Source organism: Xyrauchen texanus, chromosome 1, assembly GCF_025860055.1.
Source record: "Xyrauchen texanus isolate HMW12.3.18 chromosome 1, RBS_HiC_50CHRs, whole genome shotgun sequence".
Lineage (NCBI taxonomy): Eukaryota > Metazoa > Chordata > Actinopteri > Cypriniformes > Catostomidae > Xyrauchen > Xyrauchen texanus.
In genome coordinates this window covers 5,392,036-5,508,970 of record NC_068276.1, presented here as the reverse complement: position 1 = coordinate 5,508,970, position 116,935 = coordinate 5,392,036, and the positions used below count along the sequence as shown (strand labels likewise).

Genomic DNA, 116,935 nt, shown 5'->3' with positions numbered 1-116,935 from the left:
AAGGACTATAAGGACATCTTTATGGGTCTAAACTCTTGAAGAGAAATAGTTCAGTATCTCATAGCAGTTATAGCACGCATGCGGCAATGGCCTGAGTATGCACACGCAATCAAATGAAATATTCTTTGAAAGGCTGGCGTTTGACTTTTCGCATACGCTAAGCGTTCTTTTGACATAATTAATTTCATTTACATGCACAGTTATAATCAAACTATAGTGTGTCGAGCAATTGCTTAGTCTTTATCTGTCTGTCCAAGTATACATGACACAATGCATAATTGAATATATGTAGCAAATATGTCAAATTCACCAGGTAAATACACAAAACAGGGGTGGCAGGGGGAACCCAATTTATCTCAGTCTCACTTTTAACAACTCTGTTTTGCCAAAAGGTCGAAACTGCAATCCATGGGAAAAGACAATACAGTACATCGCCGTTAATCTTTATCTAAATAATTTTGGGTGGGGTGGCTTGGTCGTTTTGCCATTCGAACAGGGTAGGGGGCATCAGAAATTTCTAGGTGGCACAAGGAAAATCAAGTTGAATGCAATACAAAGTTTAATATTGTTAATTTACAGTAAATTATAAAACAATTGGAAGTATAAAACGTTTTCTAGACTTACGCTGATAAATAAGGCAGAAACAGACCACCAAAATCTGTGTAAAGGGTCTATTGCAGTTTGATTAATACATGCTGGACAAAGCCGATATACAATCGCATTATCTACAGGTCTGTAGGTCAGTCTGTCAGACTTTACAAAAAAAAAGGTAAAAGAGCAGCTTGGACATTCTGCCTGATATCTAATTTTGTGTGAAATTCATACAGGTTTCATGTGAAATAACGGCTCACATATTTCAAATATTTGATGCACCAACAAGGAGTAATCTTACATTTAGATTAAATCAAGGTTTATCTGATCATTTTGTTGCACCAAACTTTAAACCTGGTTTAAAAATAATCAGGGTTAAATTTTAACCATCAATTTGATCCTGATTTAAAATTTTGGATGTGCAGTCAGCCCTCTGAGAGACGTTTATCATATTACTTATGTTTATTATGGTCCAAATTCTTGGATCAGCAAACACTGGATTAGCTCTAAACTCTGTTTAATTTAATTCGTATTGGTACAACCCACTCAGAGACTTTAAAGACATTTGATTGATGTGATTTATTTGTATGCGTTTCTCTTTATAGTGGTGCTTGCCAGGTATGCAATGAAGTCAGCTGCTGCCACTGCCACTGCATGTATGTATAACTGCCCCTTTTTTTTTATTTGTATTACTCGTATGTTAGTTTCAAAGTTGATGCTAACAGGTTTAAGCCTGCTTGCCATCCCTCATCACTTATCACACACACACACACACACACACACACACACACACACACACACACACACACACACACACACACACAAGTGTTAACTGTGGTTGTTATGGAAACTTTTGATTTATTGCACAACCAAAGTGAGTTTGGAGCCAAAGAAAAGAAAGAGAAAAGCATTTCTATGTCTGTTTCTCCTGACAGACATGTAGAACAATTTACTAGAGTAAGCATCACTATTAATATTGCTCATATTTAGGGTTAGTTATTTGAATAAATCCCTACAATTTTCCGTCTTGCGACAACTGTGCTACATGATACCTCAATTTGTGCAGCTTGCTAATAGTTTTCTAGCAGTTGTACAACTTATACTATGCTAATGGATGATTTAAATCGGGTATAACAAAAATCCAATTTCCTTACACTGAAGGAGGGACTTGAACCATATACAGTATAGAAACCAAAATATCATAGAGAACATTTGGGCTAGGCTTGATGAAATGCTCCTTCAAGTAATGGGGAGAGTACCCTAGCAATGCCCAAGTAACCACCTACCAATGCAATTACAACCACTCAGAATACCTTAGCAACTACCAGCCAGTGCCTTAGCAACCATCTACCAATGCCCCAGCAAGCACCCAGAATACACTAAAAACTTCGTACCAATAGCCTAGCAATCACCTAGCAGAGGCTTATCATTCTACCAGCATGCCTAGCAACCACTTAGCAAAGCCCTAATAAGCACCCCCAAATGCCAACCACATACAAATGCCATTACAACCACCCAGAATACCTTAGAAACCACCGACCAATACCCCATTAACCACCCAAAATTCCAACTGCCTATGAAAGCACTAGCAGCCACCTACCAAAGTAGATTGTTTAAACCATTGGTGCCAATGGTCTCTACGATCATCTTAAACTTGCAATGCTTTTGGGAAACACAACCCAGAATGTTTAGCAACTACCTACCAATGCCCTAGCAACCATCTATTAATGCCTTAATAACCACCCGGAATACCTTAGCAACTATCTCTTATCTTCGAGCCCAGATTAGGTTATATTTGGAGACCAATGTCCCCACAGTTCCCTCTGCCATAGTGGCCTGGGAGGCCATGAAGACCTTTCTAAGGGGATTTATTATTCAATATTCTTCTCTTAAGAAGAAGGTCAATGCTGCTAAACTCACAGATCTAGAAAGGAGAATTAAGAACACTGAAGCTAAATTAAAAATGAATATATCTGAATCTATTTTAAAATAATTGACCCACCTTAAATATGAATATAATATTATAATATCCAAAAAACGGAATATCTTTTGTTCAGGGCCAGGCAGACTATTTTTGAATCGGGGCATAAAGCAGGGACATTTTTGGCTGGGTACATTAAACAAAAAGAGTCAAAATCCTCGGTAGCAGCAGTGACGACTTGGGATGGAAATAAATGATGTATTTAAGAAATTTTATATAAATCATTATACATCTGAAAACACTGCCACAGATGAAGAGATAATGTCATTTCTCAACAAATTAAACCTTCCCAAGCGTGTCTCACAACAGGAGGACTTCGATTTACCTATTAGTTCACAGGAGATACTTGATGCAATTAAGGCCCTACCATCAGGTAAATCTCCAGGTCAAGACAGGTTTACGGCAGAATTTTTTAAATGTTATGCAGAAGACCTATTACCATTGTTTGAAAATATGCTTGCAGAAGCATTTGAATTTGGCAAATTACCTTCCTACTTAAACAAAGCAATTATCACACATTGGGACTCCAATGATTTAACAGCAGCTATCTCACTTGAAAAGCATTTGATGAAAGCATTTGCTAGGCTGGAATGGAGGTATATGTTTCATATGCTTAAAACTTTTGGATTCGGTCAAACATTTCTCAGATGGATAGATATTCTTTACAAAGACCCACAGGTCGCAGTGAGAACAAATGGTCTGATTTCCTCTTATTTCACACTTCGTAGAGGCACCAGGCAGGGCTCTGCATTATCGCCAGGGCTTTTCTGTCTAGCTGTTGAGCCTCTTGCGGCAGCTATTCGTGAAAATCTGAATATTCAGAGAGTTAAAATCAATGGGTCTACACATAAGCTTCTGCTTTACGTGGCGATATTTTGTGGCTTGCCTCGGACCCGGCCAGATCTTTCCCAGCACTATTGGACGTTATTGAGTCGTTCTCCAAGATATCAGGGTATAAAGTCAACTGGTTTAAGTCAGAGGCCCTTCCACTGACTTCATACTGCCCAAAAACTACATTTTAGGCGGGGCTGTTTCAGTGGCCTACTGAAGGCATAACATATCATGGCATTCTCTTCCCTCACCAAATTGATAAAATAATCGAAAAGAATTTGGACCCACTTTTTAATAAAATTTCATTATATACTGATAGATGGTCACCACTATTCTTATCATTATGGGGAAAGTTCAATGTCCTGAAGATAAACTGTATCTCGAGGTTGAATTATTTGCTTTAAAAGGTTCGACCAAATATGCAAAATGTTCTTATGGAATGGTAAATGTGTAAGGATAAAATTAGAAAGGCTTCAGGTGCCAATCAATAAAGGTGGCATGGGCGTCCCCAAACTAGCCCTGTATCATTATGCCTTCTGCCTGAGACATGCCTGTAATGTGTGGAAGAAGTTTTCCAAAGCTTTTAATATCAATGTCTATCTTAATTTTGAATCTCGTATTTGGAATAACCTAAAGTTATGTATTAATAAACATTCCCTTCTATGGAAAGATTGGGTAGAAAAAGGAATTATTACACTAGCAAACCTATGTGAGGGACAATATAAAGTCATTTGAAAGGTTGGCTGGTGAATACAATCTGCTCAGAAATAATTTTTGGAAGTATCTACAAATGCATCACCTGTTAGTTACTGTCATAGGGAGAGGAATAGAACCTCAGCAATCAAACCTTCTCTCTCAGACTACGAAAATAATGGGTTTGGGGCATGAGGCTGCTATCTTTTATGCAATGTTACTCCAACAGACAGTTACCATATCTTATGAAACAATGCTAACTTGGTCGGCAGATTTGAACATTGATGTCACACATAAAGAGTGGGATCACATTTGTGAAAAGACTAAGAGGGTTTCAAGAGACATTCAAATTCGATTAATCCAGTTTAAGGTTCTTAATCGCTTTTATTGGACTCCGACCCGGCTGTTTAGGCTGAAGCTAAGGGATAATGTTGAATGCTGGAAGTGCTGCAGCTCGGAAGGGACTCTTCTTCATCTGCTCTGGGAATGTCCCTTGATTCAGAACTATTGGCTAAAGATTCATGATCGCATTGAAAACATTACTCGGACTAGCTTGGAGTTCTGCCCGAGGCTGTTTGTATTAAATTACCCACAAATGACATTGAATTGTGAAGCAGCAGACTTTATTCAGACCAGTATAATGGTTGAAAAACAAATAATAATGAGAAACTGGAAGTACCCTGGTGAGCCCTCTTTCCAGGAGTAGAGCACGGGGTTGGCAAAAGTGGCATCACACAAAAAAATCTCTTTCAACATCAATGACAGAAAATACGTGCAATATATTGCTACCAGATGAGAGTGTGGTGCTTATTGTAAAACTGTACATTTGATCCATGTGTGTTCTTAAAATTATTTTTTTATTTTTTATTATTATTTCTATCTGATTTCTATTACCTCTTTTGGCTTACTCCTTTTATTTTTTTTATTCAAAATGTATCATCACTATGGGATATATGTTAAGATGTCAGTTGTAATGCTGTCTACAATGTTGACTACAATGTAACAGTGGTGTTCAAAAACTCAATAAAATACTAATTACAAAAAAAAAATTATGTCTGTGAGTGCAGAAAGATTGAAGGAGAAATAGCTTGAAGGAGATGGGAAGGAACAGGGTCCAGGCGGCAGGTAGTGGGATGATTAGAGAGGAGAAGTTTAGAGACTTCAGCCTCCGAGATGGTCAAGAAAGAGGGAAGTAGGAGTTTGTGTGCTGTTGGCAGGTATTTGTGGGTTTGTGGTGTGGAACTGACTGCTGATGGATGTTATTTTGTTTATGAAAAATGTTAAAGAGGATTCAGGAGGGGGAAGAGGAGGGCAGAGAAGAGAGGTAAAAGTTTTGAAGAGTGTGCGTGTGTCAGGGGAATTGTTATTCTTGTTCTTATAGTAGGCTGTTGTAGCAGTTGAGATGTTAGCGGAGAAGGAGAAGAGCAGGGACTTATACTAACTCAGGCCAGCCAGATCTTTTGATTTGCGTCATTTCCTCTCCACCAATCTGAGTTCAGAGCGATGCTCACATAGACATCAGATAGCCAGGGGCTGGAGGGTTTAGCACAGGCTGGCCTGGATATTAGGGAACAAATACTATCTAGACAAGATGTTAAAGTTGAGCATAGGGTGTTAATAGCATTATTGATGTTGAGTGAGGAGAACTGGTTAGAGGGCCGAAGTGAAGATGAGCAAAGGTTTCGCCAAAAAGAGATCTGCGGAGGATCAATAAAATACACATTTTTACCTCCTTGCTGGGCAATTAAGGTTAAAACTAAGGAAGAAATTATTGGAAGTGTGCAGTGGAGTAACCTGAACATGATCAGAATTGTAGCTGTGTGAGTAATTGAGGTCCAGTTTGTTACCTGATTTATGAGTTGCTGCAGTTGCGAGATGTTGAGATCAAACGAGGTAAGCAGTGTGTGGCCTGAGGTTTCCAAGCTGACCTGTAGGGCGATATATAACTACAAAATGGATTTTAACAGGATGGGTAATAGTAATTTCATGTAGCTCAAATTAGTTATTGTCACACAGAGAAAACAGGGGAGTACATTTCCATGCATTGGAGATAAGCAAACCTGTTACCTTACCCCTACCATTGTGACAGGGGGTGTGGGAGAAAGTGAAGTTGGTGTTCTCTTTCAGGGCCAGAATGTTGAGACCTGAATGGGTAGCAATGGTAGGAATGAAGTTAGCTTTGTTTAGCACTGACTGACAGTTCCAAAGACCAACAGAAACAAAGAAAAGTTTAGCAGAGGAGGAGGAGATATTGCACAAGTTGTTAGGAGTAGTCTTCTGTGTCTGAAGTGTAAGTGACGGTTGTGAGTGATAGTAGAATTTGGAAGCACATAGTGGTATTGGACAGAGAAAATGATGTAGAAAAAGCAGGAGAGATGTAAAGAAGATAATATGTGTGATGCTTTGTCAGTGTCCTTGCTTGGTGGACTCACACAGTTTGACTCGCCGGTCTTCACACAAGGGGTGCCACTTCCGCTGCCACTTTTGCATCAGCGACCAAGTCAAAAATATACTGTATATAGACAGTTTGACATGCCTTACTATTTAGCACAACAAAGCAAGTTTACGTGGCTAACCGAAACTGAGGGTCGCACAAGATGACAAACACGGGAACAAACTTCAGCATGTTGTAACCAAACACGCTACGTCATGCCGGGGGCTCCCTGGCCTGAGAGAATGAGGGAGGAATGAGGGAGGAATGTGGCAGGGCGGAGGGCGGGGGCGAATCAAGCCTCAGAGAGGAAAAAAGGCAGACTGGAGTCTACAATGGGACAGAGAGAGAGATTTATGGACAGCTGTCCGACACCTGTGTGTGTGTTTGTCTTTTTGGTTAAGTTTCTTTTTAAAATATTATTTATATTCTCAATCCGGTTCTCGCCTCCTCCTTTCCATGTATCACTTTACATCATATAAACTTAAAAATCACGGCTTTTTAACCCTTTCTTACGCACCGTCACATATAACTGGGCCTGTAGAGTAGCATCCCACATATGTGTTTCTGCAACAGCCAGTTACATTACCAGTTGCCAGATTCAAATTGGCTTTTACGCTGACACAGTCTACGCTTGTCAAGGGTCTGTAATGTATATTTGCTCAAACAGTTACTAATACAGTCTTTTACAAATGTACCATGATATAAAGTTTGCATTTCTTATATGAACAGTCAATACATCCAACACGATCTTCCGATGCATGCTGCCATTTCTTTACATTAATAGATGTTGTCATTTGTCAAACAAACAGCTATGCAAAGAGTCTTTTCAAGCACATAATGTGCTTATTTTATGTTACAAACAGCCTAATTGTCACCAAAGTACCTCGATAACAGTTCACAGCTTGTATATGCACAGTCATCATATCTAAACGTGATCTTCCCATGCGCGCCGCCACATCTACTTATTAGGTGTAGACGCAGTTTTCATCAACACAAACAGCAACTCAGACAGTCTTTTCAGGCATATAATAAGTTTGTTTCAGCCAAAAATAACAGTTTAAAATTCTTACAGTTGAAGTCAGAAGTTTACATACAATTAAACAGTTTTCACAATTTCTGACATTTAATCATAGAAAACATTCCCTGTCTTAGATTATTTAGGATCACTACTTTATGAAAATATAGAATGTGAAATGTCAGAATAATAGTAGAAAAATTATTTATTTCTGCTATTATTTATTTCATCACATTCCCAGTGGGTCAGAAGTTTGCAAACACTTAGTAGTATTTGGTAGCATTGCCTTTAAATTGTTTAATTTGGGTCAAACTTTTTGGGTAGCCTTCCACAAGCTTCTCACAATAAGTTGCTGGAATTTTGGCCCATTCCTCCAGACAGAACTGGTGTAACTGAATCATGTTTGTAGGCCCCCTTGTTCGCACATGATTTTTCAGTTCTGCCCACATTTTCAATGGGATTGAGATCAGGGCTTTGTGATGGCCTCTCCAAAACCTTGACTTTGTTGTCCTTAAGCCATTTTGCCACAACTTTGGAGGTATGCTTGGAGTCTGTGTCCATTTGGAAGACCCATTTGCGACCAAGCTTTCACTTCCTGGCTGGTGCCTTGAGATGTTTCTTCAGTATATCCACAAAATTTTCATTTCTCATGGTGCCATCTATTTTATGTAGTGCACCAGTCCCTCCTGCAGCAAAACACTCAACATGATGCTGTCACCACCATGCTTCATGGTTGGGATGGTGTTCTTCGGCTTGCAAGCCTCACCCTTTTTCCTCCAAACATAACAGTGGTCATTATGGCCAAACAGTTAAAAAAACGTCATCAAACCAAAGGACATTTCTCCAAAAAGTAAGATCTTTGTCCCCATGTGCACTTTCAAACTGTAGTCTGGCTTTTTTATGGTGGTTTTGGAGCAGTATCTTCTTCCTTGCTGAGCAACCTTTCAAGGTATGTCGATATAGGACTCGTTTTACTGTGGGTATATATCATACCTGTTGTAAGGCTGACATCAAGATGTCGTAAAAGTCAAAGAACTCTGCGAAATACAAGTCATAAAAACTCTCACACAAAAGAACATTTTCACCTGAGTCAACACATCCTACTGAGCAAGGACAATAAAACACAAATCTCACATCTGACCTCTATCTCACCTCAGGCCAATTTAAACCTTTTCTCCTAAAACTCACAAACATCTGCCCCCTCTACTCCTCCTTCCCCTTCAGCTCAGAATCACTTCAAACTCACCTAAAATCTGCATGTAACAAAATATCATATCTGATGTATACAAATAATGTAGCTAGGCATGTTTGGTAATTTTGGTTTTAAAAGGTCTCAGTACGACTGGTATATTTCTCCCTTTCCCATGTTGATAAAACTATTGGTAACAAAGTTATAAGGTCTTTGCCAAATGTTGTATAATTCTGGAGGCCTGTCCCCATCCCTGCCTGTATGTTAATGAGGTATGTCCCCAGGACTTCCAAACCTAACCACTCCCAAAATTCCCTTTGTTTATGGTTTGGGTATTTAAGGAAATGTGACCCATTGTTCATGGTTCTCTGTAGTCAGACGATCCCACACATTAATGTGTGTACTTTTAATAATATAAATCTGAAAATTCAGATCTCCCACATGGTTTACTGTGTGTATCAGGTAATGGTAATTGCAATTTATATTGAAAGGTCTGTCTGAAACCAGATTGACACACACAGACAAAGTGTGTAGCTTTTCTCTACCGGGTAATTGCAATTTGAATTTCTTATGTTTGGTACATTTTTGAATGGAATGCAACTTTAATTCTATTATTCATTGATGCTTTTGAGTTTGATTTATTATTTAAATTTTTTTGAATGTATTACTATTACCTGGTAAAATACATTGCTACCTTTTTAATTCATCCTGAAGGACTGTTTTTTGTATATTTCTTATTAACTACAAATCTATGGTCAGAGTTGGCTTAATTAAGCTACTTCAGAAGAACCCCATTAGTTAAGTAAAAGGCTAAACGGCAAACAGAGAACCTATAACAGGACTTAGCCAAGTCTAAGAGTAGGACCGAGAATCTGTAAAAACAGAATTTAATTGACTGGGGCTAAACGATGAATCAAGAATCTATGATAGAACTTAGCCAAATAAGACTAAACGGGTAAAACCGAGAACATATAAGGACTAAAATTTACTAATATCTGAAACTGATGAGTTTGAGAATTACTAAAACTAATAAGATACACACCTTAAATTAAAAAGCATAGATACATTAACGAGGTTTTTTCATAAATAGAGTCAGATTAAATATAGAAAACTATAAATCATAAGATTAATAAAACATGGAACTGAAATCAAATAATCAAAGTATTATTTATTGCACATAATAAGACAGAACATGCAGGAGATCTTCATCCACGCTGTTGGATTCCGTCCTTGGGCCGATAGGAGGACCTCCCTTACACTGTCAACACTCCCGTTTTTTCCCGGGAGTCACCCGTATTTCACACCCATCTCCCGCCCCCCTCCCGTTTTGTTATTTCTCCTTGGAAACTCCCGTAATTAGTATGGCCCAAACCTCGTTATATGAATAATCACATCCATATATTATTCCAAGGTTGTCCAGTTGCCAGATCTTATATGAAACGCTCCACTCAACCCGGTTTCTCTCGATCGCAGCACAAACTTCAAAACTTGCATAAAGAATTTGAATTTTAGTTCAAAATTTTAGTTTAAGAGCCTAATGAAGTGTTTTATAATAATAATAATACTAGTAAACAACATCAGACTGAAATGTGAAATTTAGCATTGTGGTAAGATGGATTACCACTGTTTTGGGGTAGATGGCAGAGGCAGGCTAAATACATACAAATTGTGCCATTGTTATTTGTCACGATTCCCTTGTTGTCTGCCCTGTGTTTCACTAGTCTTTGTCTCAAACTCCTATTCCCTTTGTAAAAACTACACTTCCCATGATTCCCGGCCCTCATCACTGCCAGCCCTGTGTCGTTGTGCTCACCTGATCGTCGTTTGTCATCATCATGTCTCCTGTGTATTTAAACCCTGCTGTTTCTCCATTCCCCTGTCGATTGTTGATGTTTGTGGACGCCTGTTTCCGTGCTCATTCTATGATTATCCTGCCTGGGCAACCTTTCTGTGTTTTCCGTGTTTTTGTTTTATTTCCCCATTTCGGGTATTTCCTTTGTTCCTGTTTTGTCTCTTTTCACTTTTTTCAATAAAACCTGCAAATAGATCCTCACTCCACGTCTGCCTTCATCTTATCCATAACAGAACAATCGACCCACAATGGATCTAGCAGGGTTCCTCAAAGAGCTGACAGAGGCGGACTTGTCTGTCCGGAAATTCTCCCACATCTTTGCCAGCGTGGCCAGTTACACCGGCTGGGATGACCATACCTTGAAGGTGGCGTACCGGTTCGGTGTTCCCAAACACCGGTGGTGGGAACTGCCGGAGACTGCACCTGGCGGGAGTATGTGGGACTCATCGTGGAGGAGTTCGCTGTCATGGAGCCACCTCTCCTGATCCCGGCTCCTGCCTCTGGGCTTTCCTCGCCAACCACGGTGAGTGAGCCAACCCCCACGCCTGCCGTGGTCAACGAACCAGTGCTGCCAACTTCATCTGCCCAGAGGAGGAGGAGAAGAAAGGCCTCTGCTCTCCAGCCTCCGCCAACCACGGCCAACCAGCCAATGCCTGCAGCCCCGAACGTCAGTAAGCCAGCACCTGTAGCCTCGAACGTCAGTGAGCCAGCGCCTGTAGCCTCGAACGTCAGTGAGCCAGTGCCTGTAGCCTCGAACGTCAGTGAGCCAATGCCTGTAGCCTCGAACGTCAGTGAGCCAGCGCCTGTAGCCTCGATCGTCCTAGAGCCAGCGCCTGTAGCCTCGACCGTCCCAGAGCCAGCGCCTGTAGCCTCGACCGTCCCAGAGCCAGCGCCTGTAGCCTCGACCGTCCCAGAGCCAGCGCCTGTAGCCTCGACCGTCCCAGATCCAGCGCCTGTAGCCTCGACCGTCCCAGAGCCAGCACCTGTAGCCTCGACCGTCCCAGAGCCAGCACCTGTAGCCTCGACCGTCCCAGAGCCAGCACCTGTAGCCTTGACCGTCCCAGAGCCAGCACCTGTAGCCTCGACCTTCCCAGAGCCAGCACCTGTAGCCATGACCGTCCAAGAGCCAGCGCATCTCGAGCCTTCCAGGGCTCCGCCTCCTGAGCCTTCTAGGGTGCTGCCTCCCGAGTCTTCCAGGGCTCCGCCTCTCAAGTCTCTCGAGCCTCCCAGGGCTCCTCCTCTCAAGCCTCCCAGGGCTCCGCCTCCCGAGCCTCCCAGGGCTCCTCCTCTTGAGCCTCCCAGGGCTCCTCCTCTCGAGCCTCCTAGGGCTCCGCCTCTCGAGCCTCCCGAGTCTTCCAGGGCTCCGCCTCTCAAGTCTCTTGAGCCTCCCAGGGCTCCGCCTCTCAAGTCTCTCGAGCCTCCCTGGGCTCTGCCTCTCGAGCCTCCCTGGGCTCCGCCTCTCAAGCCTTCCAGGGCTCCGCCTGTCGAGCCTCTCGACCCTTCCAGGGCTCCACCTCTTGAGCCTCTTGAGCCTTCCAGGTCTCCGCCTTTTGAGCCTCTCGAGCCTTCCAGGGCTCCGCCTCTCAAGCCTCTCGAGCCTTCCAGGGCTCTGCCTCTCGAGCCACACAGGGCTTCGCCTCTCGAGCCTCCCAGGGCTCCACCTCTCAAATCTCTTGAACCACCCAGAGCTCCGCGCCCAGAGCCTCCTAGGGCTCCGCCTCCCGAGCATCCTGAGCCTCCCGAGCCTCCTACGGCTCCGCCTCCCGAGCCTCCCAGGGCTCCGCCTCTCGAGCCTCCCAGGGCTCCTCCTCTCGAGCCTCCCAGGGCTCCGCCTCTCGAGCCTCCCGAGTCTTCCAGGGCTCCGCCTCTCAAGTCTCTTGAGCCTCCCAGGGCTCCGCCTCTCAAGTCTCTCGAGCCTCCCTGGGCTCCGCCTCAGAGAAAAATGTGAAAACAGACAAAGGGAATAGGAGTTTGAGACAAAGACTAGTGAAACACAGGGCAGACAACAAGGGAATCGTGACATTATTTAATATGCTGAGTAACGTCATTTTCCCCACTATGACTGATATTATAATCAGTGCGACACACATTGCAAAAGGCGTGGGCATTGTTGATATGGCTTCGAGATATGACATTAAATTCTTCCGTCCAGCTGTTAGTTTTTTCGCTAGAGCACCACCTGAGTATTCTCCTCCCATCTACCAGTGATGCTTGATTCAACTTCCCGCATGTACTACCTGTGTAAATATCAACAGCGCAACTGGATTGTAGGTTGCCAGTTTGAGGTCAAAGATGGGTTGAAATTTGTAAGATGTGTTGATTGTGTGTGTGGAGCCCAATCTGGAAGCCTGCCGGACTTGCATGCAATTACAAGCTTCAGAGATAGTACACATGAAAATCATGTGAAACATGGCTGCATGTGTCTGATGAGAAGCATATTCAGAACACAAAATTAATGTTATTGAATTTGCTTCGGCAGCCCCAAATGTAGGTGGGCAGCCACTGAAAAATGTCAGTATCTGAAAAACCCTGTTTCTTCAATTCTCTCAGTCTCACAGTCGCTCCACCTTCCTCCTCCACTTCTCTGACAGAATGTGTACAGCACACGTGTTTGTGAATAGAATGAAGTGCACATTCCTTACACACAGTGGCAGTTTAGCGTAACTGCGATACAGGTGGACCACTAGTGTCCACATGTCACCAAAATGTTGCTTTGGTACCGTTTCAACCTCATTTCGAAGGATTCTCACAAAGCCTAGGTTCTCTAAATGTCATCACATGATTAGATGACAAACGAATGTCATTTTCACTTATGTGAGTAACCTAGAATACGGAAGCAGTTTACATAAACAATATGTCTTAATTTAGATAAGTAAATAATTAACTGATAATTATTCATACGAGATAGCAAAATACAAATTGTCAAGTACGAGAAGGTACAACTTTTAGACCAACCAATCAACAAACTGAATTTCAAATCAGCACAACATCAGCAACAAATTTAAGCTAGCTTCCTATCCAACACTTTTATTTTAAGGAAGGAAATGTCGGTGAACAAATGTAGTTACTTATTCCATATTTATTTATGCAATACAAATGACTGATGTATGTTAATAACCTGTAACAATTCCCTCGTCTCTTTCACAAACCCCAATGTTTTCTTTTTCTGTTGAACACAAAATTATTTTTCCTATTAAAATTGTAGGGTTAGATTTTGGGTTTGGGTAATGGGTTTGACTTTATGGTCAGGTTTAGGTTTCAGGTATGAGTTAGGGGTTAAACTTTGCTCAGGGAGTATTGACACTGACTACTACTTAGGGGTTCTCGCTCTCAATGTGGTGCGTGGTAACTTGTGCATGGATTGCAGAGGGTAACATGAGCCACATGATACACCACATGATAAAATGCATGGATTGACTATCTCAGAATCGGAGGCAACTGAGACTTGTCCTCCGCCACCCAGATTGAGGTGAGTAACCACGCCACCATGACGACCTGCTAAGTTGTGGGAATTGGGTGTTCCAAAGTGGGAGAAAAGGGGATAGAAGTTTTAAAAAGAAAAAAGAAGCCTCGTTCCATACCCTTCTCTGAATCACACTTGATCCAATCCACTCACGTAAGCTAAAGGAGACTGGCTGACAGAACTTATCCGACAGTGGAATTGTAACGGGAAGCCACTCTTCTTTCACTGGAAGCTTCTCCTTCTACAGTGGCATTCTGAATGATTCAGGTCAAGGTGAGGAGTTTGGCACTCTGCTAAACCTGCCACCAGCTGCTAACACGGAGACGCACCTGTGCATCTGCCCATAAGTAGCAGGTGCCCTTGTCTCTACGACACTCCTCGCAGTCTGTTGGAGATCACAAGGACTTTTGAAGACACCAGAGACAGAAGTAGATCTAAATATTATACTAGACCTGTAGACTGGGGACAGATTGAGCAGTCAGTCAGGAAGCATTCTAAAGGTCTCAGCCAATCAGATTCTGGCCCAGATTTACAGGGCAGAAGAGACACTGAAAACTCGAGAGCTTGATAGAGGAGAGGGGCTTTAAACAAAGGAGGGGCTAAATCAAGGTGATGAGCCTAAGAGAGGGGAGGGGTTTCAGAGATCATCTTGTAGTAGGAGCTGCTGTGACTGTGCAACCTGTTTACCTCTTCCTGTTGCCTTCAAATTGATGTTCATTACCTCCTCCACCTGTGGAGGACTTAAGGTACACAAACACACACAAAGATATGTCCCATAATAAAAAACAGACACTCTATGGGGTCATTAATGTAAAGCTGCAGGGGCGCCTGCAGGATTTAATCTGAGGGTACGCACAGAAATCTGCCTAATATACCTTATATCTACAAGGGTTCGGGGGCATGCTCCCCTGGGAGATATTTTTCTTTTTTTTTTTTTTGCACCAAAAATAGTATTTTAGACAGTGAACACCAAAGCGTTCAATTCTGGTGACTTTTTTTTTCTTGAGGATGAGTAGCCTTTATGTAACTATTGGCTAAATAATTTCTTCCAGTAAACCTTCAGACAGACCATTTCACGCTAAAAAAGCTAAATGCACCACAACGAATAGAGCACAACGCAGATGTCTCGAGACATGTTTTTATCGGTTGAAGAAGTTCTTTTTAACTTGACATGCTAAAAACACAGTAAAACGTTATCAGTTTTCAAAAGACATCTATCTAGCGAATGTTTATATGGAAAACGACTGAAAAACAGTGTGAGTGGATACAAAAATAAGCCCAACAGCCCATTGTTCACATGACACAGCACTAGCTCAATTTTATCAGTTACCTCTCAAAAAGACAGACTTTTGTTTCAGTTGATTGTTGGTACATTTCCACTCTATCCAGCGCTGTTTGTTCTCTGTATTCGTAATATCCAGAAACTGTTTTACTGTGTGAGAACCCACTAGTATCACACTAGTTGATGATTCAATTCATTACTTGTTTGCTTTCATAATAATCGAATGTTTTTGAATTATATAAATTAATACATTTATATCCTATTAATTTGATAATCATTTAAATTTTATATACTAAATATCTTTATTTGGGGGCCTTTTTTAGTAATTATTGATGTTTGTGATTAATTTGCCCAATTAATCGGCACATCATGTAATTCATTATATTAAAATTAGAATTGATTCACAGCAAACATTTTACACAATCACATTCACATGGTAAAGTTACTATAAGTATCACACCCTAATTCTATCTATGACAACAGTCTATGTCATGCAGTACTCCTGTTGTTATTTCAGCAAGCTCCATGTGACTGACCATCAGAAGGTCAGGGACAACCGGTATGTCAGTGTGACAGACCTTAAGCTAGTATTCCATTCTGAACATATGTTAAAGTTCATTGTGTTGGTTTGTGTGTTTGTTAAACAGGTTTGTTAAACTTCTGCCCCAACCTGGAGTCACTTTAAAGCATGCTGTGCCAGGTGAGATTTCCTGAAACAATATAACGTATATCTCATTCTGCATATCTTGATTTATTAGGTCTTGATTTCACAAGCGAGAGTGCGTCTGTTTTGCTCTTTTTAAAATTGAATACAACTACAAAAGGGGTTCCTTTTCTGCATATCACGGCGCCGTTTCGTAGTCCATTCTGCATAATGCAGTGGCTCATTTTAGCTTATTGCAGCACATTCGTGGCCAACCCCCACGGTCCGCTCGGTTCTTCTGATGGCCAGTCCGCCCATGATCGGCCCCAAAGTGCATCGGCCCACAGCGACAATGCCTGGTATGCCAGATTACAAGTCTAGCCCTGCAACTACACCATTGCCTGAATGCATATGCGGAAAGAGGCACTGAGCGCTACATTTCCTGTCTGTCTGATCTTCTGGCACACTATGGACTGACCAGGAAATCAGACCAGTGGTCAGTGAATGGCAGCGGTCATGAGCCAATGCCGTTGACTGTGTTGCCTGTAGGCTCTGAGTGCCGGCATTTCCCTCACATCATACATACTCTCCTCTATGAGAACTGCCTCCAATGCAGGAGAGGAGTAGGAAGTGGTCAGCTTCCCAAATCATCTCTGAAATGTATTTCCCCAGCAACAGGAGTGCTTCCTTCAGGAACAGAGTGGAGGGCTGTCTGATGAAAATCTGAGAATATCTGAAGAAGTTAAGAAAAGAACTGGCCATCACCTGTAAAGCTTGCCTCTTCTCTAACCCAAAACAAATTGCATTTAACTTGCCTTAAAGGGACTTCAGTTGTATTCAGCACAGAGTTTTATGATTTAAATAATTATTTTAGTGTAACGGGGGCATTAAACAATAAATGGAGATTTACAACACCATCAGCAGGCACAGTTTATTCTTGGTGAATCCTTCCTCAATGTTTTCCCTACTCCAGTGAGGCTCCATCTGTCTTTTCTATCTAATCAATAATAAAAATGCTAGCTTCTCTTTGTGCAAACAATCTATTTCTCAGTGTTGTTTTCCACTCCTCTTCCCGCTGTTTTCCCCCCTCTCGGCTCATTGAGTTTCTGCTGTTGCTACTTCGAAGGTTTTGGCTGGGTGAACAAACTCACAAACTTCAAGAGAAATTTGAGTGGAAGGATGATGTCAGAGCCGAATGAGTCATGCCCAGTTATTTCCAAATGTGACAGACTTCTGAACCATTATGGGATTTAGAAGAAGATACAGGATTTACCTGATGCAGCTTGTAGCGATGTTTGGGGGTTGCAATGTTTGTGTGTGGGTGTGTTTGTATATATGTGTTACTTGGCTAGGTCAAAAACTATTTCACTGTCTAGCATACAATTTTTGGTAACTTGGGCTGTTAATTTTACACATTAATTCAAAACTAGTCACCTTTCGGAGAAATTCGCTGCTTTGAATCCAAAATTGGTCATTTACGTGATTCGCACAGATCTGATGAGTTTTTTTCAGGGGTGGGGGGAGGGGTCAAGGAGCCTATACATCTATGTATTTTTATTTTATATACATCCATGAAGTTTAACAATTTGGTAAACTTAAGTGTTAGGTGAACCAACATTTTGTTCGGCCAATCGCATCCGTGATAAGAGCAGCAATAAGAACAAGAACTGCCTCAGCATTTGACAGATGTGGTGTGTTTCTCTGAAGGGCAACAGGGAACAATCTCTAATAGCGCTTACAAACCAGGAGAAGGTATTTCACCATCCACTTTGAGAGCTTTAGAAGGCTTAAAGTTGGGGTCTACAAATATCACGTAATTACATTTTTACGTTATTTTTATTGGAAATTCAGTTTGAAACGATCTTCCAGCATGACTGTCACAATTGTTCTCCCTGCGAAGTGTCCTCCGAAGGCATTATTTATGACGTTTGGAATGTAGGATTGGCTTCAGTTCTGCATAAAAAAGGTGAGTTATTTTATTATTTAAGCGAATATATTTGTTACAACATTTCCAATGAGAAATTTCACATACAGTATGGCAATACATGTAAAACATAATATGTATGTTAGTGATTTTTACTGATATAAAAAGTTATCTGTACTGTACATATAGTCAACATATCTGCAGTACTTTTAGTGGTGTCAGAAAAGTGCTATGTAAGTGTAAAATTCATTCATTCATATTTCAAAATATTACACTTTAATATATGTAAAACAATATTTCCCAAATCACATTGTAATTTTATATAGCCAATATGCCCCCCAAAATATGAACAATAATTGTAGAAATATGTACATGGCCATATATCTGATTTCTTACATGTCTTTGTAAGTGGGTTATTGTGCCGTTTTCACAGAAGTAGAATATAATAGAAAATGGAATATTCTCAATAGGCTTTGTTATAGAAAACACATGTGCAGTATGCTTGTTGTTTGCAGCAGTCTTTTAATTAATGTTTGCAACAGAAAAAAACATAGACCAAGGTAGGTAATTACACAACATGTTTATTAACATAAGTTATGTTAGTCAGATGAAATAATAAAAAATATAGTAACCAAACTGTATTTATAAAAATATTTTTTTTTGACACAATGTCAGTGAAGACCCCCAGAACATTCAATGAAGACATACTACTTGAACATTAATGGCTGGATAGACTTCCTGCAAATGTACAAGGGCTCATTCAAACCAGACTTGCCACTGGGATAAGGGTGCCATCGACGATGCCAATCACTCTTGGGGTGTAGGCCTTGCTGACTGAAGACTTGCTGAGCCACAGGTCATCATCATCCACCTTCCCACAGCATAATAACACAGTGCAGCTAAGAACTGCATTGCTGGACTTAAGGAATTGTTTCTTCTTGTTCTTCTTCTTGCCCTCTCAAAGATCTTGATCTTTAGAAGCCGGAATATTCTTATGATGTTGTCATCGGATAGAATGTCAAACGGAGTGAACATTGTCCTTTTGCAGGCATTTATTTACACTGCCTGAGTTCTGTGTCACCTTCTGTGCTCAAGCTGTAGAACACTTTGTAAAGCTGCAATTGTTGAGCATTTGAAACGTGCATAAATAATGTTTTTATTAGGAGAGTCATTAGTACACCTGCCACTGATGTACCTGAGGGATGGATAGAAACACCTTGGTGGCTAATAATCATTATAAATTAACTAGATGAACATGAGAGATTCATCAATGATTTGTGACAATAATAGAGCACAGTTTAATTTGATTATCACATTTTACATATTGTAATTCTATTCATCTGTTAATTGGCTTTAAAATAGGCTGGTTTCATGTTGTTTTTCATATTTTTCATAGAAATGAGAAGTAAGCCTCTTGAGATTTGTCTGAGGTTTGGAAGTGTTAGGTTTCATTACAACACATTACACAATGCATACTAACAGTTAAAATGAATGCACAGATAAATAAATAATATTCAATGTAGGGATGCTGCAATGTGAGTTTTTGATGGTTAGATTATGTCTGAGAAAATGGCTGGAGAGCTAGATACCAACAGGTGATCCGCGCGTTGGCATTGTTCATGTGATGGAGCCACTGGAGCAGGGCATGTTCCGAACAGATAGTACCGGAGTGTGAGGGCCGCCCACTTGATGGCCAAACACTCTATGGCAGTGGGGCGTGGTCAAGCGCCTGTCCGGGAGAGAAAAGCGGTAAGGGCGCTCACACCTGAGCTAAATTATGTCTAACACCTGTGTCTAATTGCAGTAGCATGAGGAGAGCGGCATAAAAAGCAGCAGCAACAGAGCCTCGAGAGGGAGAGCCCGACACCAAGTCAAGAGAACCGAACTGTCTGCTAAATTGTAAATTCAGTGTGAAAAGATTAAAAGAAGCCTTACCTTGACGCTGTTTCCTGTCCCTTCCTTAGTGGAAAGTGTCACACACTTCTTCTCAATTGTGCTGTACTTAGTCTCTCTCATAAAGAGGGTGTGACTAATGTACAGCACAATGTACCCTCCATCATCTGGGACAGTACTGCTCCCAACCACCTGTCTGATGCATCCACCTTGCGAGATAAAAGGGAGAGAGAAGTCAGGAGAGTGCAATAACGGCCCACCGCAAAGTGCAGCTTTAACTGTTATATTGCGTGAATGCCTGTTGTCACGGCTCTGTCCAATGGACCGGATCTGGTGCCCCCTTTTTAGTAAGATCAGTCAGCGGGCTGGTGACGGTCAAATAAATAGGCACAATGATAATAGCCAGCCAGCCCCAGGAACTTTTTGGTCGTAGGTCCTCGGTAGGCTGCAATCGCTGCGGTCTTATCAATTTGGGGCCACACCTGTCCATGACCCAAGTGGAAGCCCAAATGCCATACTTCCACCCATCCAGTTGCACACTTCTTAGGGTTTTCCGTGAGTCACGCCCATCTCAACAACTTCAGGACAGCCCTCAGATGCTGCAGGTGCAGCTGCAAATCATTATTTTTAATAATGATGTAATCGAGATAGGCAGCGGCATGCGGACTGAGGATTCCGTTCGTTTAACCTCATAAACAATTTCTTCATCTCAGTGTGTGACCTCAAAGAGCCCTTGCCACTTGGTGAGTAATTTAGAGCTCGATGTGGGGATTAATACAAGAACTTTATCTCCCGGTGCAAATTTCCGTAGCCGAGTACCACTATTATACAGCTGGCTTTGACATTCTTGAGGCTGGGGCAAATTCTCCTGTGTTAATTGCCTGAATTAAATTTTTGCTGTTTGAAGGTCCCTCCTCCTAATTTTCCTGTAGGATGTTGAGCATGCCGCATGGTCGACGCCTGTACAATAATTCAAATGGGGAGAACCTTCTGGAGGCTTGCAGGACCTCTTGAACTGCAAATAATAGGGGCTCGAGCCACTTGTCCCAATTTTGAGAATCTTTATGCACGAACTTACGAATCATATTTTTTAGTTCCGATTTAATCTCTAGACCAAGCCATCAGTTTGGGGGTGATAAATGCTGGTCTGAATCAATTTAATCTCCAATAATTCATACAGTTTGTGTAGTGTGTGTGACTTAAACATTGTGCCTTGATCAGTGAGGATATCTTTTGGAATCCCCACTTGGGAGATTATTCTGTAGAAAGCCTCCGCAACACTGTGTGCTTAAATGTTGAGGCACTGTTTCTGGATATCGCATTGCATAGTCCACCAGAACCAACACAAAGCAATACCCGCATGCCTTTCGCTCTAATGGCTTGACGAGGTCCATACCAATTAGTTTGAAGGGGACCTTAATCAATGGAAGAGGGGACACAATTGCACTCTTGGGGTGGCCAGCAGATTCACCAGCTGATATTCACGGCATGTCGCACACCATCTGCAAACATCCCTTGTTTGCATAGCCTATAGAAATGGGCCATTAGACGGTTCAGTGTTTTTTCATGCCCTAAGTGACCAGCCATCGGATTATAATGAGCGTCTAGAATACTATTTCCCGACGGCTCTTCTGTACTAACAATGGGGTTGTATCTTCCTTTGTCTGAGCATCCTCGATATAACGATTCTTGATAATTGAAAACAATTATATGCGAGTGTGATGCCTGGCTGGAGATGTTGATCATCAATCACATTCACGTGATCAAAGGTGTGCCTAAGGTTCTCATCTTGTGTCAGCTCCAGAAGGAAATCCCCTGTAGGGAGTCCTCTAAGGGCTGGGGAAGCCAAAACTTCCCCCTCCCTTACATTACTCTGATGCAGAGCTGACATAGACGGGCTCGGCTCCGCCTCCCCAGCCAGTGAATCACAAACCACATGCCAAGACACTTTGTTTCAGGACCCATCTACACAAATTTCCCACAAAGCAGTAAATGCTGTCAAATTCTTACCCAAGATTAGTGGATGGGTGAGGCAGGGAACCGCATCCTCTACACAATGCTTTTGTCCCCGAAATTGAATGATGACCATCACTAACGGGTAATCATGCACACACCTCACCTTCAACACCTTTGTATCCAATGAATCAAGCTTTGGTGAATGGAGGTTTGATTACAACCTGAATCCACCAAGGCTTGATATGTACCCACCTTTATACTCACAGGTATCCGGTACACTCCTGCTTGATTGGGAGCAGCCTGTGTCAGGGTCTGGACCACTGTCTCCACATTCAACATGGGTCCTGGAAATGCCACAGACCCTGCAGCTCCAGCAGACTGGCCCAGACTTCACACCCACACCCAAGGCAGCGGATTCACCAGCCTGTGGGAGAGAGCGGAGAGGCCCACGGGACCAGGGAACCCGGTCTTGGGCCTGAACAACAAAACAGATCAGGGCTTCTGGATTTATTAAATAACAAATTACAAATAACTTTATGATTTAAAAATCTTTTAAAATATGTTGTATACTCACTTTCCAGCAACAATAAAAACACACAGCTTTGAAATATGTATTCTTTGAGGTCAATGTGTGATGTTTCAATATATTATAGGTCACATGTCCTCTAGTCATCCAGATTCACAGTTCAGAGAATGCAAACTTCAACTTTAGTAAGCAGCATTGTAAGAATTTCTTGGCACGATCTTGCCATTCCAGTGTCCCCTGTTCGGACACGTCTGAATGGTAGTGAATGGAGAATGAAGTGTAATGTGACCGCTGGAACTGGAAAAAGAAAAAACTATTGAGAAATGGAAAGAGAATGTGAGCTACAATTTAAAACATTTAAGTCTTAAAGAGGTCATGTTGGCATCTTTTTTTTTTCCCAAAAAGTTTCAATAAAGTTCACTTATAATAATAGTACTTAGTAGTAAATAATAGTGTTTTTGAACAAAAAACAGTCATAAGGCAGTATTGTGGAAACTTTGTGGACAAGATGCACTCGGATTTGTAAGATGATGGAAAACAACAAAAGAACAATATCAGAGAAAAGACGTCTTTAACACTACCTTCATCTATAGTCAACTGCATTTTGTTTGTTGCTTTTTCATATCTTTGCATGATCTTGTGTGCTTCCAATAAATAATATGACATCAAATTATTGTGTATAATGTGTTCTAATACTGTTTTCAACTAACAGTTCAAATCAGTTAATGCAGTTGATGCTGTGATACACATGATGAATGTAAAAAAAAAAAAAAGTATCTATGTATATGATAATGATGGAACTTAAATTATTTTATGATCCTTTGTTCTGTTGCATGTTTAATATCCTTTATTTTCATTCATCATTTCATGACATTCCATTCCCAGAGTTATAACACTATAATGAGTCACAGGCCACAGACTTATAAGTCATACTAAAGTGTATATGAATAGACCCACATGGCAGATGCCAGATAGAAATGAACGCATTCTGGAATTTATACTAGAATTTCATACACAGTGTGGTTTATTAACCCTCTCACAACATAATGAAAAGTAGGTTTATTTCTTATGGGAGTACTTATTGAAAGATCATGATGCCTCAGTCCTGCTGGTTGGTGACTGACATGAGTATACCGACAGTGAATAACTTAGAATGCATATATGAACTATATAGTCATATTGTATGAATTAACCCCTTCACGAGACCAGTTGGGAAGGAAGTTGCAATACTTGTGACTTTATGGGAAAATTAAAACGGTCTGTATCCAGGCAGTTGTTTAAAATAAGTTTGTTTCATGGCTTAACGTAATTAAAAGGACACAAGTATGTTTGAGCAAGGGGTGGTTCAACAGCATATAATCAGGCAGCTTAGTTGATGATAGTCGGTAGCCCACCCATAATATGGGCTTGGGCACCTTATTACATTCACCTGCTGTAGCACTCTATATATAGAAGACTTGTGAGGAGGTGAATGCCACATCCAGGTTATAAAATCACAAAGGTATTTTGCAAGGACTGTCCTGCTGCCAAACATATGTCCTGTAAGGACATACCATTTGTGCACACCCATGAAGAGGCCATGATTATGGTTGAGTGTGCTTTGACGCCAATAGGGCAATTTTGCGGCATGTGATTCGTAAGCAAGGGCGACCACATCAATGATCCAGTGAGAGAGAGCCTTTGTTTCAAGACGGACATTCCTTTTGTGCATTCTCCATAACAAATAAAGAGCTGATCCGACATTGGTGGAGGTGTTCTGTCATGCTCATTAATTGTGGCGATCGGAGTCTGCCTTGGCAATTTATGTATGCCACTACTGTTATATTATCTGAATGAATCAGCACTTGGTGATTCAAAATGTCAGAATGAAAAGCTCTCAAAGCAAGAAAGACAGCAAGTAGTTCTTGGCGTGCCACACCCATTTCACACCTGTCCAGGTGCCGAAAGTTGGGCATCCATTGCATGCCACACCCCAACCTGTGTTGGATGCATCTGTGGTAACCACTTTTCATAACCAACTGTTGGTAGAAGGCTGGTGCTATCCATGGTGCTAGAGAAGCCAGATAGTGGCAAGACACCACGATGCACATGCATCTGAGGCACCATGCGTGATGTGGAACATGCCAGTACTGGAAAGGTCTCATGTGTAACAGACCTAACGTTATGACGGTGGATGCTGCCACCATAAAACATCGTAATCTCTGAAATTACTTCAGTGGCAATGTATTCCCTAGTTTGAACTGAGATAGACACTGCAGAATGGTCTGTATGCGCTCATTCGTAAGGAGTGCACGCATGCTCACGAAATAAAGAAAAAAACCCTAAAAAGGATATTTGCTGGCTGGGGGAATGTGTGCTTTTTGCCCACTTGACATTCAGGCCCAGATTTTTCAGAAGTCAAGGCAGCAAGTCTCTGTGTTAATTCAGTAATGCCTCTGATTGGGCTAGTAATAACCAGTCATCAAGGTAATTCAAAACATGCACACTGTTAATTTTAAATGGGGTGAGCGCTTCATCAACCGAAAGGAATGACTTTGAATTGATATGCAGTTCCCTTGAACACGAATCTCAAAAACCGCTTGTGACGCGTTGCAGTTGGTACATGCAAATATGCCTCCTTCAGATCTATTGACACAAACCAGTCCTGAAGATGGATGTGCGATAAGATGTTTCTGAGTTACATTTTAAATGGGTGCTTCGCGAGCACCCAATTAAAATGTCTCAGATCTTGATTGTGCTGAAGCCTGCCATCTTTCTTCGGAATGTGAAAAGCTGACCAAAATTAGATCAGGAGCATGCTTGGAAAGGGGAAGTTCTCTTTGGTAGAAAGTGTTTTAACCCTTGAGATTTCTTTTGCACCATGATGAAGCGCTCCGAAAACCTTTCTGCGGCATAGCCAAAGAGACTGTCGGGTAACACCAGGGTGTCAAGTAGGGGGGCTTTCTCTGCGTCACGCATCTCTGTGAGAGTAAGCCAAATATGCCGATCCAAAACCCCCATTGTTTTGCCGATGGCCCGAGCGGTAACTTTCTCGCAGAGGTAACTTTGCTCGCAGAGCAAAATCTGTAGTGGTGCGGAGCTTTTCAAACAGCTCTGTATTGGAGACTTGCTCATTCATTTGTTGAAGAAGCTTAGCTTGAAAAACCTGGAGCACCAACATGTTGTGGAGTGCTGAACTAGCTTGGCCCGCTGCTGTATCAGCACTTCCAGCCAGTGCAGACGTCAATCAACACGGCTTGGAAGGATGGGTGAGGCGGGATTTCCATCCAATGGCAGTATTATGGCAGAGGTGAGCTGCAACCACCTGCTCTACAGGAGGAAGTTTTGATTAGCCTTCTTTATTGCAGTGGTCCACTTTATTGAGGACGGCAGCACATCTGACCTGAATGTGCAAAGAGTAAGGCGCACACCATGGGTATCATGTATAAAACTTGGTGTAGATTTCATCCTAAAAGTGTGCATAAGCACAAAAAGCAGATTTTGCATATGCACAAAAGTTTTCAGATTTATAAATCCATTCGTACGCCATAACCTGCTATGATGTAGAGGCTGAGGCAGTTAGATCCATTTGCAGAGATTTATTAACATAGGTAACAAAACAAGGAAACCTGACATAAACTCAAGCTGGTAATCGAAGAGAACTCAGGCAGGCATAAGTAGAATACTCAGGCTGGAATTAGTAGAGGGGCGATCCAATATTCAAAGTGAAACACAGGCCAAGGTCAGGACAGGCAGCGAGGGTACGAGAGTTCATTAAACAGTCCAGGTCAGAGATTGAAGGTCCAGAGATAACAGAGTTCTGTGTGGCACAGACGAGTAGGCAAATCAATACTTCACAGAGACAAAAGAGTGAGCAGTCCATATAAAGGGAGGATAGGGAGCAACAGGTGATAATGCTGAAGATAATGAGGGAATTCAGCAGGGCTGGATGGTGATGAGTGCAGAGAGGGGAGATGGGAGATGAGGTCTTAATACTCAGGAGAAAGGGATCAAATGACGCCAGAGGGAGGTGTTGTAGCGCGTTCTGTGACACCTGCATAAGGTTCACTTTATAAATCTCAAATATCTAAATATTGTGTGCAGGTGCACATGCTTTCAGTTCTGCCCGTCTCCTCCCTTAAATAAAAATCTATTTTTGAATATTCATGATATCCAGTCATATATACATAAAGGATACAGTAACGGAGCACTGTGGGAAGCAGGTAGAAGTCTCTGCTGAAGCGCCTTGTTGATAAATGACGAGCGTCTGAAGTGAATAACCTGTTCACCTAGAGCTTCCTCAATGGCGATGTGGAGAACTCTTCACCAGAAAGCTTATCTGTGCCGGTGCTGAGAGCAGGCTACAAATTCCACAGTTGTATTGAAACATTTTGTTTTAGTTTACTGTGATAAATGTTAGTAAAGGTGTTTCTTCTTACCCTCATCAGCACTGTTCAGAATATTGTGGCTGTTTAGCTGTTTAACAAGGTTGAATTTATCCATAGCGATTTAAAATACAGTATTCAAATGGGTTGTATGCACCATGATATCGATGGAAGCCTGATTTAATTGTGCATGTGATCGGCTCTGTGCTATCCTGTCATCCAATCTCGCAGCCCTGTTGATACGTACGTATGGAGAGACCAGAGCGCAACTTCAGGCTTCAGTCACTCCACGCACATCCGCGTCCAACATGAGAAGTGTATTTAGCTCTTATAAAGCAAGATGATTAACATAAGGTTGTTGCATTGCCTGCCGGAAATGCTTAAGGACACGGCAGGCTTGAGAATGTCAAAATAAAGGTGCATCTTAAAAAAGAGACATCAATGTTTACGTTAAATCAATGACATCACATTGTTGATGATTAGATCAATGGATCGTTACATCCCATGAAAGTACCAGCAGGAACTATAACGTTTCTTGGTTCGGTTCAGGTTTTAGTTCCACGTGGAACTAATTTGTGTGGTGGAAAATGACGAGAACCTGAAATAGTTCCAGGAATGAAACTATTTCTAATGCCTAATGAAAGAATCAAAAACGTTCAAGCGATTTACAAAATCCCCAAAAGCAACTCATTCCAGGCAGTCATTAAGAGCTTTATGTTCCAATTTATTTGAAGTATGTGTGGTGGAATGATCCGCCCCTCTGGCTCGTTATCGTCACCCTGCCTCTTAGGGCCGCCCTTCAGCCAGGTTTACGCCAGGAGTTGGGCAAGAGAGCGAGAAGAGTGTGCACACACTGGCATCATCGCACGCTGAGGACCAGAGCTGGGAGGGATCAGACAAGTTGATGTGCCGCCGGACCCACTCCTCAGACCCCCGGACGGATTGAATGAGTCGCCGGGGAACAGCACACATCATGGCCGACGGGCTAGAGGCCGGGTGGGGCCGCCTTCCCCTTTCACCTGCCATGGGCTTTAGGCAGCTCATGCGTGGGCCATTCCAAAGACACTACCCCACCCTTCACGGAGCCCCGTCTCACTTCGAGGATGCCACATTACCCCCTTTGTTATGAACACTATTCCCCCAGGGACACTTTATTTTCCCCTTTTATGCACATATTACTTTTATTATTATTTCCAGTAAATGCCTCTACGAGGCTTAATGCCACACCCACTGTGTCTGTCTCTTGCTCACCCCACAACACATGCAATACAATTTTGACTTGGAATTAAATAACAATAGAAAACAAAATCGCCACAATGTTTCTCCCCAGTACTTAACAGGTAAACAAGATTTTGTGATAAAATAATTTTATATAAAGCTTACAACAGTGAAAATTGTCCAGTCTAACAAGCTGTGGATGTGAATGGTTAATTCATTTGTTAGCTGTAGTGTTATAAGGGACAGTTTCCTCTATCTTGCCTCGCTGCTTCAGTATGCATCCATGTCAGGAAATATGGGATGTTCGCCAGGTGGGGAGTACAACCACAGTTTGAGTCATAAAATTTCTCGAAAAAAATGTGCCAAACAAAACATATTATCATCGACTCATTCAGGAGCTTCGTTTAAGTAAGCCACTCATTCCTAATGATGGAATTTTTTGGAAGCTTATACAGAGATTCATTTTTTCCCCAACAGGAACACAATAATGTCTGGGCCTGTACCTTAATGAGCCCAATGTAAAAATAGCAGCCAAGCAACAATGATAATAGAGTGCAACAGTATCCACCCAGTGTTTCAGTCATCTTGGTTCTGGAAGTATTTTTCCATTCATTTCTTCCATAGGGATTTCATAAAATCCTTCAGTAAAAACGTTCTAAGACATGATACAAACTTCCATTTTTAGGAAAATTGCATTTAAATAAAATCAAACAAATGTACAAGACTGTGTACAATTAACGAAGCAATCCCATGTAGCACTGCAAATGTCGAAATCGAATTAAAATCGAAGGGAAAATCTAAATCTATTAATTTCAAAGTTGTTAATTATCAATGTTGATTACAAATGACTAATTACTTATCTAAAAATGTAGTACGATTACTTCACTGATTACTTAATGTTAAAAGTAATCATAATACGAATTACTTTACCTTTTAGTTACTTTCTAAAACACTTTAACAATCTTTAAACACCAAGATTTAGTTTTTCTCTTAACAAATGTCAATATTTCACTCATACACCATACATACCCAAGGTCATAAAAGTAATGAATTGAACTGAAAATGCAGTAGCTGTAATCTGATTACAAGAATTTAAATGTATTGTTACACTATATGTAATTATTTTGTAATCAGATTACACTCAACCCTGTTGATATAAAATCTGTTGAAGAATAGAACAATACATATATTTTTTCCCCTTAAATGTTCATATATATGCAAATATATACAGTAAGTAGTTTGAGAAAATTTGATTGTGTCATGGGAGTGGATGGTCACTGCAGAGCTCTTTTGGCAAGCTTTGCTTTTCTCTTCAGGATCATGGAGAAGGTAGTTCTTCACCAAGAATTCCACTATTAAATGTGATTTTTAACAAATGAAGCTGAAATAACACAGATTGAAGGCTTTAACAGAAGCATATACAATGTGTTGACAACCTCAGAGCTCATGACAGATCTGAATTTTAAAGGGAGCTTTTGGTTAACATTTCCGTATATGTGTGGAAAAGACTGTAAGTCTGTAAGATTGTAAATGTAAGTCACTGAAAATCTTTTGCAACACACTTAAGCCATGGACGTTTCAGCTATTTTTCGCCTATAATATAGAGTATTATAATAAATGATCACTGCCCCCTCCTGAGTGGAACTCACAAAAACACGAAGGTGGTATACTTAAATTCAAGCGAATCGCTCTGATTGTAGGAAACTTATTTTGTAATGCGTATTTTTAGGGCTGTCAATTGATTAAAACTTTTAATCAAACTATTACATGACATTATTTGCAGAGAAAGGACCCAAAATACAGATAATTCATATAAATAATGCATTATAGGCTATTTCAAATATTTATGTATTTATATGTAGGGCCTATGATAAATATATATGAATTGAAACTCAGTTTCAATTCATATATTCAGTAAAAGAAGAAAAGACGGTTCTCGCCTCCTCCTTTCCATTGATCCCTTTACACTGGTGCCAAAGCCTGGGAAGGAGGAGGGATGCCCGTCACGGAGTCCTCGACACTGCCGTCCACCCAGGGGAGCACCGCTGCCATCCACCGGGGGAGGGAGTAGACCGACCGCCCGGACGCGGTGAACGGCCTCCGTCCGCGAGGCGAGTGGGGACTGGACTCCCCGACCGCCTGGAGTGATTGAGCCGCTGCCAGGGGCAGAGAAGAGCCCTGCCATCCCCCAGAAACGCGGAGGGGTCAATGGAAGACCGCCGTCCGCGAGGGAAGGAGGGAAGTGTCTCCCCGACTGCCTGGAGCGGTAGGGCCGCTGCCAGGGCCGGAGGAGAGTCCCCACGAGTCGCAGAGAATGCGGAGGGTCGTTCTTTTCGCCGGGGGTCGTGAGTCTGACTCCAGTCTGCCCGGGGAGAAGCGGCTGTCTTCCGCCAGGAGTGCCTGGCCATTAAGTGGGCGGTCCTCATGCTCTGATACTACCTGCTGGGGCGGGCCCTCACCCTGTGCTCGGATCACGCCCCACTTCAATGGCTCCATCGCATGAAGGATACTAACGCCCGGAACACCCGTTGGTATCTGGCCCTCCAGCCCTTTAAGTTCAAGGTGGTCCACAGACCGGGGGTGCGGATGGCTGTCGCTGACTTCCTCTCCAGAAATGGGGGGGAGTTGTAGGCAGGCCGGATGGCGCCCCAGCCTGAGTTGGGCGGTGGGTGTATGTGGCAGCGGGGGCGTGGTCAAGCGCCCGTCCGGGAGAGAAAGCGGTAATGGCGCTTGCACCTGAGCTAAATTATGTCTAACACCTGTCTCTAATTTCAGTGAGCATGGGGAGAGCGGCATAAAAGCAGCCACAGAACATCCAGTGGGGGGAGAGTCAGCAAGGAAGAAAAAACAGTTCTCGCCTCCTCCTTTCCATTGATCCCTTTACAATAGACTATACAAAAGAGAGGTTTAAGAACTCTATATAATGTTTGTTTTATTCTGATATCATTGAACAAGCCAACAGTAGACAGTAATCTGTTTTGCACTGAGTTCGCAAATGTGTCCAATTCCCAAATACGTATTCTTGCATTCCATCTGCACTATTTTTAATCGTTGCTGTATGTACATGTGCGTGCCTCAGACGGACGCGTTTGCCATGTCAAACTGGTATTAAGCATCTTAAACACCTCATTTTAAGGACACTGTGTTAATTTAAAGAAGTGGACATTTTTAAAATCATATCTCAAGACTCCTGTATTCTGTTGTGCTTTCTCCTCGGTGAGCGGTTCTTATTTTTATGGCTGAGGTTTGTTGAGGTGCACTGCCACCTATTGACGTGGCTTGTAAAAACAGGTGGACTTCAAGCTTGGATTGCTCTTTGGTGGTTCTTAGCAAGAGGATCGCCATGTTTGGGGGTTCTTGGCATTAACACGTTTTAAAACTCCTGATCTAGATTAGCCAAACTTAAAATGGCTAGCCCTAAATCCCCCAAAACATCATAAAAGGTCAAAAAGTAAATATGCTAAATATTTAAATTCTACTTATTACTTAATTTCAACTGTGGATTTTTTCATGTGTTTGCTGAGATTAGTCATGTATGTTATGTATGATATGTCTGTTTTCAAGAGTCACTAACGAGTCATTGAAAGGGAGAAACATCCGGTGCTGAGTGTTTGACCTGCGTGCGACAATGAAGAAAGAGGAAGACATTTTGAATTTGTAGTGGAAGAACAAAAACTTTTCTGTGGAGTGTTTTAGAAAATTAAATTAAAGATAAAGCTATTAGTAATGTATTTCATTTTCCCATCACGTAATGAATGGTGCAATCTGATTACAATTTCAGACACTTAGTCATTTTTATTGGATTATATGGTGTGGAAAATAAACTCACACACACTAAATCGAATGCGCAGACATGCTAAAGTGAGTAGCTACACATTGTTGGGCTCAAACTAACATTGCTAGAAAAACAGAAACATGGTCTATGCTATCCTGAGCTGATAAATTGAGATCTTGTGTCAAATCCCATTGAATTAGAGCAGTATAAAAACTCCAGCTGGTGCCTGGTAACATTTTCCAATGTGAGACATGAGCACTCTCTATTAGCTCATTCCTGTTGGAGGACATGAGTGCGTCTTTATTGCTGTAATGATGATGCCATCACTGAGGCACTCGATCTTGCACCAGAGCATGCTGGGTACCCGAGCGCACTGTGAGCCGCCTCGTTTTTTTAGCTTTTCCCTGCACACAACACACACAACCAATATATAAATGGTGAAAACTTACTACTGTAGCAATGGACATAATAAATCAGGTTCACTTAATTTTACAGGAAAATATCGAGTTACACCATATTTTTGTAAAACTTTTAATAAGAATAATTCAAATGCAGCGTCAAGACTTTTCAACCATGGTGTGACGTAAAGAGGAGTACCTCAGTGATGGCATCATCATCATTACAGCAGTAATGACGCATTCATGCATTCATTCATTCATTCAATAAAAAAGAGATCCACACCAGATTTTTTTAGGCTATTCTCTGACCGTCCATTCCCGCCTTTATCTAGGAAATTGAACCGGCACCGCATGGAATCTAATTGTGTCCTGCGGGACCTGCGTCAGTACTGCGGGAATGCAGACTTCTACCCCACACCCTTTTCTGGCATCTTACAGTGTGCTTCCATTACAGCCGAGATGATGTTGTATTGCAAATAAAGCACACGATGGCGCCAGAGTTATCCCAGAATTGTTATTTACAATGCTCGTCTGTATATCCACAGGCGGAAATCGCGGGGGTCGGGGGGTCAGGACCCCCATCTGAGGGTTGTCCCCCCCCTAAAATATCATTAAAATATGTGTATTGTAAATAATATAATGATATATTCTTAAAATAATTGTTTAAGAAATAAAATAATACAAACGCAAACGGGGCAACAACAAAAAAAACCTTGGTGTCCCCTTCAAAAATTGCTCTTGAGAATTGTTATGTTTATTGTCCCCCCCAACATTTTGTTGAAATTTTCGCCCCTGTGTATATCTAATCTTATGAAGGACCATTTCTGCCTAATATACTCAGATGGGTGTCCAGGACATTTTAGAAATCCCGGCCGGCATTTCTAACAGTCAGTACAGGTATGGTCACTATAGGTGCAAAGAGTTACAGAGAAATACAATTAGTTAAACATTAGTGACGTGAGATTTTGGTCATTTTGCCCACCTACCGTTAAAGTCATTCATTCAATACAAGTCATTTCCTATTAGACTTGCTCCACTCACAACATTTTACAATTTCTTAACGCATGTCCACACTAATCTGTGCATTTCATTTTGTCAACCACTAGATGTCACTGTGGCCTCCAAACCGATTTCTGTGCCTGATGTGGAAAGCACACCCCTCATTACCATACGGACACAGAAATGTTGAAATAAATACCGTAAATGTGAAAATATAAATAAATATGGAAATATACACATGTACAAATAAATAAATGTTGAAATAAATACATGTAAAAAAATAAATTTGAAAAAAGAAATTAGGAAATAAATACATGTGGAAAAACAATAATATGGGAATAAATATATACAATAATACATAAATAAGAAAATAAAAGTGTAAGTACTCATTCATGTCAGATATTAACATTTATGTATTTATTTGTGTGCACTTACATTTTGTACCTATCTTTTAATATATATTTATGTATTTATTTATATATAATTTAAGCAGAAATGTTCGTCCATATAATCTGAGCTCTAACTTCTGCCGGACTTTCCCGATAACAATTAACCTAAATAAAACTGAAAGAAAATAAATAATAATAATAATAATAATTAAAATGCCTTTGTGGGGCTGAAACAAGGCTGTCAGATTTTTTAATTTTTAATTTTTAAATAAAATTTGGATATTGGCGGGAAAAGTGGTCCATCCTCTGCAAAGAACAAAAATTGGTATTCATGACAGATTCGCCACAAGGTTGTAAATCTGGGCAGCTTTTACTGTAAAACTAAGTTTTGATTTAAATTTTTTGATGATTTTTTTATTATTAAATTTTTTTGATGGGCCAATTATATATATATATATATATATATGCATGTTTATATATTATGAATATTTTATTTTTCTTCATCAGTGTTTCATAAACTGTGCTCATCCATACCATTTAAGAACAATTTGAACTGAAATTTGCCAGAATGTCTGTGACTTATAAAAATATATACTGTATATACTCTATGTTGTTAACACTGTGGCATTTGTCAAATGGGATAAATAAAAATTATAGATCTTGTGTTATCCATGTTATATGTTATGTTGTGTTATGTACATACATACTATACATAAATATATTTATTATTGGCTTGGCTACAAATTGAAGTCATTATTATATTGTTCAATGTGTATAAATGTAAAACTTGGAAACAGATGAAAGACCTTGTTTTCAAAAGTTTTATAAATCACCAAATAAATGCTCCATATTCCTCATTTAAGACCAGTTATTAGAGGACAGAAATACTGCCATCATTATAGATGAGTTAACTCTGGCAAACTGTAAATCATGACTCATTCGGAACTGTCCATCAGTCAGACCTTTAATGAGACAGCCTGTGTCTGATAATAAGGGTGAGAGATGGTGATGGAGTTACAGGATGCTGTGTGGGCAATTACAAAAGATTCAGCAAAGCTGGAATTCAAAGACCTGCACAGTGCATAACACAACTATACTCAATTAGACTTTACACACACACACACACACACACACACACACACACACACACACACACACACACACACACACCGTTGTTGCGGCTATCCTTAATGGGACTCTCATAGACATAATTATTTTTATTCTGTACGAACTACAGATTGTATCCCCTACCCCTACCCCTAAACCTAAATGTCCTCATAAACCACTTTTATAGCATAATACCCTTGTAATTACCAGTTTGAAAGCTAAAAAAAATCCTCATAAACCACTTAAACCTGCCCACACACACACACAAACACAGGCAATACTCCTACAACCAGCCATTTCACACGTTTGGCTCCCGAGAGTGTCAGTAAACAAATCTATGCTTTTAGCAGAACACAATTGGCGAGCCTCAATTAGTCGGAGACAAATATGACGAATTTAGAGCATCAATAGATTGATTTCTGGCAGCTCACTTTGTTTCCATTGAAGACTGTCTGGATAAATGTAATCACTCAACACAACAGGCAAACCGATGAATAGAGAGTCACACTTTATTGTAATAACAGGGTCCTTATTCCGAAAGAGAAAGAGACTTTTTCTTTTACTGGCATGAGCTTTTAAGATATAACAATACAAAATATACTGCATTTTTCGAAAGTAGCAGCAAATTCATATTGCATCCATTACAGCCAATTTAGATTTAAACTTCAACATATGAAATCTTCAGAAACGAATGGGCTGATGAGGTGGTGCATTGGCGCGGCTGCCCATGAAGGTATATCTGTAGGCCATAGATCTCCAAACTGGGGCGTAATCTCCAAAATAGACCGTGGTTTCTCTTGAAGGGGGTGGGGCTACTCCAAATGGGGGTTGTGCCAATTCCAAAAGGTGGCGACACCACCACAGATAGTTAGGGTTAGGGAAATGGTTAGATGAGGGGGGTTTGGTACCTATACCTTCAATGGCAGTTTTGGAGCTCCTGCCCCTTTTTGGAGCTCTGTCTGTAGCTATACCCTTCTCCGGCTACCGCGTAATTTGGCTTTCCCCTGCTGGTGGTGCCCTAGGTGACCGCCTAGTTTGCCTATGCCTAGAAACGGCCCTGGCTTAATTACCAAAAGTGTATAGGACAATTAAAGACCCGAGATGTATGATAGTGTCACGTTATTTTTTTCTTTTTTTTTTTTGCACTTCCATTAAATCATATTTTGATTATTATTTTTTATATTTCATATTACAGTATATAAGTTTACTATTACAGGATACTAGATCACGTTGACTTTCTGTGCAACAATGGTGAATTATCAGTATCCCATATGCGTGTACATATACAGTACATACTATACACCAGGTGTCGGGATCTTTTTTTCACTGAGGAGCCGATTTTTGTAATTTTTGGTTGATGCGTTTCTTTCGAAAGAACCATCGCGCAAACTAATAATTTACTGTAAAGTGATCAGTGGAAAGGAGGAGGCGAGAACCGGCTTTTCAATATAAATAATAGTTTAATTATAAACTTAAAACAGAAGACACAAACACACACATGACAGACATGTCCGTAAACGATCTCTCTCTCCTGCACGATCCTCTGCAGTCGACCTTTATCCCTCTCAAGAGGCTTGATTAGCCTAATACGGGACCGGGTGTGTAGGATCACGACCCGGCCCCGCCCACCGCCCTGCCACATTTACTATTTTCAAAAAACAATGTTTTTCAATCAAATAAAATGTTTATTATGCCCATAGACTACTCAAAATCACACACAAAAAAACAAAACAATTATGCATAACATTTAACAATTAATAGCTAACATGTTGTAATATGGAATTGAGTACACGTGTTTGTGCGCGTCTCCATAAAATTACTTCATTTTACATCTGTCAAGAAAAAGTTCACTTCCCTTTTGGGCTGGGCGATATGTAAAAATATTTGAAAGATAATTGACTTAAAAAATATTGAGATATCCGATTATATATTAATTTATATATTCATTATATATTGTATATTAATTTACATTTGACATTGCTATTTGATATAGTAACAACATAGAAGTAAACTATAGCAGGTTTAACACATGAACAGTATGATTTGTCTATTGGCATTTGATTGCACTACAGAAATGCTGTAAGTTGTGCATCTGTAGACCCAAATGTGCCTGAGAAAATACATATGTGTAGATTATTGATTAGATGTGTTTTTGTTCATGTTTTGAATTCAAAAGTCTAGTTTGTTTTGATAAGTCTAGTTCCTGTTTCATGTCATGTGGTTTCCCTAGTCATGTGATGTCCTGTTTTCCCTCCATGTTCATGTGTCTTGTTTTCAATGTTGTATTTTTTCATTATGTTATTATCAGTTCTAGTTTGTCACTGGTTTTAGTTTATTAGTTCTGTTATGTAATTGTTGCATGGTCATTTGTCTTGTTATCTTGTTTATAGTTTAGTCTGTTCATTGGTTGCTGTTTCCCATGTAGATGTATTTAACCCCTCATGTTGCCATTGTCCTGTGTCTAGTATTGATGTGAGTTTGTGTAGTTTATTTCAAGTTCATGTCATGTCAAGTCAAGTTTAAGCCTAGCCTAGCAAAGTTCATGTTTATGTTTCAAGTTTACAGTATGTTGTATTCATGTTTATAATTAGGGTTTATAGTTTTCACGTTTATTAATAACTTGCACTTGGGTTCTTCATTTCATCATCTTAGTCATTGCTATTGCCAGCTACAGTACGTTGAAGTATACTAGACCGGCAACAATGGACCCAGCAGTTCAGCTTCTGAGCCTCTGTCAGGGGAGTCCCCTGGAGGATTACATTGAGGACTTTTGTGCCCTAGCCTGTCAGGTGGCTTTTAATGAGCTCGCCCTCAAAGACATTTTTCGGGTTGGACTTAATGAGCTCATCTCCTCCTTGATGTCACAGTCCCCTCAGTCTGGCCCAGCAGATCATTGGTTCCACGTTCACTGTGGGGGAGGCGGATACCGAACCAGAGTTCCACGACATGGCCGCCGAGCCAGACTTCCACGACATGGCCGCTACCGAGCCAGAGTTCCACGATATGGCCACCACCGAGCCAGAGTTCCACGATATGGCCACCACCGAGCCAGAGTTCCACAACATGGCCACGCCGAGCCAGAATTCCTCAATATGGCCGCCGCCAAGGCAGAGTTCCTCGTCATGACTACCAAGCCAGACTTTCACGTCATGGCCGCCAAGCCAGTATCCCATGTCTGCCACAGCCAATGAGCCAACGTTGCCAGCCTCGTCTGTTCCAGAGCCTGCATCGCCAAATTCGGCCTCACGGAGGAGGAGGAGGAGGAGGAGGAGAAGGGATTTCTCAGCCTGTGTTCATGACCACAGAGGTCGTTCTAGAGTCTCTGCCCATGTTCACAACCACGGAGGTCGTTTCCAAGTCTCTGCTCATGTTCATGACCACGGAGGTCGTTTCCAATTCTCTGCCCATGTTCACGACCGCAGAGGTCGTTTCCAAGTCTCTGCCCATGTTCATGACAATGCAGGTCATTTCAAAGTCTCTGCCCATGTTCACGACCACGGAGGTTGTTTCCAAGTCTCTGCCCACGTTCATGAACATGGAGGTCGTTTCCGAGTCTCAGTCCTTACCCCTGACCACAGAGGTCATTCCAGAGTATCTGTCTATGCCAGAGTCTGCTCCAGGCCATGTCACAGCCACACCAGAGTCTGCTTCATGCCATGTCAAAGCCCCGCCTGAGTCTTCTACATGCCATGTCACCACCATGCCAAGTCACCGCCACGCCTGGGTCTGCTCCATGCCTCTGTTCAACGGTCCAGGCACACCTCTGCTCCACGGTCCAGGCCGCCTCTGCTCCACGGTCCAGGCCGCCTCTGCTCCACGGTCCAGGCCGCCTCTGCTCCATGGTCCAGGCCGCCTCTGCTCCACAGGGGACCTCCATCCCTACAACTCCACTTTGGTCCTCAGCCCCATTGGCTCTGTCTAGTATTGATTTGAGTTTGTGTTGTTTATTTCAAGTTCATGTCATGTCAAGTCAAGTTTAACCCTAGCCTAGCAAAGTTCATGTTTATGTTTCAAGTTTATAGTATGTTGTATTTATGTTTATAGTTGGGGTTTATAGTTTTCCCATTTATTCATAAATTGCACTTGGGTTCTTCAGTTCATCGTTATTGTCTTTGCCATTGCCAGCAACGTACTGTTACACTTATATGTGTAATATGTAGTCTCAGTGTGTTTGAATGCCAGTTGTCTCATAACATTTCATTTTGGAAGTAATTCCACAATGAATCCTGTTCTAGGTTTGTTGCTTTGATACATGAAAATTAAACATTAAAATATACATGAATGTATTCTATTATTTTCCAATTGTTTAGACAGTTTTACATTTGTGATTGATCACTATTGATCACTAAAGACCGGAGGATCATGTTTGGTGAAACACCCATGCATTTAAGAGTTAATACAATTAGAAGAAGCTATTAAGTATTACCTTTGTTTCTCAGTTTTCCAACTCTCTCAAACCCTAAACAGACCCAGAGGGTTAAAAACCCCACCCCAGACCATCCAGATATCTCATTCTGATGATGTGACAGTTCTACATTCGGAGAACGCTGCTGCCGTAACCACGGCAACCCTTCCACCCGGGACAGTATGACGTCACAGAGCCACACAGCGGCGCGGAATCGTGCTGGGCGACACCTGTGCCAACACACACACACACACACACACACACACACACACACACACACACACACACACACACACACACACACACACACACACACACACACACATTCAGTTAGAGACAGAACCCGTGATCAATCAGATCATCGCTCCTCGCAATACTGTAGGTGAGGGAATTAAAGCATAAGAATTAAGCCTAGAGGTGCAATCACGGAGCCCCGCCCCAAAATAACATCGTCATCATCATCATAGTCTGAAAGAAATATCTGGAGGGCACGAGAGAGGACGCACGCGGACTACCAACCTGCACGCGCCGCGCAGTCGAGTTCGACCATCACCTCTGGATGTAAGTCACATCTTTCATTTAATAGATCAGTGAGTTTATAAATGTATTTATGTATTTTCAATGAACAGGTCGGAAACGGTCCGTTTTTTTTTTTTTTTTATCACACACGAATGTATAATTATGTTATGCATTAAGTGTCCGCATAACGCGCATCAGAACTCACTCTTGACATAACAGACTGATTTATTTTTTGGAGGTTTACATCCATTTCTATTTCATCAGAGCTCAGAGGTCATGAGAATGACAGGTCTGTTGCGTGTCAAACAGACGGTCATTATTCAGGTATGACAGCCATACCCCCTTTAATAACCACATGATACATGGCAGCATCATTGGAAGTGACATTGCTACTTCATGTCCACATCATGAAATGACAAATGTCAGAGAGAGCGAGAGAAACAATCAGAGCAGCATGACAAAGAGACATTTTTATTTATTTGCCATTATTACATATGCATGATTATTGTTAGGCACGTTGATCTGTTATTAACCGTATTTCCAAATATTAGTATTAAACATACTTTCCCAGTCCCTTATTTAAGGGGCAGGGATATTATGACTGTATAATAATAAAAATAATATTATTATATTAAACGTATTATTATTATAAGTATTATTATCATTACTATTGTTAAAATAAACTAATTATTAAAATAAAATAAAAATAAAGGTCAACAATACAACAATTAGAGCTAATCATACTCAAAAACACCAGTATGTGTGTGTGTATATATATATGTGTGTGTGTGTGTGTGTGTGTGTGTGTGTGTGTGTGTGTGTGTGTGTGTGTGTGTGTGGTTTTATCTGATATACAAAGTCAGATACTTGTACGTACATTTTAAAATACTACAAAACATGTCAGTGTTCACACATGTAATATATATGAAAATGTACATACAATATATGCTCAAATCAGCCTGAACTTATGAACATAACTAAAGTAAAAACTATGAGCAAAAGTAAATTATGTGCTGCTTTATGTGTTTCGATGCAGTTACCTAGTGAAATGTCCAGCAGGGGGCGCCAAAAGTGAGTGAAATGGTGTAATATTCAGGTTTTTAAGGTAAATATTTGATAGAGGTTACCTTCCTAACCTAAAAAAATTAACCTAACCAATAGTATCCTAAAAGTAACTATGAGTTGAACAAAACAGACATCATAACCTCAAACCAACACTTAAACCTAACCAAAAAAATCAAAATGCGAAATAAAAAGAACAATTTCTGAAGCAACCAAGTGATTTCATGTCACTTTTTTTGACACTTAGTCAGCGTAAGTGTTTGATTGGGCTCAAACCAAGTCCAACACACTATCAGATGAGCTACCACGCAAGCTAATCTTATTGGAATAAGTGTGGTTGGTGGGTCTGTGTTAAAAATGTATAGTTTTAGTTAAAAAATGTGTTTTACAGAGTGTAAAAGTGTTTCGATATAATAACATAGCAGTGTGTGAGTATTAGAGTGAACAATAAGTGTTTATAAAATCATAATCAGCTGTTGTAGCCATGATTTGGTTGAAAGTGAATAAAACGCACAGTTGTTGTAGCACTTCATTTCACCAGGAAACTGCGACGGAACAGAATGCGGAACATATGAAGTTAGTTTGCAATTTTTTTATAGTAACATTAGTTCAATGAGACTAGGTTGGCTGAAACATATGAGCTATGCCTACATTTTTAGTGGACTTTTTTAATGTAATTCTTGACTGTAGACTACATGACTTCAGCCATTCATTCATTCATTCATTCACTCTTTCATTAATCTCACAGCATGAGGAAGGAATAGTGCTGAGATGATCTAATGAGAGTTGTTTGATTGTATTAGCATTGGTAGGAGTACACTTGAAATCAGATTATGAAAGTCTCATTCAGGCATCTTCAGGTGATCCAAAGTACTGTGATAATTTATTACAGGAAGAGCTCTTCATTTCTAGTACAAAAATGATTGGGTCCATCTGCCCATTTTGGTTTGTGAGAGATATGTAAGAATTGTATCTCTTATTTTTGGTTTTATAAGATACATGATGTGAAACTGCTGTGCTGAGTATGAGAGGGGTGCAAACGTTCTTGTTTTACTGTGACCTTGAAAATGCAGACACAGCTCAGAGTAAGTGCTAGTCAGCAATAGCAGTCATTTACAGATACACACATGCACTCATTGATTGCTTAAGAACTTAATACTTCATGTGTGCATACCAGGTATACTAATCTGGCAGCATAGCTAGTGTAGGATTTGTAATCTCCCGTGCTCTCTTACCATGATAATTTTTTTCAGGCTAATATGAGGAAGCCTCTGCCGTGCTGAAGATCATCTGGATTCCACTGATTTACTGGACAAGTAGCATGCCTGGCATGCACTAAGCCCAACTGTAGCGTGAACATTGAAGCTGAGAAATCAGCCATGGCCCGCCTGAGCTCTCAGCGCCAATGGAGGAAACTTCGTCCTGCTCGGGTGCTCGGCCTCCTCATCAGTCTTGTAGCAATAAGTGCAGTGGCTTTCTTGTGGCGCTCTTCTGCTCAGCGAGAGGGACTACAGAGCCACGTCCCACACAGGACATTACTGTCCACACACCTGGGTTATCATGGTAATCTCACGGAGGACACACCCGTGGCCATGCGCTCGTCTGCGTTGTCGAACGAGAGTCAGGGGGACTACCCGACTGACCTGTTTAGCCTGGAAGACCGTCGAAGAGGCGCTGTGGTAATGCACATGTTCGGCATGATCTACATTTTCATTGCCCTCGCCATAGTGTGCGACGAGTTCTTCGTACCCGCGCTCACCGTCATCACAGAGAAACTCATGATCTCGGACGATGTGGCGGGCGCCACCTTTATGGCGGCCGGGGGCTCTGCTCCTGAGCTCTTCACCTCGGTCATTGGCGTGTTCATCTCCCACAGTAACGTGGGCATCGGAACCATCGTCGGCTCTGCCGTGTTCAACATCCTGTTCGTCATCGGAATGTGTGCCGTGTTCTCGAAGGAGATCCTAAACCTGACATGGTGGCCTCTCTTCAGGGACGTCTCCTTCTACATCATCGACCTCATCATGCTCATAGTTTTCTTTCTGGATAACTACATCACATACTGGGAGAGTATTAGCCTGCTGCTATCCTATGCTGCCTATGTGGTATTTATGAAGTTCAATGGGAATGTAGAGACTCTCGTCAAGAGCATCACAAACAGAAACCAGGTGGTGGAAGTAGAGGCCCAACCAAAGGTGAGTTGACCACATCTCCTTATTTCTTCTGAATGGCCAACTATCATAGACTCAATAGTTTCCAATTTGGCATGGGAAGATGTTGAGGAGATCGACTGTTTGATGGAGTAATTTGGTGTCTGGTGGACATATTACAATGCTGCAACCAACATGCTTTCCAAACCCAAAGAGACAGGATAGTGTCAAGTTTGAGGACTAGTGGATCAAACCAAAGGCTGATTTCTTTTCAATTAAGCAGGTCTTTGTTTGCAGATAACAGATTATCTCAGCATTTAAGAGAGTTCTCTACATCCGAAGTTACAAACTTATTTTCTTTATTATGTGCTTTACCAAAAACTGCACTCTGCTGCGTTTGAGAAACATCAAACGTGAAACAAAAGCTCTTAAAGGGAAGCCAAACAGCACTTCTCGCTACCCAGACCAATTATCAGTACAGCCCAATAAGAGATCTGCACGAGCACAGAGCAGGTGTGTTTAATTGCCGGCCAGTCTCACTGCACAGCACAGATCATTGTAAACAGAGAAACGTTTGGTCTTTGAACCTGTTTAAATTCGGCACTGAATCATCTGGTATCCCCTATGAAAACCCAAAATGTGTTAGTGATTAAACTAGTTCAAACTAATACTAATACAGCTTTGACATCGAAAACAGAAGAAAACACTGCCATGCATTGACAAACAAGAAGGCATTTGACAACCACCAGCATTACTTTTATTGTAGAAATAAAGTAATCAATCTTTTTTCAAAAAAGCTCTGCCACAGTCAGTATTTAATTATAATTGTTATAAATATCAATGATAATGATAACAACAACACAAGAGAATAGAACAGGGATGGATTTTTTTGCAGGACAGCAGGATTTGGTTCTGTTGCGGTAGGATGGGTCAGTATAGGCCAGTTGGCATGAAGGAGAGGTCACCTCTTTCGTGCCAGCTTCATGCTTCCTTCAATCCCCTCCTTCATGTGTGAGTACATGAGGTTGATGAGTGGTCATATCTAAATAAACAGTACCGGACCAGAGTCCGTCCTCTAATGTTGCCAGGCAACAGCTAAATGTTTTCTTTATGGGATACATGCAGGCTCGTGCATGAGAGTGAATATAGTTTTCCTGCAGTACATGTTTTGGTTGTTCATGGTGGCATAAGCTGTTCATATGTGATGCAGTAGCCATGGACACAGCTGAAGTAATCCTGTAGGCTTTATTTACTATAATCCATTTGTCTCTACTACTGCAAGGAGGCTTCCACTAACAATAATCATGATCTAATACTGCAGTTAAACCTCAAACCTAATCCCTAACCTCTGAAGCTTTCAATGCATCTTTGAACATGTCTGGAGCACATTCAGAACTGCATTTATCATGGAAGTTCCTTAGAAATCATCTGTTGGTTAACATGATCACATATGAAGTCAGCATATTGGTTATTAGAGTTCTGGTACCATAGGATCAGCCACATCATGCAGCATCTTCTATCAGACATTTTGCACCTGCTCCAGCGTGTTTATTTTCCCCTGTGGCGGCAACGCGGGAGACACAGGATCGGATCCTGCGTTGAAACCAGGAAGTAATCATGTTCACATGATGAGTAGGACTGAAATGATTAGTCGACGTTATCGGCAACGTCGACAATAAAAAAAGTGTCAACAAAAATGTTGTCGTCGAATAGTTGTTTGATCTCATTTTACGTAACATGAGATCACATTAAACTCTAATGATGGCACGTGAGAGCCGCACTACAGCTCGTTCCTGACCGAGGAGAGGAAGAATTAAACAACTCACTGTCCAGATGCACTCTAAACTTTCACAGCTTCAGTTGATGTAGATCGTAAAGTATGAAGGAACTATACAAAAATACAAAATAAGTCGTCTTTAAAAGAAAACCCCCAACATTACATCTCAAATGCAGTTAAATTTAATGCGTTATAGCTTTATTAAAGTTCAAACTCTGAAACTGGCATTTCTTTGCACGGTCAGCACCTCCTCTATGAGTTCTGTGAAGTGTCCTGATCTGAGGGGGAGAGACTGAAACTGTACCCGACTGAAGCACACTCTGTCGCGGGGATGCTCATCCCTCACGCGAGCTTAATGCAGCCAAAATATAACGTGATGGCTCAAGATATATTGAATCATAATGTGTGTGTCACTGTGCATTTTCTTTAACAGCTACACTGCAGAAGAAAAAAAGTGTTATCTGAGAATGTTGAATATAATATTATAAATACAAATATTTTAAAATATCTAAAAAATCTGAGAAGCAGCATATAAGATATTTAAAGAATAGATCTTGAATCTATTTTGTCTTTATTGCACTTGCAGAAGTATAACCAAATGAAAAAAAACACTTATATACAAAATACACTTATGTTTAAGATACATTCTCTATAGTAAGTCTAAATATCGTATATGTTGCTTCTCAAGTAAATGTATCTTTTTAGACAATTTTAAATGGAAACAAGACAAAAAACACTTGATATTATAGGATTTTTTTTGCAGTGAATTTCTTTACTGAATTAAACTTAATAAAAAATATGTTCCCTTTAATTCAGTGAATGCCATTTATAGGTATTTTTAAAAGCCTCTATTGTTAGTAAGCACATTTAATACAACCTTTTAAATCGGGACACAAGCTAATCGGTTAAGAGCTAATGATTAATCGTTGCAATAATCACAGAATAGTCAAATAATCATTCTAATAATTGCTAGAATAATCGATTATCAAAATTATCATTAGTTGCAGCCCTAATGATCAGTGACGAGTGCGATTCGGAGATTACATTGTTCCCTCTAACGTTACATCTTTACTTCACTGATGTTTAGGGTTTAGGGTTTGGGTTGGAGGATTCAGTTAATAAGCTATGCATTTCTCTTCACTGTTTTACAACCTGTACAGCTGAAAACAACCCGCTTTTGGCGCCCCTCTGTGGACACCCCGAAAATTGAGCCCAACATCACTTACTGCTTTGGCCACTGGGAGCAGTGTTTTGTATTTCAGTAGCAAGGACTGATTTCAGCTTAAGAAAAGTCAACTTAATCATCTTGTACCCGAGCAATATGCCATCTCTACAAAGACATAATCTGCAACTGCAAATGAACAGAGAAAGACGTCATTTAAAACAGTTTCCGCAAACCAAAGCAGGAAGTAGCATTTATGTAAAAGACTCATTATTATTTTCAACAAACAGATTGCAGGTAGAAGAACAGGTTTTCACTTGTACAGTGCCTAGGATGTAACTAATCAGTTTCATTTGAACACTCTGCACAAATTTTTGCCATCTGCACCTTTTAACCCTGAGCAACATCCACAGATTCAGCAAACTGGATTTTGAGATCAATGCTGCATTTATTGCAAGCAACATCCTGCTTGCAGATGACTCTAGAACATGACAGGGTGTCCAACTCCTCTGCAAACCCTGCTTCCTTTGATGGCCTAAAATGTGAAGTTTGTGTGTTAGTTAGTTACTAAAGCAGTCATTCTTTTTATTCAGAGTGGTTTTTTGCCCCTAAGTCTGCACTTTGGTGACATTTGCAGTATAAACTGTTGTGTTGTCGTCTGCTGCCAAGTTTGCACCAGTGCGAGCTTTGCAGGCCTCAAGGCCACATCTAAAAGGTCTTTTGACCATCATTTTAAATCATAAAATGACAAATGGAATGCTCTTTTGGATGTTACAGGCAAGCAAAGGCAAATAGATCACACGTCAACAACAAGTGTGGCTTTTAGGACAGAGCCTTAAAGTACAGTACCACTTTAAGCCCGAAGATTGGTTGGGAATGTTCATTGCAAACAAGCTTTTGAATAGAAACAATGGATTTCTATGGCACTATTCACACCAGGTCCAAACAAATAGTCTACTGATAATCCAAAGGTTTGGAGAGCAGTCCGTTTTTTCGTTTTCTTGAACTGCCAATGTCGACCAATGAGACAAGTGCTTTTAGTCATGTGTTCAGGGACACTGCAGCTACAAAATCCAGCATTGGTGATGCCAGTGCACATAAAAGTTACTTGGCAAAACAACATTAAACACCTAAAGAAGAACTAATGTTTTCATTAACATTTGTGTGCTGTGCAGCGGTGTACTGGAAAACCTAGTGTACTAGAATAAAATTGCTTTTGATTAAGCGTTACCTATTTTTCGGGAGTGAATTTTATTTACACAGAGCCCCCCCAACAAATATTGCCTTCGTGTGAATAGACTTTTCACCTATTGTTATTATTAAATAATCACCTAAACCCTCGATGTCTTGATCTTAACATGATTATTTGAGATTATTGTGGCTCATTTTCTAGTGTTATTGCACACCACTTCTGAAGCGCTGTGATGGGCACATCTGCTTAGGTTTGTGTCAAACGTCTTCGAAAATCTAAGCAAACATTTTGATAGTGAACGCAAAGCATTTAGTTTTAACTTCAATTTAACGTTCGCGTGAATGCAAATATTCTTGGTCGTTGCAGATTCACACATGCAGTGTTAATGACATGATTTTCAAATACACATAATCTCAAAAGGTCTTCATTCATGCCAAAAAGGTCTTGTGGGTTTTCTCGAAGAGCCTTAAAATAAAGTGTAAAAATGAAGAATGAATTAAAAACAATTAAAGTACTTTTTTTTACTATTATAAAAAATATGTAATATAATCTAAAATAATATAATATACATTAATATAATAAAGTATAGAATAAATATAGAATAATATAATATAAAATAAATGTATATAATATAATTATAAAAAATTCTAATCATGTCGCCAGTCCGTAAAATGGAATATTCCTACCATTGGAGTAATTCAAGCTTAAAATGCATCTTGTTTTCAGTAGGGGGCAGTAAGCGAAACTCCAGCTGAATGGGCAGCATGCAGATGTTCAGACAACATACCAAATGACAGCACAAGGTGAGGACAAATTTGTGCGTTAAAACGCAGCTGGCTGGAGCACAATTCTGAATATATGGATCTCGAAACGTGTATTTCTAAGTTTCAAATTACAGTTAACTTGACACAGTGACCTAAAAATGCTGAGTTTATGACGCTATGCAAAGAAGGTGAGAAAATAAATAAGCATCTGTCTGACATAGGTGAATATCGATGCTTCCTAAAAGCACCCTCATAATAAATCTATCTTGGACAGATTGACTAATTAAATTCCATATGGTCAATAAGGTCAATACAATGCAAGTGAATGGGTGCCAACATTTTTAAGCTCCAAAATCCACATAAGAGCAAAATAAAAGTACACCAGCCGACTCTGGTTGTTAAATCCAACAGTTCTCGAGTTAACAGTACAATTGAGTTGCTCGCAAAAGTTCTCGATTCACCAGTAGGTGTCCGACATACTGGGAACCAATGAGCTGTTGATACTGTGCATGCATGTGATTAAGGGGCGAAATGTCTATTTCAGGTGTATTTTGTTGAACAGCAGAAAGTATAACAAATAAATCATACTGGAAATATGTTTATGGCTTGGCTGTGTTACCATTTTGTCAATGTATGACGATGATCCAGACAACAGTACATTGAGTCGTTCACAGCCGTGCTTGAATCAACAGTACACTGGGACAGCAGCTCTCGAGTCAACTGTACAATGAGTCAAATGCAGTCAATCAAATCAATATTTAAGTCCTTTATCCTTCACTTTCACTTTCTTCTTGTTCTGCTTTTGATGGTTCACATTATTCTTGGATATTGCCCCCTACTGGACAGAAAAGAGAATTTATGATAAAAAAAAATTACTTAAATATCTGGTTCTCATCCACACCTATCATATCACGTCTGAATACATGGATTCAACCACTAGAGTCATATGGTATATTTTGGAGCTTTGAACTATCCCTTTAACAATTCTTGAACATTCTGCCACAACAAATTAAATACATTTTCATTCAATACAATTTTATTTTTATAACATATATTATATTAATCTTTTTTTATTTATTTATTTTCTTTTATTTTTCCCCCTTTTTCTCCCAATTTGGAATGCCCAACTCACAATGTACTTTTTAAGTCCTTGTGGTCGCGTAGTGATTCGCCTCAATTCGGTTGGTGGAGGACAAATCCCAGCTGCCTCCACGTCTGAGACTGTCAACCCGCACATCTTGTCACGTGGATTGTTGAGCGTGTCACCACGGAGACATAGCAAGTGTGGAGGATTCACGCCGCGGCATCCACGCTCAACTCACCACGCGCCCCACCGAGAACGAACCACATTATAGCGACCACAAGGAGGTTGCCCCATGTGACTCTACCCTCCCTAGCAACCAGGGCCAATTTGGTTGCTTAGGAGACCTGGCTGGAGTCCTGGGATTCGAACTAGTGAACTCCAGGGGTGATAGTCAGTGTCATTACCACTGAGATACCCAGTATAAATTTTTTAATTGCGATTAATTAGATTCATTAATTGGCGTATCATGTAATTAATATATAATTATATAGTAATATAATATATTATTCATGTTGGCTGGGTTATGAAAACTACAGTGTGATTGTAAAATGGACAAAAACTAAAGATGACCAAATAGAGAGAATATTTTAAGTATTTGGACATTTTAAATATTGTTTTTAATGTCATTTTAACACCGCAAGTTTTTAAAGCCTTAAATGAAACCATACATCCCTATTTTATTATATAATTCCAATTGTATCTTAAGGTGTATGAAGCACACATACACCTTAAGAAATATGGCAATTAGAAATGTATTTCTAAAATATACAATGAATCATCATAATCACAATTATTTGTTTGGCTATTAATCACCAGTCAACCGCAACTGAAGATTTATAATCAAGCGCATCCAATTTAGACTTTGTCCAGGTGAAATTTTCACTTCCATAATTATCAATACATGGAATAGAGCCGATCTGGAGTAGTTTACATCCCTCACACATTTCCTAATTCAGGATTCTGAAAAGACTTAAAGAATTCCTAGGCTGCCATTGTTGTAAGCGATGTGGATTAAGTGAGTGCGAAGGAATCTTGCAGCACTTGAGCTCAGAGGTGACTGCAGCAGTGGGAGATTGTGGATCCACTGTTCATTGCGTCATTCTGTTCACAAGGGATTAAAATGATGTCAAGGTTCGGCAAAGCCCTGGTGGGTTAAGCTGAACAAATTGTGTCCTGTTAAAATATTTCAAAATACTGGAGGATTCTCGCAGAGTATTAAGAACCTCTGCCTGGATCTTGGAAACAATTAACTAAGATGAAAATGAGGTATCATCAAATAACAATGAACTATATATTTATATATCAGCTTTTATTTATCTTAGTTAATGTTAATTTGTGGGGGCCTGGGTAGCTCAGCGAGTATTGACGCTGACTATCACACCTGGAGTCGCAAGTTCGAATCCAGGGCGTGCTGAGTGACTCCAGTCAGGCTTCCTAAGCAACCAGTTGGCCCGGTTGGTAGAGTCACATTGGGTTAACCTCCTCGTGGTCGCTATAATGTGGTTCTCGCTCTCGGTGGGGCATGTGGTGAGTTGTGCGTGGATACCGTGGAGAATAGCGTGAGCCTCCACACGTGCTAGGTCTCCGCGGTAACGTGCTCAACAAGCCACGTTATAAGGCAACTGAGATTCGTCCTCCGCCACCCAGATTGAGGTGAGTATGCCGCTCCCTATAAGCAGACTACGCAGTCTGCGTAGGGCACCACAAAGTCCACCGGCTGCCCTTACTCGCACGTTATACGTTATTCAAGGACCCGAAAGCAGTTGCGGAACACAGATGATCGCTTCGTGCTCATTCTGAGCGCTCTCTCACTGAATCATTTGGAGAGGGTTCTCTTCTCACTCATTAAAACAGTATCGGGATATTTATAAACACACAGAAACATTTTCAGTTCCTACCTAAAAAAACACTGTTTCTTCAATTGTCTAAGTCTCAACTGGAGCTGCTCCATCTTCTTCCTTCATTGCGTGAATAAAATGAGGTACACATTTGTTGCCATGCAGTGACGATTTTGCGTTACCGCGATACTGACGGTAATCCTAAATGTATACCGGTTGCCAGATATCTAAAGTTTTAACATGTATACCGGTACATCGCCCACCCCTAGAAGTCAACTAATGTTAACCAGAGGTGGGTAGAAACACACTACATATCCTCCATTACATTTACTTAAGTACATTTTTGGAGAAAATTTGCTTTTAAGAGTAGGTTTAGTAGTGGGTACTTTTTACTCTTACTTAAGTAAATAACTTGTTTCATTACAATGGGCAACGTTCCCTTCGTTACATTACTGGTTTTAATTCAATACGTTTTAATAAATGCGCAACTTATTGAGAGATTTTTAATGGGACTTTTACGACAGCGAATATTTACAGTCACTCATGTCCAGTTCGTGACTGCAGCAGCTGCAGTTGCTCAAAACAAACACATTCTTTCATAATGCAATGTCATCATTTATACTAAGACAACTGGATATTTCAAGATTAGAATTGCAGCTCCAGCTTAATAAAACTCGTTGCGGTGAGTTTTGGCAATTGCAGTAACATGAGTTTTCTGTGTTGTGGTGATGGTAATTTTCAGGGTGATTCTGTAACTATGGGCTTTTAGTACCTCAGTTTCTAAGTATACATTTTTATATCAGTGCTGAAATATATCAGTGCCTACTGTATAAATCCACATAAACATTTGTGTTAAGTGTAAATGACGTGCGTGACTTCTGAAGCGACTTTGCGTTTATGGCGCATTTTTCTCATGGAAAACAGAACAAGCTCGGAACTTAAATAGGCCTAACATGCTTCCAAATACAGAGATGAGGTACAGTTTACCCTTACTGTACTGAACAAATTATCTGAATTCTTTCTACACTGAAACTACTGTAACTACACTGAACTAAGTATCCATACAGGACTTTAAGACGCTGTGAAATAGCCATGAATAAAGCATGATCTTGCTTCATGATCTTTTCATTCAGTATTATATATTGGGCATCTTGAATAATGTTTTTTCACTGTAATAATTGCTAGAAACTGGTTTCCAAACTTCTCTTCTTATTGATAGATTCGTCCAAACCTGACAATCATCCTTAAAGTGATAGTTCAGCTATAAATGAAAGCTCTGTCATCATTTACCTCCTTCAGAGTGTTAGAGACTGTCAGTCTTAGTCACCATTCACTGACATCCCCTTAATTGTGTTGCATTGAAGAAAGAAAGTCAATCAGGTTTGGAACAAGATGAGGGTGAATGATGAAATCATTTTCAATAATTATAATAATTAAATATACAAGTTAAATGTATATTATTTAATGGAATATTGGGTAGTAAACTTTCATTATGTTATGAAAGTAACTAGTTACTCACTACTTGAGTATTCTTGTAAAACCACTTGACTTCACTTCATTATGTTACAAATGAAAGTAACTAGTTACTCACTACTTGAGTATTCTTGTAATATGATACTTTTTTTACTCTTACTCAAGTAATTATTAAGATAATTACTTTTCCATTCATTTGACTAATGTTATTTTCAAGTAATTATACTTTTACCTGAGTACAGTTTTTGGCAACTCTACCCACCTCTGATTTTAACAAATGGAACCTTTTTTTAAAGTGTTACCATTTTTTGTATAGCATTTATTAATCTTGGTTAATGATAATTATTAACTCTACAATTGTTAATTCTATTTTATTTTAATTCATAATGCATAAATGTACTGTTATATTTTGGAATTAACATTAACCAAGATTAACATGAGCTGTAAGTGTTGTTCACTGTTTCTAATAACTAATGTATTAACTAATGTTAACAAATGCAAGCTTATTGTAAAGTGTTACAGATATTTTGTGATGTTATAATATATGAAAACTAAAAGACAAAAAAAAAATGCAGATGAATAAAAACTAAATAAAAACTATTTACACGAAATTAAAACGAATTAAAATGAAACTAAAATTGAAAACTAAAAGAAAACGGAATAAAAATAAAAACTAGTGAAATTATCAAAACTATAATAACGCTGACCCAGTTCATAAAAAATACAAAGTTACATTTACTTCAGCTGAAATTGCTCCGATCGTAGAAAAAAAAACATAATTTTATTACAAAATGACATACAGGCGCATTATTAATTGTGTACAATTTTTAGATTTTTTTTATTTTTATATAATTAATTACACTACATTTAAGCATTAAATCAACAGCCCTATATTTTATCCAATAAAATAAGACATGATGGGTGCATGAAAATGTACTGCATAGTATGAATTACATGAATATTTGAATATTTACTTGTTAGTAATAGTAATAGTTAGTAATAGTTCAAGGACTCTTAATGGTCTATCAATAGACTGCAAGATTGCCTGTCCATTTTTTTTAGACATCTTGGTTCCGTTAGTATTATTCCCATTCATGTTTCCTGAAGGCATAAAAAAAACTTAATTAAAGAGAGACATTAACCAATCCAAACAGCTCTCAGTTGCAGCATTATAAACTAACTAATAGACTAATGTACACCACAATGTACTTAACGTCTTCCATGAAGGAATTAACTACAATCCCATGAAGCATTGCAAATGACCAAATTAGAATAAAACAATGGAACATTTTTGAAAAATGAAATGAAAAATGAAAAAACATTGTTTTAAAGTTGTTGATTAAAACTATAGAAACAATATACTTTAAGCTTATTGCAAAACATTCCGAAATGTACAAATATATACATAGTTTGAGAGTTTAACGAGACTTAATTGCGTCATTCAAAGTGCATCAAATGAGTGGGCAGTCACTGTAGAGCTCTTTTGGTGCACTTTGTGAACCGTTGTTCTCCGATTGGTGGATCCTGCTCTTAAGGATTATGGGTAATGTAGTTCTTTTAAAACCAAAATTGAAATTAGTTGAAGTTGACACAGAGCTGCATTATGACTGCCACTAAAGACTATTTTCCCTTAAAAAATGATGTCATTTCCTGGAGATTGATGCCATGATGAAACTTTGTTAGGGATATTACAAAAGACTAACAGGATACACAGTTATATTGAGGTCACAATTAAATGAAAGCTGTGAAGTGATTTTAAATTCATCCTTACAAATACAAAAACTCATATGATGTCCATCTTAAAAAAAAAAAAAAAAGCAATAAACTTAGATTCATATTTAATCCAGTTTATCAGTACATATACAATGGGGACATGCAGTCAGTGTATGTCTTTTTTATCTACAGTAGTTACTCATAAGTTAGGCTTTTTTGTAGTGAGAGAAAGCTCTCCTTTTTGGCAGAATGTATCTTCTGATGAACTCAATGGGATCTTTTTAGGGTACAGAGATAGAATGAATGACAGTGTGTTACATGAGGTGAAATGCGATCATATGCAGGTTATTTTAGAGTCTTCTCTTCTCCTATTCTTGTTCAGGTGAAGGATCTTTCTCTGTGAAATGTGATACTGACACTCTGATTATCCCCAAGGATTTAGTCTTACACAGTGACAAGAGATATAAATTAGTTCGGGGGTGTGCCAGCTTTAAATCATGATTTATCTCAAGTACATAAATAAAATATAGACAGGGATTGTACTGGAGAAGAGGGGGCAGAATTCTAGGATGGTACCCGATCATTCCTTCATGTTTTTCCCAGTACCTGCAGAGAAACGATTAATATGTTTTAGACTATGTTATGCTCTACTGAACATAAAAATACACAGCAGAAACATATATTGGATAAACAGTCTAGTTATAACTAGGATTTGTAATACTTTACAGTATTAAAGAAAATGTCCTTATAATTATGCTCTCGACTTTCTTCACCATCTTGGATGAATTTCACTGTCACTGTAAATTGCCTTTTCTGTGAAGCATAAATGTGATGCTTCCTTACAGTTTGGCCAAACTGATGTATCTTGACGTGTCTCCCTACTTTATGGAACAGTCTTCATTTTGAGAATGTTCCTATTGGCACTTTTCCACTGCATGTTACGGCTCGACTCGCTTTAGTTTTCTGAGCTTGCTTTTCCACTGCTGTTTAGTGCCTCCTCAACGTGGGTGGGATTATAGGCTGATTGTCATAGTTCGACTGCCGTGACATCATCTTAACGCGACACATAAACAATAAACAATAACACGACCGCTAGCTGTTAGCTACTAGCTCATTGTGCTGCATAAAGCAGTTGTTGCATGGTGATTTTACACAAGTGTAACAGTTAAATTGGCCTAGTTGTTTTAGAAGCAACATCCAGTAGCTTGTCAACTAGATAAAGTGAAGCTTTCAAGCAGAGTATAGAGTTAACATAACAAAACATACCATCCTCCATCGTGGAGTCCAGCCTTGGCCACGTCCAGGGCACTCTCCTTCCCATTGCTCGCCGGTTTAGATAGCGTCCATTTGGTTGAACCACTTCCACTTTTCCTTGATGGTTCTGTAGTCACTTTTACGTTTTTTTTTACTGTTGGTAGGTCCGGTGGTAGCCGTGTGCGGTCAACAGCTGAGACAGTTCTTGAAAGACATTTTTGTTTCGTTCGTCACTAACAAGAGGAACGTCTGCACCTCATTTATTGACCACGGCATGGTTTTGCGCACAGCCATTTCTTTTTACAAAAGTCGCATGAACAAATGATACTGTTATCGCTGTAACTAACTTTAAAACTAGCGGGTTTATGTCCCTTGTCGAAAATCCAGTGATGCTGGTAGTGACGATTCTCTCTGTCCAATCAGTGATCTGCACGATTTTGACGTCATATTTAGTATTGGATCGCTTGTTACCTTGACTGAGGTAGTACTAAAAAAAGTACCAGGTACCAGGTACTATCCACAGTGGAAAACCCCCAAAAAGCGAGCAGAGTCGAGTTGTACCGTGCAATGCCTTAAAATGCTGCCTAGGTAGCTGTCTGGATTTTGGAACAGAACATGTGTGCGTGACTTGTCTGAATGCATGGAATTCATGTTTGCACATTTTGATGTAGACGCTGAGATGAATGAATAAGAGATAATGATGTTCCACTTCCTGAATGAAATTCATCAGTAATCCTCACATATACTCAGAAACACACTCCTAGATTTATTTGCTTCACAATCACACACTCATATCTTCAGCTGGAACCCTTAAAAAGAGATCTGCATTTGCAGTCTCTAAGCCTTGTTTTAAAGGCACATACCCTCTCTTCCATAAAATATACACTACAATAAACATTCTCAAAAATAATGAAAACTGTGAATGAAAAGTAACCTTTGGAGAATGTGCCGTATGCATTTTTTTTAGCTTGTTAAGAGAATGTTTCTAGAATGTAAGGAATTAATACCCTGGAAATGAACAAAATTGGAAACATTCACTCACATTAAAGGAATGTTCTGCATTTAATGGGCCTCTGGCAATCGAACCCATGACTTTGGCATTTCTTGCCCAATTTGAGCTTTATTGCTAACTTCCTAAAAAAAACTGCTTTGAAATGTGATGCTCTGCTGGAGAATGATGGGATGCCTTTGCTAGGGATTTAGTGGTCGTTATTAATCTCTGTAATCTCCTTATTAACCACTTACAGCTGATGACTTTGATCTTCCTCAGTTTATTTATGACATAGGACTTGTGACACCGGGGTCCATGTTGGTGGGCAAACAGGGGCGTAGATTCCGGGGCTCTCAATAAACATCTGATTATTTATATCCATCATCCCAAGAAAAAGTCAATGTAGTAATCCAGATATCACTTTAGTCACACAGCAGAGATGCGATGAAGACTCAAAGAGTGAAAAAAGCATCTCACACACACACACACACACACACACACACACACACACACACACACACACAAACACATTTGTGAAATAGGGGATTCTCTTTGGATACTTTGTTTGTTATTTTATTTATTTAAAGGGATTTATAAAATTAGCGCAATCCTCTGAGTAGAAGACTAGCAGCTAGTTTGTTTACGTGCGGCTGTGGACTCCTCTTTCAATGCTTTGTGTGTCATAGGTTTTAGACCAATCACAGGCTGCAGCACCTCCCACAGTCCCTAAACTAGGGCTGGGTATCGTCCAATAACTTGACGATACTTTTTCTATACCAATTTTATGAAATTTATTTTTAACAAGATTACAAACATTACACAATACCTCAAAAAACATTTATTTTGGTTTAATTTTTTCAGTCTTTTTTTACAAACTCAAAGACAAGAAAGCTAAACTGTTAATTCAGCCAACCCTAAGGATAAGTACGGTTTAACAAGATAACTAGTTTAATGTGAGTTAAACTTGATCAGTTACTGTCAACCTTAAAGCATTTTTAGCATAGATTTAGCTAGCTAGCTATCTATAGCCATACATCCAAACAATATTTAACGTTACGTAGGTCCCAGTTTATAGGACTATGTCACCGCGCACAGAATCAAGCATGTGCCTCTACAAGTTAGCCGATTTAGTTTGTTGGTTTGTTTGCTAAATGTTTACCTTACCTGTCGGTGTCCCAGTTACAGCGCCACTGCAGTCATCAGTAGTTTTGAAGGAAGCTCTGTGGCAGGAAGCTGAGCGGATGACTGCATTGGCTCTGTCTTCTTGCGGTCGAAGATGGAGCAATTTTCTACTCTTAAGTTTATTAGGTGCAGTGTCAAGTGCTTCCTCAGATTTGTCGTGTTGCCGGTCTTGGCAGCAATTATCTTGTCGCATATGTTGCATCACGCGCTGTTGGCATCGAGCCTGATGAAATGTAGCCACACTTTTGATCTTTTCCACATCTTTTACATCTATGGGGGTTGGGACGTACAGCCTCACGTGTGAGCCACCTCTATGGGCGTAACCGGCGTAAACTATTGCTTTTCCTTGATGCCTAAACAGAGCCAAACACCAGCACTTTTAGATTTTGGCACATCTAGCATGCTACATGCTTATCATTGACGTTGACGAGATTAACCCCATATGTATCGAAATTTGGTACAGAACAACAAGACATTTTTCGTTAATCGATTATTTTAGAGCCAATTCGGTCGGTGCCTAAAATGTATCAAACTCGATACCCAGCCCTACCCTATATGCCCCAAAACTATCTACCCCGGAGTAGCTAAATATGTCTTCTAAAGTGTCTTGAAGGTGCTATAGTTCCTTAGGTGCGAAAGCGACGAAAAGCACTAGTCCCAGAGAAAAGTATTTAAAACAGGCTTAAGTACCACCAGTGGGAACAGGCTTCATGTCATATAGAAGACACAGAAATGAACAATTGTTTTGTCATTTTCAATGTAAACATCATGAGGATTCAGCATCAAACCCATCTGTGATACTCTTAAAAACAACTATATACAATAAGAAATCATTAGTGTCTGATTTCTTTACCCTCTTAAGGGTTTCGTTTAGGTTAAAGCTAAAGTTTGTGATTTCTGTGACGCTATAATACTTTGTTCTATCCCAGTATATTGGGCAGAGACAACTCCTTAAGTTATTATGGAATTCCTTAAGTTAGACATTGTCTAACTGCTTGCACTGAGGACACATGGAGTGACAGTAGCATGTACGTGCGAAGTTGTTATGGCTAGCATATGCATTTTGTGCTGAATTGCTGAAAGATGTTCTAAAATGATCAACAAATCATCACCTATGATCATCAACAATGTAGTTGTAAAGTGATATAAGGGAAAGGAGGTGAGAACCACTTGACAATATAAATAATAGTTTAATGAAGAAATAAACCAAAAGCCACAAACACACACATAGGACGGACAGCTGCCGTAAAAGTTCTCTCTCTGTCACACCACCGTCCGCTGTCGGCCTGATAAGGGACCGTGTGTGAAATCACGACCCAGCCCCGTCCTCAGCGGCCCTGACTGCTCCAGGCGGTCAGTTAGGAGCCACTTCTCCCATCGCGGTCGGCGGCCATTCCTCCGCTTCCAGGCTTGATTAGCCTGATAAGGGACCGGGTGTCTAAAATCACAACCCAGCCCCGCCCTCCACCCTGTCGCGGTAGTATACTTCAGTCAAGGAGCCTTACAGCTGAAACCGGGACATAATTACATATTTCAGTCAATTGTAAGGACTAGGGCTGCATGATCTTGACTCTTCATGGAAGAGTGTGATCTCATGCACACTCTTCCATGACGTCATCTTTGGCGAACGGCAGCAGTTCCTCTGGCTCTAGGTGGTCATCAGCAACCCCTCCGTCCCCAGGCAGACGACCACGGCTGCTCCCCTGGTGGATGGCAACGGCGAGGACTACGAGACAGACTCAACATAAACGCAGACACACATGCAATTGTTCAGTCAATACTAAAACATTTCATCTAGGTTATAGCATTTAGATATGGAGATAATGTATGTAAACTAACAATTATGAAGCTAGATTGAGCTTACCACACAGTCATCTCACACAAAATAATTGTATTTCAGCATGACCGTATCATTGAGTCCAGCAATACATGAGCATCCTGCTGTCTGGACCTCCTCTGTATCAGCAGTAAGTTCATAATTTTATTACAAAAAACTTTTCATGTTCTGATTTGACTCAATATATGCTTTAAAATAATCTTAATTATCTACTGTTCTCAAAATATGTCCAACTTTTCAGCTGTGAAGGCACTTATAGGCTACATATCTTTTCAGGTCAGTCTGCTCAGGTTCTTCCACCGATGGATAAAGACTCAACAAAATAATTAAAATGCTTCTATTTGTGAAATTTGGCCACCCTCCTCATACACATAATCATTAACAGATAGGTGGAAAAGAACAATATCACCTCGCCATAATCATGTGACCAGTTGTTCTCAAGTTTCTGTCATTTTTAATGCTGCTTTAGTACATAATATAACGATTGTTTACGCTTAACTGTACGTTCCGCCCACATCGCCTGCAAAGCATCATGGGACATCTTGTGGATAAAGAAGGCTATTAGTTTTTATCTGACCAAAACATGATGCAGCATTTGTTTGCAATACACCGCTACTAGCAGCTGAGCTACTGTCAAGCTACTGAAAAATGTTGTTAAGTTAATAGCGCGCTACTTGTAGAGACTCCACTACACTGGTCACTTTGGATAAAATGGCCGGCTAAATAAATGCATGTAAATGTAAAACTTTTTAAAAGATGGCTTTACAACAGTTGTGAAGGTCAACATCTCTTTGGCAAACAACCTATTTCATCTGTGCATTCTCTACCGGTCGGGTATTTAGTTGTCCGGGAAAATACATCGTGTGTGAATAAATTAGTCTTGTTCCCAATATCCAATTACATTGGCAACCCCCGGGGCTGAGGGATTGGTGAATATTCTTGCTTTAGTGATTTAAAAAAAATGAAAAACTTAAATCAAATACATTTTTAAATTCAAATTGCACTCCAAACGAAATGAAAAAGCAATTAAAATAACAAAATGATCAAAAAATTATATATATATTGACAAACACGTAAGACACTTTAATGTGACACTTTTCAGTGGACATTATACGCTATAACCCAGCTGCTTTTCAGCAGCTCCAACATACATTGCTCTCGGCATTACACTAACAACACTGACACGCAGACAGACAGCTTTGTATGTCTCCCTCTCTCTTGTCTGCCGCTGTCTCCTCTCCTCAAATACTCCCACCGCCCCTCACTGGAACGCGAGACCGGTGTGGCACACAGGTGGAGCTCATTCATCACTCATCTTGTGTGTATTTGATATAGTTTTGTTTTTTTCAAATACATGATACATGTATATAGTCTCCTTATATTTATATACTGCAATGTGTGGACCACTTACCAAGTATTTCACTCATCATAACACTTGTATAACATAGACCAATAACACCATTGGTGTTTAACATCCGGCACATTGTTTTCCTGAACGTTTTCCCAAGCAAGCTGTTTTGAACCACTGCAATGAACTCTAAAAACTACTTTTTTGGACAGAATGGATAAATTCACAGGATATGCTCATGCCTTCAGTCACCACCACATCACTGGATGTTTCTCTGTAGGATCAGGGATAGTGTAGTTTTTCACCAGGAACTGCACTACGGGACACTTTGCTTTTTTTTTTGTTTATTTTTTTAACATACTATACTCATGATCAGTTGAATGCCACTATTGATGAATTAAAGTACCAATTTCCTTCCGAAACAGCGGAATCTGTACATTATTCCAAACTTTTGGCTGCCAGTGTATGTAGGATCTCATGACCACTTAAATTAAAATGAAAACTCCAGTCATATCAGTAACCTTTTAAAAGCTGTTTTAATCTACATGGAGAGGGTCCGCACATGGGGACTGCCATGTTTGAATTACATGACCAGTCGAATACTACTCGCTTAATCTCAGTAACTGTCCTCTTAATTGACACTTTCACCCATTTATGAAAGTAATCATGGCTGACCGTGAATACAACATTTCTACAATGGCATCTGCATCTGAAAACCATTGATTTTAAATTATGCTGCATCCAAGCTGGTTGGTGTCAGTGTACGTCCAAGATGACACAAAGACAAAAGTTACTGAGTGCACCTTTAACTTGATTGAGTATTGAATTAGAACATTCCTTTGGGAGTCTCATAGTGTTGGGAGACCACAAGGGGGTGATATAACATTTAATGAAGCAGGTTGCAAGGACTGGTATTTTAGAGCTCCTTGCACTGGACGCATACACACAAAATCTACAAAGGTTTTTGTAGTTCAAGAATGAACCAGAGTGACTTTTATGAGTTTGCAGGTTAGTGTATGAAACTAGTTTAACTGTGCAAACTGAGTGATTCGAAATTATTATGCAATTTCTCTGTATGTAGTTTCGAAGACATTTCATTCAAGCTGTCAAACCACAAAATCATATAATTGTATAATTGTGTAGGCTATATGAAAGATACAGAACATGTTCCCGATATATCATCCAGTGATGGGATGGCAAGAGTAAAAAATCTATGTCCTTTGATAATGAGTTGGGTTGAATTTTAAGGATTAGTTTGCCCAAAAATGAAAATTCAGTCATTGTTTACACACCCATGTGTTGTTAGAACACCATATGACTGTGATTCTTTTTCTTTATACAAAGTGAGAAATTGTGAAAAAATATAGATTCTCAGTGATGTCATACAATGGCAGTTTATGGTAACCACCTGTTAAAGCTTCAAAAGGACACAAAAGTATCATTCAGAAGACTCATGATTGTTATGAAAGCATATGATAAGGTTTGGTCGAAACAAACCGAAATCGAATGTATTTTTTAGTAAAACATATTCACTACCCATTGGCCTCCTGAGCACATTCATGTGTTTGCAAGCAAGCTCTTTGCACGAGAGCAAGAGGAGTTATGCAGCATGCACGAGATTGGGCGTTCAATCGAAAACGAATTTTGTTTCGCTTCAACAGAACCACCATCGATTTTAACAACAGAAAACACAACATAGATTTTGAGACCCTGCTCAAGAATTGCTCACCTGCTGCCCTTTCTCGCACATTATACCATATTCTAGACAGACCACAGACAATCACATCGCGCTCGCACCCTGCATCGCATTTTGGACCAGTGCCAGTTCATAGCGAATGGGGTTACTGGGCGTGATGCCAAATATAGAAACCAAGTGATCGACTGTATGTCCCTTTGCTCGTCGTGGATGCTTAGGACAAAAAACTCTGATTAACATATAAAAGATAACTTATATTGTGTTGCGCATGGCGTCTCAGTAGGACACGATATGACTGTAGCTAACAGGCACATCTCTCTGTTTAATGGAGGACTCTGTTTGAAACATAGGGCTGGACATGGAAATGCATCTAGTCTAAATAAGCTGTAATAACTTCTTGATTATGACAAGAATTAAGATATGCTGTATTCACTAGATAATGTGTAATTTGTCATGTTTACCCTTCTACATTCTGCTAATGCTAATGGCTAATGCCATACACAGCCGTAATCACTTGACATGTTCTTGGAAATCCATTCAAGTTGCCATCCTCCCCAAGAGAACAATATCAGACTTGTAGCTTTAGCTCCATTGTGCTTCAGCGCATCAACAAGGTCAGTGTCATACATTATTTTAAATATAAAAAAGCTTTTTCCTAGTAGTTGCAGCAAACTACTATTGAGAATGAGATTTGACGTGTTCATCTCCAGCCTGTTGAAATAGTATGGTAACAGCGGCATCTAACAGCTTACAGCAGCACAGTCACCGCTGCAATCGTGGCGGTATAAAGGCCATTTTGGACTGGTAATGTACGTATATGCAAGCTGGAGCTGATTAGAAAACATAACGTTATCACTTAAGGCTTTAGAAAACTTGGAGGGTAGCAAACAAGTCATATGGTCTACTTTTATGATGTTTTTATGGTGGTTTTTGGTGTATGACATGAGTTTTCAATTCTTCAAATATGCCAACTTTTGCATTCCACTGAAACTTAACAACATACTGGTTTAGTTCAATATAAGGGTGAGTAAATGATGACAGAATTTTCATTGTTTGAGTTAAAAATCCCTTTAATACTCTTAATACGTTGTCGCGGTGCCAGTACTAACCACACTATCATCTTCAGCTATCAGACGGTGTGCATGCTCGTGTAATTGCGTGTGTGTATGCATGTAAGGACATCCCTTATGCCTATATTTTATTCAGAGTGGCAAGGACACGATGAGGACTGAAGGTGAGGAGATAGAGATAGAGAAATCTGAGTCTCAATCGATGTATGCTATTTAAAAAGAGGGAATTAGCTAATGTAGATGGCAGAACAGTCAGGAAGGGACTTTCCTTACCGAAGCATCATATCATGTTTGTATGGTGCAGTCGTGAGTTATGTATAACCTGGAGATGACTGCTGGCTGTTAGTCAGTCAGTTAAGGTGTTTAGTGACTAGTGATTCTAGTGACTAGTGACTATTGAATTTAAGGAAGTACAAGTATGCAATTTGGGACACACTTATAATCAATAGATTCAAATGTCGATGTCAATATGAGTTCAAATTCAGGTGAGGTCACCAATAGGCATAATTAGTCAAATGTATGTAATTATTTAAATTTTGTCACACAACTTTGTTTAATTTCTTAATTAAAGGAATATTTCGGGTTGAATTCAAGTTAAGCTCATGCTGGCATAATGTTGATTATCACAAAAAAACGAACAAAAAAAAAACAGTTTGACTCGTCCCACCTTCTCTTTACAAAAGCAAAAATCAAGATTACAGTGAGGTGCTTACAATGAAAGTGAATGGGATTGGGGTTAAAGGCAGAAATGTGAAGCTTAAATTTTAAAAAGCTCTTACATTTGTTCTGTTAAAGCTTGTGGATTGTTTGAGCTGTAAAGTTGTTTAAATTGTCATTTTAGGGTTTGTTGACATTACATCGTCACGGCAACAAAGTGGTAAAATTGGCTATAACTTTACATAGAAAAGATTAGTAAGTGATTTTATCACACATAAATTATGTTTACACAAATATTGGTTATGTCTTGTGGCTATACCGTTGAAACAGTGAGTATTTTAACATTTCCATTCACTTCCATTTAAAGTGCCTCAATGTGAAAAGTTCAATTCAGTTCATTCCTTTTATTCAAAATTTCAATTCCAATTTAGAATCCTGATCGATTCAATTCAAACTCTAGCTCATGAAATGAAAAGCGGCAAATATTCAGTTGTGAATTCCATTTTGTCATCTCTGAATAAATCTGCAAGTGGTCGTACATACACGATGGTTGTAGTGTTACAGTTACTGTGCAGATTCAAGAAGGTCTGATTGCAATCAGCCACTATGATGAGGCTAATTATCATAATGACTGAATTTACTCTATAAATGCTCATTCAGCAGCCTGTACTCATAATCACAACCACCACCAATTATGCTTTGTTGGCTCTTATACCATCTCATAAACCCTCTTGACTTATTTCAATTAATCAGTCATACATAATTTATAATTATCCTTTTATATAATTATTATTCCACTCTTTAAGACTATAATATTATTCTAAAATTAAAAGACTGGTCATGCACATGTAACAACTACAGTATAGTAACCTACATAGGGGGCACATTTAAGAACAGCTTAATCTTAAATCTATATTGCCTCCAGTTAGTTGTCTAACCCATTCATGTTATCAGCCTTGATCACATCTTCAAATGTGTTAAGCTGTTGCTCTGAGCTGCTTAGAGGAAATGAAACTAAGCTGTCCATTTATTTGAAATCCCAGATCACTGCTGCTCTAATCACTTAGTTAATGGGCATTTCATTTACAGATACTCCACTTGCCATTTACAACTTGTGCTGAAATGAAGATACATCAGCAATCTTTGATTTCATGTTTGTTGATTGCAGAAGCACACAATACACATTCCCTTCTAATGCCTTATGTTTATGGAGTGCATTTTTTCCCACACGGAACACAAAAGGGTTCGGGCCGTCCTGTAATCCCCTGTAGGGGACGAGTGTGGCTACTTTTGCCATTAGTTCTGCTTGCAGAAAATTGGGTCACTAATTAGGAGAGGCAAGAGGAGAAAGCTGCAGCATGCATTCCTTTATTTATTCTTATGAAGTTGCATTTGGAATATGGGAAAGATGCTAAAAGAGAAATCTGTGGATGCGAATACTTTTAGAATGCGGTAAATAATGCAAATAGAAGCATGAAAATGGATGCTGTTTTTAAGGACTCACAGTGCACATTTGTCCTACATTATCTCAAACCCACCCTTGCAGTGGCGAGTAAACTATGTGTGCTGAGACGTGAGGTACAGAATGATTTTATCTTTTTAAAATGGCCTTCCATGGCCATTTTGTACCTAATTTAGCTGCTAGGGCAAATTTTAGAGTCTCCTCCATCATACCAGAACATCAAAACAGTCTGTTCAACAATGAATGACCGGTAAAGGCAAAGAACTTTCAGCTCAATAGTCCTCTATGTCTGCAGATCTTGGATCTGTAATATAGTGTCAACAACAGACTTTTGACTCTTAGCATGAAGTCTGGTACACTTTGCAGCAAATTCTAGCTAAGAACCACCCACTTCAAGAGGAGGTTGTCTGACTGATGTGTAAAACGGCCAATAACCATTTGACTTTGGCGTTATGCAATGATTTTGCAATGAAACTGCTCAATGAGGATTTAAAGACATTTAAGCACTTTCTTTATGTATGCAGGTGTAGTAGAAATACATTTCTGGGCATACTACTTTGACCTGTATGTTCTTGGACCTGTGATGTTCTAACAAAAACCACAAAATAAATGTTCTCTGGTTGTTAAACAAGTACAATTTAACCATGTGGAATAACTTTCTTTGCACCATAAGCACTTGACCATTACTTAAACTAAAAAGTGCCTGACTCACAGTTCTCCACTATTTCTTATTTTCAACTTTTCGGATCGGGCAGCTCCACATCCACTGGCTGTACATTTCACAATGTTCATCGGGGTGTTGTTCACCTATAACACCATGCAAACCGTACTCTACAGTTGTCCTAAGTAACTTAATGTCAGTTGATGTTTTGTTTATATGTAATGTCTGTATGGAGTCTGATGTCTGGTCTTGTCTCACATCACTGTACTGTTGTCTCTCCCTCTTTTTCTGTGTTCTGTTCATCTCTTGACCTTAAAGTTGAGCCCTGGAGGAGTGGAAGATGACAGCAAACTGTCGGTAAGTGTTGTCTGTGTACAGTATAAATGGCCATTGGTCTGTTTATATGTATTTTTGTGTTGAGTTATAAAGCATGGCACCTTGTGACTTGTTGAAAATCAAACCCTTTGACCCCTGACCTCACTAATGGGAAATATGATAATGAGAGACATACAAGTTTAGCTTAAACTAATTGGGCAGATGGACAGAGAAATGGTTATGAAGAGATATATACCTATGTATATATACTTATGCCATTAGTAGATGGATGGATGGGTGGGTGGGTGGGTGGGTGGATGGAAGGATGGATGGATGGAAGGATGGAATGATGGATGGATGGATGGATGGGTTGGTGGGTGGCTGGTTGGGTGGATGGATGGATGGATGGTTGGATGGATGGATGGATGGGTTGGTGGGTGGGTGGGTGGATGGATGGCAGACAGATAGATAGGTGTTGTTTTAAACAAATGCTAGGATACATTTTGTTTCACCTTTATATCATTTCCCACAATTTATACACTCTATAACCTACATTATATTGCAACTTTGCAATGTAAAAGTTTGTAAAATGGGACTATCCAAGTAAGAATATTTGTTAAAAACAAAATTACTGGGGGGCCTGGGAAGCTCAGCGAGTAAAGACGCTGACTATCACCCCTGGAATTGCGAGATCGGATCCAGGGCGTGCTGAGTGACTCCACCCAGGTCTCCTAAGCAACCAAATTGGTCCGGTTTCTAGGGTGGGTAGAGTCACTTGGGGGTAACCTCCTTGTGGTCGCTATAATGTGGTTCTCGCTTTCGGTGGGGCGTGTGGTGTGTTGTGCGCAATAAATAAAGACATTTAAGTACTTTCTTTATGTATGCAGGTGTAGTAGAAATACATTTCTGGGCATACTACTTTGACCTGTGTGTTGTGCGTGGATGCTGTATAGAATATATAGAGAATAGCTTAAAGCCTCCATGCGCGCTACATCTCTGTGATCACATGCTCAGCAAGCCACGTGGTAAGATGCGCGGATTGACGGTCTGAGACGCGGAGGCAACTGAGATTCGTCTTCCGCCACCTGGATTGAGGCGAGTCACTACACCGCCAAGAGGACTTAGAGCGCATTGGGAATTAGGCAAAACTGGATTTAAAATGAATATGCCAAGATAGAAACGTATTTCTTCTAAATGCTGCTATAACCTTAAAGGGTTTCAAAGCTTTTGGCACCAGCCATTGGTGAAAATAAACTAATCAATGGAATCAAAGATGTTCCCTTATTAATATCCTTTGAGACATTCATATAATTTCTGTCTATGACAGTTTGCTCCCTGTCAGCCATATAAATATTTGCATAAGCTGTGTCATGTAAATAATTTCTGCTTAGACCCATTTCCAGCAGTGATCTCATCACATCTTTCCAGATACGGAAATCTCAAAAATATGTTCTTTACTGCATTGAGTCCCAAGGCTGTATCAGTATTTGTATAGAGGCTATCAATATCAATAGAAAACAAAAACATATTTTCAGTATCTACAATATTGAATTCAAGTCTCTACAAAATTATATGTATCCTTTATGTAACTGGGATGCATCTGTAATAGAGGATTTAAAAAATAACCAATATACTCTGCCAGCTGACATGACTCCGAGACACACGAGACTATGGGTCGACCATATGGAACTTCAAAGGGAACTGTCCATGTTGTTGTATCCTTATGCATTTTTGGTAAGAGATAAAACTGACATGCACATGGATTATCTGGGCCAGCAAAGCCTTCTCTGCTGGCCTAACATGCCAAATAAATACATATTTTTCATCCTTTCATTCTCAATCACCTTTTTGCCTATGTATTTTTAATCGTTTCCACTCTTAATAAATCTACAAACAAATAGAGAAAAGAAAAGTTTATCCAGTCGCTAATCCTTGACGCTTACAAGCAAAGTGTGACAACTCAGATGCAAATCGCATCCCCGAAGCAGTGTGTAAGCCTGAGCTCCACCCCGTCAGCCCTTCAGAGTTTCTTCAGAACCCCTCAAAAGTGCAAATGAATGAGCAACTAAAGTCAGATTGTCAGATTCAAATTTGCATTGCTGTTTCCTTTGACCAATGTACAGCCTGGAAGAGTACGAAAGAGCAGTTGATTTATATCGGTTAAAGAGTTACATTTATTCATTATGTATTCATTAAGCCTGCGAATACGATTTTTTTGTCGCCCTGGTAACTGATCAGGATAGGATGGATGGATGGATGGATGGATGGATAGATGGATCCTGTTGACTGATTGATTTATTGATTGATATATGAAGGAGGGAAAAGATAGACAGACAGACAGATATATTGATAGATGTATGGATGGATGATGGATGGAAAAGAGAGATGGAGAGATGTACTGAATGACCGATGGACTGACTGACTGGTTGGTTGGTTGGATGGATCCTGTAGATAGAGAGAGAGAGAGACAGAGAGTGGGAGAGGGAAGGAGGGATGGATGGACATACACATTGAATCAGCAGCCAATTGTCCTGATTGTATTGTTGTGTTGCCATGACATCATTAACCCCTGACCCTTAATGAGAGCCTGTCTGTGTCTGAAACTACCCCTATCCACTATAAAGTGCACTATTTAGGGTGTCTGCCATTTTGTAGGAGTGTCTGAATTCTTACAGAGCTACTCGTTCCCTTCTTTTGTTCACTCATTCTTGCCCACAATATTTCAGGCTGAATCTTTGAAATTATTTTTGACAAATCATTACTTGATTAAAATAACAAAATAAAACACAGAGGCAAAATATACATGGACGTCCAGCCTTGTTCATTATTGTTCAGCCAGTAATCCTTTCGACGACCATGCTGTCACCCTCAGCTCTGAGTTCTGCTGTTTTGAGTGACATGTTTCTCCTCCTATCACAGGCTAAGCCCCGGATGCAGAGAGGAGGGAGCTCCGCCTCCTTACACAACAGCTTGATGAGAAACAGTATCTTTCAGCTGATGATCCACACTCTCGACCCTTTAAGTGAAGGTAACACCCACACACCGACACACTATCGAAAGGACATACCACATACTGTACTTGTGTTGTTTCTATATAATGCTAATTCTAATTACTATAGACCAACCCAAACCCTAAACCTACACCTAAAAAAAGCCCCACATTTTTGTAAAATAAAACAATAGTATTTGCTGTATTTATCAATCAATTATACTTTTAAATGTCATCTTTAATATTTCTGCATAAGATGTTTATACCTTGTTTATAAAGATTCATGTGGTAAAAAAAAATAAAAATAAAAATAAGCATACAAGTAAAATGTATGCGTCATATTTCACCCTAAAATCAAAACAATATATATATTTATAATTTTGCATAAAGAAAATAATGCTATTTTTTCAATGTGACATTTTCCTATGACAATTAAGTACATGTCCGATATACACAGGTACACACATAAATATATATGTGCAGTTGTACCGTTTCTATAGCTCAGCTGGTAGAACAGGGTGCTATATAATGCCGAGGTTAGGGGTTCGATTCCTGGGAATGCAAGTACTGATAAAATGCATAGATTAAATGCTCTGTAAACCACTTTGTATAAAAACATTGCTAACATACAGTATATAGTTGTACAATTTCAAAATGTTATGGTAGGAGGCCTTATATATCTATATATATATATATATATATATATATATATATATATATATATATATATATATATTTAAGAAATATCACACGAGCAAGAGTGCAACATGTCCCTACATCAGCACTGCTGTGATTCGGCCGCAGGTAATCGGTAATCACAGCAGTACTGATTTAGGGCCATATATCATGATTGCGAGTGTGATATTGCTTATATACAAAACAAGTTAATTAAAAAAAATTAGGAAAAACTTAAAACGCATATGTACTACATTGTTAAGTGACGGATCAGAATCTGTCATTGCTGGTTCAAAAAAATTTTGCGTCCAACCCTTCGTTAGTAATTCAAAAATGTCACTTCAGAAATAGTATCACGGCTTGTGCTGTTTCTAAAAAGTTATTGGACAAACAAGGATGGATGTGTGTGTGTGTGTGAGAGAGAGAGAGAGAGAGAGAGAGAGGGACAGAGCATGTGCGATTACCTGTTGCCACACCCAAGCAGAGATGCTGTCAGCTTTCTGAAGATCAACTTTCTCAGTGGAGAAATACAAACGCAAAATAGCGTTCAAGTGGGGGTATTTCTCCCTATTTCACGGTAGCCGGTGCACAAGAGTCAATCACTATAGAAACTGCAATGTCCTCTGCCATTTTAAACGGCACCCATTGTGTAATTAATCAGTCTGTTGTGTCTCTCAGCTGTGATGAGCCGTAATGCTGAAGTTGTTTGAAGACATTTAAAGTTAATTCCTAGTTTTAGTTGTGTAATAGTAATACAAGCAATCACTAAGAGCTGTTGTATGTAAACGGCTGACGCGGATTCACTTCACGCCACCTCACTGGCTCATATTACACACAAAAATATATTTTGGAACCAATTGTTGGCTAACATATGTAACGTAATAAAAAAAGACAAACAGAAGCTCTTAACAGATCTGCACTGCTCTTACACTTTAGTTTAGAATGGCACGAACACAAGCCGAGTGATGATGGTGTCAGACCATGAGTGCTCATGGAACATCTCTCGTCCAATCAGATTGGAGGACCGGAACTAACTGTTTTGTGTGTATATATATATATATATATATATATATATATATATATATATATACTTTGTGTACTTTGATTCAGTGGGGTGAAATGTCGCCTGAGTATCTGGACAAACTGGTCCACATTGCTGAATGTGTAAAGTAAATTTCGTCATTAGCCAGTATGCGTGGCCTGACCGTGCCACCCACATTCTGTCAACCCACGGATGCGGTCATAGTCTGTGTGTGTCGTTGGCTCATTCATGAGGCACTGACTCTATAAAAAGAGTAGGTCTATTACAATGCAGTCATAGGTCGAACGTGTCTGTATTCACTCAGGATCAATGGAGTATACTCAGGAAAGCAATGTGGTTGACCGGGTGCAATCCAATACGGAACGCGTTCAACCGAAGTATACCCGGGTCTTAAGGGTTGGGATAGGGTTAGGGGTAAGGATAACAGTGTAATTATAAATGTAATTTAACACAGGCACAGAACTTTAAATGTACAATGCAACAGCATGTATGTACATTATAAGCACATAGTGTCTAATTCTTTAGGACATAGTAGGTAAAGAACCCTAAAATGGGTCCGATTTTCATAATTAAAGTCAGTAAAAATTTAAGGCAGTACCAAGGGAGAACTACTATGATGTGTAATTGCTTCATCATTTTCAATTATGTGGTAAAGATAATATTATAATAGCCATCTTTTCTTTCAGTAATGAGAAAAATCTTAAAAAATAAGCTGAATTATTTTATAAGCAAATAAAATTAATGTATTTATTTCTTCTATATTTACAGCGAAATCTGACCAGGACGTTGTCTTGACAGGTTTCGTGAGATCACCCCAATAAATGAGTTCCACAGAACCTGTTTGTTCAGACTTTTCAAGCTAATTTATTTGATTTTCATTATAAATACTTCAACTGATGCCAAAGGAACACATTTATATATATATATAAATATATAGGACATAGTAGGTATTGAAACCAGCAGTGAACATCACAACACATATTCCTAAACGTTTGTCAACACTTTATCCAAAGTTCATTTGCCATTTTTGTTTTGAATGAATACCACTAAAGAGAATCAGGTGCATCTGGTAATTAAAGTGTGTACTTTTTTGGTTAAACCATTCAAGTTGACTTCTTCAAGAGTGTCAATGCTGGCACTAAGCGGTCGCATGTCAACCTCTGGCTCAACCAGTGGCATGAGTTTGGTACAGGACATTTATGTATATAGCAGACACTTGTATTCAAAGCGACTTTTACATTGACATTGCTTGTGCCGTGATGTACCAGTTGAGCTACAAGTTATTAGTTTTGCAATTCCATTTGATGCCTCTTGGTGCAGAAATTACACGCTTCACCTTTAATAAATCCTTTAATGAATATTCCAGCAAAATAACAATGTCAGTTGTGTTAGGTCAGTACATAGCAATGCAGATTTATAAGGGGACAAATTGTGGCTACTGAAAACTTGGTTTATTTGCATGCGCTGTTTAAGCACCCGATTCATTAAAGGAATTATTCAAATCACGTTCTGGCACAACCATGCCCAAACTATTGCTGCCCGTCTGGCAACAACAATCATGCCATGGTCCAAATCACTGAGATCACATTTCCTATTCGGATGGTTAATGTGAACATTAACTGAAGCTCCTGACCCGTATCTGCATGATTATATGCACTGCACTGCTGCCACACAATTGGCTGTTTAGATAATCACATGGATGATTGTTGGTGCCAGACGGGATGGTTTGAGTATTTCTGTATCTGCGGATCTCCTGGGATTTTCACACACAGCAGTCTCTAGAATTTACTCAGAATGGTACCAAAAACAAAAAACATCCAGTGAGGGGCAGTTCTGTGGACGGAAATGTCTTGTTGATGAGAGAGATCAACAGAGAATGGTCAGACTGTTTCAAACTGAAAGTCTATGATAACTCAGATAACCACTCTGTACAATTGTGGTGAGCCGAATAGCATCTCAGATGCGGGTTGGCGCTGTTTTGGCGGCATGAGGGAGAATTACACATTATTAGGCAGGTTGTTTTAATGTATTGCTGAAGTCTATGTGAACTCATTAAAAAGTAATAACTTGTTTGCTACAGTAAATATAAAATAGTAGCATACTATTTGTATGTTGCCTATTCATGTATTAATAATGTACTAACAATAATTAATACATGATTAATTAACTATTAACTAATGCTTTACACATACTTTATACCATGTGGTTATTATAAAGTGTTACCTAACGTGGATATCTTTGCTTTGAAAAGAATGACAATGACTTGATTTAAATACTCACGGCGCAGTGCTACTTCAGCACATTTAGTACCTGGTTAAACTGGATTGTGGATGGTTAGTGAGTTTTGTTGAAATGCGGCACTCACAACTGGCACAAGTGTTTAGTTAATTCACCCCACAGTTCATAGGTTTTAACAATAAAACACTTCAATTGATTTTACACGCACATGTTTATGGGGATTTTAACAATAGTGGCACATCTCATTTCTCTATTCATGACATGGCTTTGCATTAGAGCTAAACCGTATTTTCCTGCTTATGTTCTTTATCATCTCTCTGTCTTTCTCTCTCTGTGTGTCTCTCTGTCTACTGTTTCCTCAGAATTTGCTGACTCTGGTGAGTTATTCTCTAAATCTCATTGTCATCACAGTCACAGCTGAACCCCCCACTCCCCGACCCTGCCCCTGTTCCCCTGCCCCCCATCCCCCCACCAAATATTGAGCCTTTTGTCCTGCTTGCCTGTCTGTTGTAATGTTTATTGTTATTTCCTCTCAGTATTCAGTAATGGATCCTAGATTCTGTTTATTTCGCTAAAGTTTCCATATGTGTTTTATCATTTTTTATTCAGTGTGTTTGTTCGCTACTGCCCCACCCCATTTAACCCATCTAACTCCCTAACACAGCACAAGATCTGTTTTAGATTGTTCATAAATCCCCAGCAATAAAAAACGATATTTTGAGACAAAACAGCGACCAGCCACTTTTTTTCAACGACAATGGTTGCGGATTAATTTTCTCCATAGACATTACAAAAGTTTCTTCGATAAAGAGTTAGAAGCCTTAAAACAAAACCAATCAGTTCTGAAATGAACAACAACGTTAATAAATTTCATCATTTTCAGCTGTTGAGCTCTTGTGTCACAATTCCCTTTCCTGATTGGTGGATCTTGCTTAAGGATTATGGGTTGTGTAGTATTTGACTGGGAATTTGGCTATAACAGTTTATGCGTTGTGCTGCATTCTGAATACGTTGAGAACATGATTAAAGGTTGTTTTTCACCTAGCAAAGTTTCAGTGCTTGATAAATGGTGAGACAGCGTTTTTGCTCTGGTTTGCATATTTATGTCCAATTATTAGACAAGTTCAGTGCCATTTTATTTTTAACCATTTTAAAATCGAAGCACCCCGAAGAGGCTATTTAACCACAGCAGTGTAACTCGTTCGTGAAACCTCGCAGTTAATCGAATGTTAAAAACGGTAACCGTGCACATCCCTTATATTGACTCAAAGCACTTTTATTTATTTTGTAACAAATGCTTTACTCATCTGCCACAATTATGCAAGATATTTTAATCTGAATATCTAATTTATTATTATTTATTATAGGCCCTACATATAATATTTTAATGATTTTAATTATTATGGATATATTATATATATATGCAATACAACTGTGACTATTTTTAATAAAAACATTAAAAAAAAAATGATCAATTAACAGCCCAATTTTATTTTGTAAAAATACAATTAATTAAAATGAACTAAATTAATGAATGACATCACTCAATAGTGTCCTAAAATAATAATTTTTTTAATAAAAAAAAAAAAAAACATTTTAAAAATGAACCCTGCTTTAAAGTATAAACACTTTGTAGCTTGGCCATCGACATTTTCGAAGTAGCTTCGCTTACACTGCAGTGCACGCTTTGAGTGTGATGTGAGCTGAGAGTGAATCAACAGAAACGGACTGTGACACACACTCACACATACACAATCAACACTCCCGCATGGATTGATTAATTGCAGAAGTTAATTTATTGATGTCGAACACATGATTAATGAACGCTGCCTGGTTTTCCACGTGTGTACGCTGTTCATCCTTCTCATTTCACACAGACACACTCGCAGATCACACACTACCACAGCTCTCGGTAACCTTTCAGCTTATCAGAGACATTTCAATCATAATATGCAGTGGTTTGTCTGTGTGTGTGTGTGTTTGTTTGTTTGTATTTTTTGACTGTGTTTGACCTCTGATCAGCAGTTTGTATTGATTATTGTGCTCAACCTCACGCCAGACCAACACTTTCTCTATTTTTGGAGCTAGCTGTCCACTCACACACACATTCATAAAGACACCAGCATTTGTCATACATTCCTTCCGATTGATTGCTTACGAACATGCACAGACATTCACACATGCCAATAACCATCTGAAAGGTTATTGTGTGCAACCTTTATTATGTAACACGATCATACATGCGCACTCACTCTTACACACCCTTTACCGGCTGAATCAATGTTAAAAGCTTTATGCTGCTGGGATGCAACAGCTGCAGAGGTCATTCTGGAAGGTCTCTGGTCTGATCACTTAACAAGGACATGAGACGTGTCTATAACATCTGTGAGGCCCATACAGTATCATATAAGATCTCATTATATAATAGGGTTCTAAAGTCTGAGACTATAATGAAAATTGGGGATTTAAAATCCCATTTAAACCTGATAATCTTAAGGATGTACAACAAACACGTAAAACAAAGAGTTATAATGGGATGAATAAGTCAAATTTAAGATCCCGCACTATTTCTAAGTCACTTATCAGCAAATGTGTGACATTGGCCACATCAACTCAAACGCTCAGAAGCACACAACATGCCCACTGGAACATTCTCGAATCATGATAGAATAACATAGACTTGGATTGTGGTACTTGAGGCCAAAATTGAGTACTTAAACTCGTTTGGCAGCTCACTTAGTCGAAGTGATAGTCATTGTATGTGTCTTAAAGGGCTTTTCCACTGTACGGTTCAACTCGACTCGACTCAGGTTGCTTTTTGGGGGTTTTCCACTGTGGATAGTACCTGGTACCTGATACTTTTTTTAGTACCACCTCGGTCGAGGTTCCAAGCAAGCCGAGACGATACTAAATGTGACGTCAAAACCCTGCAGATCACTTATTGGTCAGAGAGAATCGTCACTACCAGCGTCACTGGATTTCCAACATGTAACATCAACCCGCTAGTTTTAAAGTTAGCAACAGCGATAGCAGTCATTTGTTCACGCGACATTCAAATTGTGAAAAAAGAAATGGCTGAGCGCAAAACCACGCCTTGGTCAATAAACGAGGTGCGACGGTCCACTCGTTAGCGATGAGCAAAACGAAAAAGACTCTCAGGAATTGTCTCAGCACACGGCAACCACCAGACCTTCCAACAGTGTAGGGAAAAGTAAAAAATTTAATAAAATTGACTACAGAAACATTAAGGAAATTTGGAAGTGGTTTGATCAAATGGACGCTATCTAAACCGGCAAGCAATGGGAAGGAGAGTGCCCTGGCCATGATGGAGGATGGTATGTTTTGTTACGTTAACTCTATACTCTGCTTGGAAGCTTCACTTTATTTAGTTGACCAGCTACTGGAAGCTTGCTTCTAAAACAACCAGGCCAATTTAACTGTTACACTTGTGTAAAATCACCATGCAACAACTGCTTTATGCAGCACAGTGAGCTAGTAGCTAACAGCTAGCGGTCGTGTTATTGTTTTGGTCATTTTGTGTCGTGTTTAAGATGATGTCACGGCAGTAGAGGCGGCGTAACTATGACGATCATCCTATTATCCCACCCACGTTGAGGGGCACTAAACTGCAGTGGAAATGCAAGCTCAGAACAGTAAAGCGAGTACAGTTGAGGTGAGTCGAACCTTAACGTGCAGTGGAAAAGTGCCTATAGCAGTTTTGAAGTGAAATGAGCACTAGAGGCGCTACAACAGCAATGCCAATTATTTACTTAAAAAAACAAGTACAATTTTAGATTATGACTTACATAAACACTTTTCGACTTATATTAGAATATTACCTAAAATCACTTTTACTATAGTGCATGACTTGTAAGGCGATACATTTTAACGTTTTTATTACATAGTCAACTACATTTTGTAGCAACTGACAGAGTGTTGCCCTTGCGATGCAAAGGACCCGGATACGAGTTGTGAAGAGCGCATGTCAAGATGTGAGCGGAAAGTGTCATAGAAGCACCACAAAATGACATGGTTGCATCGGCAATTGTGGTTTTCATCTCAGATTTTCATTTCCATTGGTTAGGTTTAAGGTTTAGGGTAGGGAGGTCGAAACTGGAGTTTTAAAACTCGATAGAGCATCAACCTTAAAAACCTCATCTGTTCAGAAGAAAATTGTACTCACTTATAGCGCCTCACAGTGGACCTTTCACCTCGGAACTGCTGTGAAAGGTATAATTTACCACGTAACGTCTTTTTTTAAAAACGTCGCCAGTGTCACATAACTTCCATGAGGTCAGGCTACATGTTGCACCACTGTATATCCTAATTTAATTAGTTGCTAGCTCCAGAACTTCTGTAAGGATCGAAACATACTCTACGCAATACGTGAACGCAGATCCATCTTGCAGTGCAAGCTCGAGTTCAGGTGCCATTGTGTTCTGAAATGTGCCAGACCTTAACACAATGCAACTACTCATTGCATTGTTAATGGTGCTGTAAGGGGTCGATGGTGGATGATTAGTGTGAACTGTTCACATCAACTACTGTCATGGCCGTGCAACAGTTTGAAGAGAATACTGCTTCAAACTTACCAGAATAATACACATCCAGTTTAATGGTGCAGACGTTTGAAGGTAACTCTTTTGCCACCTTGATTACTAAGGTTTGTGCCCATCACTGTAATGCAATAATGCACATTAAGTATGTTCAACCAGACCGCACATTGGCAGTGCGGTGGCTAAGCGCTCACAACTGCATTTACGTACTTGCGTTGAGTTTGTTTGGGCTGAATAGTGCGGTTTTGTACTTTTCTCAACTGGAAGACTCCTGGTTACTATCTACTTCTTTTGTATGGAAAGAGCAGCTGGAAAAAGTGTTCGAAAGTCATACGGGTTTGGAATGACATGAGGGATGTCCTTTTCCTTATACCTGTAAATAATACCTGTATGAAGTGTAAGGCCTATTTTTTCCCCTTTTGTTTAATTTGTTCGGTTTTTGTGCACTTATGCTCTTGAGATCGGCTAAGGGAGAGATTTGTTTGGCCTTATAACATCACCATTCACATTGGCATTCATACGTCTATGTGCTTGTGTTTGTGTGTGTGTGTGTGTGCTGTTGTGCGCTTGTATACATGTTCTAGCGTGCATTGCCTTACCCTTGTCTCTGTGTGTGATATTGTAGAGCTGGGGACTTATGGCAAGCTAAAATATTATCAGACAATGACCGAGGAAGGTAAGAACCATTCAGTCAAATCTCATCATTCACCCTTCTGTCTTACCCGTTATTATTCATAGATATTCATATGTAAAGCGTGGTTCTTGCACTCATATATTTTCATACATTAGAATGGGCACTGATATGTACAAAATTAAAGTATTGATGTTTGAACTATTTCAGAAATGTGCAAATGTTATGAATATGTTGAGGCACGAATCATAGTGAATTTGTGTAATTTACAGGTTGATTTTACTGTGCTTTTACTGGGCATCTCTCTCCATCATTTACTAATAAATATAGGATCGGCCAGTCTTTAGAGGAAGATGTGTACGTTTCTGAAGTTAAAGGGTTTACATGATAGATGCTGTCAGTACATTGATATTGTCTATCCAAATGTAATAAAATGTACATTCTTTCCATACCAGCAAGATCATAATGGAGTGTGTGTGTGCGTTTTTCATTTTATAACAACATAAGTGCAAATCGTTGTCTCAATCCTTAATTTGGTATCATATTCAATTCCCATGAGTATTTATTACTTTTTAATTTTCCAGTTTTTACTGTGAATTTGTTCTTGGTTTGTTTAATTAAACCATTGCATTTTTTTCATTATTGAAAATTTAATTCTAATGTAATATAATATTGTAAAGCATTGTTACCAGTTTACTTGTAATAGTAACAGAAGGTACCTGCAGAATTTACATGCAGTATTTTTCCCTTACCCCAATCTTTCAATAAAAAAAGTACATGCTTTTCGAATTAAGTGAGGCAAAGTGGGTTTACAAAATTGAGCGAATGTGTTAGATCAAGTTTGATTTAATTGCCAAGCAACAGCGATATAAATGAAGACAGCCCATTTAGATGAAGTTGGCAACATATTTGCTAGTAACTGTAATCATGTAATTACAGAGTTTGGATGTGCACTCTGATAGCACCGGTTGCTGTTTGTGAAATTCCCTGTTAGTGCTGTTTTCGTGCATATACCCACAGTTTAAACGTATATATGCCCACGGATCGTGTGCTCTCATCCATTCCCAATTGCGTGTTGCACGGAAATTGCACTTAGATTTAGCGTAAATTGTAGAAGGCATAGTGCACAACCTTGCACCTTATGCAGGCATGAAATATGGGCCTTGGAGTAAAATGTTTAGAGTCATGAAAAGCAATAACCAGTATTTAAATTAGCGGAATTGTTGGGTGAATGCGGCTGTGATTACAAATAATCTATAAGACACCTGCCGTTTCCCAGGCATTACTCATCGCTCTCTGTTACTGCTCAAGAATCCATGGCAGTCAGATAATGTGCCTGGCTGCATTCGCACACATACACATGCACCCAAATAGATGGTAAGAAATGTACGTCACAGTATTGAGACAAGGAGGAGTGACTCATTCTATAACTAGAGTTATGCAATACCAGCAGCACAGAGATAATACAATAATAACAGTCTCACACTGTCTCTCTCTCTCTCTCTCGTCTCATTAATGAAATAATGTAAGTTCTTAGACATCTGGTTATGGCTGAATTGCTGAAGTCTCTTTGAAGAACCGGAACATCCAAGGCAACAGAATGACAATTCACTGTGTGTGTGAGACACCTACTGAGAGGATTCTAATTTGAGTTCCTTCCTCCATATTAAACAGACTTTGAAGTTGTAATAATATGACGCAGTATGGGGTCGATAGAAAAGTATATGAGTAAAAATTAGTTATTAATTCATTTAAGAGAACCTCGACAATATCCTGCCAAGAGTAGACCAACAATACTCTGCCTCTGTATTGTGAGACCCAACACTATCTTGCCTAGAGGAAATCAAATTATCTGTCTCTATTTATAGGGACTCAACAATATCCTGTCTAGAGTAACCAAACAATAATTTGCCTCTATTTTGAGAAAACATACAACAGCTGTCTCTATTAATAGAAACCCAGCTGTACCTTGCCTCTATTTAGAGTAACCCAACACTATCCTGTCTGTTTAGAGTGACCTGACAATGATCTGTGTGTATTTTGAGAAACCCAACAATAGCCTGCCTCCATTTAGATTAACCCCAAAATAGCCTAATTATTTTTAAAGAAACACATCCCTATATTGCATCTATTTAGAGAAACCCAAAACTATCCTGTCTAGAGTAACTCAATAACACTCTGCCTTTATTTTGAGAAATCCAACAATACACTGCCTTGATTAACCCAACAATGAAAAGCCTTTGCTTAGATAAACCAACACTATCCTGTTTAGAGTAACTCAACAACTCTTTACCTTAGTTTTGAGAAACCCAACAATACCTTGTCTGGATTAAACCCGGGGTTGGCATAGTCAAGCAGGGGTTGGCATAGTCAAGCTACTGTCTTCATCTGTCTGTCCAAGCTTACATGGCACAATGCGTAATTAACTATATCAGGGTGCACGTCACCTCTGAGCACTTCCAGGGATCCCATTTGTTGTCTAATAATGAAAATGTACTTTGTATTGTACTTATTACCAGAATATCAAACTGTGGTGGTGGGGGTGTGGTTGAGTGCCGGCTTGTGAATGGAGAGCGAGATCGGGAGATGAGAATATTGAGGATCATCACCTGTCAATGATTGTCTCTAACAGCTGTATGTCATTGCAGTGAGAGTTGGAGATGGTTTTAAGAGTGAGCCAGAGACCAGTGGAGAGAGAGAGACGCACACGAAGCAGAGTGCTCTGTGTACACCATGACATGCTGAAAAGCGAATTTGTGTTATTAAATAAATACCCTTTTGAGTTTAATCTCACCGTCTCATGCTTCCTCCTTGAAGAGAGTTAAAGAACTTGTCACAGTGGTGCCGAAACCTGGGATTTAAGGAAGTAGAAAGCCGCCATGGAAGTATCACCTCTGGAGGGAGTTTTCAAGACCCTCACCAGCATCCATCATTCCCAACATCAGGCCCTCCTCTAGCTGCATGCAGAGTAGGAGCAGCGGTTCATCGCGCTCCTCCAGGCAGACCGGCAGGTGCTCCGGAGCTTGCTACACCATGAGGGGGCTGCCGCTGCACGGACCCCACGACCACCCCACCCCAGATGCTACTCATCAAGATGGTTCCCCAAGGATGATCCGGAGGCCTTCTTGGAGCTCTATAAGCGGGGGCATGCGTTTGGCCGAACACCCAGTGGGCAGTACGCTTGTTTGTATGGGTTGCCAAACTCACAGCCCAGCAGTTGCCAGTGGAGAACCTTCTGGTGTATGCAAACTTAATGAAAGCCATCCTGCAACGGATTGGCCAGACCCCAGATTAACAGCGCCAACACATCCACGCTCTGACCCTTGGTCGCCCGGTACACCTGCCATAGGTGGTTTCTGGCTGAGCAATGCGATGTCGGGACTGTGATCGATCTGGTGATACTGGAGCAGTTTATTTCTCAACTTCCGAGAGGGACGACGGAGTAGGTCCAGTGCCATCGCCCGGCGTCGCTCCACACGGTCTTCCAGCTGGCAGAGGACCGTATGGTGGTGTATTCGTGAGCCGGCAAGCCACAGGATCCTTTTTCTCTCTCTCTCTCTCCTGTCTCCCCTCCTTCACTTCCCTCTTCTTCCTCCCATCCTGTTCCTCCTCCCTGGAAATGGGGAGTTCCCCCTCCCAAACCAGCTCCCTGGCTTTGGTGACTGCACAACCTGGCAGTTTCCCCTATCCTTCTCCACTCTTCTCGCCATAAGCGGGAAGTCTGTGCTGGTTTGCTGGAGCTGCAGGGAGGCCAGGCATTTCCAGGACCAATGCCCAGTAATGGAGGTGGGGACATTGGTCTGTGTCCCCAACGCACTGCTGGCCAGCCCCGTTCAAGCTGGAATGTACCGCAAACCTGTGATTATTAAGGGGGTACATATCAAGCCTTGGTGGATTCAGGATGTAATCAATTATGAGGTGAAACGAACGGATAGAGATGGAGCACATCAGATTTACCACCTCAACCTCCTAAAACTGTGCAGAGAGGCGGTCCCCATGACTTTGGCGATGGTGGTTCCAGAGAGGGAGGAGCTCGGACCGGATGTGAACTTAAAAGCCACTGATAGAGTCAACCTGGTCACCTGTGGAGACCACCTCTGACCATCACAGTGTCAGAGATTGCCAGGTTGCAAGGAGAATTCTCAGACATGTTCTCGCCTCTTCCCAGTCGTACAAATTTCATAGAGCATCATATCAAAACAACACCTGGGGTAGTAGTTCGCAGTTGTCCCTACTTTTTGTTTTTACAAAAAGGAAGAATTAAAGGCCATGGGTTCTGGAAAAATTAAAGGCCATGCTTAGATATGGGGGTAATAGAATAATCCCACATTGACTGGGCCAGCCTGGTGGTGCTGGTTCCAAAGAGTGAAGGTTTGGTCCATTTTTGTTTGGATTATAAAAAAGTAAATGCGGCATCTAAATTTAATGCATACCCAATGCCTCGATTGATTAACCGCTCAATCAGTTATGTGTGCCTCACTTTTATTTGAAACTGGATTTGATAAAGTGATATCAGGCCCATATTCCATGAAAAAAATTGAATATTTTACAGATTTTTCAATAAACGGCATGAGGTTAAACACAACGACCACAGACTAGGACTATAGGGCTATTTTTCTCTTAGAAATACTATATTAACTGTGCATCATCAATAGGTGCATTACAAAGATGGAAAATGTTGCTTTCAGAGGACATATACGGAGTTTGGATGAAAATAAAGTGCATTTCAAACTGTTCTGAGACCAGTGCAGACAGACAGCACACTGGAGGTTAAATTATTCACTAAATAGGGAGAACGGCAGCAAGGAAGTATCCTATAGCTTTCCTATGTAGACTCAAAACTTCTGGCTGCAGATGATGTTTGCACCACTCAACATGTTTGGTCGACATGGGACAATGGTAATCAGTACATATATTCAGTATGTTTAATGCTACATTTTATTTTACCATGGTTGGCAGTGAATGGCCGATGCTGGCCATTACTTTGAATCAGAATTAATTATGCTAATTTCTGAGTCACATGACGCCATGCGAGGATCGGACGTGTGAACGGCATCAGTGTTGTCTTCAACTTCTCTCGAGATAATGGGAGAAAGATTTAAACTTGGTATTGGAGGAGGGAGTGTGGGCTAGGATTCTAAATATGTTAAGTCTACATCTAGAGATGCAAGGGTGCACCTTATTGTATTTAAGATTTGACATTGATTCTATTGGATCCTTCTAGATTGTATAGACTTGGTCTTAAAGACACACCCACCTGCTGGTGATCCCAATCAGAAGATGGGGACACAACCCATGTTTTTGGTGGTGTGTTAAGATCCTAGAATTTTGGTTGAGGATTCATGTTTTAAGTGTTATGTATTGGGCACTCAAATTTCATTAAGCCCCAGACTCTGTATTTTAGGCGAGGGGCCGGTCATTAATACAGGGGATAAATATATAAAAAATTGGGTCCTAGCCAGTGTTATGATCGGTTGACAGGTCATTCTTAGGGGATGGAAGTTGGCTGGAGCGCCCTCATTTCAAAAGTGGTACACAGAGATGGGCAGGGTAGTGGCATTTGAATAAATGGCATATAGAATTGGAAGAGTTATTTAATAAAAAAACGGTGCAGCTAATTTGCCTTTTTAGAAGGCTCTCAGGGAGGGACATTGGAGAGAGATTTATAGTTTTAAATGTGTGTGATTATTATATATCATAAACATAAAACTTTTAGGTCACTGTGTCAAGATAAATATAGTTTAATACTTAAAACACATCTTGAGATCCCTTAGTTTTAATTTGCGCTCCATCAAATTTTTTGAACGCAAGAACGTAACGCATGTTTGTGCTGTTCTGTCTGCTGAAGGGTTGTTTTGTTCACTGTATAAACTGCATGTTGCTCATACAGCTGAAGTTTCAATTACTGCCCTCTGGAGTAAACAGGTGGCACTACAAGCTTGCATTTCTCAGGAATCTTCCTTATTACAAATTATATAATTTATTAAATAAATAAATAAATTATAGATATATAATTGTTTTGTTTTTTTTTTTTTGCATGTAGACTCTGACCACAGGGATATTTGTTGAGGGTCAGGATGGGGTTTGGGATTGGGAGGGGGGAAAGGGAAATAAAGGGGTTCAAAGGGGATTATGGTTGACTCTGTGCATGTATATTTTGCTTTGTTGTGTTATGTTTGAGAATCAACCAATAAAAATGTTAATCTGCAAAAATATGCTAATATTTATTATCCGGAAATCATACATATAAATAATGCGATCCAAAGTGCATTTGAACAGCGGTGAAACACTTTCTTATGATGTGTTACATTCATACGAGCAGACAGAGAAGTACGTTTGAAGTTTGCAGCAGAAGAAATAGAAATAATCCTTGTATAAATTGTCAGCTTTACACTAAGCAAAAATGCTATTTCTAGCCCATTTTACATGCACATGTTACCAGACACGATCATATTTTGCTATCAAGAAAATTCATGTTAGATCATAATTTCTTTTTTCTAATAAGACCTTTGATATTAGGGCACAAATCATATTCTTTATAAGAATTTTTGTATTGTTTTCCTGTAAAAATATATTTTTTAAAAATCCTTAAAACAAGATCAATTAGATTGCATAAGATATTTGGGTTTTTCAGAGAATTTATTTTTAACATGTGTATTTTTTCTTACTGTACTGTCAGATTTTTTATAGTCAAAACAAGTGAAAAATCTACCAGTGCTGAAGAAGTAATCCAAAGTATTTAAAATACGTTAATGACCTTGAGTAATCTAATAGAATACGTTACAAATTACATTTTACAGCATGTAATCTGTAGTGGAATACATTTAAAAAGTAACCCTCCCAACCCTGCTCTTTACACTGGAAAGAGCCAAGAATGACACGTTCATGAGACTATTATGACACTAACTTGTAAAGTAGTGGACATTGACGAATCAACCTTCCTTTGCCATGAGAATCTGGGAAGAGATGAAAGAGACATCCAAGATATAAAACCTGGCAAAGATGTTAGGGAAACCCAGCCTGCAGCCATACAGCTGTTCTCCAAGTACACACCCTTAGCCCAAGCCCAGGAGGAGGCAATGTTCCTGGTAGAGAGCCTTAACACCCATTGGACATTGCCCGACTTGCGAATCACCCACTGAGAAAATCTGTCCTTTGGCAGCTGACCAAACATTTTTAACGGCCTCCAAAGCAGATAAAGAGCTGACCTGTCAGCCTGAATTGACTTGTTTGGTAAACATGCATGCTTAGTGCCCTCACAGGTCAGAGCATGTATATTCTCTGCACCTCGTCCGATTCAACTGGAGGAGGAGTGAAATACTGTTAGGTAACAACCGGACCCCTGAAGGAAGTGGCCAAAACCTTGAGCACATAATGTTCTCTACTCTTGAGAATGTCTTTTAACAAGGCCTAAAGTTCCAAAATACGTTTGACTAATGCGAAAGTGGCTCAAACAGTGAACCTATAAGCGCATTCAGTACAAATGCCTGGGTAATTGTGGCAAGAAGGCCTCAGCGGGTTCAACTTTCCATGCTCCATATCCGTCCTCACATGCCTCCCTCGTGCGTTCCTTCAGGAAGGAGTATAGCAGAAGGAGAGGTGAGCAGCTTCGGCTTTCAGAAAGGAACCGAGCCAGAGAGTCAAACCTTTCATAATTCATAATGAACACAATAAATCTTAGTGAGCTCTGTATCAGCGTTGGCTCTGCCCAGGCAATAACAGTGCTCACACTGAACGGGTGAAGCCTTCTGATATGGAGGAGTAGAGGTACGCAAAACTGGACTGGTGACAAATACTTCTAAAATCTCTGCGCTCTATTTTCCGCCCTCGCACACCTACCTCATGCAGCCCCTTGGGAGCCGCAGACAGAGTATAGTGGGAGGAGAAAGGAGTGGCTTTGGCTTTCAGAACGAAAGCGAGCCGAGAGCAAAGCGTCTTGAGTTTCATGTGTTCACAATGAACACAATCGGTCTCAATGAGCGCCGCTTATAAAAGAAAACAGCATACGTGCCCAGAGTGAGACAGTATATCACACATATTTGAATGTGCTTGTGGAAATATTTGTCACATCATCTTTATAAAGACATCTTTAAGCAAAAGGCTAATTTTGTGTCCCAGCAATACCCTGTCTAGAATAAACCTAGCTTTAGAGAAACCCAACAATTCCTTGCCTTACGTTACCCAACAATGACATACCTGTTTGGAGAAACAAAACAATATCCTATTTAGAGTGAATCCAACTTTAGAGAAACCAAACAATGCCCTGACCAGGGTAACCCAACAAAACCCTGACAAGAGTAACCCAACAATGACATGCCTCTGCATAGAAAAACTCAACAATATCTAGTTTAGAGTAACCAAGCAATACTCTTTTTAGAGAAATCCAGACCATTTTTTATTTTGAGTAACCCAACAATGTCAGGCCTCTTTTCGGGATAAACCAACAATACATTGCCTCAATTGCCTTTTCAGTAACTCAACAGTGTGCCCCTTAGAGTAACCCAGCAATATAGATTGTAGCAGTACAACAGTAACGGTCTGCACTTATATAGCACTCTTTTTAACATTAGAGGTTACCAAAGTGCTTTACACTGTGTCCCAATCACCCATTCACACACACACCAATGGCGGCAGAGCTGCCATGCAAGGTGCGAACCTGCCATTGGGAGAAATTTGGGGTTCAGTGTCTTGCCCAAGGACACTTCAGCATGTAGAGTCGTGTGGGATGGGAATCGAACCACCAACCCTGCAATTAGCAACTGACCCACTCTACCACCTGAGCCACAGCCACCCATCAATGATGCATAGAGATTATTTCTCTGAAGATTCTGAATCGATTCTCAAATTCAGAATTGATTTGGAGTTCAATATAAGCCACACCAGAAAAGGAGTGAGATGCTAGAAACAAATGGTTAGAGATGATATACTATCGAAATCACTTCGTTTGGACACAGATAGACAAACTACAACCTGCACCATCACGTTTGAAAGCGACAATTTGGGAACAGTTTGGATTTGTACATGGTAATGCCTAGGCTATAATTATCAGATTAAAGAGATCAGATTAAAACCATGTATAAAACTAAAGTTTATAGATTGCTGGCAATTATGTAGTTTTCAGCATAACTTGACCTCAGAGATACTGCCTACATTACAAACTAGGATTTCTTTACCACATACCCAGAAGACATACAAACCAACATTATCAAACCAACCTTGATCTTCTCCAAAGCTTCTTTATGCCCCAAACCCTTTCTGGCATGAATATGATGAGTAGGTCACGTTAAATATATGTGCACCTTCTATTGAGACAGACTGTCTCATTTTGTCTGTCTACTAGCCAATCAGAGTGAAGGGTTTGACAGGAAGTCAAATATATTTACTGATTAGGATGTTGCCATTAAAGTACATTTAACCAGCCATGCTTATGTTCATCATTTAGAGCTTAAATACAAGCTCAAGCACATGCATTCTCTCTCACCCATACAAACAGACAGATACAAAACCGAAATGCAGTGAGATGTCATTATCTGCTACTCTCTGTGTTTTTATTCAGACATTGATGGATCCCAATAAGGTTGTGCAACTGTATCGATAATTTCTTCAATGGTCTGGTACTGTTCTAGTCATCCTGAGTTATAGACATACCCTCTAATCTTATGAACTAGCTGCAGGCAACTACGCTAATGTGAACATAGTTTTAAGGTCACATCAAAGGTTACATGGTATTTTATGTATTGAGTGTTCAGAAAACAGTTTTAGTAATATTTATTATGTGTTATTAGAAAACATTTTTGCAATTCTGTTTGGCCGGTAGTGGTGTAGATATTATACATTTAACTTTTAAGTAATAAGGTATGTGAGACTGTTCTATATTGTGAATGTAGTCATGGCTAAATGGTGTTTAGGCATGATGCAATATATTCACAATATAGCATGGTGCGTTATTGATTTTATATTACAGTTACTTAAAAATAAAACATTAAGCAACTTATTGACCAAATACCATCCAGAATAGGAACTACCAATAGTATAAGATGTTTATGAAACATATTTATTGAATTTGGAGTACTGCAAATGTACTTCAACTCTCAAAAATTTCAAGTAGTGTCATTGTGGTTATAGAACTTTTAGTCATGCATTAATCAGTGCCCTAAATGGAAAACAGTGCTGACTCCCAGTAGGTCCTTTCAAACATAAACTAACTACCATGTTTCCAACCAAGAAACCAAGTTTTCAAGAAACCAATGAAAAAATAAATACTTTATTTTACTGTAATAGACTCACAAAATGGCAAAATATAGACGAGCGTGACAAACATTCTGTAGACAGTCACAGCTGAAATATACAGTCAGTTTTCAATGAGTGTATGACATTTTTTCCAGTCAAAGGTCTCACCCCTTTTGGCTTGTTTTCCAGGAAAGTTCCGTGAGAAGGCCTCAATCCTACACAAAATTGCCAAAAAGAAATGCCAAGTGGAGGATTCAAACGGAGTTGCTGGTAAGTGTGTGAAAACTTGTTTTACCAATGCAGTTACAGTCTCTTTCAACTGGGGCTAACTGCTCATGCTAACCAGCCTAACCTTTCAGTCAGATTAAATAATGTGTCAACTAAAATGAGTTTACACCTAAAATGTGATAACATTGAATTTAACAGGTTGTTAACAGGTTTCAAGTCAATAACATTATTTAAACTGACTGAAAAGGCTTGAGTACATTTGATTACACCAGGGTTTAAGGTTAGGCTGGTTAGCATGAGCAGTTAGCCCCAGTTGAAAGAGACCGTAACTGCACCATTCTGCTCACCAAACGCATCTTTTCCACTGATGGCCATTCAAAAGAAGCTGTATATTCTGACGGAATGGGCATATATTTCATTATAGTTCAGAATGTTGATGTCACAGTTCAGGATAGTTGCTAGTGAAGGACTTCAGGATCTGTCCTTCAGTGGTTCTCTTCCTATATTCATGACAGAACCTTTAATGTTGCTGTGAACAATGTACAGTCTGATGTGACCAATTTGTCCTGTGGAGTGGCACAAGGTTCAGTTTTGGGTCCTATTTTGTTTTTAATGTACATTTTGCCACTTGGTCAAATTATTGGTTGTTTCAAGGATGTATCATACCATTTCTATGCTGATGATGTCCAGTTGTATTGTTCTTTTAACGAGTCTGAGTTTCATCATTTGTCTCTGTTTTTAGAGTGTGTGTCCTCCATCAAAGACTGGCTAGCCACAAACTATTTACAGATAAACCCAAACAAGACTGAAACTCTGATTTTTGCCCCAGACCATAAGATCCCGCTGATCAAACAGCACCTTGGCTCTCTGGGCCGCTCTGTCAAATCCAGCCTCAAAAACCTGGGGGTTGTGTTTGACCAGGCCATGTCTTTGGAGACACACTCTAAACAGCTCCTCCGAAATTGTTTTTATCATCTTAGGAACATCTCTAAAATTTGCAAAATGTTATCAAAGAAAGATCTGGAAATAATAATTCATGCTTTCGTATCAACAAGACTTGACTACTGCAACTCTGTTTTTATCTGTCTGAATAATTCTGCTTTGAACAAATTGCAAATTGTTCAAAATTCTGCTGCTAGACTTTTAACAGCTGCCCCTTGAAGGTCTCACATAACACCAGTCTTAATGGATCTCCATTGGCTCCCTGTAAAATTCAGGATTGATTTTAAGATTTTAGTGCTGACTTTCAGAGCCTTAAATGGTCAGGCCCCACATTACATCCTGGACCTTTTGAAGTTGTATTCCTCTGACCGTACTCTCCGGTCCTCTGGCCAGAACTTGCTTGCAGTCCCTAAGACTCGTTATAAGACCCGAGGGGACATGTCATTTCAGTCTGTAGCTCCCAGAGTGTGGAACGCCCTGCCCCTGTCCATGCCTCTGGCAGACACTGTTGCCTCTTTTAAAAAGGCGCTGAAAACATGTTTATTTAATAAGGCTTTTGGTTGATGGGTTTTTACCAGTGTCACTTTAATCTTACATATGTATATACATTTTATACTGTTTGTTTTTACTTATCCTCCTGTACAGCACTTTGTGATTTTATCTGTGAAAAGCGCTTTATAAATAAACTTTACTTACTACTTACTTCATGCTGTTGTGTTTCCTGCAAATTGTTGTGCTGTGATCAGCCAGTCAGGATGCAATTTTCCTGCACCTTTGGAGTCATTAATCAAATTACATTTACAGCTCAAGTGATTGGGTCAAAAATTGTGTTCGGAACTGAGTGCCCATGAGCAAAGATCGCAGTGTGCAGGTCAAGTACTTCCAGGGCTGAAAGCGCTAGGCAAGAAACTGCCATTGATATAATAACCAATAGCTACCTCCAGGTTTATTAGAGCTCCCTGTCATACAGCATGATATTGGCATGGTACCCTAAGGTACTTCAGAGAATACAATAGTATAACCACCCTTACAAAAACTTGAGAGTTCACTTCAAATTCGCCACTGATAATTTTCACATGTAAATGAGCTTTGCTGCAAACTTGGTTTGCCGGAGGTTCATCACTTCCGGTGAACAGCTGCAAACTTCTGTCAAACATTTGCATGTGAAAATAACAAGCGGCAAATTTGCGGCATGTTTCGATTTTTTGTAAGGGCACTGGAACAAAACAAAAAACACTACCATGGTACTCTATGGGCTAGTGGAGTAGTATTGGGCATAATGTGTTGTGGAAAGCGCTAAGCAAATAAATCTTATGAAATAAGTCTTGAATTGACTTAATGATAAAAGGAGAAAGATGGAGAGATGTAAGCATTCAAAGGGTTAAAGATGCTTTGAAAATAGATTGTGATTGTGTGGACAGAGATTACATCAAAGAAAACTGCTCTGAACAGCCCTGCTTTTGATGCTAATACGCTAATATTGAACGGTTAGCATAATTTCCCACAGTCTTTAACACACTAAGAAAAAGAGACGGAAATCATATTACGAGATTAAGTCATTATTTTTTTTTGCTGTGGAACAATTTTGAAGAATGTTCTCCTCTTTCCATCCAAAAACAGATTATAGTGACCACAACTGTCAAAATCTGGCCCTCAGCTGCAGCTTGAGAGAAGCTCTCAAATAAAATGTGGCACCTATTGACAGACGTGGTGACTACAAACACTCATTGTATTGATCTGAATTAAACTTTCACAGAATTTGTATTTTTGGGTGAACTTTAAGGATATTATTGGCCCTTGGTGGAGAAAAAAATAAAGAATTAAAAACACTTGGGGGCCTGGGTAGCTCAGCAAGTAAAGACGCTGACTACCACATGGTTTGAATCCAGGGCATGATGAGTGACTCCAGCCAGGCTTCCTTAGCAACCAATTGGACCAGTTGCTAGGGTGGGTAGAGTCACATGGGGTAACCTCCTCGCGGTCGCTATTATGTGGTTCTTGCTCTCGGTGGGGCACGTGGTGAGTTGTCTGTGGATGCCGCTGAGAATAGCGTGAGCCTCCACACGCGCTAGGTCTCCGCAGTAATGCGCTCAACAAGCCACGTGATAAGATGCGTAGATTAACGGTCTCAGACGTGGAGCCAACTGAGATTCGTCCTCCACCACCCGGATTGAGGTGAACCACTACGGCACCATGAGAACTTAGAGCGCTTTCGGAATTGGGCATTCCAAATTGGGGAGAAAAGGGAAAAATTAAATCATTGAAAACACTTTGTACTTCTTTTTGTGTTGGTGTAGATAAAAATCTGCCGAACAGCTCATGTGTGGATGTGGACATGACCCCACCCATGAACGGCACCGCTGGACAAGATGGTGATACAGTGAGTCATTGATACCAAAAATACACACACAAAAACTGTTTGGACATAGAAGGAATTCTTATGTCTATATTTGGAATATATATGATATTATATATTAGGGCTGGGGTTAGGGCATTTGCTGCTTGCTAGGATCAAACCCAGGCACCTTTGTACAAGTTTAATGTACATATTTATATAATTAAATACATTATGACTAACCAATTTTTTGAGACAAAGAATAAAGTAAATATATATATATTAATGATGATTTTTTAATGTTGTTCCATAATTGAATCCTGATTAACTGTGATTAATCACAGAAAACTGTGCAATTAATTAGTTAAATGTTTTAATCGATTCACAGCACTATGTGATACAGTACTGTTTATATCAAATCTAATTGTTTTGCAAAGAAAAATAATAATCATTTTAGGATTGATATAATGTTGAGTGGTGTGACCTTTAAGTAAAAGGTATGAATTGTTGGTATTGCATGTTGTTTAGTGTCTTTGATTGATAAAAAATGAATAAAATTTTAAAACAAATTAGTTTCAGTGCTTAATAATTATTTAAATGCATTTTCTGAACTACTTATGCCAACATTTCTTTTTTCAAGAATTGTATCTATTTATTATTGATTTCATTATTCATTCATTATTTTCTCCTGAAAGATATGCCACACACACGCACACATACACGCGCGCACACACACACTCACATACACACACACTCACATACACTCTCACATACACACACATACACACAAATTCACTCTCACACACACTCACACACACACACGCACACACACACTCACATACACACACACACATACACACTCACATACACCCTCACATACACACACACATACACACACAGTCACTCTCACACACATATACACACACTCAAATACACACTCACACACACAATCACACACGCGCACACACACACACACACACACACACACACTCACATACACACAAACACACACTCACTCACATACACACACTCACACACACACACACACACACACGTTTGGTTTCCATGTTTTATGGGGACTTTCCATAGACATAATGGTTTTTATACTGTACAAACTTTATATTCTATCCCCTAAACCTAACCCTACCCCTAATCCTAACCCTCACAGAAAACTTTCTGCATTTTTACATTTTCAAAAAACATAATTTAGTATGATTTATAAGCTGTTTTCCTCATGGGGACCGACAAAATGTCCCCACAAGGTCAAAAATTTTGGGTTTTACTATCTTTATGGGGACATTTGGTCCCCACAAAGTGATAAATACACGCTCACACACACTCACACACACACTCTCACACACTCACACTCTCACACACGCACTCACTCTCACACACACACACACACACACTCACACAAACACACACTCACTCACACACACACACACCACAGTACAATCAAAACTCCTCACACTGTGATATTCAGCACTCTAAAACAGAAGAGAATGCTGACTTTGGAAAATGAAGGCCAAGTCACGGCAGGCATAACCTCACCCCTGTGAAAAACATTTCACCATCTCCCTCCCTGCTGTACTGTTTCTGCCTGTCTTACACACACACAGTCAGCACTAATTTTTCCCAGTTCAGAAAATGTAGCGTTCTCATCCTCTGCCCCCTGTTGGCATGGCAACGTGCCAGAGGAACAGACGGCACAGCGTGCATGCAGACTGAGAGAGTGCCCTCTCAATGTCACCGTGACAACCAGATCACAAGAGGGCCATCACTCAAAAACGATGTGGACACGCACACACACAGACACACGATAGACTAGTTTAAGGACACAAACATAATATTGGCTTTAGTTAATACCACTTATCCTATACCACTATCGGGGTCGGGGGTTAAGGGCCACTCAGAAAATGGGAGTAGTTTTAACCACTGTGAAAACAGATCCTTATACTTGTTTGCAGACTTTAAGACTTTACTACAATAAAAGGCTACAACACAGTAACTATGGCAACACTGAAAATGAAATAGCGGTAAAACTTTATATTAGGGATCAGAAATAAGATTGCTTACCCTTGCCTAATAGCCTCTATACATTTGTTTTTTCCTAACAATTAACTTACTTTGTAAAAACAAAAGACACCAATAGCTAGTAAGGTGCAAAATACATCCTTTATAGGTTCTTATTACACTATGTGAATGTGTGACTTGTAAGTGTAAATAAATGTAATAGGCAGAGACTTATAATGCTTAGTGAAAAAGCAACAAAAAGCATCCTCATTGCACTTTAATCCCCTAATTAAATACTACTATCCAGGGGCATTGCTGAGAGTCCCACAAACATCCTACACCAACCCTTACCCCTAAACCTAACTAATTCTGTAGTTAATTCTGTAAAGCAGGTTAAGGGAAAGGAGGAGGCGAGAACCGGCTTGACAATATAAATAATATTTTTAATAAAGAACTAAAACCAAAAGACACAATCACACACATAGGATGGACAGCTGCCCGTAAATGTTTTCTATCTCTCGCACCACCGTCCACAGTCAGCCTTTATCCCTCTCGGTGGCTTGATTATCCTGATAAGGGACCGGGTGTGTAAAATCACATTCCTCCCTTGTTCTCTCAGGCCCGGCATGACCCCCCCCAGGCCCGGACCCCCCCCTTTCCCTGGTCCTCGGCCACTCCTCCACCCTCTAATGGATGACAGCCGCGCCTCCCCGGGTGAATCGGAGGCAGTCATCCACACCTGGCGGACAGAAAGCCCCACCGCGTTCTCGGGGAACAGAAGGGGTGTTCCCCTTCCCTGGCATCGGTTCTCCCAACGCCCCACTGCGTTCTCGGGGAACAGAAGGGGTGTCCCCCGTCCCTGGCAGGGGTTCTCCCGCTCCAGGCAGATGGCAGTGAGCCCCTCCCCACTCGCGGTCGCCGGTCTCAGACCCGCCGCATTTCAGCGGCTGGTAGAGGTCTCCCCCCGCTCCTGGCAGTGGCCCTGACTGCTTCAGGCGGTAGGCTAGGAGCCCCTACTCCCCTCGCGGTCAGTGGCCATTCCTCTGCTTCCAGGTGGCTGATATCCTCCCTCCCCCAGAAGATGGCCTCGGCTGCTCCGTTGGGGTGGATGGTAGCGGCGAGAACTCTACTACGGCATATCCCTCCTCCTTCCTGGGTTTCGGCACCATTGTAAAGCAGGTTAAGGGAAAGGGGGAAGCGAGAACCGGCTTGACAATATAAATAATATTTTTAATAAGAACTAAATCCAAAAGACACAAACACACACATAGGACGGACAGCTGCCCGTAAACGTTCTCTCTCTGTCACACCACCGTCTGCAGTCTGACTTTATCCCTCTCGGAGGCTTAATTAGCCTGATAAGGGACCGGGTGTGTAAAATCACGACCCGGTCCCGCCCTCCGCCCTGTCACAAATGCGTTTTGCAATTATAGGGCAGTTTAGTCTGAGAAGACAGCGTATTTAATTTGCCGTGATTGAAAACAAGGTTGTGAGGGGTATAAGTACAGTCCAATCAATATTCCGTACTGTTCTCTGCCTCAGTATAAATAGAGCGCAACATTATCCGCCCACTTTTCGGCCATCTTGGTTCTGGATGTAGTTTCTTTATTTCATTGGAATTTCATAAAACCCTTCATTAAAGAGTTCCAAACCAAAAATAGAAACTCAGACAATGTGGTGTAGTGAAAACGTCTCGATTGCGTCATTGACAGTACTTCATGTGAGTTGGCGGTCTCTGCAGAGCTCTTTTGGCGCGCTTTGTTCACCGAGATTCTCTGATAGGTGGATCTCTCTCTTCAGGATCATGGGAAGTGTAGTCAGCTGATGAAACATTGAAAGTATTCTTTTCCACAAAATTTTCAGTGGACAAAACAAAAAGCTAAACACAATACAACACATAAGATAAGATACATAACATCCCAGATAGCAAACTGACATAGAATCAACGTAGAATCGATGTCTCTAAAACAGTGACCTCTGACGTAGATTCCGCATCTTTTTGCTCATCGAAGTCACGTTGAATCTACGTAATTCACACCACTGAAATGGCGGTTTGAAACATACAGAGCCCCTTTAAGAGGCCAGAGAGGCTTTCAGGTCTCGAAAACGCATGTCGTTTCATTCGCTGCGCTGCATCTAGACTGTTTTTAGCACAGGAGTCACAAAGATTTAACCATCTGAACCAGTTCAGGTTGCAAAGAGGTGACTGATTGTTCTGCACCAAGTGAAGTTTCAGCACTTGATAAACGCTAATGTTTTTTCCCCTTCTGCTCTAGTGTGCTGAGGGCGCCATGCCTTGTGTGTTTACTGTTACTTTTATGAATGTTGCATATGATGCTTACATAAAATACAGCATTTTGCAACATGTGATGAACAATACACTGCAGCATCAGAATATAAGCTCCTGGTGAAAGTAAAAGTAAAGAGAGAAATATATTACTGTTGTTTACAACCAATCCTCCAAGTATTAATAATAATACTGTATCATACTGCATTATAATGAGAAACTGGACAACAATGATTAATTGATGGGTTATAATAATAATAAATAACAACTGAAATCCAAAATGTTAGTGACTAAAGCCGTAGATTTTGCACACGCTGTTCACACAAAAAAAATGTAAAAATTGCTTTTTTTATCTGTGGAAAAATGGGAAAACATGCATTAATTATATTTAACTAAATTTTTATTTCATTAAACATATTGAATGTATGTTCGGCTTATAGGACCAATTGCTAAATTTGTTAAGCACAAATATTCAAAATGGGGCCCCAGGTTGGTCGGTTGATTGGGGCCTCAGAAATCATTGTCTTTTGTGTGAAATATAAAATTTTCATGCAACGGCTGCTGAACGAAAGTGATGGTTTATAGATAAAAATTACTTACATATTGATCTTTTTCACAACAAACGTGATTGTGTCACTTTAGAAGACATTAAATTAATCACTGGAGTCGTATGTATGATATTTAAGCTGACTGTCTGTGATATTTTGAGCTTCAAAATTCTGATCACCATCCACTTGCATTTTAAGGACCTACTGAGCTGAGATATTTTTCTATTTTTCTTCAAATGTGTTCTGGTGAAGAAAGAAAGTCATGCACACCTAAGATATCATGAGGGTGAATAAATAATGAGAGAATTTTCATTTTTAGGAGAACTTTCCTTTTATTTAAGCAAACCCTTAGCGTCAATATGCTTACAGTTATATCTAAAGGTTTTCTTGAAGGCTTAGTTCACCCAAAAAAATGTGATTCTCTCATCATTTACTCACCCTCATGTCATCCCTGATATATATGATTTTCCTTTATCTGCAGAACACAAAAGAAGAATTTTAGAAGAATATCTCAGCTCTGTAGGTCCATACAATGCAAGTGAATGGTGACCAAAACTTTGAAGCTTCAGAAAACAATCCAATCAGTTTTGGGTGAGAACAGACCAAAATATAACTCTTTTTTCATTATAAATCATCACATTAGCAGCCTCCTTGTGTTACGATCCCATGTTGTCTGCCCCTGTTTTCTGTTTCACTCTCCACTGATAACGTTCCATGTCACGTTTTCCTTGTTGTCCGCCCTGTGTTTCACTGTCCTTGTATAAACTACATTTCCCACAATTCCCGACCTCCCTCTCTGTCTGCACTCATCATTGTTCTCACCTGTGTCTCGTTTAGTCTTCATTGTGTCTGTGTATTTAACCCTGTTTGTTTCTCCATTCCCCTGTCGGTCTTTGATGTATGTAGGTCCTTGGTTCCCGTGTTTTCCGTCGTTGTTTTCCCCACCTGTTAACTCCTTGTGTGCCTTCCGTGTTTTTGTTTTACTTTTTCCCATTGTGGATGTTTCATTTGTTCGTGTTTTTCCGTATTGCCCTTGTATTTCAATAAAGTCCCGCTGCATTTAGATCCTCGCCCCTCGTCTGCTTTCCTGCTCACCTACAAGCATAACACCTTGGTGATCATGATATCAAGTTCAATTACACTTCCTAGCTCCATCTAGCGCTCTGTGCACTTGTCAAGCACTAGGAAGTGTAATCGAGCTAGAAATCATTATGGTGCCTATTCTCACCCAAAACCGACTGGATCACTTCAGAAGACATTGATTAAATTACTGGAGTCGAATTGATTATTTTGTACTGCCTTTATCTGCTTTTTGGAGCTTCAAAGGTCTGGCCACCATTCACTTGTATTGTATGGACCTACAGAGCTGAGATATTCTTCTGAAAAAATGTGTTTGCGTTCTGTAAAAAGAAAGGAAGTCATACACATCTAGGATGGAATGAGGGTGAGAATTTTCATTTTTGGTGAAATATCACTTTAACTTAAGGGATTCTCTGCAACTGGATCAAGTTCTTTGCTCTTGCAGTTCAAGTTATATTTGCATACATGTAATTTTGAAGAGAATTTGCAAGTATACAGCCATCCATATAAAAGCAGAAAAAATCTTGTGTGGTGTAGGTAGGACTGGAATAGACATCTCTCCAGGTTGGCACAGGTTAAGGCCAACATCGTTAAGTTCTTGGTCTTCAACTGGGGCTCACAGAAGACCTGCAATAAAAACAATGCAATTCAAATATTGCCATATTACCCAGTTCAGTATCATATCTTATATGGTCACAGGCGTATTCCCAATACTATAACAACTCTTATGATGCCTTTATAACCCTACAAAGGTTTTTGCATCCTGGGCGATAAAGCATTTGAGAGGCCAAATGATCTCCGACCACACTAACGTTTTCAAGCGTTTTCCAAAAGATGCTCGTCCACACTGAAACGTATGAAAATGCTTAAATCGTGTCATTGCGCATGCGGAAAATTCCCACCGCATGTACGGTCTGAAACGCAATTGTCCTCGTGTTCCGTTGCCGGACACCAATTCCGAGTAAAGTTCCCTTCGTATTTGAAGTAACGCAATGTGAAGGTTGTACAAAATGACATTTATTTTTTAACAACGCTATGAAAGTGAGTATCAGGCACAACAGCGCCGCTATAACACCAGCCGCCATCTTGATTGTTTTGGTTGGATAGATCACATGACTAAAAATACGTCAGCGTTTTCCAAAGCATCCATTTTCACAGTCCACACTACAACGCGAAAACTGCGTTTTCAAATTTATCCATTTTGGAGTGCATTTTCAAAAAGCTCAGTTTTCGCGGACAAAAACGCCGTCTCAGTGTGGACGGAAGGCCAAAACGGAGAGAAAAAGATGCGTTTTCAAATGAAAATGTATTAGTGTAGACTAGGCCTAAGTTGGACAAATTTCTGTGAAGATGATTGATAATCATCAAGAGTCCATGTGACTTATATATTTATATTTATGCATTTGGCAGACACTTTTATCCAAAGCGACTTACAGTGCACTTATTACAGGGACAATCCACCTGGAGCAACCTGGAGTTAAGTGCCTTGCTCAAGGACACAATGGTGGTGGCTGTGGTGATCGAACTTTGTATTAAAACTCTGGCATCAATTCACAATCTTAATTTAAAATAACATGGCAGCATTGTGAGAAATCCACTGACCTCATGGCAAATGTTCCTATGTTTTGCATACGTTTTTCTTTTTTGAATATGTGTTTTTAATTTGTCATCTGTCATCTTCAGTGTTGTGTTCTTTGAAACAATTTTCAACAATTTGATCTTGCCACAGTATGTCAGGATCCGAGGCGCTTTGTTCACACCTGCACAAGTGTGCTGTCCTTATAATTATTCTACTCCTGCAGGATGCCTTCCCCTGACACACACACACACACACACATACACACTCCACCTGAAGGTGACATTAAAAAATCTCAAAATAATCTGAGCTCAACAAGAAGCTATTCTTACCCGAGAAAGGCCACATCCATGCAGGAGCAGGAGGAGGAAAAGTTGAAATATCACAGAGACAGTCATCAGAAAAGCTCTGTGGCTGTTTAACAGATATTTCATTGTCCCTTCTTCCGCCAGCACAGTGCTGTGAGATTACACTTTAAATGAAGAAAGCCGAATGCCGTTCACTGTTAAGTTCAATTTAATAGGAAACATTTGGGAATATAATTGAATGGAGTTAGTTGTTGTTTACTCATCCTCAAACCTAAATGACTTTCTTGCATTGTGAGATCTTTTTTTCATGGATCACTTTGTATTGGTGTTGGAGTTTCAACAATATTTGCATTAATCGGCCATTCCACTCTTATGTTAAGGGGTATTTAATGGTTAGAGTTAGGTTTGGAGTTATATTGTAGGAAAAGATGTTTATCCAGGAACATGTTTTACTTACCGGCAGAATGGGCCAGATACAAGTAGTTATAATTGTAAATGTATTGTCACTAAGGGTTTTTAACTTAAGGGGTTTCTTGCAACTTGGCCTAGCACTGCTGGTCACCAGCATATGTTGCGTTTTGGATTTTGGTCACCAGCCAACCTGGTCTCCTGAGAAATCTTAATAATAGCTTGTGATGACCAATCTAGTCTCACAGAATTAATGCTAGTTCCCCGTCTGTCACTCACTTCGACGTTGTGTCGAAGAAGCGACACTAGGTGTCCCCTAGTGTCGCTTCTTCGACACAACATCTCGTTCCCTCCATTAGAGATCAGAGGTTACAACAGTAACCTAGACATTCCCCGTCTGTCGTTCACTTCAACGTTGTTTCGAAGAAGAGACACTAGACTCAAGGGACCCCTAGTGTCGGTTCTTCGACACAAAGTCTCGTTCCCTCTATCAGGGAACGGAGGTTACAACAGTAACCTAGACGTTTCCTGGTGAAATGAACACTTGCGGCTCTACAACAACTGTGCATTTATTCACTTTCACACAAATCATGACTACAATGGCTGATTATGAATTTATAACACATATTTTTTCCTCTGATACTCACACACCGCTTGTTATGACATCGATACACTTTAACGCATCATTTGACATACAATATATTTTTTATGTATTTTTACAGATCCACCTACATTTACACACTTATTCCAATGTGATCAGCTTGCGCAGTAGCTTTACTCATAGAGTGCTAAACGCAGAACTCGGAAGACTGCGGTTCAAGCCCAGCCATGAACGTAAGATGAAACGTGAGAGAAATGGGTCATAGAAGCGACACAAAATGCCATGGTTGCTTCAGAAAATGTGCTTTCCATATCGCACTTAACCTCTCATTTGCATTTAGGACACAATTGGTTAGGATTAGGTTAGGGAGGAACGTTTTACTCAGTACACCTCCACATCTAACATTCACCTTTAAAACTGTGTCTGAATACGACACCATGTCACTCGCTTTTGGCGCCCCCCACTGGACATTTCACTGGGAAACTGCAGCAAAATTTGTGATGAAGGACGTCATTTTGTTTTGCAAAAGCGCTGTCATGGTAACGTCATTTTTATGAAATCAGTAATAATGAGATCAGCAAAACCATTATAAATCTTATGAGTTGGCTCGAGAATTTTTTTTTTTATCTGTACCTCATCGTCCACTATCAGGCTGTGCGTTTGGTCACAACGGCAGTGCTCGACGTGGGAAGATATCCCTTTGGGACACCATATAAGGGTTAGAATCACTGTCTGTGCTCTGACATGAATTGAGCACTTCGAGCACTGCCACATGGGTTTAATTTTAATTAATGTGTAATTTATTGAGAGATTATTGAATGGGACTTTTTCGACAGCGGAAGCTCACAGCTGCGCGCTCTGTCACTCAATCACTGCTGCAGCATCGAGCTCTTCAAAGTGAAACACTTTCTTTGCTCCTCACAGTGAAAAAGTAATAGTTTTGTCATGCAATGCCTTAATTTGTGGATATTTCAAGATTAAAAATTAAGCTCCAACTTAAGGCAGCACGTCAAGGTAAGTTGTAGCTCTTAATTATAACGTGGGCTTTTCTGTGACATGGTGATGGTCATTTTCAGGGAGATTCTGTAAATGGGCTCTTATGACATCAGTTTTTAGGTGTACATTTTTAAATCTGCAGCAATATATCAGTGCGCTTTGTCCTGCAAGTAATTGCGGGGGTACTGCAACTATCGCAGCTACTTTTGGCTGATTAACTGTATAAATCCATGTAAACATCCAAATTAAGTGTAAATGCCTTTTGCTCTGCCGAACATGTAATTGACAACGGGAGCGTTAACAGACAGGATTTCTGCACGTAGTGTCCTATGCAGGCTGCTTACTCTGCGTTTAGGGAGCGGCAGTACTGTGTACAGAACTAATGATCTAAATTCTATCGACACAGAAAACTGAACTACACTGAACTAAGAACTAAAAGCCATGAAATAGTGAAATTAGGCATTCATAAATATGATCTTGCTTTGGTTTATATTTCAGCATTATATATATAATGTTCATGTGGGACATTGTTAAAATTTTTACCATAATAATTACTAGACATTTTTCCAAACATCTCTTCTTATTGACAAATTCATCCAGATCTGACAAGAGCCCTTAAAGGGATAGTTCACTCAAAAATTTAAATGCTCTCATCATTTACTCTCATTACCTCATGCCACCCCAGATGTGTACAAATTTCTTTCATATGCTGAACACAAATTAAGATTTTTAGAAGAATTTCTCTGCTCTTTTAGTCCATAGAAGACTAGTCGCAAGTGAATGAGTGCCAACATTTTAAAGCTAAAACAAAATTGCGTATGTCAGCATAAAAGTAATCCATATGTTCCAGTGGTTAAATCAGTATCTTCAGAAGCGATGTGATAGGTGTGAATGAGAAATGTATAGCTCAGCCATAATTTAATATTCTGCCATCATTTCCCTACCCTTGTGTTGTTCCAAACCCGTGTGACCTTCTGTATTCTTTGGAACCCAAAAGATGTTAGACCGAATGCTAGGGACTGACAGTCTCAGTCACCATTCATTTTCAAAATATGGAGAAAAAAACACCTTAACTGAAAGTAAATAGTGATTCTGTCTAATATCTCCTTATTGTGTTGCAATGAAGAAAGAAATTCATACAGGTTCGGAACAACATGATGGTGAATGATGACATGATTTCCATTAATAATAATACTAATTCTGTAATACATGTTAAATGTGTATTATGTAATGGAATATTGGGAAGATAACGTCCATTATATAATTTGTGAAAGTAATGAGTTACTCACTACTTAAGTCCTCTTTTAGTTGGATACTTTCTTACTCTTACTCAATTAATAATTTATGTTAGCACTTTTACTTCTGCTTGATTATTTTTTTTTTATGAAATTGTATTTTTACTTGAGTTACTACAGTTTTTGGCTACTCTACCTGCCTCTGTGTAGCACAGAAGAATGGGTAAAGACTGAAGTCTCCAAAATGGTTGATCAATGATTATGATCAAGGAACATATTTCAAATCAGCAGAAAAATCGGAACAAAACTGGTATTATAAATTACGATTTACCTCAGATTATGCCAAAAAAAAAAATTTTGTAAAAACTAAGTCGTATGATATCTTATGATTTCACAATTTTCGAACTAATTATCACAAGTTGTCGTGAGACTATGTTGCCACCAGCATGGTGTGCCCCAGCTAGCATCATTGTAAAGAACATGCTCGTCAAGAGAGCCCTGCCACAGTCACTATTAATGTTTTGTTCTCTGTTAGTTGACGAGAGCTGTTGCCATTTCCATTTCCTGGTTTGTCACGTGTCATCCACCAATCTTAGCGAACACCATCTTCCTCTAAGAATCAGCCGAGTGGGAACCTCTTAAACCATCACCATAGTAACCACACCACAGCCCTTAAAGTGGAAAACACCCACATTTTGATGGCTTGCTAATTGTGAACTACACTTTTACACTACATAGTTAGTGTGGCCAGTATTGTTTCAGACTTGCCTTACTCTCTGCCTGTGGAGAAGTAAGAGAGGATGAAAGAGAATACTGGAGACTGAAGGAGCTTCCTGATATGCTTTTGCTCCATCTCAGTGACTTCCATCACAGTGGTTACGGTGAAGCAGCTGACAGCATGTCTCAGAGGAGCTCCACTGTGCTCACTGTAATGCGGCAGATGCAGAATACCATTCGTGCAAACACACCCAAAGAACCAGGTAATAATTTGTTGTTATCGAAGGGTGTTCAGAGGGTAGTTGACATTATAGCTGCCATTAAATGTGGCATATATTTTTTTTATTCCAAAACCATACGATTTTCATGGCTTTTGGACTGTTAACAGTTCTTAAACATTCATTTTTCTGCCGCACTATGCAGCAGTGGCTCTGCCTCTGCCAGCTGATTTCTTTGAATATACAGCACGAAACGCACAGTGCTGCCAGTGTAGTCTAATTCCCATACTAATTAATCTTATGTGCTGGTCCAAAACATAGTTCACAACCAGTGTAGTTCAATTTCAGAAGAAATTACTCTTATGAGCTGGTTCTTTTTAATAAACAGTGCAAAACATACACTGTGTCCCAAATGACACACTATGCACTTACAAAATATACTATGCACTTAACCGTGTAGTATCGTATCATCCCAAATGGAACACTTAAACACTACATGGAAGCATTCGCCATGTAACAGCTGACAGAAGTGACGTTTTAAGCACACGCGATGTGTTGCCGTTAGCTTTAGCGCATTAGCGGACCTCAGTTCAATACTTGTATCGCAAACAATTTACATATTCATACTGTGTGATGTGATGGTAATTCAACATACATATGCACGGTGCTGTCCTCACAGAAGTTTCACAATCTACTACATTCTTCATTATTAACAACTGTTTTGCCAGGCCAGCAACACAGCCTGGTAACTCTGCCCCTTCTGCTATCTACAGCAAGCTACAAGTGCATGAAGTGTCCAACATCCCAAACTTTTTTTTTTACAAAATCACTTAAATCAGTTAATGACTTCTATTATTATTATTATTATTATTGTGTAGCTAAAAGAGCAATATGTAACTTTGACATCAAGCATTTAAATGGGTACTGCAGTCCAAATTCAAAATATTGGAGAGAGTTGTCTCCCTCGCCCCCCTCCTACCCAGACTCGAAGCTCACGTGGGTTGCCAGGTTGAGGGGTGGCTGTGGCTCAGGTGGTAGAGCGGGTCGGCTGCCAATCGCAGGTTTGGCGGTTTGATTGCCAGCCCACATGACTCCACATGCCGAAGTGACCTTGGGCAAGACATTGAACCCCAAGTTGCTCCCAATGGCAGGCTAGTGCCTTGCATGGCAGCTCTGCCGCCATTGGTGTATGAGTGTGAATGGGTGATCGGGACACAGTGTAAAGCGCTTTGGTAACCTGGCTCTTTAAAGGTTAAAAAAAGAGCAATATAAGTGCAGACCATTTACCATTACGAGTAATCGGAATCAGATCCGGAATCAGATCCGGGATCATTAAATTCCTCATGATTCTCTCCCTGCTTCTTTCTTGGAATAATTTGAAATCATTTTTGAATTCATAATGAAATCTTTGACTTTTGATTTGCAGACTTCTGTATTTTCACAAATCTCAGCTCAGATTGAGACATTGTTGAGGTATCTTCTAAACATCTGGAGAAGATTCTTGTGAGATTACCAGGGTCTTTTTCTTAAGAGAGAGGAAATCAATGAGAAGCAGGAGACTTTTACATTTACATTTACATTTATGCATTTGGCAGACGCTTTTATCCAAAGTGACTTACAGTGCACTTATTACAGGGACAATCCCCCTGGAGCAACCTGGAGTTAAGTGCCTTGCTCAAGGACACAATGGTGGTGGCTATGGGGATCGAACAACAACCTTCTGCTTAACAGTTTAGTGCTTTAGCCCACTACACCACCACCACTTTTACAAACATGTCCATTAAAAATCCATTGCATTGTTGCCTAGGAGAAACAGTTGAGATACTAATGCATTGAGAAGCTTGATAATGACTTTCTCTCTGAGCAGGGTGAAGAAGATGATGAGGACGATCAGCCTCTTAGCCTCTCATGGCCAGAGACCGGCCGTAAACGTTGCACGTATCTCTTGATCCTGCCCATAATCCTCCCTCTGTGGATAACTCTGCCTGATGTCAGGAAGGCTGTGAGTACATGTAGAGTACTGTTTTAAGAATTCCTAGCTATTGTTCTGGGAAATTGACATAACTTTGAGACACTTCCTGTTCCTTCCCCTTTAGAGTGCCAAGAAGTTCTTTCCTATTACGTTCCTGGGGGCGATTTGCTGGATTGCTGGTTTCTCCTACCTGATGGTTTGGTGGGCTCACCAGGTACTGCCATATCTAAAATGCATAGCACAGGAAACCAGTTAAAACTAATAAACATCAGGGAAGTCTGGAAATGTGATTCTTGACCATCTGGACTTGCTTAGCCATGGGACAGGAATTATCAAAGCGCTTGACCCTAAAGATTAGTCATTCATATTTTGGTCCATTTTCCTGGAAGAGAAAATCTGTCTCGTTGTCACAATTTGTCTCCACCGTGTCCAAGGACTCTTATTTTTATGTTTTCTCCTGCACTACGTTTCCCAGAATCCACTGCTCTTATCACTTCATCTACTCATTGTTATCCCCAACTGTATGACATTCCCTCATTAGTTTCCATGAGTATATAAACCCTCTAGTTTTGTTCCTGATTTGTCAGTCCTTGAAGTGTAATATTTGAAGTGTTACGTTGTGTTATGACGTTTAGCTTTATAGTTTGTTCCCCTCCAGCATTTGTTCCACTCCAGCGTTTGTTATTAAAAGTTTGAAAGTTCCTACTCCTGCTTCTCCTCTCTTCCTCTTCAAGCCACCAAACATTACACTAGTGAACTGGCAGTAGTCATTGACATTGGGCCGAATGGGCACCTGAGGCCAAATCTTTTTGTGCCAAGTTGCATTTTTCATTAATCCAAATGTTTTGTGCTCATTTTTCCGCAGGTTGGAGAGACTATCGGCATCACAGAGGAGATCATGGGGCTGACGATTCTTGCGGCTGGAACCTCCATCCCTGACCTCATCACCAGTGTCATTGTGGCTCGTAAGGGTCTGGGGGACATGGCGGTGTCTAGCTCAGTGGGCTCCAACATATTTGACATTACTGTGGGGTAAGAATACTTCACCACCTTAGTCATCATCATTATCATCATCAATAAGCCTAGCGATCGTATCTAACCCAAGCATATTTTGGGATTTAGCTGAACTGTTCAATCTGGTCAGGTTGTTTGAAGTGTTTTGAGCTACATATACCCCCTTATATTTCATAAATATTAACCCTAACCCCTAACTCTATATCTGGGGAATAAAAATGCCTAACCAGGGACTGGGGCTGCAAATTAGCCTTTGTCTAGAAGCCTGTATGTGGAGCATTGGTTGCATGAAATTGTAGCAATGTTTCTGCATTGTCCCTGTTAAATAAACTAATGAATAAATATAGGACCTTGGGAACATAGGACCCTTTGTCATGTGTTCATTATGTGCCCTATAAATCTGGGGAACATAGGACACTATAAATCTGGGGAACAAAGAACCCTGGGAACATAGGAATGACCCCCAGTGGAAATGTTGTAGCAGTCGTAGGGCACATGCGCCAACCAAACTTAAACTAGTGCCATTTAGGCGCATATCCTATTGCGCTTTATCTAAATTAAATATAATTTTGCAAATAACAGCTTTGATAAAGCGGGATGCCTGATCATTGACACAATGTTAAAATAGCTTATTGGTAATAACAAGGTGGCGGAAACCAAACATTAAAAGAAGAATGGACAGAAAAGTAGACTAAATGTATTTTTTTATTCTCTGTTTTAAGTGTTAAATTGTCTTAATTATACAGAGTCTGTAAAGCTTGTACAGAACGATAAAGATATTGCCAACGATATGGACTTTGGAATATTTTTTCAATGTTTTTCCTTAGTTTTCGTAATTAGAACAAGAGCCCTAAAATAGGGATGTCAAAAAAAGTTTTGACATTTCATTACCAAGTCGAACAAAAATGTAAAAGATTTAATTCTAGCAGTTTTTTTTGCTGTGCCAGTAATACAGAGTACCGACTCAGTTCTGTGCTCGTGTACTGTAGATTTTTCAGGTCATCACGATATTGAACCTTAAGTCTCCAAATCAATCTTTTGCTCTACGCACAACCCTCTACTACTATGACAGAAAATTGTTTGCATTTGCAACCAAATTCCGTGCTATGTTATTTAAAATGTCTTTGATTAGCCACCGGCTGATTTCACTCACCAATGATTGTATAGTATAGTGGTGAAGTATTTAGCATCAAGATCCTTTCACTGCATTTTGAGAGTAAAAGTTTGGACTCCAAACTTGTGTCCAAAGACAAGATCCACACAATCCATTTGTCATTGAAAAATCTCTTTTAATATAATTTCTGTTCTTTACAGTCAGTCGTTGATAAAAAACGACAAAAAAGAAACATATAAATATAATCACACATAGCACAGATAAAGTAAAGCCATCAAGTCATCTGTCGATCATTGCAGAAATGCTGGTTTTCTTAAAGAGACAGTAGCAATTTCTAGCACGTTTTCAACAAATCAATGTAAATACTTGTAAATAATACAAATTGTGCATGTAAACAGTAAACGCATAACTAAATATAACATATGCTATACAATATAATATTTATTGATGAAATACATGGATTTGTTTATTTTGTTCCAAAATCGGAATCAAAACTAATCAAGAGCTCGTGAATCAGGATTGAATCCAATTTGGAAATCTATATCTCAAGCGCTGCTTCCTTTGTCCTCTACTGTCTTGGTGAGATATTAATGGACATATAGTCTGTTTATAACTTTGGTTGTTTCAGACAATGTAAACAAGCTGGGATAAAGTTGGATACTGTTTGTTGTTACTAGCTCAAGATGGCGTGCAGAGAATGTGTACATTTGATTCATTCAAAACTGAAAAGTATAGATATAAAATGGTTATCGTAATAACTAAACTTGACTATGTATTTGTATGAATATTACAGAATTGCATTGCTAGCTTAGCAACACAATATATTGTTGAGTCGAGTCTCACTTGAGATTCATGTGAGGCGAGTTTCTGCTCATGTAGAGCATTTCAAATCACTTTGGTGCTGAAAAATACAGCTTAAGCCATTCTAAGGGGCTTTCCTGATCTTAGCTGGTTTAACTGGTCTCCCAGCATTACCAAGCTGGTGATTTTTTTAGCCTGGCCAGCTGATAGATGTCCAAAACCCCTCTTAAACCATCAAAACTCTGCTGGCTAACTAACCAAGACCTCAGATTGGTTTAAGCTGTTTTTCCTGGTAGGTTTGTGAGTTTTCATTTCTGCATGCTTCCTGTGTAGGCAGTAGCCTGGAGCAGCTTACTGTTTTGGGACAGTATTAGTACAGAGCTTTGTACATCTATGATGTGTTTGTTTCTCAGGTTACCATTTCCATGGCTGATGTACTCTTTTGTAAACAGTATGAGTCCAGTACGGGTGAGCAGTAATGGTCTGTTCTGTGCCATTGTGCTACTCTTCCTCATGCTTCTCTTCGTCATCATCTCAATCGCCGCCTGTAAGTGGAAATTGAGCAAACTGCTGGGCTTCATCATGTTCCTGCTCTATATCGTCTTCCTGGTGGTCAGCGTCCTTTTGGAGGATAAGGTCATCGTCTGCCCTATCTCTATCTAATGTCCTGTTTCACCCGCACTCCTCCGTGAAGCTAAAACCACTTCATACAAGTATGTACCTGCTGACTTTACCCCACCTCTGTTCATCTAATTTGCCTGACACATAGTTTCTTATGACCTCGCTCCAAGTGCACTCGACAAGGAGTTCCTGGACTCCATCCCATCTGAACTACACTTCTCTAAATCAGCAAGAACTTCTGAAAGATCCATTTCTCACTTTAACGCAACCCATTTCTTCGAATGCATGCATAGTGTGTGTTGATCGGGTTTAGCATGCTATAAAATACTGGAAAAATTGTTTTCTTAATTAGCATTTTTGTGTTGTTTTCCAGGAAAATATTGAAACCTCCTTTTTATTTTAGGTTTTAACAATAAATCTGACTACATTTTGATAGATGGGTCATTTTCATGAAACCTGTCAAGGGAGTACTACTGTGATGTAAAAAATACTTCACCTTACAATTTAAATCTATGTATTCTTTCTTCAATTTATGGTAATATCATAATGGCCCTTAAAAATATGTCAATGGTGTAAAAACAAGTCTTAATATCTACATGATTTTGCTTGTCAAGTAAGTTCATCTTATTTGAAGGATGTTCAGGTATTTTTACTGGAAAATACTGATTGAGAAAATGATATTTTGCAGCGAGATGTTCTTAAACTAGGACTGTAACGGTACACCAAACTGAAACTGTTTGATAGTTGATCCTATTGAAATATTAGAATATAAACTGAGTGAGAATCACCAACATATATAGTAAAGCCTTTAAAATGATTTTATTTGTACATTTTTTGAACCAAATCAAACAACATGCAAGTTTTGTATTGCTCAATGGTTTGAATACCAAATGTCCTTTATCTGGCTTGTCCCTCATTATTGTTTTAACAGTCATAGAGATTCACTTCATGTATAAGTATATAGAATTTCATGTTTCATTTTGTATAGCTGTATTGTGAATTTATAGGACAAACAAAGCAAATACCAATTTAATTCATGTTCCCTTTGTTAGGGTTTATGAAGAGGTTCATAAATGACGAATAATTCATTTCCAGATGCATTATAAATCATTGATATGTTGTTATAACATCAAAAATAGGGCAACTTTCTTGCAATACTTGCCAAATAGTGAGCATTTTAATTAGCATGTTATAAATGCTTAATAAATACACTTATTCATACTTATAAATCATGAATAAGGCCATTTTATGTTTTTGATTAATATGTTACAATCCAGCTAACACAGATTATTATAGTGAGATTAAAAGGAAGGATTATGTCATTTTTTTTGCTGTCAGCTTCGTGTTTATATTCATTAGTGTAATGTCTTGACTCACTTGTGTTGTCACTTTCCTTCTTATGTTGATGTCAAAAGAGTGGTGACACTCCAAGCGCTGTCCTAACTTAACTAGTCCTCGGCAAAAACACTTTTCAGTTCTTCATTCTCAGCATGTATCGTATAATAAAGCTTGATTACCATTAAACCATACAGAATTTTGTGCATAGGTTTCTAACGTTGGCAACTCCTTATTACATACTTTATAATGTATGTGCCCACTTTACATGACTTAACTTTAAGTTTAAGAGTGTTGAATAAATGTTATTAAGCATTTATAACATGTGAGGTAAAATAGCTCAGTATGTGGCAAGTATTGCATTACAGTTGCTTTTTCTTTATGCATGTTGTTATAACCGCATATTAATGATTTATAATAGATTTGTAAATGACTTTAATCAACAACGATTTGTTTCTCTTCACAAGTTCATCTTAAATGATTCTGCAGACAAATTATTGTTTAAAAGTACAAATATTCCATGTAGTATCTCAATTAATATGAGGGGGCCTATTTTAAGAGCGCTACTTCTTCTATATCATAGCGAGTGGGCGTGGCCGTAAAGTTTTGGGATTTTCGTGCAAGCATGCAAAGTCTTTATTGGGTTGGTGAAATAACGCACGCAAAGCGTGAATGTGTTTGGTCAAGTCCAGTTTAATATTAAAATTCTTCTCCGGTTAATGCGCTGTCTGCATCCTATATGTTGAAATCCTTGTCAAGCAATGTCGATAGAAATGAAGATGGCCCATTCATTGGAATTTGGCAGGGTAAGTGGGCTATATGCAAGGCATTAGAAGAATAGAAATATGGACCATTTGTGTTTTACGTCCTTTTGCGCATAAACCACATCCTTGTTGAATGTCAGGGATATTTCTATGACAGTGATGCACTCCTTGTATATGTATAGAAAACGTGGTGCTCGTCAAGACTAATTGAATGTAGGCTGCGTTAAATTATATCGAATGTAATATATTTAATCATATTGATCTACTGACACAAATCTTGGCTTGCATTAACAGTGATTGTCAGGGACATCATTTGATTTTGGACATGGACTTTGTTAGCACCTGCTGCTGGAATCTAGACTCCAGTTTAGACTTTGCACGGAGAATAGACACGGTTCTCAGATGTTTTAGAGCAATTGAGACAATAGCGAATTGCGCTTTGCACCACTTAATTAACACCCAATACAGCCACAGTTTGCACACTTACCCCCACATATTGTTCAATCACTTGCGTTGGTGCTCAGAATTTGCGCTCTCACGAAAATGGGATAAGACACAGTGCATACAAATTATAAAATAATTTGTAGAATACCGTTTAAAATAGTTTTAGATGGAGTGTAGCATGTCAGACCAAAGCACTTGTCAACTTTTGTAGTTTTATTCACTCGAGTTTATACACCCATTGACGTACCAAGACCTCAAGCTTTTCGGGTCGGCTTTTGAAAGAAATTTAAAGTACCCTATGAACTGTATTTTTGAGTTTTGTGAACCGTTACATTCCTAGCTTCAAAATTACGAGCAACAAAGACAATATTTGGTTGCTGATGTATTGTGAGGATCCTATTATACGTTGAATGTTGTTAAAACAGAACTCCTCCAGCTCTCAGCACCAATGGATGGTTGTGACGTCCCCAAGTAGCATCTCAGTGTTTTATTCTACTACTTAATATTTCATGGAGTCTCATCTGCTTGCTTTCAAGGGCACTGGTGAAATAATATTTGTCAGAATCTTCGCTCTGGACAAGCTTCGGTTCTCGATGAAAAAGTGTACATTTTCTTTATGGATTTAGCATGCCATAATATTTATGCATTATTTATGTATTTATTTATGCATTTAAATATTTATGTTTTGTTCTTTAAATTTTTTGCTTGTGTGTCAAGCCAAGCCAAGTAACAGACAAAAACTGTATATGGAGTTGGACATATTGTTCAACCCAGTCTCACCACCCTCCGATTCAAGTTGAAATATTGCGTTCACTTAAGAGTGGAGTGGTTTGTATAGGTTGTTAAACTGCAGTATTGACTGTAAAAAACTAAATACACCAATACCTTTAATAACTCTGTTCTACTTGCTGCTTCATATGCACTGGAAGATTAACACAAATAAATCACTGCATGTTGCTTCCATAAGCATACAAAAATAAAAACCTTAATATTTACTAATTTTATAGAAGCAAAATTATGTGAGATAATATTATAAGTGGGAGGGACATATGTAGAAACTTATAATATGTAGTTGAGTATTAAAATGGAGCATTTAGACAAATTTTTGTAACTCCAATCTGCTTTGGCTTTCCTAAATAGTTGGCAAAGCACACTGATGTATATGGACTGGAAATCAGCCCAGTGGTAGAAATGCACTAGACACTTAAAGTAGGAAAACAGATCAAAAACATGCATGATGATGTGTGGCCTGCGTAATTCAAGATAACATGTGACCATTGCTTTATTGTAAGGCTCAAAGATAAAACATTTGCATAATTAATTGCAAAGCAAATAGTCATTTGGAAAGAGTGTTATTGTACTAGCACTGTCTGAAGTTATTCTAGATATGTAAAATCACAAGCATGTATGAATAGCGCAATCCATGTTCCAACTAAGGGTGCTTTAGGACTTTATCTTTGTAATCTGTGCAGACATAAATTCAATGCATTAACTAATATAAACACAAAACTTGCAATTATGAATATTCACTAATAATGTAACACAACAGACTAGCATTAAACGTTCAAACTGTGATCTTATTTGTGGCGGCAGACCATTTACTTTGGTTGTTTTAATTCATTGTTCTCAGTATATGTGATACAGAGTGTCCCGTTAGAAAATGCGAGTTATTAACCATCACTGCCTGTCACAGACCTCAATATAAACAATCCACGTTGGTTTACCGCAAGCCCTTTCGACATTTAATCATGTGCAGGATATAAATTATAGATATCTATAATTCACCAGTAATCTTGACATCAGCAATGGAATTAATACAAGTGAAGATGCTAGTTCTTTTTAATTAGGTTTGCACTTGTAAAAAATGTAATTCTTGATTACATTCTTGACTAAAAATTTGGTCATTGCAGAAATACATTTATTTTTATAAAAATGTTTAAATTTTAATTTGTAAAAAGGTCTGTAACTGCATTTTCATTTGGAGAATTTCACAATGATCTGTCATTTGCTACTTTGCAGAATGCAATTAAAGATATCTATAATGAATTTCTTACTCTTAAAAACTGAAAATACACAACAAGTAAAAATTTCATTTTTGTATTTTATTTTAAAAAACAATATGTGTTTTTTTTTTTTTAAATGTTAAGTGTTTCAAATAACTGGAAATTGATTTCAGGTATCATCCATAAACTGAAGAATAATTACAGATATTATTTACAATCACATTACAGATATCTGACATTAACAATGCCAATATTGAAAACTAAATTACAGATTTATTACAAATTAGCATTTTTACTAGTTGTAATTCAATTGTTGATATCAGGAATGGACAAATTCACTGGAAGAAATGCCATTATTGATATAGAAAAAATATATAATTGTTACTATTAAAAATGACATAGCTGATATGTGTATTTATGTAATTGCACTTAGAAATAGGAGTGATAAACAGATCATTGCCAAAAAGCAGTTACAGCTATGAATAATTTAGTTTTTTATTAGTCGTGATTCCATTTTTTTAAATCAAGAAAGGGTATTTCCGCAAGTAATGATATGTTTTAAATAAAGAATCAACATTTGAACTGGTGCAAATGATTTTATTGATATCAAGAATTAGCACTTTCCCTACTAGTAATTCCAATTAAGAATTAGCATTTTAACAAGTGAAAAGTTTGTGTGTCTATTTGATTAAATGTTAATTCGGCTTGCCATAGTCAGTTTTCTCTGCACAAGTACCTTAGCAAATGCTGCCCTCTAGTGGGTAATTGTAGCTCTTTTCCCTGCTTTGAATAATTCATACTGTCCCTGACCTGAGCAATATACATTAGCCTCAAAGTATTTGGACATAGTAGTCACACTTATAATGTATGAATTGAAAAGCATTAATATGCAAAATGTTAAACCAATTGGCATTTGCAACTAGATGATGCTAGAGTTTTTATTTTAATTTTATTTCTCAAGAGCTCGTTTTAAAAGCCGACATCCTTTAAAAATGATGCTTACTTTGATATTGATACCCAATGCAATACTTCAGTGTCCATATACGTTTTTGGTTCTAATGTATATACATACATGTATAAAATGTGCCATTTAATGAATTGTTTTACAAAGCATTGAGCATTTCTGTTGTGGACAGGCAGCTTTTCAGTGTTTCCTCCAGATGTATAGCAAGGTTTGTTCTTTTATCTAATCTTTGTGAACTTCTGAAATGCTTGAATTTCCACGGGTCTTTGGAAGAGCATAAAAGCTCGTCTTAGTGTTTGTTAAATCAATAATTAAGAGATACTGAGCTGAACTGTTGTGAGTTACGACAGACTTTTATTATAAGTTATGCTAATAATGTAAATGCTACTGATGTTAGCAATGTGGCTAGTTCTAGACCTTTGAAAATCAACTCAAATGTATGTTTCACTAGTAGCTTACCATCTTGTTCCTTCATAATATTCATTTAAATTCCTCTTTGGTGTCTGCTCTTTATATTTATTTTATATTTGATTTTTGTCTCATAAGAGGGCTGTAGAAATACACACGATTCAAGTGTCCGGCAAATAAGTTTTTTTCCATTTTCAGATTTCACACAAAACTCATCTGGACTGGAATTTATTTTTTTTAATCATCTTTTATTCTATAACCTGGGAGAAAACGCTCATTCTGTTCATTTCCGAGTTTAAAGATGCCCCCCGTATGTCCACCGTCTCTGTCTCCACTGTTTTTGTTTTTTAGAGCATAAAACTGCACTTTTGTACTGAATCACATGAGATAATAACTACACCCGGTTAGACGCAGCATGTTTAACGTTACATTTCCCTAGTGACCATGTGAGTCATGTACTGTACAATGTACATATAATGTATACAGATACTAATACAATCAGAGTATAGAGAACATGTTTATGTAAATGCAAAGTATGTAATACAAGAAATAAAGGCAAATATGAGGACAGCTTTTCATGGTGAATGACGTTTTTCATGAAATGATCAATGCAAAGATATCACAGAACTCTCTCTCTCTGTGTGTGTGTGTGTGTGTGTGTGTGTGTTCTGTATTCTGCATATATTCAACATACATTCAAGGCTATGTGTGGTAACGCATGGTTATATTTACTGAACTTTTCAAGATTAGTTAACAGTAGTCAAGTCACTGTTACATGGGGATATTAAATAGACCATCATAAGATGAGACATTGCATTAAAGCGCAAATTCTGATGCAGTCAAAGTGTCTCATTTAAATACCAATTCATGATCCAGGGCTAACTTTTTTTTATAAAAAAAACTGATTTCAATTTTCTTCTTTTTGTTATATACGGGATTTGTTAAAATTGAATTGGAAAACTTTTATCGGGCCTTCTTCATTTATTTTTGGTACTTTTCAAATTCCTTTTATGTGTAGATGTGACTGTTTTAGTCTTTACCCAGACTTTCAATATTAAACTATGAAAATCAGTTAAAAATATTCCAATTATTGTGTCATTTTGAATCTCATCATTGAAACAAGGAATGAGATAAGTATAAACCATTTCAAAATGTATTGTATGACAATGATTTATATCAGTTTTGATTTCTATCTGTGATTTCTATCAACAGTTTGTTATATCAACTGTCATTTCCACCACACCAAACTATTTTGTCCTTTGTCCAAAAGTTAGTGTACTTGTTAACCACAGCACAAGGGTCCGTGAAGAGTATGCTTGAGATTTACATTTACATTTAGTCTTTTATTCAAAGTGAGATGAAATATGAGACGAGATATGTTTGAAGGAAACAAAACAAAAAATCAAGGTAAATACCGCTTGTGCACAGAATATTTGTATTAGGTGTAAATTCCAATCCAGCTGTAATTTTGCCAAATTATGTAAAAACTGTGAATTATTATTCAGTT

The 116,935-nt window shown here is 39.4% G+C and overlaps 1 protein-coding gene across 1 annotated transcript; it reads left to right on the top strand.

Moving 5' to 3' along the window:
- Positions 1-39,356: 39,356 nt before the first annotated feature.
- LOC127649113 (sodium/potassium/calcium exchanger 2-like) lies at positions 39,357-109,558 on the top strand. The gene is made up of 12 exons (XM_052134066.1): positions 39,357-39,489; positions 41,763-42,704; positions 54,682-54,705; positions 68,599-68,609; positions 69,030-69,163; positions 78,261-78,311; positions 88,686-88,766; positions 91,964-92,038; positions 105,863-105,990; positions 106,085-106,174; positions 106,826-106,992; positions 109,303-109,558. The coding sequence occupies exons 2-12, from the start codon at positions 41,889-41,891 to the stop codon at positions 109,550-109,552; spliced, it is 1,827 nt and encodes a 608-aa protein (XP_051990026.1). The 5' UTR covers positions 39,357-39,489; positions 41,763-41,888; the 3' UTR covers positions 109,553-109,558.
- Positions 109,559-116,935: the final 7,377 nt, after the last annotated feature.

Bases quoted from the DNA above. Each gene is read 5' to 3' on its own strand.
- LOC127649113 (XM_052134066.1), top strand. From the start codon at position 41,889: ATGGCCCGCCTGAGCTCTCAGCGCCAATGGAGGAAACTTCGTCCTGCT. The intron at 88,767-91,963 runs GTAAGTGTGTGA...GTGTTGGTGTAG, and splicing joins GGATTCAAACGGAGTTGCTG to ATAAAAATCTGCCGAACAGC. The intron at 106,175-106,825 runs GTACTGCCATAT...ATTTTTCCGCAG, and splicing joins TGGTTTGGTGGGCTCACCAG to GTTGGAGAGACTATCGGCAT.